General features: G+C 44.6%; 2 protein-coding genes and 1 non-coding gene across 3 annotated transcripts in view; 2 read left to right on the top strand and 1 right to left on the bottom strand.

The window, feature by feature from the left end:
- LOC137630581 (centrosomal protein of 164 kDa-like) overlaps positions 1–56792 on the top strand; it is a 248136-nt gene extending 191344 nt beyond the window's left edge. The window contains 3 exon segments of the mRNA XM_068362144.1: positions 5173–5319; positions 35156–35299; positions 54668–56792. Coding sequence (XP_068218245.1) covers positions 5173–5319; positions 35156–35299; positions 54668–54933 — 557 coding nt within the window. The 3' untranslated portion in view covers positions 54934–56792.
- On the top strand, positions 185–291 carry LOC137630718 (U6 spliceosomal RNA). The gene has a single exon (XR_011041762.1). It is a non-coding gene; the product is annotated as a U6 spliceosomal RNA (small nuclear RNA).
- A 17331-nt stretch (positions 56793–74123) lies between the features above and the next one.
- Positions 74124–143287, bottom strand: LOC137630580 (thiol S-methyltransferase TMT1A-like). The gene is made up of 5 exons (XM_068362143.1): positions 142773–143287; positions 121976–122136; positions 104863–104997; positions 88487–88605; positions 74124–75812 (listed from the first exon to the last, which is right to left on the bottom strand). Exons 1-5 carry the CDS (start codon positions 142886–142888, stop codon positions 75552–75554), a joined length of 792 nt encoding a protein of 263 aa, XP_068218244.1. The 5' UTR covers positions 142889–143287; the 3' UTR covers positions 74124–75551.
- Positions 143288–144179: the final 892 nt, after the last annotated feature.

The following is a 144179-nucleotide window of genomic DNA, read 5'->3' as shown; positions in this document are numbered from 1 at the left end:
CCTTTACTCCTGAATATTCTTGGGACAGATAGTAAAAATATGTGGAAATACACTAATGAAGTGTGCCTTCAGCACAGTCCAAGAACTTTTACTGAGCTTGGGTTAAAAGACAGTTGTCTAACAACAACCAGTTTAGAGCAGATGGTCAAAAGTGCAACTGATATAAGACAGGAAATAGGGCCAGGTATTTGCTTTGACAGTGCACATAAGAAAATTATAACGATACAGATAAACTTAGCATGGCCTCTGAGCAGGAGTGACATGCAAAATAACCAAGTGTTCCACATTTTAATCCTCTTCCTCTAGGGTCAGCAGTCCTCCTATGATGCTACCTGTGGGAGGATGCCTGCAACCCTGATAAGAAGAGAGGATAGTATAACGTGACAGAACTGTGGACTGTGGACATGTTTCAGTCTGGGTTCCGCCACCCGTTCAGCAACTCTGTAACTCTCCTTACCAATGCCAGACCCAAAAGCAGAGTTTGAGGATGCCTTTATCATGCCTAGGACGTCATCAATGTCTAGGCTTTTTTGCTGTTCTGTCTGATAATTGGCTTCTTGAATAGAGTTTGATCCTCTCCCAACTCAGTATGACTTATAGTGCTGGAAGGGCCACAAATAGAATGGCTCCTTGACCTTCTTCCCTTCTAAGGGTATTACCTTCTAATTCTGACATGTTCTGCCAACCACATGCCCAGAGATCGCACAACTTTGTAGAATCACTTCGGCTTAACGCATGGAGGTTATCCAGCACCTCCTCTGGGAGACATACTTTTCACTCGAAGTTACACGATATGTCAAGATATTTCCAAGAATCGTGGACTTTCGTGTGCCAGACCAAGTGGACTATCTTCTGTGGTTGGGGAAAGGGACTTTTTTTTTTCTCTCGGAGCCTCTATGCCATAGTTAGGTGAATTTTTACTGTACCTCTGAAGAGAAAAGCTTTGCTCACTATCGGCGTTGTGAGCCCATGACTCAGCTTTAAAATCAAGTCTTTAGACGGAAAGGAGTTGATATTGTCACTTATGCAGAGCTCTCCATACTCATACAAAGTTTTGAACAGTCCTATCCTCCGAGAGAGGCGAGATCACCATCCTCGGATGTTAATAAGGTCCAGTGATCTCTTGAGAGAACAGCTTTTAAATGTTTGGGCTTACCTCACACAGAAACCTTCCCTCAAAAAATGGGTTTCTGGCTTACCTTACCCTCCAAGTGAGTTAGCGAGCTTCATGGGCTCTACTCTAGTGTTGCTAATATGGAACACTGGGAACAGGTCTCTCCCCACTTCATCCCTGAGCTTCTAGGTTAAACCTAGAATATGCCTGTTCTTGATTTCCAGATTCCTTCATCTCAGATCGTGAGCCTTAGAGATGTAACCGACATTCTTGATCTGTTATTTTTGGTTCTGTAATGGCATTTGACTGCTACCTTGAAAGTACATAGACAACTCTATCTCACCTGCAGCTCTTCTTCCTTAATATGAGAAGAGTGAAGAAGGTGACTAAATGATGTCGTTGACAGTATCCATTGCCATCCACACTTCCTGATCTGGGTGAAGCTCAGGGTAAAACTCACGATGTCATGGGAGTATCGAAAACCCTGTTATTTCGTTAGAATCTCTCTGTTCCACAGTCACTCCAGGCAGGCATGTTGAAACGTCAGACAACGTTTATGGCCCATAACCTGCAGGACTTAACCCACAGGTCCCTGGACACCATTTTGCTAATACCTGTAGTAGCTACATAGCAGTTGGTATAGATGCCTTGGCTCCATTCATAGGACATTTTAGAATTGGATGAAAGTTGTGTTAGATTGGGATGAAAATGAAGATTAACTTGCCCTTTCCTTTCACTTTCATCTTCCCTTCTATTGGGGCACAGCATTGAAAATCCGGTCAATTGGAATGTATTCATTTGCAGGCAAGCCCCACTTTACTTGTAGCTTTTCCATTACATGGTATAAAAGTGTCATTCCACACACACACTCATTATGCTGGGGGGAGGGGGACTGTGTTGTAATGAGGAAAACCCATTTGTATACATGGGTGGAATTGGGCGAATTCATTGGTATACATATGCCTTGTTGCAACAGAGAGATTTTCTGCTTCACATTCTCTTTATGCATGTTCTGTGGACCCACGCGTATTGTTAAACCACAGGTGTATGAGGTGTAAAGGAACCTTAGCTCTGCATCACTTAGAAGGGTCCTGGTTCTTGGTAACCCAAGACAAGTTTCCAGCCTGTTGTAAGTAACCTTCCTCCCACCTAAGGATGAGTCTCCTATGTAAAGGATGAAGGTTTGTACTGTATTTGTACCAAAACAAATGACAAATTTGGAGATAATTTGTATTCTTCCTAACTACTGTACACAAACTCTAGTCGTTTATTTATACTTTCCCACTGTCACCAGCCCCCTAGAAAGTTCCAGCTACTATCAAAGTGACTACTCAATGAGCAAGCAGAAGAGTGGGGTTTCCCCGTTTCCGGCCAAGTAATTACCAGCCCCCTCTTCACACCTCGTTATGAAAGTTTTAACTCCCGTTTTTTCCAGCTTTGCTGTTATCTCTCCTATGTAAAAGACTCAGGTTTGCATTGTTAGAAATAATACAAATTTTCTTCAAATTCATAATTTTTCTACAGATGTCAAGAGGACCTGTACATTTTGTAAAGTTTGTGCAGAATTAAATCCCTAGTACTAACAACCTCAGCAGGCCACACAACTAATGGAGAGACTCAGTATAAACTTCAAGGAACCTCTACCTAAGCTGTGATCCATACATGCTTTATAGCTGTTAATGTGTATACACCGTTTCCATTTGCATTCTTTATGTCCCACGATTTTAAGGCATATCTTTCGCAAAAAGGGTTGGCCACAAGCCGCACAACTTATCACCCAGGAGGGAATGGTCAGGTAAAGAGATTCAATGGCACCATATGGTAGGCAGTCAAGCTAGCTCTTAGGATCCAGAACTTGCTTCATAGGCAATGCAGACTAATATTGTACTTCCAGAAGCCCTCCATTCTTTAAGGTTGCTGCTGTGTACATCTACGAACACCACCCCTTAGGAATGGTTTTTTACGTTCCAGCGTCATTCTAGTAATGGAAGCTAATTACCTTCATGGCTAATGGCTTCTGGACCTCTATTGTTGAGGTTTTGTACATAATAAGAATGAGCCATTGATATATGATGTGCTTATGAATAGTAATCCAACTTATGACAGTATAAGGTATTCTAATGGGAGAGAATTTACTGTGACTGTTCGGCACCTAGCTTCTTGTTCTGAATTTGTCAGCTCTTCCATCATCCAACAACCGAAGGAACGAGTAATGTTCATCTTGACACCTCTAAAGAACCAACATTCAGGCAGGTGTTAAAGGCTGAGGTTCGGAAGTGCCAAACCATTGTCAGGGCCATTTACTTTGGGAGTAGGTATACCCACAAATCGTGTGACATCTTTATGCCTGGTTCTGTGGGGGCTGCCCAAGTAGTTATGTACCTAACCCAGTTCCCACACAGGACAGGAAGCATCTGTCTATGGTAATGTGTAGATGTAAGTCTGGAATGAATGGCAGAATGACTGGCTTTTCATTTGACAAAGCAGTCGAAATGTTATTCACTGGATCTGACTTGATGCTGGAAATTTACACTTCTGACCTTGGTCCTTTAAACCTAAAGAAGTATCTCCCCCATTCTATTTCCCCCATTCTCCCTAACGAGGAGTTTGAATTTATTCCAACTTATTGAATGCCAGGTATATTATTCCGAATTGATTTCCCCTTCAGGGGAAGGGTTTTAGTTGACCATGTACAATTCATCTTGGACGTGCCAGGCCCTATGTCTTCTCATCCTTATGAAAGGGATACTGTAGGAGGTTGCTGGAGTTATCTCCTTTGCTGTTGTACAGGATCAAGCAGACTGATTATTCCAGGGAATAAAAAATGAACTAGAGTGGTTCCAGGGGGACTTAATACAGTACCCACAAATTAGCGAGTCCCCCTATTCAAAAGACTATGGTTTGTATTTTGCATAGGTACAAATTATAAATTTTGTAAGTAATGTGTATTTTTCTTAGCTACAGAAACCTGAGTCCTTAAGGTTAAACCTCCCTCCTCAACCACCCCTCATAGTACTGAGCTTAAAGGTCAAAGTAAGGATCATCCAACAGGTTGTGGGGTGAGCCAACTCTCCCACACTTACCACCTGTTGTTAAACTACCTCGCTAAACAATTTCAACGGCCATCCAGCTTGTGCTGAAAACATCTCCCTATTTAAAGGACTCTAGTATGTTTAGCTACAAAGATTTACAAACTTTGATTATTTATATATATATATATATATATATATATATATATATATATATATATATATATATATATATATATATATATATATATATAATATATATATATATTTATATTTTAAATTAGACTTCTCTTCATAATTGTGATTGCTTCTGGGGAAAGTTATCGACTCTTATCTTGAGACACAGTAAAGGGTTGAAACCCTCTAATTAGAAAGAGATTTCTGAATACTATCAGTAAGGATTCATTAAATTTTAAACCATTGGCACTAACTTTGTTACTTCAATAAGATTCCCCAAGTGAAATTGCAGTATCATCACTACAATGCTGGGTGAGAAAGAACTGTTTTTTTTAATCTAAATGGTATGTCATAATATAGATTAATATGGAAGTGTTAATGGTAATAATGATAAGAAAGGTAAGTTGACGTATGCCATTATATGGTTAAAGGAACGTGAAAATTAATGTTACTTTTGAGGGGGTATAAGATTCAATGTGTGGCCTTATTTTGAATAAAGAAAATTAGAATAAAAAGGAAAGGAGAGTGGCCTATGTGTAGAAGATGAATGAAGAGTGAGGAAAACTTAAAGATTCATAAGATTGAAGAGTTCTATCATTAGTAGTACTTTATTTAGTATATTTGTACTTCTTAGAAGTAAGTGCAAAGATGGAGGTTGAAATATTCAAGGGCGAAGTTCTATAGGCAAAAAAAGTGTGTGAAGCTAAGCAAAGAATTGTAAACAAGTGAGCAATATCAGTTAGATGATAATGGTTATTATAAGTACTGTATATAAGTATCTGAAACTTCTAATCTTGCTGCTAAGATAAGTGGGTTATTTCTAAAGACTGTACATAATTTCTAAATTTGCAGCTAAGATAAGTGCTACCAGTAAGATGACATCCACTGACAACCACCGCAGCAAGTCTGTAGGAGTGAAAAGCCGTCCAATAAGGTCATCAAGTAGCTTGGAGAGGGGTCTGAATAAATTATCAGAGCCTTTTCAAACTCAATCTAAAGGTTTGTGATATTTCTGTAAAAATTATTATTACTTGGATATATTAGCATATCTGGTACGCCTAATATTGTAATGAACTTTGAAGTTTGATGCTTTTCTATATTTATTCCTACATGGATACAAACTTCCGAGTCATTTATATGGGATATGGGTTACTCCTAGTTTAATTTTCTACAACCAGACAATAAGAAGAAAATTTATTTGATTGCATCTTGTTTCGTTGCTAAGCAACTGCTCTTCATGACACATAATGCTTGTTCAATGCTTTTTCTTACAACACTCCTGGTCATGAAGTAGGTTGGACGTGCCCACAGTACTTCCTCTCTCTGTGATCAGACATCTGTATCATCCTCGCCATACCCTTATAGTACTTAGTGCTTGTGTCTTTGATATTCACTGTCACTTGCATTTTATCATTATTTGTGGCATTACAAATATTATGTCGAATTCGATGCGTTCCTCCCCTGGCAGACATGGTCGCCCCTGTGGTACATTTATGAGCCAAGTAGAAGTGAATCCACACCCAGTTTATCCTTCCTGTAGAGGTAAACGATGTACTGAGGAATCACCATGTGAGTACTGTAGAGAGTGGTCGTCATCCCAGTGGGAGAGATATCATTCTCACCGCAAGTTTTGATCTGGAGAGAGATCGTTCCCTTTTTTTTTCTTCTGTCAGCAATGATAAGAAACATAAGATTGGTCCTTTGGAAAACTTCATCCACCTTTCAAGGTCCTTTGGATAGTGTACAATATGAACTTGAACCAGTTCTTATAGTGAATCCCCTGGCTACAACTGCTGTGCGATGTGAGCTTGATCCTTTAGATGTTCAGTCTGTCCCTGATTATTCTGTATGTCTAGACCTACTCCCCCCCCATGAGTGCACTAAGTAGAGACCTATATATATATATATATATATATATATATATATATATATATATATATATATATATATATATATATATATATATATATATATATATATATATATATATATATATATATATATATATATATATATATATATATATATATATATATATATATATATAGATTATACAGATAAGATATTTCTCCTCTTGGAGGTGTCTTCAATTAGAGACCTGAAACTATCTCCACATTCCCATTGGAACCTTATAGTAGACCCAGAGCCTATTTTTCTCCCCAGACTAAGGCAGCCTTATTAAAAGACCCTAACTACCAGTTTCCGGCTCGAAATAATGAGCAAGGCCTGCCTTGTATGCCTAGGTACTAGGTATCCTCAGCAGAGATCTCCTCATAAGAGTTTCCAAATTGTGTCAGTGGACTTATCCCCTCTTTATTATGATTGTAGTTGGACCTCTTTGGCTGTGTCCCCCCGCAAGACTTGGCAATACCAAGCTGCTTTAAAGAAGTTTCTCCTTCCAAGCATAATGTTGTGAAGTTGAGTACAGTACTGTATAACAAAATCATGTATTATCCAGAATTTCAACTACAGTATTATTAATGCAGCTAGGCTGAACGTTCAAAATAACAAGTCTGAACACGCCGCTGCATCTAAGCGTGATGACGTCATTGTATGTGCCGCAATCTCGACATGTGAGGTAACTCCACATCTTGTGCAGGTTAATAGGTCTAAGCAAGTTGTCACCCCTAGACATCGTGACGTCACAAAACACATAGCTATTTTGATGCATGAGAGTACAGTTAGCCCGCGCTTTACGTAACTTTATTCTTTGCAATCTCACTCGATTACAACACAGAGAACTGTAATACCTCTTAGATAAAAAATCTAATATTCGCGATAAAATATCTCGCAGCAGAGAAATTTTCAATATCTCGAGCTCCTTTGCACTTGGCTTACTTTGTGCTACTTCTCTCTCTGCTCCCATCTCACTCTGATTCGTTAGCAGAATTGCCATTTCAGCACCTTTCGCGCTACATCCGGCGCATTTCTAGAGAACTTAGTTTTTACTAACTGGCACAATTGCAATATTTTTCGCCATCACGAAATGTAATGCTTTTCTCACTGATAGTATATAATATACTATGACAAACTGGTTGCCTTCCAGTCTGTCTTCCCAACTTGACTTTTGTTCCGTAACTGAAATACAAACCACGCTATTTGATATGGGGGTAATTACTTTCAGCGTAGCTGAAATGATGAGCCATTAGAATTTTAATGAGGGTTTGGTAGACGGACGTGTCCGCTGTTACCCTCGCCTTCTCTGACAGCCATTTAACTGATCTTTTGTTTGCTTTTTCTATGACAGAGTGTTTGTGAAGTTGGCCTCTGCCATGCGTAAGTGTCCTGGTTTACCTGACCGCCCTTGTGGAACTTATATGTCGGCGGTCGAAACGGACCCACACACCTTGTGTCCATACTGTAGGGGCCAACGGTGTGATAAGAGTAACGTATGTGGTGAGTGTAGGGAGTGGTCTACCTCCCAGTGGGAAAGGTTTTCCCGGCGCCGGAAGAAGAAGTCCAAGCGGGATATTTCTCCTTTGAAGATTTCTTTGAAAGGAGAAAATCCCAAGGGCTCTTCCGTGCCCCAAACCTCCTCCGAAGCTCCCACTCTTTCGGTTTCTTTCGAGAAACTGTCGAGTGGTAGCGTAGGCCGCAGTTCTGTTGACTGATCTCGGAGTTTGGGAGAGGGAGTTGCCTCCCATAGCGAGGCAGCTCCTCCTCCTCCCCCAGGGGAGGATATTAATTCTGATGTCAATGTAACTAATCATGATTTGTTGCAGCTTTGGGCTTCCTTGGGGCTTGAAGGTTTGCCCTCCAAGGAAGCCTTGTTTGACATGATCAAATTGGGAGGAGCTGTCAAACAATCGCTGACTTTAGCCGAGGTCGATCCTCTGTCTATCGACGATGTTGTTGTTGCAGAGGCTTCTGATGAGTTGTATCAAACCTCTGCTCCTGATGTTGCCGATGTAGCTGAAGGCTTAGTTCCCCCCTCTGAACATCCTTCCAGGGAGGAACTAAGTCCACCTTTCTCTCCTGCAGGGGATTCTCTCCCTCGGGGGAGTTCACTGACAGAGACTCCTCTTCTGAGGACTGCTGGTTAGCCTGCTGACCCCACGGCCCCCAGAGGGCGTATAAGGCACAAAGGCCGCCTTCCTCTTCGCCGTAGAGGACTTCCTTCGCCTCACAAGGGTGTTAGGAGGAGCCTCTTCGGCTCGTCATCCCCGCAGTCTGCCGCAGAGGAACCTCGTCGTCGTTCACCGACCCTGCCAGCGATCTCCTTCGGTGGAAGGTCGTCCTTGCAAAGGACACGCCGACCTTCCACCCGCCAGACCTGCTGACCTGCCGTCACCGTTCCTGGCCGCTGATGTGCTGTGGGCGCCTACCAACCCTGTATTCAAACGGGCATCGGTCCCTTCGGGGCACAAGGGACTTTCTCACATTGTGACTAAGTCCCTTACGCGCCAGGTATCCCCTGCGCCCCATCGATCTCCTACGCGCCAGCGCAATTGCGCGCAAGCACTCACCAGTTCTAGATCCTGTTAGAGCGCGCCAGCGCTCACCTGCACGCCAGCGCTCTCCTGCCTGCCAGCGTGCCACTGCGCGCCCTCATCCTGATGCGCGCCATGTGCGCCCACGATCTCCTGCGCGCCAGCGCTCGCCTGCGTGCCTACGATCTCATGCGCGCCCACGATCTTCGGATCTGGGCGCAAAGGGGAAGATAATCTCTTCCCCTGCTCGCCAGCGCTCGCCAGCACGCCATCCTTCATCTACGAACCGTCGCGCACAATCTCCATCGCGCGCCTACGCTCGCCCTGTTGCTGTTTCGAATGTGCACCCCCGCGCGCAAGGGATATTTCCCCTGCGCGCGCGCCCAATGTTATCGCCCTCACGGGCTCAGCGTCATCCTGTGCGGCCGCGTGCGAGCACTTATTCAGCTTGCTGCGTGCCTGCTGTTGTCACCAGAATGCGCCTCTGCGCGCCATCGATCGCCCACGCGCGCCCTCACTTGCGCGCCATCGCTCACCCACGCGCGCCCTCACCTGCACGCCATTGCTTGCCCACGCGCGTCATCGCTCGCCCACGCGCCAACGCGCGCCCTCGCCATCGCCTATGCGCCCGCACGAGCAATTGTCCGAGCGCGATTCAGGTAGAATCCCATCACGTGAACGCCAGCGCGACCCCCAGCGCGATTCCATGCGCGAGGCTGCAGGACGATGCACGGCCAGGTCATCGTCATTGCTCCTCCCTCTGCAAGCGTAGAACAGCGTGCTCGCCGGAGGGAGGGAGAACTCCGGATAGGTCCAGGAACTTGCCTTCTTCTTTTCAGGCTGACCCTGCTTTGGTAACTCCTCCTAGGGATCGAACGATCTCCTTCCCTCCAGAGGGAGTATCTGACAGCCTGCGCTGTCAGTCGGTAGCCCTAGTTTGGGTCCCTTGTCAGAGAGGTCGTACAGGCTTTTAAGCCTGTTCCCTCTAAACTGGGACACAAATCATTGGCAATTTCGACTCCCCTGAAGAGGAAGAGAGGAGTAGCGGACTTGGTAACTTCTCCAAGGGCGAAGTTGACTCCTCGGAAGTCTTTGAGGAAGGCCTCCTCCCCCCCAGACTTTCTCTCCCTCCTCTTCAGATGAAGATTTTCCGTCCTCAGGGGAGTCATGTGAGGTGAAGCGTTCCCCCACCACACCAATGAGGGAAACCCCACCTCGCGCAGAGAAGTCTTCTCGGGTAGGGATGGAGAAGAGCCTCCCACCATCACTGCTGGAGTCCTGTATCCCTCCCAGGAGGGAGTCAAAGGACTCCAAGACGATTCCGAAGTCATCCTCAAGGATTAGCCAGCTAAGCCCTCGGAGAACGTCCACGAGTTCCCCCGAGAAGAGCCTTCGGGGACAGGAGGAGACTTTGCTGCCAGCCCTTCAGGAGGAGAGCTTCAGGAGTCAGAGCACGCGTTCTGTCAGGTTCTGACCCTTATGAGGAATCTCAATGGGTTCTCGGACCCAGAGATTCCTCCTCGTGAGGGCAAGGACACGGTCCTTGACCAAGTCTTTGGTACTCGGAAACCCTCCAGGGCCAGTGCGGCTTTGCCTTGCTCCCAAGGGGTTAAGAGTGCCAGGGATAAGGTCGAGAGCCAGCTCTCCTAGCTTGCCTCCTCCAGCCGGTCCAGCGCCGGTAACAAACTCCTCCCGCCTCCTCGTGTCCATCAGAGGAGGTACTTCGACATCATGGAGGACATTTGTTTAGCTCTTCCTTTGCACCATTCCTTGGAAGAGCTTACCAGGGGAGTCCCTCTTGAGAGACTCTCCACCCGGCAAGTGGAGCCAGGAGAAGGTAGCGAAGTGTGCCATGCAGGCAACTTCGTGGCTGGACATCTGGCTAGGGTCTCTGGGCATCCTGTTACGATCTGAGGACTTGTCCAAGGAGAGTACCAGGAGGGCCATGGAGACCTTTCTACTCTCAGGCACTACTACCATCGAGTTTCTAGCCCACCAAGTCTCGAACTTGTGGGCTAATACCACCTTGAAGCGTCGAGATGCGGTGTCTGAGAGATTCCACCAGAAAGTCCCCAGCACCGAGATCAGCAGGCTCAGACATTCTTCCATCTTGGGGAGAAATCTGTTTGAGCCTAAGGATGTGGAGTAGGCAGCTGAGAGGTGGAGGAAGTCCAACCAGGACTCTCTCCTACATAGGGCTTTAACATCTAAGCCCTATAAACCTCCAGCAACCACTCCCTACCAAGACTACGAAACCGGCAACGGCAGCGAAGACAACGGTGTCAAAGCCCTTTCCTGTCAAGGACAAGAAAGGCAAAAAGTCCTCCAGGGGAGGAAAAAATTCTAGAGGGAGTGGCCGGGGCCGCAAACGCTAGGATTGGCAGTCCCCCTGCATGTCCACCAGTGGGGGGATGCCTACAAAGTTGCGCAAGCAGGTGGCAGCAACTCGGGGACGATTCCTGGATTTCCGTAATCAGTCAAGGATAACGCGTCCCGTTCATAACATCTCTACCTCCCCTGACAGCGAATCCAGTGTTGTTGAGCTCCCTTGCTATGGGATCGGCAAGGGAGCAAGCCCTTCGGGCAGAAGTCCAGACCATGTTGAAGAAGGGCACTCTCCAAGAGGTCGTCGACAGGTCCCCAGGCTTCCTCAGTAGACTTTTACTTGTAAAGAAGGCGTCTGGAGGCTGGAGACCAGTCATCGACCTCTCAGCTCCGAACAGGTTTGTCAAGCAGACCCCGTTCAGCATGGAGACGGCAGACACGGTCAGACTTGCAGTGAGACCGCAAGACTTCATGTGTACACTGGATCTGAAGGACGCGTACTTCCAGATCCTAGTCCTTCCGTCTTCAAGGAAGTAATTAAGATTCTGCCTAGACACAAGATCTATCAGTTCAAGGTGCTGTGTTTCGGTCTCTCCACAGCACCTCAGGTTTTCACCAGAGTGTTCACCCTGATATCATCGTGGGCACACAGGATCGGCATCCTTCTCCTCTGTTATCTGGACGACTGGCTGATCCTAGCAGACTCGGAATCAGCCCTTCTTCGATACCGAGACAAACTTCTGGGACTTTGCCAAGATCTGGGGATCATGGTAAATCTCGAGAAGTCTTCTCTCCCTCCTACTCAAAGACTGGTATACCTAGGCATGATAATAGACACCAATCTCCACAAAGCCTTCCCATCAGATGACAGGATAGCAAGGCTGAGGAGGGTCGCGAGTCCTTTCCTCAGACGAGAACTCCCACCCCAATTGTGGTTACGTCTCCTCGGTCACTTCTCATCCCTGGCCCGTCTAGTTCCCAACGGTCGCTTCAGAATGAGATCTCTGCAATGGCGACTCAAGTCCCGGTGGAATCAAGGACACGATTCCCCGGACGTCATGATCCCGATGGGTCCTGCGGAACGGACAGATCTTCAGTGGTGGGTGACAGACGAGAACCTACGAAAGGGAGTGGATCTTCTCATCCTCCCCCCGGATTTGATGCTGTTTTGGGGGCCCACGTTCTGCACCATAGGACCTCATGCCTGTGGTCAGAATCAGAAAAGTGCCTCCATATAAATCTGCTAGAAATGAAGGCCGTATTCCTGGCCCTTCAAGAGTTCCAACAATACCTGGCGGGTCACTCTGTGGTGGTGATGAGCGACAACACCACAGTAGTGGCTTACATCAACAAGCCGGGAGGTACCTTTTCAGAGCAGCTATCCCATCTCGCAGTAGAGATACTGAGATGGACCGAAGTCCACTCGATTCCACTATTGGCTTGCTTCATTCCAGGCAAGAGGAATGTGCTCACCGACAATCTGAGCAGAGCGTCTCAGATAGTGAGTACTGAGTGGTCTTTGGATCATCTAGTAGCCAACAAAGTCCTGACTTTGTGGGGTTCCCCGACTGTGGATCTGTTCGCTACAGCGCTGAACTTCAAGCTCCCGCTGTACTGTTCCCCAGTCCCGGATCCCAAGGCACTCTGGCAAGATGCCTTCCAACAACGGTGGGACAACATCGACGTATACAGTACGCCTTTCCCCCGTTCTGTCTGATGAGGAGGGTACTCAACAAGACCAGAATATCGGTCAATCTCTCGATGACCCTGATAGCTCCGCTATGGCATCACGCGGAATGGTTTCTGGCCCTTGTGCAACTCCTAACGGAACTTCCGAGAGAACTCCCTCCTCGACACGAGCTACTCAAACAACCACACGCCAACATCTTTCACAAAGCCGTAGCTTCGCTTCGACTTCATGCCTGGAAACTATCCAGCATCTCCTCACAGATAGAGGATTTTTGCAACAAGTTGCGAACAGGATGTCTGGACACCTGCGAAGGTCATCCGCAGGGGTCTACCAGGCAAAGTGGAAAGTTTTCTGTGGTTGGTGTCGTGGAAGGGGTATCTCTCCACTCGATGCCACTATTCCAGCAATAGCGGAGTTCTTCGTGTATTTGCGAGAAGAAATGTGCCTTTCAGTCTCGGCAGTGAAAGGCTATCGCTCAGCCTTAAGTCTAGTCTTCAGGCTCAAAGGAGTGGACATTTCTTCTTCGCTGGAACTTTCTCTACTCATACGAAGTTATGAACTTACCTGCCCTCAGTCGGAAGTGAGACCTCCTCCATGGAACGTGGTTCAAGTTCTCAGGTCTCTTAAGAGACCTCCCTACGAACCATTACGCTAGGCTTCAGATCGCCACCTGACTTGGATGACGGTGTTCCTACTAGCTTTGGCCTCGGCCAAGCGAGTCAGTGAACTTCATGGTCTCTCGTAAGACATCGCCCATTCAAGGGGATGGGGGTAGGTAATGTTCAGATTCGTCCCTGAGTTTGTTGCTAAGACTCAGAATCCGGGAGTGCCGGACCCACGGTTCGACTCTTTCCAGGTTTCGAGTCTTTGTTCTGTAACAGATGACTCAGACCATCTCCTACTGTGCCCAGTAAGAAGTCTGAGGCTATATCTTAAAAGAACGGCTGCAGTTCGTCCCCAAGTGCAGGCATTGTTTGTGAGCACTGGGAGGACAAAGAGGAGGGTTACCAAGAATACCATCTCGGCATGGATTCGGAAGGTAATCCATCTATCCTTGAATCCTGACCCTCCTACGTCACATCGCCCTAGAGCACATGATGTCAGGGGCATAGCTATGTCCCTGGCCTTCAAAAAGAACTTCTCAGTGACGCAGGTTCTACAAACACGGGTGTGGAAGCGTCAGACGACCTTCACAGCCCACTACCTGCAAGACGTGACCCACAGGAGGCTCGATACGTTCTCTATCGGCCCTGTGGTGGCTGCACAACAGCTGGTTCAAACCTCAGGCTCCTTAATGGACAAGTAGCAGAAGGTTGAGGGCATTGTTACCCGGTCTTAGTCTGCATGAATGAAAAGGTATGTCTGGCCCTTATTCTTTTCTTCATCCTCCCCTCTCTTGGGGAAAGCAGCATCCTGGCTTCTCTGCACAGCTGACCTCAAACCACTGCAGGTAAACCATGTTTCCTTGTGTTCCTAGTATTAAGCTAATACTGTCACGTCCCCATACCCTGATGAGGTGGTATTGGGAGAGTCTTAGCCTAAGTTTCCATCTAAAGGACTTCAGGTCAACTTCTTAGGATGAGTCACTCTTTAAACCTTCACACACAGCTTACGTAGGCCGCAGCCCTTGCATAGCAAGGTGCTAGCGAGGTGCAGGGACTCCTTATTGTTGAGTGCTGACACACTCAGATATTGAGTCCCCGGGCAAAGCCAAAAGCCAGGACTTACCACCCTTTCTAAGGGTTGAGTCACCCATATTAAATAGCGTGGTTTGTATTTCAGTTACGGAACAAATGACAAATTCGTAGGTAATTTGTATTTTTCTTAACTATACAAACCTTAGCTATTTAATCAAACTTGCCCACCAGCCCTATCCCCCGTGAAGTCCTACCTCTAAGCAAAGTGAGCTCAGCACAGGTGTGTGTGAGGGGGGGAGAGGAGTAGCAAGCTACCCTCCCTACCCCCCCATTAACTAGCGGTGGGGTAGTAAACCCTCGTTAAAATTCTAATGGCTCGTCATTTCAGCTACGCCGAAAGTAATTACCCCCATATTAAATAGCTACGGTTTGTATAGTTAGGAAAAATACAAATTACCTACGAATTTGTCATATTGAAACACTTTCAGCTTTATCATTGTAATATCTTAAAAAACAATTTCACGCTTTTCTAGCGCATTTTGGAAATTCATGTAGCACGTAATCAACATTAGAAATGGCAACCCTACTCGTCAGTCTTGCATCATCTCTCCTCACGTGTGTATCTCCCGCTTCGGTTCTTTTTAAGCAGAATCACGTTTTCATGTAGAAAAGGGATGTATTTGCATAGAGCAGTATATATTGTACTCCTGGACATTTTTTATATTTACGGGGTAATATACTGTATATGTGTGATTTCCTACAGTACCACTCAAGAGACGACACCCATGCATCAAGATTTACATCATGCTTCAAGATTGTATAGAACATCGTACGAAAATGCTTTGTGGTCATTGTATAAAATATGTACACTCAGTTAATCTTAAATTGTTTGTATATTCTACAGTAATGAATTAGAGTAACGTAGAGTATTGCATATTGTAAATGTACACTACGAGTACGGTGAGTCAAGTCGTCCAAACGAAAACAGCGAACACTTACAGTACAGTTAAGCTTTACTGTATTGGTAGTACTGTACATATAACACCCTACTGTACAGTATCAGCAAGTATTATTAGAGAGGAACAACAGTGTTTTTTGTTACTGTATACTGTAACTGAATGATGACTTCTGGGTAAAATTAGTTACGTTCAGGGCAACAACTACTGTACTATAGTGTTACGTACTGTACTGTAACCTTACCGTGTTCAGTACATAGTGTACACGTTTGCACATGTACAGTACAATTACTGATGTGTATTTATGTAATTACAAACAACTTATACTGTGATAGAAACCAAGTATAAAAAATATTAGGCAGTACTTAGTGTGGTAATTATCCGTGCGTAGGCAATGGGCAGGGAGTTGTTAAGTTAGGTTAGGAGTTATCCCACCCTAGGACACTATATATATGCAAAATTGTGCCTGTATCTGTTACCTAACCCTTGCAAAGAGTGGTGGCTGACTATAGAGTATTCCTCCGCAATTTAATGATGCCAAAGTTCAAGTTCGTGTACAGTACATACATCACACCTTAGAGGGTGGGTGTAGATCGTTTCCTCATAACTTTGTTCCCCCCCCCGGAATTTTATAAACTTTCGTCTAGGAAACAAAATGATAAAGCCTTGATTTACACTGATGATAAAGCTATTAATCGTCATGACAGACCACACACGAGCGCCTGGCCTAATGTTCATGATGCTAAAACTGTTCATTCCAACCATTTTATTTAAGTCTTTGCAGGTACAGAGTGTAGGTAAGGGCAATGGATTGTTTCCCCCCCCCTTCCCAAGAATCACTCCCCTAACTGACACAGATGAAGGAACTTTGGTAGATGATGTGGCACACGTAGGCTTTCTAGGTGACATTGTCTTAAGAACTCTCTCTCCTCTTGTAAATCGAGTTCGGAAAGACTTTAATTCCTCCTCCTTGCATTCAGTTGCTAGAGGCAAATATTCTTATAAAGGGAGTGAGCTTGACTCCTCTCGTTCCTTCTCCGCCTCCTATTCCACTCACAATATGAATGATACAAGGGAAATGAATGACGTCTGAAGAAGAGTTAAGAACTTAGCAGCCGTTAAAACGGAACAACTGAATTATGACATAACTATTAATGACTCTGGAGAACCTCAATGTACGCGCGAGTACTAGCTCTGCTGATGTAACCCCCTTTGATTGGGTCAAGCTGAGAAACCTCACACTTTAATAAGATTATAAGACTCATCCATCATTTGGATGGATTGGATGAGCCTCCTCTTGGGCAGACTGCTAATAGAAGGTACAGTATTGACTATTTTTTTTACAGTCTCAAAGCCACAGATACAGGTTCAATGTGGTGCTTTCTAATCAGACTAAAGATACACTAAACTTTCAGATTACGCAGGTCTCTGTGTCAGAAAACTCGCTTAAAGTCATTAGATTCTCGAAACTCCCATCCTTACCTCTGTCACACTTGATGTTTTTATGTACACAAAAATGCTTTTCGGAGTCCTCTTCCCAATGATGCCTATGTGGCTAATCTGGTACCATCAGTACCAGCAGAAAGACTGCCTAATCTCTCCTCCATTGTGTCGGGGCCCAAACTGGCAAACAGGAAGGTTATAGCTATTTCAGAAATACAAGCCAGCTCTCGGGCAGACCACTGGTTTGGAATAGTCTCTTGCTTTGCGGTATCATAGAACCAAAAGAATGAGCATGTTCGTGAACAATTTGAGGAACTATCCAGATCTGGTGCCTAAGCCTTAGGGTTCCTCCTACATCAGAACATATTTCTCTGGGGAAATTGCATTCTGAAAAGGCACGACACTGTCTTAACTAGATGTTTTAAACAGCTGTACCTTAAAAATGCATTAGGGCTAAAAAATTCAGTTAGTAAGGCACATTTTTCCAGCCCTTGGATGTAGTGACAGTGATTGAAAAAGTAGAGAGGTTAGGACAAAGTCCTATAACAAGTAGAGCAGTGGCACTATGGTTGCCCATTCCACAAAAACAACCTAGGAACTCTCCTTTTAAGTCAGTTCCTCAACAAAGGCGACTTCTACCTTTTTCCTCCGGACAAAGAGGGCGAGGTTGCAGAGGTTCATGCTAGGGAGGGCACGTTCCCCAGCTTACCACCAGTGGGGGATGCCTAAAAAGCTCTCGGCAAAGGTGGCAGGATTTTGGGGCTGACCCTTAGACGGTAGAACTTCTCTGACCATCCAACAATTCTATTCAAGAGGCTTAATAAACCTACACTTGTTAGAGTAACTGTGGAAGGTCTCAAACAACTCTCTAAGCTTCCTTAGCAATCTATTCCTGGTAGAGAAGCTGACAGGTGTTTGGAGACCTGACATAGACCTCTCCCATTTGAACCTCTCTGTGCTGCAGACGAAGTTCAAAATGTGGACCTCAGCTTCCGTTCTCCAGGCTATCAGGAAGAACGACTTCCTTCTGACTATTGACCGGAAAGACGCCTACTTTCAGGTCCCCCATCCATCCTGCCTCAAGGAAACATTTAAGGTTTTTCTTTCGAGACAAAATTTTCCAATTCAGGGTGCTGTGCTTTGGCCTATCAATAGCTCTCCAGGTCTTCACCAAAATCTTTGCCCTTGCCTCAGCCTGGGCTTATGCTATGGGTATTAGGTTCCTGAGACACCAGAATCCCAGAGCTCTCCTATTAAAACACAGAGACCAATACCTAGATCTGTACAAGGGGTTAGGGATCTGACTAAACCTGTATTAGTCTAGCCTTGTCCCCCAGCAGTCCATCAGGTATCTGGGCATGGAGCCTTCCCATCAGCTGACAGAATCTTGAGGTTCAGAATATTGGCAGCAACCTTTCTGAAAGGGGAACACCTTCCTGCCCACTCTTGGCAGAGGCTACTAGGGCATCTGTGCTTGGTGAAGTGGGCTCTGAAGAACCAATGGTTTCAGACTTCAGACCACTCTGCAGCAAATACCTCAGAAGGTGGTAAAAGACCTACTTTGGGGCTGAACGAGAACTTGTTAGCAGGAACACCCCTTCAGGCTCATCTGCCATAATTCCTCCTGTTCACAGATGCATCTCACTAAGGGTGGGGTGCTCTCCTAGGGAAGGAGCAAATCTTAGGCATATGGTCAAAAGAGGACAAGACCTTTCACATAAATTTCCTGGAAATGAAAGCAGCACAACTAGTGTTACTCCACATCTCAAAAACTCTGACAGGTCACTCCATGGTGTTGATGAGTGACAACGCCACGCTGGTGAACTACATCTCCAAACAAGGAGGTGCAGCCTCTCTTCTGCTATGCAATTTAGCAGTAGAAATAATCAGTTGGACAAGTCCCAGGCAATCTCTCTCTAGGCAAGGGTTATCCCTGGGGAGAGGAACGTCATTGTAGAACATCTGAGCTGTTGAGGGATGACAATTGGTTCAGAATGGTCTTTGTTTCTTCTAGTGGTTTAGAGACTCATTATTTTGTAGGGTTCCCCGTCTCTGGACATGTTTGCCACCCACTCAAATTACAAACTCCTGGTGTATTGCTTTTTAGTCCTAGACCAAGCTGCAGTAATGGAAGAGAAGATGCGTTTCAACACTCATGGGACGGACTAGACTTTTACCCGTTTACACCATTCTGTCTGATTTGTCAGATATTGAACAGAGTCCAAACATCCAAGGGAGTCAGGGTAATGCTAGTAGCCCTAAAGTGGTTGGCAGCATAATGGTATTCAGACCTGCTGGAACTTCTCACAGAAGCTCCAAAAGAACTTTCAGAATTGCCAAACCTACTTTGCCAACCTCACTTAAAGAAATTCCACGATACAGAGCATTGCCCGTCTCTTCATAGCTGAAGACTATCCAGCGTCTCCTTCAAAAGAAAGACTTTTTGAAACCAACTGCAAAGCAGCTTTCTGAATTCCTCCTAGTCTTCCACTGCAGTTTACCAGGCAAAGTGAAAAATCTGTGATTGGTGTCGTAAGAGGAATATTGCTTCACTCAAAGCCACTATTCCCCTGATTATAGACTTTTGGTGTTCCTAAGGAACAAGAAGGGCCTTTCAGTCACTGTGGTGAAAGGCTACTGCTCAGCCTTGAGCCAGGTATTTAAACTGAAAGGTCTAGACCTCTGCTTCTTGGGAACTCTCAGCTCTGATTAGGAATTTTGAGCAGTCTTGCCCTCCTTGAGAACTCAAACCCCTTTCCTGGGACGTGACTAAAATTCTAAGGGTCTTAAAACAAGGCCCTAACGGACCTATGCATAAAGCCTTACTTGTTCCGTAACTGAAATACAAACCACGCTATTTACATGAGGTAATTACTTCGGCGTAGCTAATGACGAGTCATAAGAATTTTAACGAGGGTTTACTACCCCGCCGCTAGTTAGCGGGGGGTAGGGAGGGGCAGCTAGCTAAACCCCCCCCCCCCCCCCCACACACACACACACCGGTGAATGCTTCACTTTACTTTTGGCTTGGGCAGAGAACAGACCTGTCTGCTCTCTCCCTCGCTTTGACTGCCATATTTGATCTGTTTTTTGCTTTTTCTTTTCCAGTGTGTTTGAAGTTGGCCTCTACTGACTATGAGTACATGCCCTGGACTTCCCGGCCGCCTTTTTGGGACTTTTATGTCGGCGGTCGACACCAATCCCCACACCTTATGTCCTCACTGTAGGGGCCAACGGTGTGATAGTGGTAATGTATGTATTGAATGTAGGGAGTGGTCTACCTCCCAGTGGGAGAGTTTGCCCGGCTCCGGAAGAAAAAGTCTAAAAAGGATCTTTCTCCTTCAGAGGCTTCTTTGAAGAGAGGAAATTCCAGGACTTCTTCTTCCATAGCCCTTTCCTCCTCCGAAGCTCCCCCTCGGGCGGTCTCTTCCGAGAGGCCGGCGAGTGGTAGCGTAGACCCTACTGCTGTTGACCGATCCCGGGGTGCGGGAGAGGTAGTCGCCTCCCATAGCGAGGGGGCTGCCCCTCTTCCCCCGGAGGAGGATTTGAATATGTCTAATCATGATTTGTTGCAGATTTGGGCTTCCTTGGGGCTGCAGGGTTCGCCCTCCAAGGAAGCTCTGTTTGACATGATCAAACTTGGTGCAGCTGTCAAACAATCGCCAACTACAGCAGGGATAGATCCTCTGTCTGTGGTTGACGTTGTTGTGACGGAGACATCTCGTGGGTCTAGTCAAACCCCCGTACCTGTTGCTGAGGTAGCTGAAGGCTTAGATTCCCCCTCCGAACACCTTTCGAGGGAGGGTCTAAGTCCCACGGTCTCTCCTGCCGGTGATTCTCCCCCACGGGGGAGTTCACTTACAGAGACTCCTCTGCGGAGGCCCTATGATGGTCAGCCTGCTGACCCCACGGCCCCTTGTGGGCGTATAAGGCGAAAGGCTCGTCCTCCCCTTCGCCGTAGAGGCCTTCCTTCCTCTCATAAGGGAGTTAGGAGGCGCCTCTTCGGCTCGTCGTCACCACAGACCTCTGCGGAGGAGACGACTCGCTGTTCGCCGATCCTGCCAGCTACCACCTTAGACCTTTCCGGGGATCGTTCGCGATCCCCTTCGGATGATGGTCGTCTTTCGGGACCCTGTGACCAGTCTCCTTCCAGACCTGCTGACCTGCCGTCACCTTTCGACGATGTGGATGTGCGCCACCTGATCCTGCCACTGCGCAGGCACCAGGCCCTTCGGGGCTTAAGGGCCTTGAGCGCAAATCTGCACCTCTTGCCCTCAAGCACCAGGTTCTTCCTGCACGCCCTCCTGCTGCTGCCACTGTTCCTGTCTTAGCGCCACAGCGCTCACCTTCGCGCGTGCGCGCCCCTGTTCCTGTTGCGCGCCCACATCCTTCGGCGCCCCGGCGCCCGCCAGCAGTTCCTGTTCCAGCGCCCCAGCGTTCCCCGGTTCCTGCCTCGTCGCGCGCAGTCCAAGAGGCTCCTACGTTAGCGCACAGGCGCTCACAGGTACCTCTGGACTCGCAGCGCCCGTCTGGAGTTAGGCGCGAAGCGTGCCCACCGCGCGCAGTTCCAGTTACAGCGCTCACGTGCTCGCCAACGCACTTCTACATCACAGCGCGCAGTCCAGTAGGTGCTTAAGCTAACGCACGGGCGCTCACAGGCACCCCAGGACTCTCCTTCCAGACCGCACGACCCTGCACGCGTTCCAGCCGCACGCGACGCTCCGGTTGCGCGCCCAGTTCCAGTTCTCAAGGCGCCCCATGCAACCCTCTAGCGCACACCTGTGTGCCCTAATCCAACCGCGCGCCCTGCTCGCCCACCGCAGCAGCGCACACCAGCGCGCCTAGCGTCCCCACAAGTTAATATGCCTGTTCTTTCAGATCAGCGCCCACCTACGCTGCAACGGGCCAACCCTCCCTCGCGCTATCCTGAACCTGCGCTCTCGCGCCCTCGCCCGGTTCTTCCGGATACGCGCCCATGCGCCACTGCCCTCTCGCTTCCGCCAGTGCCTCATCAGGATGCTGCGCGCCCTCCTTTCCGGCTCTTGCGCGCCACATGCCCTCGCCATCTCCTACGTGGGGCCGCGCCCGCTCCATGTCCTGCGCGCCCCTGCGCCCGCACCACCTCCTGCGCGCCATCGCGCCTGTGGCCTTGCCTACGCGCCACCGCGCCTGCTCCACCAACCTCTCACGCCCGCACGAGCGCGAGATTCCTGTGTCACGCGATCCTTTCGCTCGCGAGCGTCGCCAGGCGGAGGAGGGGCGGTTCCCGGACAGGCCTAAGGACTCTTTTGTTTCAGCTTCTCAGGCAAACCCGCATTTGTCGACTCCTCCAAGGGATCGAATGATCCCCTTCCCTCCAGAGGGAGTGTCTGACAGCGCGACTGTCAACCAGCAGCCCTGGTTCGGGACCCTGGCTGAGAGGTTCCACCAGAAGGTTTCCAGTTCGGATGTTAGCAGGCTCAGTCACTCTTCCGTGCTCGGTAAGAGTTTGTTTGAGCCTAAGGACGTGGAGCTTACCGCTGAGAGGTGGAGGAAGTCCAACCAGGATTCCCTCATCCATAAGGCCCTACAAACCTCCAGCGGCACAACAGCCCCGTCCGGCTAAGGACACGAAGAAGACCACGTGGCTGCGTCTCCTCGGCCACCTCTCCTCCCTGGCCCGTCTCGTTCCCAACAGTCGCCTCAGAATGAGATCTCTCCAGTGGCGACTCAAGTCCCGGTGGAATCAAGGTCACGATTCCCCGGACACTTTGGTCCCTGTGGGTCCTGCGGAACGGACGGACCTCCAGTGGTGGGTGGCGGATGAGAACCTGCGAAAGGGAGTGGATCTTCTCGTCCTTCCCCCGGATTGATGTTGTTCTCGGACGCATCAAAGAAAGGGTGGGGGGCCCACGTTCTGAACCACAGGACCTCAGGCCTGTGGTCAGAATCAGAAAAGTACCTTCACATAAACCTGCTAGAAATGAAGGCCGTGTTCCTGGCACTTCAGAAGTTCCACCAAGTCCTGGCGGGCCACTCTGTGGTGGTGATGAGCGACAACACCACAGTGGTGGCTTATATCAACAAGCAGGGAGGTACCTTTTCAGAACAGCTATCCCATCTTGCAGTAGAGATTCTGAGATGGTCTGAAGTCCACTCGATCACACTAGCGGCTCGCTTCGTTCCAGGCAAAAGGAATGTGCTCGCCGACAGTCTGAGCAGAGCGACGCAGATAGTGAGTACCGAGTGGTCTTTGGATCCTCAAGTAGCCAACAAAGTCCTGACTTTGTGGGGTTCCCCGACGGTGAATCTGTTCGCTACAGCGCTGAACTTCAAGCTCCCTCTGTACTGCTCCCCGGTCCCGGACCCCAAGGCTCTGGCAGGATGCCTTCCAACAACGGTGGGACAACGTCGATGTGTACGCCTTTCCCCCGTTCTGTCTGATGAGGAGGGTGCTCAACAAGACCAGAATATCGGTCAATCTTTCAATGACCCTGATAGCTCCACTATGGCATCACGCAGAATGGTTCCCGGACCTTCTGCAACTCCTCACGGAGGTTCCGAGAGAACTCCCTCCACGTCACGAGGTACTCAAACAACCACACTCCAACATCTTCCACAAAGCCGTAGCTTCGCTTCGACTTCACGTCTGGAGACTATCCAGCATCTCCTCACGGAGAGAGGATTTTCGCAACAAGTTGCGAACAGGATGTCTGGTCACCTGCGCAAGTCATCTGCAGGGGTCTACCAGGCGAAGTGGCGAGTCTTTTGTGGTTGATGTCGTGGAAGGGGTATCTCTCTCCTCGATGCCACTATTCCAGCAATAGCGGAGTTCCTCGTGTATTTACGGGAGGAAGTGCGCCTTTCAGTCTCGGCAGTGAAAGGCTATCGCTCAGCCTTAAGTCTTGCCTTCAGGCTTAAAGGAATGGACATTTCTTCCTCGCTGGAACTTTCCCTTCACATACGGAGTTATGAACTTACCTGCCCTCAGTCGGAAGTGAGACCTCCTCCATGGAACGTAGTTCGAGTTCTTAGGTCTCTGAAGAGACCTCCCTACGAACCATTACGCCAGGCTTCAGATCGCCTCCTTACCTGGAAGACGGTTTTCCTGCTAGCATTGGCTTCAGCCAAGCGAGTCAGTGAGCTACATGGTCTCTTGTACGACATCGCCCATTCACGGGGATGGGGGGAGGTAACGTTCAGCTTCGTCCCTGAGTTTGTTGCCAAGACTCAGAATCCGGGAGTGCCGGACCCTAGGTTCGACTCTTTCCAGGTTTCGAGTCTCCGTTCTGTAACAGATGACCCAGACCATCTACTACTGTGCCCAGTGAAGAGTCTGAGGTTGTGACTACCAGGAAGATGAAGAGGAGGGTCACCAGGAATACTATCTCGGCCTGGATTCGCAAGGTGATACATCTGGCCTTGAATCCTGACCCTTCTCTGTCACGTCGCCCTAGAGCGCATGATGTCAGGGGCATAGCTACGTCCCTGGCCTTCAAGAAAAATTATTCAGTGACGCAGGTCCTTCAAGCTGGGGTGTGGAAGCGTCAGACCACCTTCACGGCCCACTACCTGCAAGACGCTCGATACGTTTTCTATCGGCCCTGTGGTGGCTGCACAACAGGTGGTCTAACCTCAGGCTCCTTAATGGACAAGTAGCAGAAGGTTGAGGGCATTGTTACCCGGTTTTAGTCTGCGTGAATGAAAAAATCTGTCTGGCCCTTATTCTTTTCTTCATCCTCTCCTCCCTTGGAGAAAGCAGCATCCTGGGTTCTCTGCACAGCTGACCTTGAACCTCTGCAGGTAAGCCATGCTCCCTTGTGTTCCTAGTATTAAGTGTAATACTGTCATGTCCCCATACCCTGACGAGGTGGTATTGGGAGAGTCCTAGCCTAGATTTCCATCTGAAGAACTCCAGGTCAACTTCCTAGGACGAGTCACTTCTCACCTTCACACACAGCTTATGTAGGCCGCAGCAGTTTCACAGCATGCCAGCGAGGAGCAGGGACCCCTTATTTCTTGAGTACTTACTCACTCGAATTTGGAGTCCCTGGGCAAGCCAAAGCCAGTACGGCAGGGACTTACCTCCCTTCCTAAGGGTTGAGTCACCCCATGTAAATAGCGTGGTTTGTATTTCAGTTACGGAACAAATGACAAATTCGTAGATAATTTGTATTTTTCCTAACTATACAAACCTTAGCTATTTACACATATTTGCCCGCCAGCCCTGTCCCCCGGGATAAGTCCTACCTCTAAGTAAAGTGAGCCTTTCACCGGTGTGTGTGTGAGGGGGGGGCGGCCTGCTACCCCTCCCTACCCCCCCGCTAACTAGCGGCGAGGTAAAATTCTTATGGCTCGTCATTCAGCTACGCCGAAGTAATTACCCCATGTAAATAGCTAAGGTTTGTATAGTTAGGAAAAATACAAATTATCTACGAATTTGTCATACTGAGACTTTATCTTACAGACTGTCTTCCTCCTTGCCTTAGCTTCAGCCAAGAGAGTAAGCGAATTACATGGTCTATCTCATCTTACATCTTATTCCACAGGGTGGAGAGAACTATCTTTGTCTTTTGCTCCTGAATTTGTGGTGAAAACCCAGAATCCGGTTGATAACAACCTAAAATTTATCTCTTCCACAATTTTGTCTCTCAAAGAGGTAACTGATGACATGTTACCATGTCCTGTAAGAGCACTGTGTAAATATTGGAAAAGAACGCAATATCTTAGGGCCAGAATCTCCAATTTGTTTGTGAGCACTGGCTACTCCAAAAAGCAAGTACTGTATCCAGAAACCTTTCTGGTTAAGAGAAACAATCATGAGAGCCTATAAATCCGCAGGGTAAAAGTCTCCAAGGGACCCCCTTGAGCATGATATACATAGCCTACCCGTAACTATAGCGTTCCACAAAAACCACTCTATAGCGCAAGTAATAAAAGGTGGTGTTTGGAAGAGACATTTTACAAATCATTATTTTTAAAGATTGCACGCATGGGTCTCTAGACACCTTTTCTATAGGCAATATTGTTGCAGCACAACAAATATGTTTGTTTTACATAGGAGCTATTGAACATTTTCTCAAATTATTTATTCCATACAAGTGAAAGTACAATATTTTATGACCGTTCAAAAAGTATGAATTGTTTTACTTTCTTTTTTACAAAAATACAATTTCTGGATTTTGATCAACTGAAAAGGATAAAAATGAGCAATGTTAGATGAGCAATAAATTGTTCAATTTCTGAAAGTTCTTTCTACTTTTTGGTTTGTCCATTGTAAGATAATGCTTCATTAACGGATTTTGAAGCAAAGCGAAAAATCTATTTTTGGGTGAGATAGCCATGTCGTCCTGATGGAAGCTTCCTATAGACAGCTTTCTAAGGGATATTTGGCTACAGTGATACTCCTAGAGAATTGACCATAGGTCTCCAGAATTCTAACTCCTGGCGCAAGTATCCTTAAAATTTCTCTTAAGGATATCGCATAATATCAGGGGACGTATACCTTGATACGACACATGGCAATCTTCACCCCGAATAGCGTTTTCGCTTTGAGGGGGAAGAGTGGCGAAATTGAAGGGGAGCCGTTATCAAGGTTATCCTTCCTCCCGTACTATTACAGGGCTCCAAGATGGCGCTCATTCCTTGTAGCATTGAGCATAGTGCTACAGATATAGTAGTTTCTGGAGGGATTACAGTATTACCTAAACTTTTTCTTAGAAAAGGAGGGTGGGTCCATCAGGATGACATGGCCATCTCACCCAAAAATAGATTTTTCGCTGTGCTTCAAAATCCGTTTTTTGGGCTCGAGCCATGTCGTCCTGATGGAAGTTTACCAGGGAATTACTTGAAAGTACTGTATCTGTGGATTTGTATAAGTGCTTCAACCTTGGGACAGTTTATATATATGGTCGTCCAGACCATTGAGAAATATGACGTTACCGTTATACGTCATTACCACTAATCATGGAACAATGTTAGGGATTCCTGCCCCCTGCAGGGAAGTGTCTTGCTAGACAGTAAAAACGGCTCAAGGTTTGTATACATGTAGGAACAAATATAAGTATCAACTAGATCTATTTATTTCTATGTATCAGTACAATAAGTATAAGTTTTACTTAGGAAAATAAGTAAAAGAACTCTGGCTATGTTTTATTTTGCTACTTGTGGGGCGAAATAAGATGCAATTACACTCTTTTATTCATTTGTTTAGGCTAAATGAGTAAATGGAATAACATGTGTAATAAACATAAAAGAGAATTATACACTCAACATATACAAACAATGTTTTTCTACCTGAAAGGGAAGAAAAGGGTTAATCCCACTCATAATAATTGAAAAAAATTTTCAACATAAGTTTTTCTGTAAATGTTAGATACTATCAACACTGTGTACAATGTACACATGGCACAAGTGTCATTTGTATAATTCTGCACCTGAAAATTTGAACAGTCCTAGTGTCACCAGGGTGACACTCACATAAAAGGATATTGCATTAGAAGGTGTCAACATCTTTTTACCCGAATTGAGAGTTCCAATCAATTCACTGTTCATTGCAGCACTAGACGACAGGTTTTACTACACTACTTGCTGCCACCACATAACGTTTGATTTCGTGCACTTGCTTTGCAATGTTCGTAAAACACTCTGGATGACTTCCAGCCAGTGTATGAGCGAAGACACTTAAAGTCCATATACTGAAAAAATTTCAGTGAGGAAGAAATGTTTCTTGGATCATGACCTGCGGGTGTACTGTCAGGATCCACTCTGCGAATGAAGTAGGTGAGCTTTGCCCTCAGTTGTTTTAGGAATAAGTTTGATCCTGAGGTTTCTCCTTTGAAGAGCTGTCCTCCCCTGAAGTCTGAAGTTCTACAAAGATAGACCTTTAGACATTCTACTGGACGTAAAGAGACATCTTCCTTCAGAGGGCAGATTCTCCAGGGACCCCATCTTTTGGTGGGTAGTTCGTTCTTGGCGAGAAAGGTAGGATCAGGAAAGAGATCAGTTCTCCCGCTTCTGTGAACTGAATATGGCCCTCATCTCTTGATAGGGCTACTATTTCACTAACTCTAGCTCCTGAGGCTATAGTGAACAGAAAAATCATTTTTTGGGTTAGATCCTTAAGAGAACAATCTTCATTGTTCAAGGCTGAAGAATAGTGTAAGACCTTGTCCAGGGACCATGAAATGGGCTTTGGAGGGGGCTGGAGGTCTAAGTCTAGCGCATGCCTTCGAGATCTTGTTAAAGATTTCGTTCGCCAGGTCCACCTGGAAGGCGTATAGAAGAGGTCTAGTCAAGGCTGACTTGCACGTAGTTATCGTGTTGGCAGCCAAGCCTTTTTCATGAAGGTGGATGAAGAAGGACAGGCAGAAGTCTATTGAGATTTCTTTCGGCCTTTTTGCTTTAACGAAAGCAACCCACTTTTTCCAAGACGATTCGTATTGTCTTTTGGTTGACTTTGACTTGTATTCTTCTAAGAAGTCTATACTGCCTTTTGAGATCCCAAATCTTTTCTTTACCGCTAAGGCGAGAAAATCGTGAGATGAAGGTTTTGGGTTCTCTGTGATGAAGTGAAGACAGTTGACTTCTGAACCAGTTGATATAGAGTTGGGTTCGGTAGAGGGACCAGCCTCAGCTTCAGTTCCATCACCAGAGGGAACCAATTGCTCTTGGGCCACTTGGGGGCCACTAGAGCTGCAGTTCCCTTGAAGGATCTCAGCTTGTTGAGGACCTTCAGCTGGAGATTGGTTGGAAGGAACAGGTAAATCCGGGTCCACTTGTTCCAATCGAGGGACATGGCGTCCGTCGCCTCTGCCAGAGGGTCTTCGTATGGGGCTACATATCGAGGTAGTTTCTTGTTGTCGCTCGTCGCGAAGACTTCGATCTGCAGTTCCGGGACTTGTTCCAAGATGAAGGAGAATGAGTCTACGTCTAGGGGCCATTCTGACTCTATTGGCTTTAGCCTGGATAGAGCGTTCGACGTCACATTGCAGAACCATTGTAGGTGAACTGCTGATAAGTGCCATCTCTTCTTTTTCGCTAAACGAAAGATGGCTACATCACATGGTTGATGTGGGGTGATCTCGAGCCTTGTCGGTTCAGACATCTCACTATCACTTCGCTGTCCAAGACCAGCCTGATATGGGCTGATCTGTGAGGGGATAGTTTCTTCAGCGTCAAGAGGACTGCCATGGCCTCCAGAATATTGATGTGAATGGTCTTGAACAGGGATGACCAAGTCCCTTGGGCTTTCCTTTGATGGGAGTGACCTCCCCATCCTTCCGTCGAGGCATCCGTGTGGATGGTCACCGATGGGGGAGGTGGTTGCAAGGGAACGGTCCTCGTTAGGCTCTTGACCTTCAACCACGGCTTGAGAAGTGATCGTAGTAAGGTTGGTACTGGTCTTTGTAGATCTCTTCGAGCGTTTGATGCGTATCTTCTCCAGACTCCTGACGCATCTTTCAGCTGTGGTCTTAGCACTGGGTCTTTTACTGCTGCAAACTGGAGAGAGCCCAGTACTCTTTCCTGTTGGCGTCTTGAGATCCTGTCGGATTTCAGTAGTCTCTTGACAGACCCCGCGATCTCTCTCCTCTTCTTTTGAGGAATGGAGAGGCAGTGTGACTTCAAGTTCCAATGGATTCCCAGCCATTGAATCTCTTGAGCTGGAGAGAGTCAAGACTTCATGAAGTTGATCTTGAATCCCAGATGTTCCAGGAACTGGATCACTTTCTTGGATGCTTGCAGACAAGCAGTCTTGGATGCTGCCCACATCAGCCAGTCGTCCAGGTACGCTGCTACCTGAACACCTTCTAGGCGTAGTTGTTGTACGACTGCGTCGGGAAGTTTCGTGAAGATCCTTGGGGCTATGTTTAGTCCGAAGGGCATGGCTCTGAAGACATACTTTTTCTTCCGTAACTTGAATCCTAGGTAGGAGGAGAGGGGGTGGCTGACTGGGAGGTGCCAGTAAGCATCTGCCAGGTCTATTGAGACTGTGTACGCCCCTTTTGGTAACAGGGTCCTTATGCGTTGAAGGGTTAACATCCTGAACTTGCTGTTGTCGATGAACTTGTTGAGTGGCGACAAGTCCAGAATGACTCATGAGTTTTTCCGAGTCCTTGGGAACACAAAACAGCCTTCCCTGGAATTTGATGGACTTTTCTTTCCTTATAACCTTTTTGCTCAAGAGTTCTAAGGTATATTCTTCCAGTAAGGGGGTGGAGTGTTGGAAGAATTGAGGGAATGAAGGTGGAGACCTGTTCCATTTCCATCCTAATCCATTCTTGATTAGGCTGTGGGCCCAGGGATCGAAGGTCCAACGATCTCGAAAGTGTTGGAGCCTCCCTCCTACCTGAAGTATCTCATTGCTTAGGTTGTTCAGAGGGTTTGCCACCCTGACCACGTCCTCCCCTGCCTTGGGAGGGGTGTCTCGAGGAGCCCCTTCAAGAACCTCTTCCTTTTGGACGAAAGGTAGTGGTTTGCCTCTTAAACTCTGGGTTGAATGCGGTGACTGGGCAACCAGCTGTTTAGGTACCACTTGGAATGTGGTCTGTGGCTGAGCAACCACTTGGGGCATCGCAGTCATGGTGACTGTGGGATGTTGCTGGGCAGGCCGAGAGGGTAGTCTTGGCTTCTTTGACTTCCGTTTAGGTTGGGGACCCGCATCCGGGAAGACTCCCTCTTTGAAGAGATGCCCCACTTCTGGAGAAGGTTCCTATTTTCTGTGGCGGCTTTCTCAACTACCTCTTTGACCACTTCACTCAGGAAGAGGTCTTTACCCCAGATGCTGGAAGAAATCAGCTTCCTGGGTTTGTGTTTTACTGTCGCAGCAGCAAACACAAACTCCCTGCAGGCTCTCCTAGCCTTCATGAAGGCATACATGTCCTTCACTAAGGTGGCCATATGCATTTTGGCCAGGACTGTGAGCATGTCTGGGGTGCTTTTGTGGCCTGCACACATCCTGATGCAGTTCTGTAGGGACAGGGAGGCGGCAAGCCTCTCTTTCGTCTCTTGCTCCCTACGCAAGAGAAAGTCTGACAGCTTAGGGAGATTCTCGCTGAGCTGCCATCCCACGATATCTGCATCTAGCTTTCCTACTGAGAAGGTTTGGTGGACCTCCCTCCATTCCTTTTCATCCGTGGGCAGGGCTAACGACAGAGGCCTTACACTCCTCTAGTGCGGGGCATGGTTTGCCTGCCTCAACTGCCTTGGCAACAGCGTGGAATGCCTTTGACGTAAAGGGGAAGGCTTTGGAAGCAGGAGCAAGAAAGGTAGGGTGTTTCTTGCTCAATGCAGACACTTTCGAGTTGGTATAACCCGCCTTTTTCTGGCTGCTCGACAAGAGAGCCTGTGCCTTGTCGTGGTCGAAAACCATGACCTCCTTCGGTTCCGTCTCCTCCTTTGACGCTGGCTCATGCTTCAGTCGAATGAAGCAATCAGGGTAGGCGTTAAAGCTCGGCCAGAACTGAATGTCGTCTAGGGGGATGGCACCCATCTTCTCTGAGATGTAGAGTTTGCCGTTGGTAATCGGAATATACTCCGCGTACCTCCAGGGATTAGTTTCGGAGCAGGTTGGCAGGTCCTGAACTCTGGGTCGCTTGTAAGACCGTCGGGAGGCAGTGGTCCGTGTCACTTCACGGAGCTCTCTTGCGAGCTTCGCTTCCCGTGCTTCGCTCTCTTTGCGAAGATTCTCCAGTAGAGTAGTGATATGAGCCAAAACTGCCTGGCCCATGGCATCCAATGGAGGGGTAGGAGCTGAAGATGTAGATGGTGTTGGCTCTAGTGCCGGCACGGGTGGAAGGGACTCCTCCACTTCCGACGACTCGACTTCTTCTTCTCCTCCAGGAGGTAGAGTAGACTCTTTCTCAGGATCGTCCCTAAGGAGATCCTTCTCTGTGTCCGTAGACACTTCAGACATCCTTTCCTCCTGGTGGATGTCCATGCCTTGCATCGCCTCACTGACATCAGCCTCAAGTGGAATCCGGACGCAGGGAGGTCCGGGTCGTGTCTGGGGCACGACAGCTTCATTACCCGCTTTGGGGAACAGCAAGCTACGCATCCTGTCGTTGGGTAGGTACGGTCCCGGAGAGTTCTTCTGGAACCCTAGTACCCATTTGCGAAGCTTTTCTTGTGCTGCATCCCTCGACTCCGGTGACTTGGGGTCGTTGAAACCCTCGACCACCATGGCCGAGCAGATGTTGCAGTTCTGGGGCTCCCAGTACCGCAGGGTTTCAGTGGTAATGACGCAGGCGGCATGAGTCCTGCACATAGTGTGACCATAAAAGTTCCTACGCTTGTGGTTGCAATATATCACCTCGCACTTCATTTTGGGCTCTTCCTGTAAAGAAAGGAAATATAAATTGAGTATGCGGTTATTTATCACACTTGATAAACAGGTTATGTGCAATAAATGTAATGGTAACTTACCAATTATAGCTTAAGATAGTAAGCTAGAAAGGAAATAGGAAAGACACATACTTGTGTATGTCTCCTGTCCAGCCAATTGCGGTGACCTCCCCCAATATTAATGTTAGAATTTCGTTATTAAGGGAAACTCAAGAGGGAAGGGTTCTAACCTATAGGGATAGAATTAGTGTATACTAACACTAACCCTTCCATAAAAGTATTAATATTGTGGGGTAAGTTATAAACTGATGACTGTATCAGTATATTGAAGGAATACTTTACTCTAGACTGTGAAAGGACACACAGGTTATGTTGGAAATATAAACTACTGTATAATATATACTATAGTTTTCTGTCTGCAGTATGTACTATACTGCAAATATACTGGCTACTGTATAAGCATATACTGTAGTTCAGTCGGCAGTGGGTTAGTACCTGACAGCACTAGCTGGCAGAAAGAGAGAAAGCATGGAGTGAAGGGCTGCCTTATTAATGTAGTTTTGTACACTAAATAAGGGTGTAGGTATATTATTCCTACTGCCTTCCTCCAGAATGAGGGTTCAAATGGAAACTGAGAATGGATCATTCAAGCTTCCATCCAGCCACAAAATCTGTTGCCAGTCGCTGCCGGTTCCAGGGATGTGGATGGCAGTCCAAAGGAGGACTGAAGAACACTCAAAGATAAAAGGGTCTCCCACCGGCAGCCGTCACAACCTTTCCCGGAGCCTTGCGTCCGTAGGGGAAAGTCGGAGCGGCTATCAGGCCGCCTAAGTAGGAGCCTGGCTGGCGCCACGATCTACCCGGCAAGCGGGGAGATTGTAGGACGACGGCCACAGATGTGCAATGGTTAGACTATCGCTAAAGGACAGAGAGGGGCAGGGAAAGGGTCTTGTATGTTGTCTTAGGAGAAGGCGGCAGGATTACCGCCATTTCCAAACAAGGGTGAAACTTCGTTTCAGTATCGGCGTCATCCGAGGCAGCAGGAGAATGTCTATTCTTCAGCCTAGGGTCTGCCGAAACAAGACTTGTCTTCTAGACCGCAGGGGAGAAGGTGGCAGCATTATACTACCACTTCAGGTGTGGGCTAGGGAAGCTAGGCTTCCTATGCCGACAACTGTAAGCCAGCAGGGGAGTGACTACTCGCCCAGCAGCTAAGCCATCAGCATAAAAACTGAATACTCTGAGTTACTGTCGTAAACCCAAGCCGGGATACTCACCGGCAAGGGGGGAGACAGAAAATACTAGCCTAGTCAAGCCGTAGTGTACTACTCTATGGCAAGGCCAAGATAGGGTTGTTGCCTATGGCGGCACTCAGAGGGGAGGAGAGATTACCCTTAAATCTCCGAAGGAGACGAGTATTGAGTTACCTGTATATAAATAATTCTAGGAGATATACTATCTCCTGTTGAATTGATAAAACGATACACGAGGGTAAACGGGGATAATGTACAGTATGAAAGTATACTAAAGCGCATAGGCTAGGTTAGCCTATCGCAGGGCGAGATTTCGGCTACCTATATCACCGAGAGACTAACGTATACAATCGACACATTTAGGAAGAGGAAAATTGTATGCATGATCATATCTACACTAGTATAATTTTTGCCTAAATAGCTATAATTCATTAAAGCTAAATACTGGGAATGTCGTTCTGCTGACTAAATAAAGCATGCATGACGAACCACAGCGCCCAAAATGGGGACTCCGGTGACTGGCCACGCTCCATAAAACACATTAAATTATACAAATTTCATTGTGATGCAGGAGCTAAAAAATTATACACTGTAAAGACTAAATACTCAACTTTCCAGAGGCAGAAGCTGCTGGAGAATGCATGATAAATCCTCAAAAGAAACTATCTAGAACACTAGATGAACAGGGAGAACACCGTGCGAAATCGCTACCAAAATAGGAATGAGTGCCATCTTGGAGCCCTGTAATAGTAGGGGAGGAAGGGTAACCTTTATAACGGCTCCCCTTCAATTTCACCACTCTTCCCCCTCGAAGTGAAAACGCTATTCGGGGCGAAGATTGCCATGTGTCGTATCAAGATATACGTCCCCTGATATTATGCGATATCCTTAAGAGAAATTTTAAGGATACTCGCGCCAGGAGTTAGAATTCTGGAGACCTATGGTCAATTCTCTGGGAGTATCACTGTAGACAAATATCCCTTAGAAAGCTGTCTATAGGAAGCTTCCATCAGGACGACATGGCTTGAGCCCAAAAAAGCATTTTAACCAAACATTTCTATTCTTTGTAGGCCAAGTAAGGATGATGAAACCTGAAATAGAATTGGTGTATAATTATTTACCTCATACAAAGAATAGAATCAGTATTTGACCTATATTGCAAACCAGAAATGTTTTTGTCTTGTATAGTATTAAGCTAACTAAGGCAGTATGTTCAAGCAATATTGTTATATGAAGAGGCAGCTTTTGACAGCCGTGGCCTATGGCTTTTATTATTATTGTTATTATACAAGTGAGTGTTCTATAGACTGTGAGTAAACTTCAAGATTTCAAATATTTATGCTTTTTCAATCAGTGTTTTACTAATGGTTACTTTGGTGGCAATTTGTTACTTTGCTGGCAACTTTCAAAGGTATAGGATGAAAGTAAAAGTTGTAAAACAAGGAATTTTAGTTAATTAGATTGTGCTGATAGTCATTGCATTGATTTTATCAAATGTCACTAGCATAGATTTAAATTTTAATAGACCTTTTAATACAGGAAGATGACATTGATATCCTACCCTAGCATTTTTTTTCAGCTAGGCTGTGATACGTACATTAAAAAGATTGCCCTAATTATTATTAGCCAAGCTACAACCGTTGTTGGAAAAGCAAAATTTCATGGGACAATAAATTTGGTTTTATTATGCACCCTCTGGTTTTATTACTTGATTTTTCTTACTTATAATATTTTTAATTAAAAAGCAAACTTCCATTAATTATGTAATCAATCTTTTAAGGGTACAACACATTGTTAGCAAGTGCTCCGTTGAGAATAGAAGATTTAAAAGTTGGATCAGTACCCGATTTAGGGCCAGAGACTGTAGATAGGATAGCAAGTATTAATCAGTACCTCCAACGCAGATGGACCAATTACTTTGGAGGTGAGTTTTACACATTTATAAGATTTCTGTGAAATTTATTTGCTCCTACGCATGTAATAACTTTTTGTCTTTTAAAAGAGGGATATGTCTTCAGTGGCACTGGAACAGCCATTTAATTGTTAACTAGGTACAGTAAATGTTCAATGACTGGTAGCCTGTCATTAACCATGACAGGTGGCTTGATCCCTTGTTTCCCGTTTGCCTTTGGTTAGAGGTTGTAAGGTTATGCGTCTTTCCTTGTATTCCCTCCACTTTTAGTCCGGTCAGCAAGGTTCGTTGGGCTGGCAAATCCTTGAATGGGTGATCACCTGGGATTTCCAAAGGTCTTCCTCGATTTCGATGGCTCCTTTTGTCAATTTTTCCAGCTAAAACTTCAGGGCTTCCTTGTTTCTTTGAGACTTCAGGTTTGTGTCTCCCACTCCTTCAGTTTTAAAAGGTCAGAGATCTCTTCTTGGGCTTTGTCACCTTCTTGATGATCCCGTTTTTTCTGTCCTGGCGGCTTGGAGCACTTTTTTTTTTTTCCCTGAGGTCCAGAGGTCCTTGTCCCAAGTTATTGCCCTCTGGACATCTCTCCCTTTTGTCAAGGGGGTGGAGCAGAAGGTGGGTGCCTAGGCATGTTTTTTGTCTTGTTCTGTTTCCTTTATTTCTCCTTGCCTGGTCCCTCTTCTTGATTCTTGGCACCACATCTCCCTTGTTGTCAAATTCTCCTCATGCGGGGTGATTCTTGGTGCTTCGGCAGGGAGCCTCTAGTGGCGTATTTGTTTTAATTGAACACGTTTTGATTCATGCAGAGAAGGGGACTGGCTTGGGGTTTTTCCTTTTCCTTTTGGCACTTTTAGTCTGCTTGGCAGTGGAGTTTGGTTGGTTGGGTGGGTAGTGTTGGTATTGAGTGACCGGTTTCCACTCCTCCTTTCAATTTTGTCTCTTCCCTTAGGACAGTTTGAGTGAGGGAGCTATTTACTCTTTGGTATCCTCCTGGTTCTCTTTTTCTTGTTTTCTTTTTTTTAAATAGTCTCCAGCGAGGGGAGTTGGTTTTGTCTGATGTCAGGAACTTCTCCCTGCCTCCTTCTCCTGGTGTCCTAAGCAAGGTGATCACATTCAATTTTCTCAGGATGATTTTTCATTACGTTGGCCCCTCGTCAGTCTTGGGTCTTGTGAAGAAGTCTCTCGTTACACCTCCCTGGTGTTAAGATATCCTCTTTCTTGGTTCAAGGACTGTCTTGATGATGGGTGGGCCTGTTTTCAAACGCTCTAGACTTCTCGTTCTGGTCCAATGCCTTGGATGTTGGAGGGGTTTTCTTCTGGGATCTGAGGGCACTTCGGACTGTTGGTAGGACATTGAGTTTGAGTTTTGTCTTCTTGGGTTCCCCAGTTCATGAGTCTCTCTTTTCTTGACTGTCACCCTGTCAGGGTCGACCAGTCTCATTAGGACCTTTGATCAGGAGGTGGTGGCATGTCTCTGTCGTTTTGTTCACCACTACCCTTCCGAGTGTCAGTGTCAGTTATGCATTGCTCCTTTTCAAGATTCCCATTGTGTCGGTTCCGACTTTCCTCCTGTGTCTATTGTGGGGGTCATCCTCTTCAGGTTAAGGCAACCTGTCTCCTTTCTTTGCCTATTTTTGGCCTCGATGGAATGTTGTTTTGTCCTTTTGGAACCTCCAGTTTATTTGTTAGAGAGGAGCGGCCTTCATGGTAAGTCTGTTTTTTCCCATTTATCCAGGGTCTCCTCATGTCCAGTTTTTTCCCTTGGAGACATTTGGGAGCTTCTCCAGTCAGGAAGGTCACTCTTCATGGGTCTCTGATAGTTGTCTCTAGCCAAATGCATGTCCACTCACTTTTAAGCTTGGCAGTGTTCGGACGTTGGTCCCAGGCTCGAAGTCTTACGAGTTCTTGGCGTTCCTTGTCTAAGATTGTTGTTTTCTTAGACCTTCTCCACCTGGACAGGGGCCTGTGTCCATTGTTTAGTATGGCTTTCATGTTTAGGGGAGACTCTCCAAGTATTTTGCTTCTCTTATCCTCAGTGATGGTTTGGATTCATGAGACAGTCGGCTTTTTAAAGCGCTGGTTTCCATGCCAGAGCCTTTGGGATCCTTTGTGACTCCCCATCAATTCTGCTCCATATCTCGAGACCAGTTGACTGTTGTATTGCTCTCCCTTGGGGTCTGAGTGGTTGTTTCTTTGTGCCCTCTCCCCTCTGGTGTCAGTCTCACTTGTGGGAGCAGGTGGCACCATTTTTCTCTTTTTCCTTTTCAGGCTCCATTGGGAGGCATGGTCACCTTCGAATGGTTGCCTGAAGGGAGGAGTCTAGACAGAAAATTTTGGTGCTTGCTAGAGGTTCCCATTTTGAAGGCTCTTTTGGCGAGATCTGTCTTACAGGCTTCCTTTGCATCTGTCATGAGAGTTTATGAGCTTCAGGCTTCTTCTGCCATGTAGCTAGGTGGGGACAGGACCTGGTTTGCCCTATATTTCAGAATTTGACGTGGAGACCAAGGCATTTTCGCTTCTCTTTCCTGGGTTTCCCCCCTGATGTCCGTGGCTGACTTTGTGGCCAGCATTGAGTTTGGTTGGTGCTTTGTCCATTAACGGTTCCCTCTCCCTCATTCTGGGATGTCTTAACTTCTTGTTGGTCTAAAGTTCATTGTCTTAGAGGATTTTTCTCCCTTCTGAGCAACTTGTTTTCTTGTTTGTGAAGGTCAGGCACCAAGAGCCCACAGTGATTGAATGGTCGCTCCACCGGCCGTTTTATGAGGAATGTCCATTGCCAAAAGTGCATGAGGTAACTACTTGGCTTCATTCTGTCTTTTTCCTTTATTTGAGTGTCTTGCAATCTTTTGCTGACCTAGCTCTTTGGGCCCGTCGGTGATGGCAGTCCAGGTGGTCAGACTTAGGACTTGGTGATTACCTTCTCCAGCACTGTATGGAGGCTGCCATTTTGTATGTATATGGTGATTACCTTCTCCAGCACTGTATGGAGGCTGCCATTTTGTATGTATATGTTACGGTCATTTTGGAAAATTGGTCATTTTACAAAATTCCCGGCCATTATGCAAAAAGACCAAATTCGTGGTCACTTTGCAAAATGACTTAAATATCTCGACATTTTGCAAAAGCGCCAAGATTTTGATCCATTTACAAAATCATCAGTATTATCGTTGGTAAGGTTACAAAATGTCCAATCAGCAAGTAGCTAACCTACTTGCTGATTGGACATTTTATAACCTTACTAACGATGATACTGATGATTTTGTAAATGGATAAAAATCTTGGCGCTTTTGCAAAATGTCGAGATATATAAGTCATTTTGCAAAGTGACCATGAATTTGGTCTTTTTGCATAATGACCAGGCAGTTTGTAAAATGGCCATTTCCAAAATGACTGTAATATATATACTGTTAAGCTAGTATTAGTATGCCATACTCTTGTATTTTGGTTGGTTGGATTTCTCAATGCTTAGCCTAGCTATGGGTTGGTTATGATAGTTTAGTTAGTTTTCCTTGATTAAACTTATTTGTCCTTTGATTTTCAGTGTTTGTGCCTCCTTTGGTCGCACGCTGGTTGTTGTCATGCCACTGGCACTTTCCTGGTGAATCGCCAACTACTTTTTGCCCTCACCTCTCAACATCAGTCACACATGCAAGATGGGCAGTAATTGGTAGTGCTGGTCTTGGTGCCGGCGCCATTTTGCCGTATTGTGACCTACCTACCTCCCCCCCCCCCCTGGGTTGAGTATCCTTCTACCCGTGCCCATTTCCTCTTGGCAACACTTTCCTTTGAGTTGGGTGGCACGTGGTAATGCTGATTTGTGTTGGTGCTCTTGGGCTGTCACCTTACTATAACAATTCTAAAGGTGTTACAAGGCATCCTCAAATGCTGCTTCTGGGTCTGGCACTGCTGAGCAGTATATCAGAAGCTTCTGATTTTATAACTCTCTTGAACAGGTGGTCAAGGAATCCCACAAAGTCAGGATCCTGTTTGCTATCTTAGGATGCAAAGAATATTCTGACCCTACAATCTGTGTCTCCCTACTCAGCTTATCCACCACAATGTTCTCCTTTGCCTGGAATAAAGTGGGTTACCAGAGAGACAGAGTTGAGCACTGCAGGAAAACATTACCGTCTTGTTTATTAATGTGTGTCACTCTGGTGTTGTCGCTCATTGATGCCACTGGGTACCTAGTCAAAAGAGGACAAAAGTGTTGGAATGCGAGATGACACTTCTCGCACTCCAACACATAACTTGTTGACACTAGACCAGCCACTCAATCCTTGTAACAGAGTCGAGTCTCCTTCTACTTGTGCCCATTTCCTCTAGACAAAAGTTTCCTGAGAGTTAGGTGGTATGTGGTAATGCTGATTTGTGTTAGTGCCCTTGAGCTGTCACCTGACATTGACAATTCTAACGGTATTGCAAGGCATCCTCACACAGTGCTTCTGGGTCTGGCACTGGCGAGCAGTATATCAAAAGCTTCTGATTTTCAAGCTGTCTTGAACAGGTCGACTGTCATGGAATCCCACAGTCAGGATCCTGTTAGCTATCTTAGGATGCAAAGATTATTCTGATCCTACAATACGTGTCTCCCTACTCAGCTTATCCACCAAAATGTTCTTCTTTGCCTGGAATAAAGCAGGTTACCAGAGAGACAGAGTTGAGCACTGCAGGAAAACATTACCGTCTTGTTTATTAATATCTGTCATTCTGGTGTTGTCGCTCATTGGTGCCACAGAGTACCTATTTAAAAGAGTTCAAAAGTATTGGAATGTGAGACGACACATCTCCCACTCCAACACGTTGAAGGCATCAATAGTCCTGGTTGGTCCGTTGTTTAAACCCTAGGTGTTGTAGGGGCGAGCTCCCCATTCTTCCTTCGCAGCTTCCGTAAACAACAGAAGCGGTGAGACCCTTAAGGGTTTTCTTGTCCTGCCACCATTCCAAGTCAAGTCTAGAATCCTTTCCTATCAGAACTAATGACAGGAGGGTGGCTTGTCAGCTCCCATTGACGAGGCCACAGGTGGGGGCAACCGTTCGGAACAAGACGTTCCAGGGAGGTCAGATTATGTAACATCTACCAAGGCCGTGGTGGCAGATAAGGTTGTTGAAAGCGTGGGATAGCCACCTTTTAAATGTTTACCAGTCTGTTCCGAGATGGAAAGATTTTCCCTGCAATGGTGTCAATATCCTTACCTTGGTAAATTTGTTTGTTTGGGCTCTAGAAGTGACCTATTTCAGTCTAGAAGTGACCTATTTCAGTTCATGACAATCCTTAGCTTGTGACCAAACAAAAGAAACCTGTCTCGGCGGAGAAGAAGGTTGTCCTCCAGTCTTTCAGGATCAAGTAATTATCCAGGTAACAAAGAAAGTAAGTGCCATTGGTGTGTGCTAATGTTGAAAGAGTAAAATTTCCAGTGAAATTTGCAGAGCTCTTGTATGAACAAAACAAAGCTCTTTGAATTGGTACGCTCTGCTGGCTCTGACACACGGCAATACTTTCTGGCGGCAGGCTGGATAGGGATCTGGAAGTATGTACTCTCAAGTCCATCGCCATCAAGAAACTCAATAGCCTAATCGCTTGCCTGACTGTGCCTGGAATCTCCGTCCTGAACAAGATTTGTAGAACACTTTTTCATGGATGAGACGTCTATGACTGCTTGACTGGCCTCCGGCTTCCAGACAAGGCGTCTGGAAGCCGGAGAGTCAACTGAAGAGGATCGGGGAGCTGTCAGTTTAACTTGCGTTCATCAAATCCTTGGACTATGCTGAAGGACACTGATGGTGCCCTTGCACATACCCTTATTCTCTGTCCTATGCTTATCTAGGAGTAACTGGGAGAGTGCAATAAGAGCCTAAGCTTGCAGGTCAAGCAGTGAGGGAGGTAGTGTATAAATAGATAGAAAAGCACCCGTATGTGACTACCAAGTCCAAAATTTTAAAATGAGAGCACTAGTGGAGGTGCTCCCATAGAAGAGCAATCTAGTAGGCAGGTGAAAGGGTGTGCAATCGACTGTGAGTGGGCAAGATGTGTTATCAGTCGCGAGCAGGCGTCAATCGCAAGCTGAGTAGGTAAGGTTGTAACTCGAGATCTCTCATGTTTAATGGTACTCTCTTAAGAGTGCGCTAACTCCTAGTTGCATGAACTGGTGAGATGGAGCTACCGTAAGAGATAAGAGTGCATGATCGCTAACCGATCTGCAATCATGAGCTACTGTTTTTCCAAAAGATGATTGCGACTGCAGGGAAAGTCAAGTAGCGCGACATCTCGCCTCCTCGTTGAAGGATTGGGCACAAATGTCTCCTCCCCACGGAGAGAGAAACGGAAACGGTATGAGTGACTTGTGAAACTCTTATTGATTGGTCATCCAGGACTAATTGTCCAATAGTGAAAAAAGAAGGGCAGTGACTGTGTTCTCTTCTGACCAGCAGTGTGTCTAAAGTCAGTTGTTTGGCCTGCCCGAGGACAAGTTAATTACGAGGATCACTTTAGACGAACAAGGCCTTTTGGTCCCCCTCGGAGGGCTATTCCAATCTTTTGGCAATCTCTCCTGTTTCACTTTTTGTTCCTCCCTGTCTCGGGAAGGCATAAGATCACGACGCCTTTACAGTAGATCTAGAGTTCTATCTGGTGTTGGTTGGTTGGTTTTAGATTGCCTTGCAAAAAAAATGCATTGGCAGCCTGTAATATTCAGTGTTGCAATAAGGAGTCACTAGGGACTAAAAAACTCGGACCTTGGACTGTCATCAAGAAGAGCGGCCACAAGTCTGAGTCCCAGCAGTCCTAAATATGGAGTCATAAAATTAGTCCCATATGGCTACTATGGTGGTCAGGAACCCTGAGTCCTGCCCAATTGGGGGCAGATGCTCAAGGCTGTGACCCTGGAAGACAAAAACAGAGGGCTGTGGCTCCCTCCCCGTACTCTGATGCTGCCCATTCGACTTAAGAGAGGTGGTGTCAAAAACAGCCCTACCTAAGACAAGACTTCCTCGACTTCTTCCTCTTAGAAGAAGGCAATGAGGAAGAGGAAGAAAAAACACATAAGTTTTCTTCCTCTTCCCAACCCTCCCCTCAAACTCTACAAGCAGAGGAGTCAAAGTCTGAGAAACCCAGACAATGATGCCTGAACAGGCAGGATCCATAACACTTTGGAATATAAAGCTGGGAGTCATACTTACAAAGAAGCATAACCCCACCACCACCACAAGGGTCAGAATAAAGCCAAGGAAAAGGGACAGGGGTTACTGGGTCAGGGAGATGTATGGGAAAGCTACCCCCACCCACCAACAAAACATATTCTTTTGGCCCTGGGAGGAGGAACCACTGTTAAGTTCTGAGGAGGCCAAAACCTTCCTTAGGTGACACTCATCTTTGAAGTAGAGTAAACGGAGAAGAGCCTCCAACTTCCAACAGGGTGTGGCAAACACAGAAAGAACCTCACACGCTACCAAGTATAATGACGTAGGTTTCCGGCACAGGAGGCCAAAACCTTCCTTAGGTGACACTCATCATTACAGTAGAGCAAACGGAGAAGAGCCTCCTACTTCCAACAGGGTGCAGCAAACACAGGAAGAACCTCACACACTACCAGCACCAGAAAGTAAAATGACGTAGGTTTCAGGGCGCCGTGATCCTTCTGCACATCACCCAGGGAATGAGCCAGGGAAGTAAGTGCAGAAATGGTCATAGCAGGTGCACCCAATAAGCGGAAGGAAGAAGCATTCGCCAGCCACCTAAAGGAGGCCATGGCCTACACTCGGCACCCCAAGCTAATTACGAACAATCATACCTCTAGCAAGAGCACAGATAGAGTATAGATCGACAGTTGGTTTAACAAAAGAATAATCCCTCCTCTTCACAGTCACAATCAATGGCCAGCATTCACTTCCTGAAAAATAAAATTAAAATTGTGATTAAGGATGTATCAGTACGCCTATACTCGATGCGACTGAAAATATAAGTGAGGAGACTTCGACAGGTATGGGGGCAGAGCTCCTCGCCCTCTCTTCTACCTATCGCTTGGCTGCTCATTAAACGATTCAACGGCTGTCCAGCTTTTTACTGAAAATATACAGTATTTCTTACCTAAAGGAGATGGTTTGTATTCTCATAGAAACAAATACTGTATTGTGCTGTCAATATCATATGACAAATTCGTAGATAATTTGTATCTTTCCTAATGATACAATCCTTTTCCTATTTATTTAGGGGCATTACTTTCGCTGAAGCTGAAATGACGAGCCATTAAAATTTTGCGAGGGTTAACTACCCATTCTGCTAGTTATCGGGGGTAGGGGGCGTAGCTTGCTACCACTCCTGCTCACACACTGATGATTTAGCTCACTTTGCTTGAAGGTAGGACTTCAAGGGGATTAGGGCTGGCGGGTAAGTTTGTACAGTATACTGTAAATAGCTAAAGGTTTGTATCGTTACGAAAAATGCAAATTATCTACAAATTTGTCATTTGTTCCATAACTGGAATACAAACCGACGCTATTTATTTAGGGGTGACTCACCCATTAGGAAGGATGGATGTCCTGCCAATCTGGCTTTCTGGCTTTACCTGGGGGCTCCTTATCTGTGTATATATGTACCCAAAATAAGGAGTCCCTACACCTCGCTAAAACCTTGCTCCGCGGCCTACGCAAGATATTTGTGACATTTGAGATATTCCGAGTTTTGTAGGAAAAAACTGCTGTAACCAAGACACTTTTCCCAATACCACCTCGCCAGGGTATGGGGACGCAACAGTAATAGCTTAATACTAGGCACACAAGGGAGCATGGTTTACCTGCAATTGTTTTAGGTCAGCGCATGCATTGAACCCGGATGCTGCTTTCCCCAAGAGAGGGGAGGATGAAGAAGAGAATAAGAGCCAGTCAAACCTGACGTTTCCACACCCCAGCCTGAAGAACCTGCGTCACTGAGAGTTCTTCTTGAATGCCAGGGATGTAGCTACACCCGACATCATGAGCTCTGGGGCGACATGGAGGAGGAGGGTCTGGATTTATCGCATGATCTATGTCCTTGCGAATCTATGTTGAGATGGTGTCCTTGGTGACCCTCTCTCTGTCCTCCCTGTGCTAACGAAGAGTGCAGGCAAATGGGGACGGGCTGTTCTCTTAAGGTACAGCCTCAAACTCCTCACTGAGCAGAGTAAGAGATGATCAGGGTCATTTGTTACAGAACAAAGACTCAAAATCCGGAAGGATTCAAATCGAGGATCCGCTACTCCTGGTTTCCGAGTCTTGGCAACAAACTCAGGGACAAAGCTGAACTTTACCTCCCCCCATCCCCTTGAATGGGCGATGTTGTATGAGAGCCCATGAAGTTCACTGATTCACTTGGCCGAAGCCAAAGCTAGCAGGAACGCTGTCTTCCCAGATAGGTGGCAATCTGTTGCCTGGTGTAATAGTTCATAGGGAGGTCTCTTTATAGACCTGAGAACTCGAAGCACGTTCCATGGAGAAGGTCTCACTTCAGACTGAGGACAGGTAAGTTCATAACTCCGTATGAGCAAGGAAAGTTCTAGTGATGAAGAAATGTCCTTTCCAATCAGTCTAAGGGTGAGGCTCAAAGCTGAGTGATAGCCTTTTACTGCCGAAAGCGATAGGCGCATTTCTTCCCACAGAGATACGAGGAGCTCTGCTATTGCTGGAATAGTGGCATCGAGAGAAGCGATACCCCTTCCATGACACCAATCACAGAAGACTTTCCACTTTGCCTGGTTGATAGCTGCTGATGACTTTCAGAGGTATCCAGACAATCTGCCTGCAACTTGTTGCAAAAATCCTCTCTGAGAGAGGAGATGCTGGATAGTTTCCAGGCTTGTACAGTATACGGCTTTGTGGAATATATTGGCATGTGGTTGTTTGAGTAAATCGTGTCATGGAGGGAGTTCTCTTGGAGACTCCGTTGGGAGCTGCAGGTCTGGAAACCATTCTGTGTGATGCCACAGTGAAGCTATGAAGGTCATTGGAAGGTTGACCGATGTTCTGGCCTTGAATACCCTCTTCATCAGCAGAAAGGGGGAAAGGTGTAAACGTTGATGTTGTCCCTCCATTGTTGGAATGCATCTTGTCAGAGAGCCTTGGGTTCTGGGACTAGGGAGCAGTAAAACTGGAGCCCAAAGTTCAATGCCGTTGCGAAGAGGTCCACAGTCGGAGAACCCCGCAAAGTCAGGACTTTGTTGGCTGCTAGATAAGCCAAAGACCACTCGGTACTTACTATCCGAGATGCTTTGCTCAGGTTGTCGGCGAGCACATTCCTCTAGCCCGGAATGAAGCGTGCCAATAGTGGTATCAAGTGAATCTTGGCCTATCTCGGTATCTCTACTGCTTGTTGGGTCAGCGGCTGTGAAAAGGTACCTCATTGTTTATTGATGTAAGCCACTACTGTGGTGTTATCGCTCATCACCACCACTGAGTGGCCCTACAGGAACTGTTGGAAGGCCAGAAAGATGGCCTTCATCTCTAGGAGATTTATGTGGAGGTACTCTTCTGACTCTGACCAGAGGCCCGAGGTCGTGTGGTGCAGCACGTGGGCCCCTCACCCTTTTTTTTAAAGCGTCTGAGAACAGCATCAAATCTGGGGGGAGGACAAGAAGGTCCACTCCCTTTCGTAGCCTCTCCTCAGACACCCACCATTCTAGGTCTGTTGGGAACTAGACGGGCCAGCGATGAAAGGTGACCTAGGAGACATAACCACATCTGGGCTGGAAGGTCTTCTCGTCTGAGACTTATCTCAGCCTCAATATTCTGTCGTCTGATTGGATGACTTTGTGGAGATTGGTGTCTATTATCATGCTTAGGTATACCAGTCTCTGCGTAGGAAGCAGGGAGGACTTCTCGAGGTTTACCATGATCCCCATATCTTGGCAAAACCTCAGAAGTTTGTCTCGATGTTGAAGAAGGGTTGACACCGAGTCTGCTGGGATTAGCACCCAAAAGCCCTCAAAGACCAGTGCAGCCTTGCCCTGGTCTCGGGGGCTGAAGGGTGCCAGGGCTAAGATCAGCCTACAGCTCTCTGAGCTCTCTTCCTTTCAACATTCTGGATAATGTTGGAGATGGATGCCAATTCTGTGTGCCCAAGATGACACTAGGGCAAACACTGGTGAAAACTTGAGGTGCCGTGGAAAGACCAAAGCACAGTACCTTGAACTGGTATTTCCTGTTATCTTGGCTGAATCTTAAGTACTTCCTTGAATACGGATGGATTGGGATCTGGAAGTACGCGTCCTTTAGGTCCAGTGTGCACATGAAGTCCTGTGGCCTTACTGCTAGTCTGACCATGTCTGCTGTCTCCATGCTAAATGGAGTTTGTTTGACAACCTTGTTCAGAGCTGAGAGGTCAATGACTGGTCTCCAGCCTCCAGACACCTTTTTCACAAGAAAGAGTCGACTGAAGAAGCCTGGAGACCCATCGAGGACCTCCTGGAGGGCGCCCTTCTTCAACAGGGTCTGGACTTCTCCCATCGCAAAGGAGTCTGACACTGGATTCCGTCAAGGGAGGGAGAAATGATATGAACGGGATGCGATACCTCAAACGAATCACAGAGATTGTCCAGGATTCTGCCCCAAGTTGCTTCCACCTGTCCGAGCAACTTTGTAGGCATCCCCCTACTGGTTGACAAGTAAGGGGAGTGCCTATCCTAGCGTTTTCGGCCTCGGGAGCTCCCTCTAGGATATTTTCCTCCCCTGGAGCACTTTGTGCCTTTCCTGTCCTGTCCTTGGCAGGAAAGGGCTTCTTAGACACTGTTGTCTTCGCTGCTGATTTGTTCGTCGTGATCTTGGCTGGACGGGACTGCTGAGGAGCTGGTGGTTTATAGGGCTTGGATGTCAAAGCCCTAAGGAGGAGGCAGTCCTGGTGTGACTTCCTCCATCTCTCAGCAGCATGTTCCACTTCCTTAGGCTCAAATAGATGAGATCCCTCTAGAGAAGAATTTCTGAGCCTGGTGCTCTTGGCATTTGGGACTTGCTGGTGGAATCTCTCAGACACCGTATCCCGACGTTTCAGAATGGTATTCGCCCATAAGTTTGAAACTTAATGGGCAAGAAACTCGAGCGTGTGGGTTCCTGAGAGCAGGTAAGTCTCCATTGCTTTCCTGATACGTTCCTTGGAGAAATCCTCAGTTTGTACCAGGATTCCCAAGGTCCCTTACCAAACATCAAGCCACGAAGTACCCTGCATGGCGTACTTTGTGACCTTCTCTTGATTAAGGTTCTCAGTTGCAGAGAATGAGATCTGTTGGTTGGAGTCTCTCTCTAGAGAGACTTCCTTGGTGAGCTCTTCCAAAGAGTGATGGAGAGAAAGAGCTGGACGAGGCTCGTCTAAGATCTCGAAATACCTCTTCTGCTGGAGATGAGGAAGTTGGAGAAGCTTAGTGGTAGCGCCAGAATGTTGAAAGGAAGAGAGCTCAGAGAGCTGTAGGCTGATCTTAGCCCTGGCACCCTTCAGCCCCCAAGACCCGGGCAAGGCTGCACTGGTCTTTGAGGGCTTCTGGGTGCTAAAGACACAGTCTAAGACAGTGTCTTTGCCCACTCGTAGGGGTATCTCTGGGACAGTAAACCCATGAGAATCCTCATGAGTCAGAATCTGCCAGAATGCATGTTCCAACCCTTTCTGCTTTCCTTCCGACATTGGACTTGCAGCAAAGTCTCCTCCTTCCATCCCTGAGAGCTCTTCTCGGGGTGGGTCGCGGACATCCCTCGAGTGATTGGCTGCATCTGTTGGCTTAGAAGTCCTTGAAGAGGACTTCGGAAGAGTCTTGGAGTCCTTAGGTTCGTTTCGAGGAAGGAGTTAGGAATCAAGCATCGAAGGCAGGATTGTCATGTCCCTCCTGACTTCTATAGATGGTGGAGAGCTTTCTGTGCGAGGGGAAACTTCCTCCGAAGATGGAAGAGAGGAAGCCCCTTCCTTGCATGACTCCCTCGGCAGATGTGAGGTGGGTAAGTGTCTGGTGGAAGATGCAGGAGGAGCAGGCCTCGATGGTCTAACAGGAGTCAGCTTCACCCTCAGGGGATGTGACCGCGTCTGAGACTCCTCTCTTCCTCTTCATAGGGGTAGAAGAAGCCATGGTTCTTTGCAGTAGGTCTGCTGGAGCTGTAGGATGCTCCGAAGAGCTGGCAGACAGGGCAGGCTTGAAGGTTTGCACCACTGCTCTGACCATCACTGCTATTGACTGGCTAACGCACTGTCAGATAGATCCCCTGAAAGGAAATGGACCAAAGGTTCCCTGCGAGGAGTCTCTGCTGTTTCTGCTGTTAATAGGTCCGCCTCGGAGGAAGGCAGCTTTGGGATCCTGAACCCTTCTGTGGAGGCTCCTTTCTCTTTCCCCGGCAGTTGCGCTATAATGCGTTTGCTCGGAGAGGAATGAGGAGAAGGTGACTTGTCGATTCGATGTTTCCTTGGAGCCTGTAGAACCTGCTCATGGCTATGGCACAAGTGAGCGCTGGCGCACTGGCAAACGCTGATGGGCTGGAGAGTGCTTGTGCTCAGAAGAGTGCTGGTGCACAGGAGAGCGCTGGCGCGCAGTAAGGGACTACACAGATCCCAGAGAATGTGCAGGAGAGTGCTGGCGCGCTGTACGGCGCTGCGCAGGAGGATGCTGGTGCCCAGTTCCCGGTGAATGCGCTGGCGAGCTGGAGGGTGCTGATGAGCTAGAGAGAGCTTTGGCACAGGAGAGTGCTGATGTGTAGTGGAGTGCTGGCTGGCAAGAGAGTGCTGATGCGTAGTGGAGTGCTGGCGGGCAGGAGAGTGTTGGCGCTTGGTTGAGTGGTGACATATAGGAGAACACTCTGTCGGTCGAATCCGTGACATACACTATTTGCCGAGATTCGGTTTGCGGATCTCCGGCGTGTGTTCCGCAGAATGGTAGTCTGCGCCAAGAAGACGGGGAAGCCTAGAAGGACGGTAGACCTTCAGACTCTCAATGCTCATGCCACTCTTGAAACACACCACACCCAATCCCCCTTTCACCAGGCCCGTTGTGTCCCACCGGGGAAACTAAAAACAGTGTTCGAGCCTGGAATGGATACCACAGTGTACCACTGCACAAGGAGGACCGCCACATGACCACCTTTATCACATCCTGGGGCAGATATCGATACTGTGTCGCCCCACAAGGCTATGCCGCGTCAGGCGATGGCTACTCAAGGCGATATGATGAGATAGTATCCGACGTCCGTGACATGACGAAATGCGTTGATGACACATTACTGTGGGCCGACACTATTGAGGAAAGCTTCTACCAGGCAGTCACTTGGCTCGACGTCTGCGGGAGAAACGGCATCACCCTCAATCCCGACAAATTTTTGTTTGGCTGTCGCGAGGTAGAATTCGCCGGCTTCACCATCTCAATGGACAGTGTGCGCCCTTGTGCGAAATACCTGCAGGCAATATCAGACTTCCCATGCCCGAAGAACATTACCGACGCTCGATCGTGGTTTGGCCTAGTAAACCAAGTGTCTTATGCTTTCAGTATGGCTGAGCGCATGCTCCCATTCCGCGAGCTACTGAAACCCAACAAGGCATTTACGTGGACCGACGATCTTGAAAGCTCATTCCAAGCATCTAAAGAGGCCATTGTAGATGAAATTACCAACTGGGTGCGTATCTTCGACAAAACCAAGCCGACTTGCCTTGCGACCGATTGGTCTAAAGAAGGCATTGGGTTCTGGCTATTCCAAAAACATTGCCAATGCCCAACAGACAAGCCATTCTGCTGCCGCGAAGGTTGGAAGGTGACCCTAGTCGGGAGTCGTTTCACGCACCCAGCCGAATCCAGGTATGCCGCGATAAAGGGGGAAGCCCTGGCGGTAGCCGATGCCCTTGACAAATCACGCTACTTTGTCCTCGGCTGCTCAAACCTGGTCATTGCGGTAGATCACAAGCCACTATTAAAGGTGTTGGGGAACCGATCCCTGGATGACATCCCGAATCCCCGACTGCGCAACCTAAAGGAGAAGACAGTGCGCTACCGCTTCCGCATCGTATACGTGCCAGGGATGCGCAACAAAGCAGCTGATGCCATTTCACGTCATCCGAGAGGCGATACCAACCCAGAAAAACTGTATCTCCCTGACGACAATGCATCAGTCTGCGACCACTCCATACTGTCGGTCCACCACGATATCCTTGCCGGCATACGCATGAGGGACTGTGACACATGCACGATTGAAGAGCCCGCATACCTCACAGCCCTAGATTCCCTTCCAGCGGTCACCTGGGACCGTGTACGGGAATCTACAGCAAGCGATCCCGCCCTTCACGCGCTCACAGAGCTCATCGAACATGGGTTCCCGACATCAAAAGATGACATGCCACAACACCTCTGTGCGTACTACCACCTACGGAACGAGCTCATCACCTTCGATGGTGTCGCATTGTTCAAAGATCGTGTTATCATCCCGACGTGCTTGCGCCAGGGTGTCCTATCCGCATTACATTCGGCACATCAGGGTGTTTCCATGATGACTGCTCGTGCAGAGGCATCAGTGTACTGGCCAGGCATTACCGCAGACATACTGGCGACTAGAAATAACTGTGAGGATTGCCACCGCATGGCCCCCTCCCAACCATCCGCCCCCCCTACCCCACCCGTCTTGCCTGTTTACCCATTCCAGTCAATGTGTGCCGACTACTTCACTCACAAGGGCGCCCACTACCTGGTAATTGTGGACCGATACTCGAACTGGCCACTTATATCAAAGTCTACCAGTGGTGCCAAAGGACTAATTGACAACCTGCGCCGTGCATTCGTCACGTACGGAATTCCTGAGGAACTTGCCAGCGATGGTGGGCTAGAATTCACGGCAACCGAAACACGTGGGTTCTTGAGAGACTGGGGTGTCCACCACCGACTGTCATCAGTAGCATTTCCACACAGCAATTGCCGAGCGGAAATCGGAGTGAAAACGATGAAGCGCCTGATTACTGTACTAACAACACGGGGACAAATGGAGACCTAGACACAGATGCCTTTCAGAAAGCAGTCCTCCAGTACAGGAACACTCCAGACCCAGTCACAAGAATCTCCCCAGCCACGTGCGTCTTCGGTCACCCGATCCGCGATCTCATGCCTATCCTTCCTGGGAAGTACAACCCCCACACCACATGGCGCGAAACCCTGACATCCAGGGAAGAAGCCCTACGCAAGCGCCATGTCCGCATGATGGACACTTGGTCACAACACACTCGCCGTCTGCCACCCCTACGGGTTGGTGACCATGTTCGCATCCAGAATCAAACTGGCCCACATCCCACCAAATGGGACAGGACCGGGACAGTCGTCGAGGTAAGGCAGTACGACCAGTACGTGGTAAAGGTTGATGGCTCGGGGCGAGTATCGCTGTGCAATCGGAAATTCCTGAGAAAGTTCACACCGGTTACGACCCCGACAGAGCTGCAAAATATAACCTATGGTGGCATACCCCTTCAACCACCTGCAAGCGCGGCCCCGACCAAACCGAAGGAGACTAACCGACTCGTATCAACACCGCCGGACCCGCTTGCTGACCAACCACAACTGCTGGCTGACCGACATTACCCAACATCAGTCGATCAACCTCCCCCACTCACGCCTGTAAAGCCGTCCAACCACACTCGCCAGCTTATACACACAACGCTGAACGACCAAACTCCACTGCCCCCACCAGCAACTCCAAGTCGTGTCAGACCTTCAACGCCAGCCGCTCCACCCCAACTAGCAAATCCCATCCCACCAATTGGTCTCGCCATGGGCAGGCCATCCAGGACTGTCAAAACGCCCAAATGGCATGAAGACTATGATTTTTCATCTCATGATTAACATGTCTATATCAATGTCGTAGAATGCTCAATCGACCTGATATTATATCAGACATTGCATTACTTTCATCAGTGTAATTATTGCTTTGTGTAACTTGACTAGTTTGAAGAATGTTTGATCAACCTGTTATTAGACTAGATGTCATATTACCATCCTCATTACATTCATTTATCAGTATAATTTACAGAACTATCAGGCTGTTCAGTGAAGATTTTCCATTTTAAATTCAATGACCCAGTTAATTACTATTCAAACTTAATCAGTCTCTTCCTAGCCGATCAAGACTTGGGAGGAGATAGAGAACCATGACTTGTGAACGTTGTAGAGCACACCCCTCGCTTGTAGCTCGTTTGTACATTGTTTACATGCCAAATACAAATGGAAATCGTTCCTATTTAAGAAGAGTGCTTTTGTACAGGAGAGTGTTGGCGAGCCGGAGACCGAGGCTGCGCAAGAGAGTGCTGATGTCTCTGGGAGCGCTGACGAGCTTGAGGTGGAGAGCGCAGTTGCGCCGACAAGTGTAGGTTGGCTGGTGAGCACTGGCAAATGCTGCTATTTGCAATGGTGAGGCTGCGCTGGACAGCGCCGGCGATCAGGAAATCGCTGGGGCATTGGAGGGTGTTGAGGACAAGCAAGAGTAGGCTGGCGATCAGGCGAATGTCGAAGTGCTGGAGAGTGAAGACGCTCTGGAAAGCGTTGGCGAGCAGGCTGGTGCTGACGTGCTGTTGGAGAGCACTGGCGAGCTGGAGAACATTGGCGCACAGCTGAACGCTTACGTAGAACATCCGAAGGATGTACACGAGACAGGAACGGTGACAGCAGGTCACCAGGTCGACTGGAAGGTCGAGGGATGTGCCCTTTGGAAGAGCGAACAACCACTGATAGGGATCGTGAACGATCAACAGAAGAGTCCAGGGCTGAAGTACGAGAACTTGTGGTAGCTTTGTCAAGAGAAGGACCAGGGATGGGCGAAGGTCGAGGGCCAAGAGACGACTGAAGCGGAGGCTCCTCTGCAGGGGACGGCTGCAAAGACGAGGCTGAAGGGCCACCTCTAAGGCAAAGTGGAGGGTAAACTCTGCGATGTAGACACCCTCTTGTGGCCGTTGGATCAGCAAGCTGACCTTGAGCAGCAGTCCTCCGAAGAGGAGTCTCTTTGAAAGAACTTCCCCAAGGAAACCAAACATTCGTAGGAGAGATCGACGATGGACTTAGTTTCCCCCTCGAAGGATGAACAGGAAAGGGGGAAACTTAGTCGGCAGCACCACTTGGAGAGTCTGGAGGGGCAGGTGCATTGGCAGCGGCCACAGAAGACTCCTCTGAAACCACAACGTTGATGAGAGACAGAGGATCCTCCTCCGAAGTCGACAACGACTGCACAAACTCACACCGCGGAGGATAAGTTGCAGCAAGGATTTCTTGGAGAGCGGACCTGGAAGCCCCAAGGTTGACTAAACCTGTAACGCAAAAGACATAGACAAGACCTCTCCCAGGAGGAGAGGTGGGGCCGCTTCGCTAGGGGAAGCGATACTATCTCTCGAGGACCGGGGTTGGCCAAAAATTAAAGGGTCTACTCTACTGCTAGACGGTCTCTTGGAAGAGGCCGAACAAGCAGGAGCTTCGAAGGAAGGTCGGGAGGCGGAAGAAGAGGTCTAGGGTTTTTTCGCTTCGAAGAAAAAATATCCCACTTAGACTTCTTCCGCCATCGCCCAAACCTTTCTCACTGGGAGGCAGACCACTCCCGACACTCATTACACTTGTTACCACTATCACACCGTTGACACCTGTAAGCGGGACAAAGGGTGTGGCGGTCGGTGTCCACGGACGAGATGAAGGTACCGCAGGGCTGGCCTTCAAGTCTATGGCAGGTACGCATGGTCGGCAGAAGTCAACACAAACACACACTATTAAAGAGAAAGCACAAGCAAAAGCAATTAATGGCAGTCCTACACATAACTTTGTGAGGATGAAGAACGGCAATGACCGTTCACCATCTAAGCCAAAAGCAAAGTGAGCTAAATCACCGGTGTGTGAGCGGAAGTGGTAGCAAGCTACCCCTCTTCCCCCACTAACTAGCGGAATGGGTAGTTAACCCTCACTAAATTTTAATGGCTCATCATTTCAGCTTCGCCGAAAGTAATACCCTTAAATAAATTGCGTAGATTTGTATTCCAGTTGTGGAACAACTTAATATCATAGGCTGTCTTGTTCTCAATGTTGTATAGCATTATTTATGACATTTCCATCTCAATATCCAAGGCTATCCTTTCAAAGGGTGTTGTGTCTTTCATAGACCACCAGGCCTTCGTAGCTGCCTCTCATTGGCCAGTAGGCTATCACCACTTCCCTCTCATAGGCTGCCAGGCTCAGCGCTACTCTTCTGTAGTTCACCAGCTCTTGGTACTATCATCTCATTGGCCATTGACCTCTTGTATTCCGCTATGTACTCGAAATAGTTTTATTTCTGAAATAGCTAAAATTTAAGATTATTTTTTTCACAGATATCATGTAATATAAATTTAGCTTTTTTTTTTTTCTTATAGAAAATATGACTTTAATGTCAGCATTTACTTTCCAGAAATGACTGTCCCTCTAGGAGGCCGAGTTGGATGGCCTACCCAAGCTATTGGTCAGCCCTCTTTACTTATTGGGAAAAAGAATTCTTCAGGCTTCATGAATAACAAAATAGCTGCATCAGATGGCAAAGTAAATACAACAGTTCTTATTGGAACAACCTTAAAAGCTGGTCAGCCAGAAGATATTGACTTGAACCAGAAAATTGAGGACCTTCGTTCTTGGTTGAACAATGCTCAATCAATCAATGCTGCTCCGAAAGAAGTTTGAATACTTTAGTGGAATAATCCATACAGTTCAGTGGAGCATTCCATACAATTTTCTATCTACTGTACTGTATTGTCTTCCATACTAATAAAATGATCCAGCCAAGTTTCTAACTTGGGCAATCTTAAGATTTCAAATTAATTCACTGATTTTATTCAATTACTAAATTTGCTTCATGATTTGTTTTTTACTTGATTCATCAAACCTTTATTTAACCCAAAACGTGCTATGCATCAATTTTATGGATGCATTATGAGCTGTCAAAGGACGACGTCGATATTGGTAATGCTTTATTTTTCAAATTTTGCGGAATTCTCTCTCGAACCTTCTGAGATCAGCTCAGTAACGTAGATACATTCTTTAACCAATCAGCTTGCGGCTGGAGGAAAGAGTTGCCAGATATTACATGGTTTTAGATACAATAAAAGGGAAAAGGTAACATCAATTTCAGGGGGTGGGCAGAGCTATCGAATTATGTTTGGAGCTATTGACTTATGTTTATGTGTTAGCGGTAAGAATATTTTTCATTTTCGACACATTTTATCATTATTTTCTGTTTTTATTTATCAGAATGGCCTTTCATGATGATAATAATGGTTCTTTATAATATACTAGTGACTTCGACAATGGCAGCGATTGTGACATATCAAATGATGAAAAGTGAAGATTATCCAAACGAAATCGGTATAATTTATTAATACGAACGAATCTGCCTGAAAAGAGATCTGAAATGGATGTATAAAACAAAATTGAAGTCTGTAAATCTGTAGTATACAAGAATAAATAGTTTTTATAATTTTCTTTTACGTATGGTTATGCCATTTTTCTTATTTCATAAGTGAGGTTATAATAGTAGGTAACACTGTAATAGTGTTGACCAGTGTGTGCGTACAGTATGTAAATTCAATCTTAAAAATACACATGTAAACACATCCATTCAACACAATTATTTCTTGTATATTTGTTATAAATTTTCATATGATCGTTCACTACATTTGGTAACATTCTGACAGGGAAACTATTTTATGATAAAATCGCAAAACTCATGATGTGACTGTCGTCCTTTGGCGGCATTCACCTAGCACTTCTTGGGTTGATTTTATTTTTTATATAATATTCTGAAAAAGGGTACAATTAAATATAAAGGTTCCTTTTAAGTAATTACTTACTTGAAATTTGAGTGGAGTTTTGAACAACAAAGATTTTCATCTCACACTCTTTTGATTCCCCAAATCAGGTACTAGCAAGTCCTTTTTAAGAAGTGGATTATACATGCAATAATGTAAAATGGTATTTTATGTTATTTTTATATAAACTACAGTAACAAGTGGTAACAATGTAAAATGGCATTTTATATTTTTATATAAACAACTGTATTGGCTAATTGTTTTTAACCTAAGATTAATTGAGCATTGTTCATTTAACAGGCATTTTCCCTTTATTTATTTTGTCAAATGTGAATATCTAACGTATATCTCATTATATTTCTAAATATTCAATAATTAATATGTTGCTTCATTTATTAACCAATTAAAATTTAGTATGCACAACAAATATTAATGTTTTCGGTCTCATTCCACATTGAAAAATGTCTGAATAGATGACTGCTACATTTCCAGTTCCATATGACTTAACTTAAAAAAATTATGGTTTAATACAGTGACATGCTAGTTTTTTAAATACAGTGATTATACACGGTAATTAAATTTTATTTTATTTCTTAATACAATGTCTCAAGGGAGCTTTGTCAAAGATAAAGAGCTCATTGACACCTTAATTAAAATATCAATACATATGAACCTATTTGGCAGGTAGGTTCCAGAAATGTTTCCTGTTATATTCACCTTTTGGTTGTGATGTTTTTTTTTTTCATTCAGTTTGACTGAGTTAACCTACCAATCACTTGAGCAAGCTTGATTTTAAAAATGTTAATCTTGTAAATAAATTTATTTTTGTACCTACATAACTGACATTTCTTTTATTAAACATCCTGAATAAAGGGGAAAATAAGGTTATGTTATAAGAACTGTAATCTTAATCCCCAGCATCATTAGCCCAAATATGATTAACATTTAGTAAAAAATATTCTGTACTTACCATAAAACATATCCCAAGCTAAGTAATTAATGATTCCCTCCAATGATAAGAAAAGGGGAGAGCGAGGAATGTAACACTTGGGAAGAAAGATGGCTCACAGGAGTTTGAATATCGTCAGGGGAGTAGCGACTCCCACTCCAGATGTTGAAGGTTGAGTGGAGTTGGGATGACAGATGCTTACAGGAGTTTGAATATTGTAGGGAGAGTAGTGAATCCACTCCAGATGTTGAAGGTTAATTAGCGTTGGGATGACATATCTCACAGGAGTTTGAAAATCTAGGAGAAAGTGGTGGCTTCTACTGCAAATGTTGAAGATCAAGTACAGTTGGGAAAGATGGCTAGTAGTAGTTTGAGTAGTGATAAAATACTGCAGTTGTCTGTGAGGCATGACAGTTTTTCTCCATCTCCACATAGAACAACAGGGTAGTACAAAAGTAATGGTGACACCTCTGCAAGGCTAAGAATTTACCTCTTCACTGAAGACCACTGGGGGCCAAAGGGCACTAAAATGAATCTTCACTAATAATTCCAGTAAGCCATGCAAGGTACACTGGTTCACCTTCTAACTTCACATTCAGCTTCTTGCATCTGCTAAATCACCATCAACTCATTTCTCCAGTAGCTTCCTGGGACTCAAGCAACACGCAAAAATTCTCTTCGTAATCACATCAAACCTGTCATGTGACAACTGCAGTCCTTAAGGATTGTTTTACTAGAAAATACACCTGGTGTTCAGAGAAGAAGGCAGAATTTAATTCCAAGCTTCAACAGTGGATATTTGTAGTTTAATGCCACTCCAGAATGGTGCATATTTGCATAGTACTCGCTCCTATGCATCCCAAGTGATGTTTTAAGCTTAAATCAAGCACAATAACAAGTGAGATATTACACTGAAGTAAATTAACAGCATTAATAACAATACACTAGCATTTCAATCATGACCAAGAAAATTTTATTAATAAAATACTAGTCCTGTGAAGCAGGAATTGAAAAGCTGGTGGGGAATAAAGTTGTGGCCTGGATGAAATGAAATTAACAGGACTCTGATACATAAAAACATCTCATGCTATAAACCAAAATCCAGAAGAAAAAAAAAATCGACAAAAAGTATGAAATTCAATTGTCATTGGCAATAGAAGAATGAGAATATGAATTTGATGGGTGTGGGTATTGGTCACTGACAATAAAAGAAAATGTGAGAAATTTTGCCTAGTATGACAGTTATATGTAAAAGACTATATTACAGGATAGGAAACAGCAGAAAGGTATGATGTCTAGCAGCTGGAAAACAAACATGATTTGAACCGGTGATCAGAAAAATTGGAGAAAAAATCATAAATAATCATAGGTAATGAGCTAATAAAAGAAAGACCAATAGGAAAGCTCTGGAAATGGGAATAAATAAAGACCAATGCATTATGGAAGTTAACTCAGAAATGACACAGGACAATAGGAAGTAGAGAAAACTCATTTCACATCTAACACCATAAAGGGTCAAGCAGACATCAAAATGTTTACAATGATGATGACAAATTAAGTACAGGCTACACACAGCAAAATGTAAGTGTACATCAAACAATTATCTATAGATTTACATTCATAACTTTTAATATATGACACTGGTTTAAATATTTTGCCATGAATGTTTTAATATACAGTTTCCAACCTAAGTATTTACCTTGTTTTTTTACAAATTCACTCAAATGAATGGTAATTTTTAAATGTTTTAAGTAGCATTGTTTACATCTATGAAACTCCTAATCATTATTTGTACTAAACCACTATATTTGTAAACATTTTGCCATGTTTTAATGTACAGTTTCCATCCTAAGTGTTTGCCTTGTTTTTTTTTACAAATTCACACAAATGAAAGGGAATTTTTAAATGTTACTTCATTATATTCACCCAATATTTTACAACATTGTTTACATCTATGAAACTCCTATTCATTATTTGTACAAAAACACTAACATGATCATCCATATTTAATTTTAATAAATTATAGTCAAAACTAATATAAAACTTAAACTAGATGATGCTTTAGGTAACTTTAATAAGCCCAATTCACACTATACATGGACATGCATTAATTCTAAACAATACAAGTTTTTACTCCTTAACTATGGATTTCAGAATTATGCATTACTCTACTGTTAAAGCTGACAAAGGTTTCAGTACTTTCCTTGTTAAAGTTCCAAATATTTTCTTAATACTATAATTCAGTTTACATTAAAATACTGTGCATTAGCAAGTGAAATGAAAGTACCCCATGTGGAGAATTTTTTCTTAAAAGTTCTCTTTTGAGGGCTGGACTATCGAGTGAAACCCACCCATCTTTCAAATGGTGTCGAACAAATCACAATTTTCCCACTTTCTAAACAAAGTAAAACATAAAAACAATGTCTACATTAACTTCTACACTTTCAAACTACTGTAAAGAATAAAAGCATCAAACTCTATTATACTCTAATTAGAGAAAATTTTACCTAGCCTATATCTTATTGCTTTTTATCCCTATTAAAACTGTTACACTGTTGGTACAGTAGTCTTTTTTCACTAAACATTTCGGGGTATAATTTTTTTTTTCTGAAAATTTAGGTATTTCATTAATGTACGATTTCTTTATTCTCAGAAAATTTTAGAACATATACCATTGTAATTATAGTGACAAAACCAACCTGGAGAATTTTGCTATATAATGGATGGATTACAGTTACTTAAGAAACTACATTACCAAGAAATTTTATTTTATTAAAGAATACTTCTCATGCATATAAACCAAGCCTTGTATAGCTTTATGCTTTGGTTTGTATCATCACTTCAAACTAAAACTAAATAGCTATTGAACACTATAATTTGGATCATTACTTCAAACCGAATTATATAATTACCGAATGCTATAGTTTTTTGTGGTATTAGCAATCAAAAAATAGTATTATTACTATTATAAAAATCATGAGAAAGGACCAAAATCAATAACTGGAGTAAAAAGGGATTTTGACGAAGGAAAAATCTATTTCTGGGGAGAGACCTGTGACGCCCGGCGAAAAAGTCCTTCTTTGTACTTTTTCTGATATAAATCTTCCAAATATACCAGAGAAAATTAAAAGCATGGAATGCAGAGGTTACAACCCTCGCGCGAGCACCTTGTTGGTGTCGTATATCTAACAAGGGCGTTTGTAAAACACTATTCACAGGCTGTCTTCCATTTAGATAATCCCTTCATCAAAGGGGGAGGGCCGTGACAGGCCCTAGAGAATACAGTTGGGTTACCCTACCGACACCCACCACTCGCGCTCACTAGGTCATCCTTCTGCAAGAACATATGGCTTGGCAAGGAAAGGGTGGGTCCGTACAAAAATAATCGGGAAGGGTTTCGCCGGGCGTCACAGGTCTCTCCCCAGAAATAGATTTTTCCTTCGTCAAAATCCCTTTTCTGGGTCGACCTGTGACGGCCGGCGAAAAAGTACCAGAGAATGCCTTCCAAGCCCAATAAATTAATAACATAATGAGGAGAATACAATCACCATGTACGACAATACTATGATATAATAAAGTAATCGTCCAATTACCAACCAGCCAAATGACATAGGGAACGTAAGGTTTAATAATAATGACGACAAGGAACCAACTGAGTGTCGAATCGCAAAAGGCATCAAACCTTACATGTCTAAGTATATCTAAACATTAAAGGAACGGTAACTACAATAACAGTTAAACCATAGGAATTAAACATGGCAAATATCATAGGGCTAACGAACTACCAAGGAGAGCGGCGACGTGGTGTGAGTGGCGGGTAGGAGGGAGAAGAGAAGAGATGGAAGAAAGGAAGAAGAGGAGATTAATGGGGAGAGATAAGGCTCCCCTCTGCCATCGTTGGGTATTTAAGGGCCTGTAAGATCTTTAGATATTGGCGTTTGACAACCATAGGGGATTTCCAACCCGTATATTTTTTAAAATCATCAAAGTCCCTGTTCTGGAAGTCATTGTTGGAGGCATCTACTGTCCGTATATCATGAGCCTGGGGAAATGATTCCGGATTAGTATGTTTAATGAAGTAGAGGATTTGTTGCCTGATACCGTGAATGGAAATAGTACCTCCTTGTTCCCTGATAACCAAGGAGCCAGACGAGCCGGTGGCAGTTCTAGCTAAAAAGGGGCTTGAGAGTGTGACTGTACACGGAGAAAAATCCTGGGGATGAAGAATAATCTTCCGAGAGGAGCACCTATTTTGCGGATCCTCATTTTTTAGCTAGGGAAGCTTTGTCTGGAAAGTACTTCGGCTGAAGGGAGGAAATCTATGTTTTCCGGGTTTCGTGAGAGCTGCTAGTTCTGATGTTCCATCACCTGAGGCCATAGCCGTTAGAAATAAAGTCTTCCTAAGAAGAGTGATATAAGAGCAGGATTCATTGTCCGTGTCCATCGCAAGTTTGAGAACACCGTTCAGAGACCAAGAGTCCTTTTGTGGCCGAACCGAAGGTCGAAGCCTAGCACATGTTTTTGGGGTTGATGAGAAATAGGAATCAGCTAGGTTAATGTTGAACCCAACAAGGTAGATCTTCTTCAAAGCTGACTTGATGGTGGTTAAAGTGCTAACTGTTAGGCCTTTGTCAAATAGGAACCTCAAGAAAGAGATGGCTAAATGCGGGGACATACGAGTATGGTCTGCACTCTTAGGGGACCTACTAGTTGTTAACGGCCGAATCATATTGGCGAATTGTCGAGTCCCTTTTTTGTCCCATTCGATGAAGAGATCGTTTCCGGTTCAATGTTCGCATCTCTACGAGCTGCCAACTTCCTGTAGTCCACAAAGTTAGAGTTTTGGCTATCCTTGAGTAATCTGACACAGTGAGTTTGGATACTCGGGTCAGTTTGAGGAACGGGATCCGGATGGGACTGAGTTTCAACTCGAGGAGGAGAGGAAACCAACTGTTCTTGGCCAGTGAGGTGGTACTAAAGCCACTGCGCCCGGGAAGGAGCGTAGTTTGTGTAAAAGTTTTTAGAAGATTCCCTGGGGGAGATAGGGAAATCTTCTTCTAATGGTTCCAATCCCGGGGTAATGCGTCCATGGCATAAGCCCGAGGGTCCAGGGTTGGGGTCACATAACAAGGAAGTTAGTGATTCATCTGAGTTGCGAATAGATCTACCTGGAGGCCTGGAACGAGCCTGAGTATCCACCGGAATGAAATTATGTCTAGAGACCATTCTGACTCCAGTGGATCCGTCCTGGATAGTGAGTCCGCTCTCACATTCTGGCCTCCCGCTAGGTGAGGTGCTGACAGGAACCAGTTCTCTTCTGTTGCCCAGGCGAAGATAGTGACCAGGATCTGATTCAGGTTGGGTGACTTGGATCCTCCCCTGTTGACGTAGTGTACTGCGTCTGTGCTGTCTGACACTACTCTGATGTGGGTCGACCTCGGAGGAGAGTCTCTCTTCAGGGTCAAGAACACTGCCATGGCTTTGAGAACAATGATATGGGACTGTTTCATGGAGAGTGACCAAGAACCTGAAACATCTGATGTTCGGAGTAATCCCCCCCATCCACTTAGAGACGCGGCTGTATGGAATGTCACTTGTGGAGGTGGGAATTGTAGAGGAACCGATTTGGAGAGGTCCTTCGGTTCGGACCATGGGCGTAGTCTCATTTTCAAGACAGAGGGGATCTTCGAGACCATGTCTCTTATAGGTACTGTAGCTCTCTTTCTCCAAACTCGATTGATGTCTTTGAGTTTGGCTTTTATTAGATCTGTTACTGAAGTGAATTGGAAAAGTCCGAGGATACTTTCTAAGGTTCTTTGGACACCTGTTTGTGTTTGAGAAAATTTTTTTTTTTTTTGATCTTGGAAACTATTCCTCTTACCTTTTGGAAGGGAGAGACAACGCGTGCTTCGAAAGGTCCCACTGAATGGCTAACCATTCTAAGCGGACTGATGGTTGCAGGCGAGATTTTTTGGAGATTGACCCGAAATCACAGGTTGTCGAGAAATTGGAATAATTCCTTCGTAGCTCTGTTGCCTTCTATGACCGGCCGGGCCCAAATGAGCCAACCGGCCAGATAAGCAATGATCTGTATCTCTTGGTTCCTGAGTTGTTCTAACACTCTCTCTCCTAGTTTTGTGAATATCCTGGGATCAATGTTGAGGCCAAAGGGCATGTCTTGAACACAAAGGCTTTCCTGCTTAGGCGGAGACCCAGATAAGAAGAGAAGTTTCGAGCTAAAGGCGCAAGATAATAGTCGTCGGTAAGATCGACAGAGGTGGTGACGGTCCTACGGGGAAGTAAGGTCCGTACCTGAGAGATAGTCAACATCCGGAACTTGTCGCAGAGAATGTAAGAGTTTAGCTTGACAAGTCCAGGTCCACTCTCAATGCCGCCAAGCCTTTCTTCGGAATTGTGAACAGGTGGCTTTGGAACTTCAGTGATCGATCCCGTTTGATTGCTTCTTCTTGAGTAACCCCTGTGGTGTACTCTTCCAGGATGGGAGTGGATTTCTGGGAGAAGGTCACTGGTGGAGGAGGAGGACCTTGTGGCCATTTTCACCTCAAACCTTTAGAGATTATGCTATGAGCCCACAGACCGAAGGTCCAATGGTCTCGAAAGTGGTAAAGTCTACCCCCTACCGGGACCACCGCGTTGTTAGGGGGTGAATCTAGGTACTTTCCTTCTCCGAGCCCCCTTTTTTCTAGGTCCGTCTCGATGGCGAGACTGTCTTCTACTCCTGTAGCTTCCTCTCTGGTGTCCACGAGAGGAGCCTGAGGGTTCGGATCTAGGGCTGTATGCAGGTAAAACATCCCAACGGGGTTGGGCTGTGTACCTGGGGAATCAGTGAGGTAGACCACCTGATGAGGGGGATTTGGATGCATAGACGTCGAATCGGAGGGAGGCTGTGATGACGAGTGGGTAACCGACTATCGATTCCTGTCTGATAGAGGCCTCAGACAGAACGTATTTCCCACAACTAACCCGATCAGACCATCAAACGTGTAGGTCGAATTGGAAGGGCAGATCTTGGAATTATCGTACCCCCCAGACTGACAACATCCTGGTCCAGACAGATCGGGCCTGCCCTTTAGGAAATAATACTGTTACCTTCGGTACCTTGTCTAACCTAACCAAGGCAATCTCTTTCAATCGAATGAATCCGTTGAACGGGAATTCTAGTACCTGGGAGTAAATTCTAGGTCCCCCAGAGGGAGGACGTCTATGCCATCCAGATTTATGGTACCATCTATATATGGAACATGTAAGGCAAATCTCTATGCGTTGTTTTTATCGAAGGAGGTTACTTCGATATGCCTGGGGCTGTAGGGGGAAACTTCTGAGTTCCTGAACGGATCTGACTCACTACCATACTTTTGAGCTCCGTCATAGCCCCTTGGTTTTCCCTAGAATGTGTTGCTTTTAGCAGTCACGGTTTATGCAGGGTAACATGAACATCAGGATCCATTAAGGGTCCTAGGTCGGTGACGTAGGTAATTGCAAAGCTGAAGGCTCAAAATTCATCCCCACCTACCTGCCCGTCCATGGGGTCGTCGTCCAACCTTAGAGAGGACACTCTGAGGAGATAGGGACCTCTAGATGGAGCATTTCTTCCCAACCTTGATAACCAAGGGCGGAGAGCCTCTCTTGCAGGCCAGAGAGATTCATCATCATCCTGACGGGAACCATGTAGGCGAACCTTCTGTAAAAGAAAGGGGACATAAGTCTGGATGTTCCTTGAACTTTGGTTAGTGATCCTATTCACAGGCTGGGATCAGCTGTATAACTCATAAAAATCAATTTTAAAGAAAAATCATTTAATGTACTATCTTTTGGGGTATAGTTCGACACTTGTATTCATGAAATGTGACACTGTTGGCGCATCCGCCACAGGTTGGCCACCCCTGACTCAGACGTTCAGAACCGGGTCTAACATTATTTACTGGCTATTAGTATTCTATTGATTCACCTGTTCACTGACCAGAGTTTCAAGGAACAGTAGATAGCCTCTCATGGCATGGTTAGTCTCGACCCGGCCCTTCATTAGAAGGGGCCAACGTTTGGTTCCCAGTACTGAGTGGAAACTTATTTCTATTTGAACACTATGTTGTATGGATATTTATTCATATTTAGGCATAGTTAGAATTGAATATGCATAAATATAGGCATAATCAATTTATTTCTATTTGAACACGATGTTGTATGAATATTTATTCATATTTAGGTATAGTTAGAATTAAATATGCACAAATATAGGCACAATCAATTTATTTCTATTTGAACACTATGTTGTATGGATATTTATTCATATTTAGGCATAGTTAGAATTGAAAATGCATAAATATAGGCATAATCAATTTATTTCTATTTGAACACGATGTTGTATGGATATTTATCCATATTTATACATAGTTAGAATTAAATATATGCATAAATATAGGCATAGTTATGTTCATATATTTTTATTTGGACTTTCAAGAATAACTAATGAATATTACCAACGCAAATTCAAAGTGTCATTAAAGTAAGTACAGTTTACTTTGTATTCATGTTAAATCCTTTCCTTTACAGCAAAACAAGAGATTGGCCACCCGTGGTCTGAGTGAGCTCTGTCTGTACCGGAGCTCCGGTAACAATCCCCGGTACAAAGGTCCGTCATAGTGACAACGTGAACACCAGAGGAAAACTAATATTAACCTCAATGCTGATCGCCTGTACGATATCCGGTTAAGCCGGAGATTCGATGAAAAGGATCGTAATAACGATATTGTGATTATTTATGAAAAAGGGGTTCATACCCTGATTCTGATCGTCTGATTGATCTCTGTTTGTAACGGAGAACTAGTGACAAAGGTCCGTCATCGTGAAAACGTGATCCTCAGCGGTACGATAACATTCTCTAATACTGAATGTTTGTGTTATCTCCAGTGAAGCCGGAGATTCGATGAAAAAGGGACCGTAATAATGAAACTGTGAAGTCTTCATCGGTATCACATTGTTAACTCCGGTTCTGGCCGTCTGCTTGATCTCTGTTTGTACCGGAGATCCGGTAGCAAAGGCCCGTCACCGTGATATCGTGACCGTTCCCGGTACGATAACATTAACCTCAATGAATGATTGTGTTATCTCCCGTGAAGCCGGCCGTAACGGTGTAATTATGATCAAACATGACAAAGGTTCGTGTGTAAAAGGCTTCAGCCGGAGTCCGAGTGCCGGATTTCACTGTTGCACTCCAAAAATCTGCTCCTGAACGTTAACTAGTTCTCACCCAATGAGTATCCATATAGCGGAGCATAACTCAAGGCGGAGCTAAGCATAACTCCGGAGCTAAGGGTGTCGGTATAAAACGACCCCAATTAATGACTCATACACTAACGTACCTATTAATAGTGTTAGCTATATTAACAGTAACCACATCAATAAAAACGTTTATAATATTAAACGTACTATCATCAACTCTGATACTAAGAGGAGGCTTGAATAACTCGTGATCGTATAAAAACGGAGAACGGGAAATTCACCTCTCTTACTCGAGCTAACAAAGAAAACGAGAGAAGGGATAACTCATATCTGTAGAACAGGGAACGAGCAGTCTCTGTTTTCGCTCTCAAGGTTACATAATAAAAAACTAACATCACACAATAAAACAAGAACATTAATAAAATTGATTGCTTTTCTTAGTAATAACCAAGAACGAAGAATAACGTAACAAAAAAACAAGGATATAGTCTAAATCGAAGCCTCTGAGGCGAGAACAAACTAACAGACTAAATCGCTAAACTTTAATTCGCTATTCTTTAAATCGCTATTCTTCGTAGGTCCAAATTGGACTTGCAAGCAAATAAATACCATAGTAAAAATTAATGATAACACTAAAAGGCCATAAAACTTAAGTGATATAACCAAGATGACAGAGTACCAGATGGGCAAAATTAACTAGAATATTTACCGAAGCGAACATAACCCAAAATGGCTGCCGATACCTCGGCAAGACAATCGCTTCCAAAACTAAAAACCACCATATTGGAAACAGAACAAATGCCCGGTACTGTCAAAAGCTGCCAAAACAAACTATGGTACTTAACATTGGTAAGGGTGAAGTATCAACGTCAGTCATGTTGAATTAACGACAATCACTTCGAAAAACACTGGGCAAAACACTTATCAACTTTGCTGGCAAGTCCAAAACAGAAGGATGACCTAGTGAGCGCGAGTGGTGGGTGTCGGTAGGGTAACCCAACTGTATTCTCTAGGGCCTGTCACGGCCCTCCCCCTTTGATGAAGGGATTATCTAAATGGAAGACAGCCTGTGAATAGTGTTTTACAAACGCCCTTGTTAGATATACGACACCAACAAGGTGCTCGCGCGAGGGTTGTAACCTCTGCATTCCATGCTTTTAATTTTCTCTGGTATATTTGGAAGATTTATATCAGAAAAAGTACAAAGAAGGACTTTTTCGCCGGCCGTCACAGGTCGACCCAGAAATATGTTATTATATGGGAGAAAAAATAACTTAATTTTTTGTCAATGTTAGGGAATATTACTGTCAAATGAAAGGATATCCAATCTATATGAAAAAGATAAAAAGTTCAAGATTTACATTATAAGCTCTTAAAAATTAGGCCACTACACACGTACCAGATATAAATTGCCATACAACAAAAACTCAAAATATAATACCCCTCCCTAACAATATTTAGGTAATATGTTATTTTTATTAATAAAATAAATTTTTGAATATACTTACCCGGTGATCATATAAGCTGCAACTCTGTTGCTCGACAGAAAAACCTACGGTCAAAATACGCCAGCGATCGCTATGCAGGTGGGGGTGTACATCAACAGCGCCATCTGTCGAGCAGGTACTTAGTACTCCAAGTAAACAAAGAACCAATTTTCTCCTTGGTCCACTGGGTCTCTATTGGGGAGGAAGGGAGGGTCCTTTAATATATGATCACCGGGTAAGTATATTCAAAAATTTATTTTATTAATAAAAATAACATTTTTCAATATTAAACTTAGCCGGTGATCATATAAGCTGATTCACACCCAGGGGGGTGGGTAGAGACCAGCATTACATGTTTACATTATTATGAGCTAAGTATTTTGTATTTCATTTTAGCAGTTATTCAAAATAACAAACATAAAATAAATAAGTACCTGGTAAGGAAGTCGACTTGAACAATTACTCTGCCTTTTTAAGTACGTCTTCCTTACGGAGCCTCGCGATCCTCTTAGGATGCTGAGCGACCCCTAGGATCTGAAGTATCAAGGGTTGCAACCCATACAACAGGACCTCATCAAAACCTCTAATCTAGGTGCTTCTCAAGAAATGACTTTGACCACCCGCCAAATCAAGTAGGATGCGAAAGGCTTCTTAGCTTTCCGGACAACCCAAAAACAATAATAAAACATTTCAAGAGAAAGATTAAAAAGGTTATGGAATTAGGGAATTGTAGTGGTTGAACCCTCACCCACTACTGCACTCGTTGCTACGAATGGTCCCAGAGTGTAGCAGTTCTCGTAAAGAGACTGGACATTCTTAAGATAAAAAGACGCGAACACTGATTTGCTTTTCTAATAGGTTGCGTTGATTATACTTTGCAGAGATCTATTTTGTTTAAAGGCCACGGAAGTTGCGACAGCTCTAACTTCGTGTGTCCTTACCTTCAGCAAAGCTTGGTCTTCCTCATTCAGATGGGAATGAGCTTCTCGTATTAACAGTCTGATAAAATAGGATAAAGCATTCTTTGACATAGGCAAAGATGGATTCTTAACTGAACACCATAAAGCTTCAGACGGGCCTCGTAAAGGTTTTTAAATAGAACTTAAGAGCTCTTACAGGACATAAGACTCTTTCTAGTTCATTTCCAACCATACGATAAGTTTGGAATATCGAACGATATTGGCCAAGGCCGAGAAGGCAGCTCGTGTTTGGCTAGAAAACCAAGTTGTAGAACATGTAGCCGTTTCGGATGAGAATCCGATGTTCTTGCTGAAGGCATGAATCTCACTGACTCTTTTAGCTGTGGCTAAGCATACCAGGAAAAGTGTCTTTAAGGTGAGATCTCTCAGGGAGGCTGATTGTAGCGGTTCGAACCTGTCTGACATAAGGAATCTTAGTACCACGTCTAAATTCCAACCAGGTGTAACCAAACGACGCTCCTTCGTGGTCTCAAAAGACTTAAGGAGGTCCTGTAGATCTTTATTGTTGGAAAGATCTAAGCCTCTGTGACGGAAGACTGATGCCAACATGCTTCTGTAACCCTTGATAGTGGGAGCTGAAAGAGATCGTTCTTTCCTCAGATATAAGAGGAAGTCAGCTATTTGAGTTACAGAGGTACTGGTCGAGGATACGGATACTGACTTGCACCAGTTTCAGAAGATTTCCCACTTCGATTGGTAGACTCTAAGGGTGGATGTTCTCCTTGCTCTAGCAATCGCTCTGGCTGCCTCCTTCGAAAAGCCTCTAGCTCTCGAGAGTCTTTCGATAGTCTGAAGGCAGTCAGACGAAGAGCGTGGAGGCCTTGGTGTACCTTCTTTACGCGTGGCTGACGTAGAAGGTCCACCCTTAGGGGAAGTGTTCTGGGAACGTCTACTAGCCATCGAAGTACCTCGGTGAACCATTCTCTCGCGGGCCAGAGGGAAGCAACTAGCGTCAACCTTGTCCCTTCGTGAGAGGCGAACTTCTGCAGTACCTTGTTGACAATCTTGAACGGAGGGAATGCATATAGATCTAGATGTGACCAATCTAGTAGAAAGGCATCTATATGAACTGCTGCTGGGTCCGGGATTGGTGAGCAAAATATTGGGAGCCTCTTGGTCATCGAGGTTGCGAAGAGATCTATGGTTGGCTGGCCCCAGGTGGCCCAAAGTCTCTTGCATACATCCTTGTGGAGGGTCCATTCTGTTGGAATTATTTGTCCCTTCCGACTGAGACAATCTGCCATGACATTCAAGTTGCCTTGGATGAATCTCGTTACTAGTGATATGTCTAGACCTTTTGACCAGGTGAGGAGGTCCCTTGCGATCTCGTACAATGTCAGAGAGTAGGTCCCTCCTTGCTTGGAGATGTACGCCAAAGCCGTGGTGTTGTCCGAGTTCACCTCCACCACTTTGCCTTGAAGGAGAGACCTGAAGCTTTTCCAGGTCAGACATACTGCCAGTAGCTCCTTGCAGTTGAAATGCATTGTCCTTTGACTCGAGTTCCATAATCCCGAGCATTCCCTACCGTCTAATGTCGCACCCCAGCCTACGTCCGATGCGTCCGAGAAGAGAACGTGGTTGGGAGTCTGAACAGTCAGGGGAAGACCCTCTCTAAGGTTGATATAGTCCTTTCACCAAGTCAGACAAGACTTTATCTTTCCGGAAACAGGGATCGAGACCGCTTCCAGCGTCTTGTCCTTTTTCCAGTGAAAAGCTAGATAGTATAGAAGAGGACGGAGGTGTAGTCTTCCTAGTGACACAAATTGATCCACGGATGACAGTGTCCCTACCAGACTCATCCACAGCCTGACTGGGCAGCGTTCCTTCTTCAGCATCTTCTGGATGGATAGCAGGGCTGGGGGCTGATCGTCTTGTTCAGCAACGTCCTCATCAGAGGGTTCCTCGTCCGAAACTGATGAGGAAACGGCAACGGAGTGGGCAACGTCTGACTCGCTGAATCCGGTAGCACTGGTGGATGCGTGACGGAGCCGGACGCAATATCATGGAACTGCTGCACAGTCTGTGAACTGTCAACAACCATGGGTGCGCGAGGAAGTACAGCGTCAACCCGAAACTGTCTAGACTGTCTGGGTTGTGCAGTCAACACCCTACCGGGTTGCTGAGGTTGACGCACTGCGTCACAACAAGTCACCTCTGCTGGTTGTTGAACGTCCTGAACGTCAACAACCACCTCCGAGCGTCGCTTAACGTCAACGTGCGACTGGCAACCCACACTGGGTCGCATCGGTGGAGGAACCACCTCAACTGGCAGACGCGAGTAGGTTACCTCAGCGTCAACAGGGCGCACAACCGACCGGTTGGAAGGTTGTTGGCCAGAAGGAGGAACCACCTCAACTGGCAGACGCGAGTAGGTTACCTCAGCGTCAACAGGGCGCACAACCAACCGGTTGGAAGGTTGTTGGCCAGAAGGTTCTTCTCCGCATTTAAGTCCTCTATCAAGGACGCAAGCTTGGACTGCATGTCTTGCAGCAAAGCCCATTTAGGGTCTACGGGAGCAGGTGTGGCAACAGACGGGGTTAGCGACTGAGGCGGAACCATTTACCATCCCTGAAAGCCTTGTTATGTGTGACATAATAGTACAGCAAAACTTCAAAGGCTCGACAAAAGTTGAGAAGTTGACCTGTAAACAACTTGGAGCGTCTCCTGGCTAGGCGCCAGGGCGAGTCTACCAGAATTGAGAAGTCTATCTGGGCAGAGGCATGAACTCCCAAGCCGAGAACTTCTCTCGTGTCCTATCAGACTCTCGCTCTATAAGCCAGTTTAAAAGAAGGGAAATCAAAGGCTGTATCCCTAAAACTCCTCCTGGTGTAAAAACCAGTCGCCTAGCCAACGTAACGCTCTCTAGGAGAGCGAGAGAGCACTAGCTTAAAAACAACGGCTTCGAAGTAGCTAGGCCTAGTGTAAGTTCTGACGTTAAGGCGAACGAAGAGCAGCAGTTACAAGATCCGGACGAAGATCCTTAAAAAATCATCATGATTTAATTAAAGTCCATAGGAGGCTAAGCAGCTTAAGGCTCCTCTCCAAATGACAGAGTCCTCAAGGGAATATCAGTAGGAGGGAGAACAGCACTTTCTCATCTACAGGAACCTTGTCCGATAAAAGCTAGGTTATCTCAGTGAGTCTCTCACTGGTGCATTAGTAGCAGACCAGAAGGCAACGTCATGTAACTGCTTGACAGTCTGTGAACTGTCAACAACTGAACTGTCAACCACAACAGGTGCGTGAGAACATACAGTGTTCACTCGAGACTGCTTTGACTGTCTATACTGAGCAGTCAAAACAACTCTAGAATGCGGAGGTTGACGCACCGCGTCAAAACAAAACAACTTAGACTGTTGTTGTACCTCGCGAACGTCAACGGAAGGTTCCGTGCGTTACTGAACGTCAACATGCGGCTGGCAGGGTACACTGGAACGCATGGGTGGCGGGACTCTCTCAGCTGGAGTGCGGCAGAAGGTCGCCTCAGCGTCCACAGGACGCACAACCGTGTTGGTTGTAGGCTAGAGGTTGGTGCAGTGTCAACCTTCTCCGCACGAAAGTTCCGCATCAATGACGTTAACTGAGACTGCATGGTCTGCAGCAAAGACCACTTAGGGTCTACAGGAGCAGGTGCGGCAACAGACGGTGTGACTGCCTGATGCGGTACCGCTTTGCCTCTCTTAGGAGGTGAGCAGTCGTCGGAAGACTGCAGCGAGTCCGAACTGACCCAGTGGCTACAACTGGGCCGTTGGACTTGCGCGGAAGGGACCGACTTGCGCTTAATAAGCTGCGAGACCTTGGTCCATGGTTTCTTACGAGAAACCTCTTCCGCAGACGAGAAATAAATGGGCTCTCTCGTCTTTGCGTGGGTGGGGCGATCTTGGGTAGATACGCCCGAAACCACGGAGGGAAACGTCTGTTCGTTGATCAAGGCCTGACGAACCCATAAGTCGTTCGACATTACTTCTCCCCTGGGCTTGGGAGCTTGCAAGAGGTCCCGGACTAGGTGAACGACAGGCACGAACAGACGAACCCTCGGACGCAACACTGTAACACTTTGCGCATATCACTTTATCACTTCGATTTTCTGTTTTGAACTTATTTCACTGAAATCGAAACTTTTACTGATTTCTACCTGAAACACGCAATTCTACCCTCATTAAAAGGTAGTAATTGCGAAATCAGTCGTATAATGCAGCTCATTAATACTAGCAAAAAACAGAAAACATATATAAAGATAAAAAATTCAGTGGCTGGGAAAGAGACTTAACACTAGTTCAAGTAAACTACGTTTACAATCTCTCACCGCACATAGCCTGGGGACAAGAATAAAACCCTAGAAACGTTTACCTTCTTCCCCGTACAGCGACTAGGGACGAGAGTAACACGAGAAAAACGTTACCCGCTTGAACGGAACGTTTTCTCTCCTCTCTCTCCCTCCGTCTCTATCTCTCTCTCTCTTTCTCTATTGATTTCGCACCTAAGAGAAGAGCCCAATTATATATCGTCAAAATAACATGTTATTTGACTAAAGGAAAAAACTGAAAGGTTTTCCAAATAAAAAGTTCCTTTAAATTAGAATTTAAAACATTTAAGCTAAGAAAGAATGAACAAAACGTCAGAATCGATTTACTCTTACTGCAAAGTGAAACCGTGATACACTCTCTCTCTATCGTAACGATAGAGCGCATGTTGAACGTCCTGAACGTCAACAACTGCGTAGCATAAAAAACTAAACGTTAGTTCATCTTAGAAAACAGTACGAAGACTATCAAAGAAATTCTTTCATAAAACATTAAATTTAAAAAGTTTTAAATTCTTTAAAGGCTAAATACGATATAACGGGCTCAACGTTGATTAACTTTGGTTCCAAGTTAGGACCGCCTACTATCAGGAAAGGTCGCATATAAACAAAACATAAAAATTATCTTTATATGTTTATAATAAATGGAAAGTTAATCGAAGAGGCCTAATAAAGGCGGAGAGATATAAAATATATAGATCTATAACGTGTTAAGCAAAATTACTAAAAACCTAAACACACTTCCGTCTAAGGGAAGGGTCGGCCATTTAAAAGTGAAAGAGAGTCCATACTCTCTTTGTCACCCTAATTAAATCTATCCAAAACGAGTTCAAGTTTTGAGATGAAGATAAAACACCTGCATAGCGAAAGCTCAAAACTAGAATAGTGTACTTCACCAAATAGTTGTGAAAACAAATCCAGTTAGTAACAGCGTATTAGTAGGTCTTGCCGGTAGCCCGACAGAGAGAAAATTGGTTCTTTGTTTACTTGGAGTACTAAGTACCTGCTCGACAGATGGCGCTGTTGATGTACACCCCCACCTGCATAGCGATCGCTGGCGTATTTTGACCGTAGGTTTTTCTGTCGAGCAACAGAGTTGCAACTTATATGATCACCGGCTAAGTTTAATACTGAAAAATGTACTGACAACAATTAAAGCATGAATACATATACAATTTCGATAGGTCATCTAGACCAAATCCTATCTCGCCATTTCTAAACCTTCATTTTATATCCTCCAAAATGTAGGTCTTAATTTTGGGGACTGACCAAGATTTATATGAATTTCAATGGTTTGTTGAATAGGTAAACAATGTCCAGCTCATGTGTCAATATGAAAAGTCCATAATTGATGTAAAATATGTCCTGCTCACATGTCAATATGAAAAAGTATGCTATTAATTTATGATACTCTGTGTATGAATATATAAATCATATTTCAATAAATACTTCCCAACTACAGTATTAGGTACCTGCAGACCAATAGATTACTTACCGTACAAAGGAGTCTCCCCCAAAATGAATAAGAAACTAAATCTTAAATCATAGCTCTCTCTCGTATCCTTTTATAATTAGATGTCACAGTTTTGGAAATGCTCTTATTGGTTCAAAATTTCCTACTTCACTAACCTATCCATCTTTGCTTATACTATTACTTGTAAACCAATGAACTCTTAGCATGACAAGCATAATAGCGAAAGATAAAATGCTGAATAGATTTTCACTTCCACAATAGTCACTGGATTTTCTTAAGAGCATTAGTCAGTACTGAACCATTATCCTCAAAAGGCCCAATTTTAAACAATAGTATCTTGCCCTAATATATGTTTCAGCATCAAGAGTTTCTACAAGTTTGCAAATAACAGTGCTACAAGTATCAGCTTATTGAGCAAAACTGGAGATGATCAATGGTTGGTGCTACTTTACTTTCATAAAACAATGAGATCTACTTAATACAAAAATATAAATTACAGCTTTTCTACATAGTAAAACTTTCTTAGTTATAATCCTTGAGCTGTTGCACCACAAGAATACATGTCACACTAAGTTTAATAAAATACCTTCAGCAAATATAAAGTATACTGTATAACCAAACAAAATAAAGCTTATTGCTACACTTTATGCACTGCCAGCAAAAACCATGGCATTAAAAAAAAATCATATACAGTAGTAATAAAGCCCCATATATGCTGCCTAAAAAGGATATGATAACCAACAACAACATACAAGAACCAATGCCTTTCATCCTCCTAACACTACAAACAAAACAAACCCATTTCATTCAAATATTTTAAACACACTTATATAACAACTTACAAATTTGTAAACACTTAAGAATGTGGAAAAGGACTTAAAATCTTAAATGCCCTGTAAAACATTTGATGACTACTTTACTAATACTGTATTACTAAACCTATATATAAAACCACAGCATAGAAATTACTTTGTTTAAAGAAACAAGTTTGGTACTGTTCTCAGCTATGCATTAATAGAAAGTAGGCTTTCTGTAACTCAGCACTGTATAATCTAAATGTCTTATTTTTCAGCAATTCCCTTGAGCTGAGGTTTAATAAGATAAAGGAAAATATTAGAAATAGGTGCATAAAAGCGTTCACCATCAACCTTTGAGAAACCTGCTTTTTCAATATATGGCAACATGTCCCTGTTAAGGCAGCAACCATCGAAGAGGAAAGGCCAGAGTCTGATAGAAGTTAGAAAATCTTGTACCTTTTGCCTCCAGAAGTGTTTCATGGGATTAAATTCTCTAATATGCTCCAAGAAGTAAAACTTCCCACCCTGAAAAAGAAATGCAACAAATTACATAATTTTATGAAAAATAAAAATTGGAAGTATTTGAAGCCATGCAAACCCCCTCATAATTAGCTACAAAGATTATTTTTCTAGATCTAGAAATACTTACCATGCATTTTCCCAAATTCTGAAGCCTCTTATGTACCATTCAGAAACTTTTCTATTCACCATAGTGTTCAACTTGGTGTGTCAGTTGAAAGAAAATCAAAGGCATTTAAGGAATGGAAAGTAAGGCATGCACATGGTGCAAAGGAACATTACAGAGGAGAGAAAACATATTCAAGGAGAAAAGTAGGCATAGCTATTGGATAAGCATTAGGAGCAATTAAATGAAGGAATAAGAACAATGGAAGGAGAAAAGGATATGTATAGGGATATCTATAAGGTTTACCGTGCCAGGCGGTATATCTTAGCAATCCATGTTTGCCAACAGTTATATAAGCGGATGAGCAACCTGGTGGAGTTACAAGGACTATGGGTGTGGAGTAAATGTCCCCCTAAATCTTGAAGTCACTGGAAGCAGGGTGACGGATTGGGTTTAAGGCAATAGACAAACTGTCTCTTCGGCTTCTAATCCTGATGTTGGGGGCTATGACTCACTGTGTAAGAGCCCCCATCTGGACATAAGGTCTGGGCAATCTGCACACACAGACGCACTCCTGATACCTGGCGGTTGATCTTACTGGAATTAGTATGGACAGGCAGGGGTCACTTGCCTTAGTTAGACAGGCACTGAGCATCACAAGGAACTGACTATCCTCTGATGAATTTAGCCAATGAATCCTCTATGGATTTTATCAGTCTATAGAAAGTGAAAATGACTGAATGGCCCCAAGTCTCAGGGTTAGCGTGGTGCTAAGAATCTCCCAGTTTGTAAATGCGAAATCAAAATTGAGAATTGGTAATTGGAATGGGGTAGCGTGGTGCTAAGAATCTCCCAGTTTGTAAATGCGAAATCAAAATTGAGAATTGGTAATTGGAATGTCAAAACCATGAATCAGATTGAAAGTTACACAAGTGGGGAGTGAATCTATGAAATACAGTTTGGATATCTTGTCCCTAAGTGAAACATGTTTTTAGGGGACTGGTAAAGAAATCTTAGACCAAGGCAATACATATATCTACTCAGGAAGAACAGATGGAGTTGGAAGAGAAGGGGGTAAAAATAATGATGACACCAAGAGCAGAAAAGGTGTTAATAGTAGATTGTTACTTGCAAAGTTTAAATCAAAGCAGTGCAATATGAGTATCAGAGTTTGCTATGCACCAACAAATGATTCCCAGAAGAAAGGAAAGATGAATACTATAAAGAAGGAAAGATGAATACTATAAAGAACTGCAGAGTATAACAGATGAAAATCTAGAGAGAGATATAAAAATTGTGACACGTGACTAATGGAAAATCTGCAGGCCCAGTCCTGTGGGTGAAAAATCCCCAAAATTTTAATGTATCAATTTATGCCCTTAATTGATTTAGAGAGTTATTGTGGAGGTATTTAATGTGCATGTTTACAAAATTTGGTATAATTATAAGGGCTATAGGAGGAATTTGACTTTTCCCATATTTTCAGTTGGAAATCCTTAGGACCAACCATGTGGAGGAAAAATCCCAAACATTTTAATGTATCAAATTATGCCCTGAATTGAATCAAGGATTCACTTTAGAGGTACTGTATTTACATAATGTGTCTGCACATGTTTACACAATTTGGTATAATTATAAGGGCTATAGGAGGAATTTGACTTTTCACATATTTTCAGTGGAAAATCTGCAAGCCTGTCGGTGAAAAATTACAAAAATTTTAATGTATCAATTTATGCACTGAATTGATTCAGGGAGTTACTTTAGAGGTATTCAATGTTTCTGCGCATGTTTACAAAATTTGGTATAATTATAAGGGCTATTTCGCTTAACTGCTCGTTAAAACGATTCAACAGCCATTTAGCTCATGCTGAAAATGCATTCCTTATTTAAAGAGCAATATTTTGTATTTTGTTTAGAAAACCATTCCTTATCTAAAGAGCAATATTTTGTATTTTGTTTAGAAGATACAAGATAGTAAATATAGGAGCATCTGTACTGACTATCAGACGAACAAAGTAAAGAACAATCAGCGAGGCTGACATAAAACTGACAAACCATAATATTATATACTCTTATGGGGAGATTAATGCTCCATTTCTTCTAATGACAGAATACTGTAATATAAATCTAAACTGAACACTGCTTTTAAGGATGCCTTAAAAATGACAAATTCGGAGATAATTTGTATTTTTCCTAACCATACAAACCTTAGCTATTTACATAGGGTATTACTTTCGGCGTAGCTGTAATGACGAGCCATTATATTTTAACGAGGGTTAAACTACCCCCGCACTAGTTAGCACGGGGGTAGGGGGAGAGGTAGCTAGCTACCCCTCCCCCCTCACACACTGGTGAGCTGCCTCACTTTCCTTAGAGGTAGGACTTGTCTTGGGGGACAGGCCTGGCGGGCAAATATGTGTAAATAGCTAAGATTTGTATGGTTAGGAAAAATACAAATTATCTCCGATTTTGTCATTTGTTCTGTAACCGAAATACAAACCACGCTATTTACATAGGGTGACTTACCCTTAGGTAGGGTGGAAAGTCCCCAGCCTTACTGGCTTTGGCTTACCCTGGGACTCAGAATCCGAGTGAGCAGCAATCGAGAGAGAGAGTCCCTGCACCTCGCAAGTTTCTTGCTACGCAAGAAACGTGCGGCCTACATAAGCTTATGTGTGGAGGGAAGAAGTGTGACTTGTCCTAGGAAGTCGACCTGAAGTCCTTTAGCTGGAATTCTAGGCTAGGACATTCCCAATACCACCTCGTCAGGGTATGGGGGACGCGACAGTATTAACTTATTACTAGGAACACAAGGAAGCACGGTTTACCTGCAGAGGTTTGAGGTCAGCTATGCAGAGAACCCAGGATGCTTCTTTCCCCAAGAGAGGGGAGGATGAAGAAAGAAGTAAGGGCCAGACATACTTCTTTCATTCATGCAGTCTAAAACCGGGTAACAATGCCCTCAACCTTCTGCTACCTGTCCATTAAGGAGTCTGAGGTTAGACCAGCTGTTGTGTAGCCACCACAAGGCCGATAGTGAACGTATCGAGGCTCCTGTGGGTCACGTCCTGCAGGTAGTGGTCTGTGAAGGTCGTTTGACGCTTCCAGACTCCAGCTTGTAGCACCTGCGTCACAGAGTAGTTCCTCTTGAGGGCCAGAGACGTTGCGATGCCTCTGACATCGTGTGCTCTAAGGGGACGTGACGGAGGAGGGTCTGGATTCAGGGCGTGATGGATGACCCTTTGAATCCAGACTGAAAAGGCATTCTTGATGACCCTCATCTCCGTCCTCCCTGTGCTCCCAAACAGGGATTGCACGTGAGGACGAACTGCGGCTGTTCTTCAAGATAACCCCTCCGACTCTTTACTGGGCATAGTAGGAGATGGTCTGGGTCATCTATTACAGAACGGAGACTCGAAATCCTGAAGGAGTCGAACCGAAGGTCCGGGATTCCAAGATTTTGAGTCTAGTAACAAACTCAGGGACGAACCTGAACATTACCTCCACCTATCCTCTTGAATGGGTGACGTCGTACAAGAGACCATGAAGTTTGCTGACACGCTTGGCCGAGGCCAGAGCGAGCAGGAGCACCGTCTTCCAAGACAGGTGACGATCAGAAGCCTGGCGTAATGGTTCGCAAGAAGATCTCGTAAGAGCCCTAAGAGCCCGAACCATGTTCCATGGAGGAGGTCTCACTTCCGACTGGGGGCAGGTAAGTTCGTAGTTTCGTATGAGCGAAGAAAAATCCAGCGAGGAAGAAATGTCTATTCCTTTGAGCCTGAAGGCCAGGCTTAAGGCTGAGCGATAGGCTTCCACCGCCAAGAGCGAAAAGCGCATTTCCTCCCGCCGATATACAATAACTCTGCTATTGCTGGAATAGTGGCATCAAGGGGAGAGGTACCTCTCCCACGACACCAACCACAGAAGACTCTTCACTTCGCCTGATAGACCCCTGCGGATGACTTTCGCAGGTGTTGAGACATCCGCCCCGCAACCTGTTGCGGAACGCCTCTCTCTGTGAGGAGATGCTGGATGATCTACAGGCGTGAAGCCGAAGCGATGCTACGGCTTGTGGTAGATGCTGCAGTGTGGTTGTTTGAGTAGCTCGTGTCGTGGGGGAAACTCTCTCTGGAGTTCCGTCAGGAGATGCAGAAGTTCCGGGAACCACTCTACATGATGCCGCAGCGGAGCTATTAGAGTCATCGACAGGTTGACCGAAAGTCTGGTCTTGTTGAGCCCCCTTCTCAACAGACAGAACGGTGGGAAGACGTAGACGTCGATGTTGTCCCACCGTTGTAGGAAGGCATCTTGCCAGAGTGCCTTGGGGTCTGGGACTGGGGAGTAGTACAGCAGCAGCTTGAAATTCAAGGCTGTCGCAAACAGTTCCACAAGGTCAGGACTCGTTGGCTACCAGGGGGGGGCCGAAGACCACTCGGTACTCTCTATCTGTGAGGCCCTGCTCAGACTGTCGGAGAGCACATTCCTTTGCCCGGAATGAAGCGAGCCGATAGGGTATTGAGTCGAATTCGGTTCATTTCAGTATCTCTATTGCAAGATGAGAAAGCTGTTATGAAAAGGTACCTCCCTGTTTGTTGAAAAAAGCCACTACCGTGGAGATGTCGTTCACGGAGTGACTCGCCAGGGTCTGTTGGAAGTGTTGAAAGGCCAGAATATGGACTTCATTCCTAGCAGATTGATGTGGAGGTACCCTTCTGGTTCTGACCATAGGCCTGATTCAGAACGTGGGGCCCCCCTCTCCCTTGTTTTGACGAGTCCGAGAACAGCATCAAATGCGGGGGAAGGGCGAGAAGATCCATTACCTTGCAAAGATTTCCATAGGTCAACTACCACTGCAGATCCATTCGTTCCGCAGGTCCCAAAGGGACCAGAATGTCCGGGGAATTGTTGTCTTCATTCCACCAGGACTTGGGCCGCCAATGCAGGGATCTCATCCTGAGGTGGCCGTTTGGAATTAGCCTGATCAAGGAGGAAAGGAGACCTAGGAGGCGTAACCAAGATTGGGCTGGAAGCTCTCCTCGTCTGAGGAAAGGTTCTGCGACTCTCCTTAGCCTTGCTATCCTGTCATCTGATGGGAAGGCTTGGAGATAGGAGTCTAATATCATGCCTAGATATCCCAGTTGTTGAGATGGAAGCAGAGAAGACTTCTCGAGAATTACCTTGATCCCTAGATCTTGGCAAAGTCCCAGAAGCTTGTCTCTCGGTGTCGAAGAAGGGTCGATTCCGAGACTGCCTGGGTTAGCCAGTCATCCAGAAAGCGAAGGAGATGGATGCCGCTCCTGTGTGGCCATGAAGATATCAGGGTGAACATTCTAGTGGACACCTGCGGTGCTGTGGAGAGAACGAAACACAGCACCTTGAGCTGGTATATCCTGTTGTCTAGGCTGAATTTCAAGTACTTCCTGGAAGACGGATGGATTGGAATCTGGAAGTACCCGTCCTTCAGATCCAGTGTGCACATGAAGTTTTGTGGTCTCACTACAAGCCTGATCGACTCTGCTGTTCCACGCTGAACGAAGTTTGTTCGACAAACTTGTTCAGGGCTGAGAGGTCGATGACAGGTCTCCAGCCTTCAGACGCTTTCTTACAAGAAAGAGTCGACTGAAGAAGCCGGGGGGGGGGGGGGGGGGGAGCAGTCAATGACCTTTTGGAGAGCATCCTTCTAGAGCATGGTCTCGACTTCTGCCCGAAGGGCTAGCCCCTTTGCCGATCCCATGGCATAGGAGCTCAGCGACACTGGATTCGCTGTCAGTGGAGGTAGAGATGTAAAGAACGGGACGCAATATCCTTGGCTGATCACGGAGATTGTGCAGGAATCGGCCCCGAGTTGCTGCCACCTGAACGTGCAACCTTAGGCATCCTCCCACTGGGGACTATGCAGGGGGGTTGCCAATCCTAGCGTTTGCGGCCTCGGCCGCTCCCTCTAGGATTATTGCCTCCCCAGGAGGACTTCCCGCCCTTCTTGTCTCTGACAGGAGGGGGCTGCTGTTTAGACACCTTGTCTTAGCTGCCGGGACCGGTTCCGATGTCCTAGGCTGACGAGGCAGTGGTTGTTGAGGCGCTGGAGGCTTGTAGGGTCTGGATGTAAGCGCCTTTGGAGGAGCAAATCGTGATTCGACTTTCGCCACCTCTCAGCTGTCCATTGCCTGTCCTTGGGCTCAAAACAAGGTCTTTCCAAGGAACCTCTCGGTCACTGCATCTCAATGCTTCAACATCGAGTTTGCCCAAAAGTTCGAAACTTGGTGAGCCAGAAAACGATGGTGCTCGTGCCCGAGAGGAGGAAAGTTTCCATGACCTTCCTGGAGCTCTCCTTGGACAAATTCTCGGATCGCAACAGGATGCCCAGAGATCCAAGCCAGACGACCAGCCACGAAGTGGCCAGCATGGCACACTTTGCGGTTTTCTCCTGGCTTAAGATCTCCGCCAGAAGATATGCGCGGACAGCGAGGGTGCAGAACCAGAGAGATCGTCGGCGAGGAGGCGAAGGAATAAACTCCTTGCCTGCGTCCAGATCCGAAGATCGTGGGCGCGTGGGCGAACGTTGGCGCGTATTGCGCACACCAGGAAAGGGGGGCGCAGATGTGCGCTGGCGAGCAGGTGAACGTGGAGTTCAGTGAAGAAATAATCTCTCTGCTTGCACCCAGATTCGGAGATCGTGGGCGTGCATTGCGCACATCAGAAAAGGGCGATCAGATGTGCGCCGGCGAGCAGGCGATCGTGGGCGTTCAGGAGACCGTTGGTGCACGAGGCGCGTAGCCGCACAGAAGGTCCCAGAAGCGTTGGCGATCAGGAGATCTACGGCGAGACTCAGCTACATGAGATCGCTGGAGTGTTGATTCAGCAGAAGACTGGTCCACAGCAGGAGAGTATTTGCGAACTACTGCACGCTCAAACGAGGTTGCACAGGTAAAAAACCTGGCACTAAGGGACTTACTCATATTGTGAGATAAGCCCTTAGCCCCGAAGGGACTAGTGCCCGTCGGAAAACGGGGTGGAGTAGCGCCCAGTGCGCACCTGCGTCCAGGAACGGAGATGGAAGACAAGAAGGTCTGGCAGGTGTCGGAGATTGCGAACGATCTGCCGAAAGGTCTAGCGAAGCAGCTGTAACGGTCTGTTCTCATCGAGGAGGATCCTCTGCGGCTGAAGATGAAGACGACCACGAACAGGAGCACCATCATCAGTCCTCCGAAGAGGAGTCTTTGTTAGTGAACTCCCCCGAGGGGGAGAGACACTCGAAGGAGAGACCGTTGGACTCAGCTGCCCCCTCGAAGGATGTTCGGAGGGGGGAACTAAGCCTTCAACAACAACAGCAGGGGAGTCCTCCGAAGAGGAGTCTCTATGAGTGTCCTTCTCGCGAACAAGAGACTCTCTCGCGAACGAGAGAGGAGAACACTTCGTAGAAGAGACCAGAAGAACTGATGAAGGCGCCCCTTAGGGCCGCTGGATCAGCAAGCTGACCATAAAGAGAAACCCTCCAATGAGGAGCTCCTGCAGCTGCCCAGCCCCTTGAGCGTAGCTGCAAGTGCGACCGCTCAGCAACAAGAGCATAATCGCATGAATTCCATGGTCTGGTCTGCAACTGCTCAGCCCCTAGAGCATGGTTACAAAAGCGGTCGCTCAGCACCAAGAGCATAACCGTCCGAGGACCAGGAAAAAACCAACCAGGAATTATTAAGGTAAGAGAAGTTGCCACCCCTGAAGGAAAAGAAACTCATACCTGGGAAGGGAACCTCCCACGGAAGGGAAGTTACCCACCCATGGAGGCGAACCTCCTGAGTGTTCTACACTCACGGGAAGGGGGGGGGGGGGGGAAGGCGGAGAACTGTAACAAAACAGAATTATAACAATTATAATTATGTAATTCATCTAAGAACGTTCACTAATAGTAAGAACGAATGAGCCCCAAAGGGAAGTGTTCTACACAGAAGCTGAAAAGTTAACAAATACAATTAGATTTGATAAAAAATAATTGAGACAAAATAAACGGAGTAGCAACTCAACCCGCAATGGGAAGGAAGCTACCATAATACGTAGTAGTAATAAAAGGGTGAACGACCTCAAGAGAGAGAGAGAGAGAGAGAGAGAGACCGAAGTCAAACTAAACTCCCATGTCCCCTACGCTGATAGACCAAGTTCCCCGTAGGGAAGGAGGAACAGCGGAGAAATAGATTAATAAATAAAGTCCAGCGATGACGATTCCCCACGGCGCCCGCCGAAGGGAAGACCGAAGGACCAAGGGAGAGATCGCGACCCATGAAATGTCACCGTGGGGGCCTGAGACCACAAGGAGATGTTGTCGTACAATTGAGTGGACTTCCTACACACACACACAGCACAAACACTGAAAAGGAAACTTACTGTATTTCTATACTCAAATATACAGTGAACCCTCGTTTATCGCGGTAGATAGGTTCCAAACCCGACTGCGATAGCTGAAAATCCGTGAAGTAGGGACACCATATTTACGTATTAATTTAACATGTATATGCAGACTTTTAAAACCTTCCCTTTACGTAGTACTGTTAACAAACTACCCTTTAATGTACAGAACACTTAATGCATGTACTACAGTACCCTAAACTAAAACAGGCACAAATATTAAAGGCGATTTTATATCATGCGTTTCCTAAACACGCCAAAAAGCACGATAAAAAATGACAACCAATGTTTCGTTTACGTTTATCTCTGATCATAATGAAGAAACAAACGCATTTACACATCTGTGTATACAGTAGGTTAGTTTTTGCATCGATTATATTGATTATATGTTGATTTTGTTATTACCAATTTTTACTTAATTTTTCTTAGGACTTCCAAATAAATGAAATGAATGCCTTTTATATACTAATGTTTTTCTTTATGACGCCGCCTGAAACGTAAACCTTCCATTCGTTTACTGTACGCTCCATCTTCAATCGTAATAAACAAACGAAGGCATTAAACGCGCATGATGAAAGTGATAAATAATGATATTAAAAGCTTTTAGTAAATATGTTATTACAAATATTATTTACCGTATCTATATAAAATCCTACATACGTAGCAAAGCAGGGAAACAATTTTTTTTCTTTTTTTTTTTTGGCGTTTAATCAACAATAACAAACTGCCGCTAATGACCGAATGATAATTTGAGAGAGAGAGAGAGAGAGAGAGAGAGAGAGAGAGAGAGAGAGAGAGAGAGAGAGAGAGAGAGAGAGAGAGAGAGAGAGAGAGAGAGAGAGAGTTGTTTTAAATGTAATAAACAAAAAACACGATAGGTTATAACATGTATATTCAGACTTTTAAAACCTTCCCTTTACGTAGTACTGTTAACTAACTACCCTTTAATGTACAGAACACTTAATGCATGTACTACAGAACCCTAAACTAAAACAGGCACAAATATTAAAATGTTAGAAAATGTTAAAAAAATAAAGATTGTTACTGTACTCACCACGAAAGAAGTTGAAGAAAAACTTGAATGATGATGGCGATGAATTTGCTGCACAGTAGAAATGATGATGATGAAGCTGATGATGTCTTCTACAGTGCAGCCAATGATAGTATTTTACGTCTCTTCAGACGGAGGTGTCTTTTCCTGAGACACCTCTTCAACTTCTTCCTGGGACACTTCTTCAATTTCTTCCGAAGGCATAGTAGCAGGAGGAACTGGCTCTTTTTTGCGAGGCTGGAAGAACATTGTGATCGGAAGTTGCTGCCGCTGCTTCTTTTTTCGCTCGAAGAGCATCCTGTAGGGAGTCATGTCTTCATCGATTTTGTTGCAGAATTGCATAGAACGAACCATATCCTCATCCCACTCTTGCGACAATTCTCTCAACTCCTTTGGAAGCCATTCTAATGTTAAGCCCGTTTCTTCGACATTTTCTTGGGTCTCTTCCTGTGTTTCACTGTCTTCTTCACTGGCCGATTTCGTCAGGTCTTCGAGGTCTGCGTCAGTTAGCGGCTGGGAATGGCAGTCCAACAACTCGTCGACGTCTTCAGTCATCATGTCGCCAAACCCGTCACCTCCAATTATCGCAGTCAACAGGTTTCCGTATTGCAGAGTGTTGAATCGCAGCAGGTGTAAATCCCTTGTCATCGTAAACAATCTGGGCCCACAACTTCTTCCAGCTCGCATTAACAGTAGCAGGTTTCATTTCTTTCAGTGCCTTCTGGATGTTCTGCAGGCACGTGGCTTTTGTGTACGTCCGCCAGTATGCCTTCAAATTGAATTTTTCATCCTCTTCATCTTGGGCAGTATCCACACACGCAACGAGATCCGTCAAGGTATTCTTCGTGTAGAGGGCCTTGAACGCCCTGATAACCCCCTGGTCCATTGGTTGAATTAATGACGTTGTGTTGGGTGGCAGGAACTCAACCTGAATGCCCTCATGCGACAGATCAGTTGAGTGTCCACCAGCGTTATCCATAAGGAGAAGGATCTTAAATGGCAAGCCCTTCTCTAAGAGATATTTACTGACTTGCGGGATAAAACACTGGTGGAACCAGTTGGAGGTCAGCATCTTCGTAATCCATGCTTTTGGATTATGCGTTTCTTATTTTTATTTTTCAAAGCGCGAGGGTTTTTTGATTTGTAAATAAGGCCTGGCTTTAGCAAAAATCCAGCAGCATTGCCACACATCACGAGGGTAACACGATCTTTGAATGCTTTAAAGCCAGAGGCTTTGGCTTCTTTGAACAGGAAAGTTCGCGACGGCATTCACTTCCAAAACAAGCCGGTCTCATCCATATTAAACACTTGTTCCGGCTTGTATCCACCTTCAGTGATAATGTTCTTAAATTTCTCATTCACATAAGTTTCAGCAGCGGTAGTGTCAGCGGAAGCAGCCTCGCCATGCAGGGAAACGCTTTTCAGGCCGAAGCGTTTCTGAAACTTCGCGAACCATCCTTTGCTGGCGGAAAAACGTTGTTTCTGAGGCTGGGAATCAGTGGATGTCCCTGCTTGAGGTTCATCTAGTACATCATCTTCGTCTTCTTCAGCATGGTTGCCATAGTCATCTTGAGGTTCCTTTGCCGCAAAATTCTCATACAAACCCAAAGCCTTAGTTCGGATGGTGTTCGTATCCAAGGCTATGTTCTTCTTCCGGCAGTCGGCAATCCAGACTGCTAAAGCACCTTCCATACGGACGATCGTTTTATTACGAGCGGTAACAACTCGCTTCGCTGACCTGCTAAAGGTGATGGCAGCCGTCTTTCTAATGTTCGCCTCGTCCTTCTTAATGTAGCAAACAGTGGATTCATTCACTCCAAAATGGCAGGCTGCGGTCGCGTAACTTCTGCCTTCTTTCAACATATCGAGAAGTGTCACCTTCTCAACAATCGTCATCATTTTTCAGTGGCGTTTAGGCTCACTACCAGCCGTAGTAGAAGCAGAACGCTTGGGAGCCATTGAACGCTTGGGAGCCATTGTAGGGGTTAAACAGAAAGTTCAACAAAAAGTTCAACTTCAAACAGTCACGCACAGCACAGATTAAAGTTGCACAGTAACGTAGCAGCATCTACCCGGTGAGAAAGCGGCAAACAAAATGGCCGCGAGAAGATGCTGCGGATCGGAGAAGCAGTCAAAACACCAATCACAGGCTAGATTACAAAACTTGGGAACTGATTCATCATCTATCAGCACTGGAATCAATCACAGTCCGTCTTACATGCTACATAGTAGTTACAAATTCAAATACAAGGCACTATATACAGTATGCTTTACGTACGCTATTTTACGCTTGTTTTGTTGTAGGATATGTACGCTTATTCGAGATGTGATTTTTGCAACAAAGAATATTATTGGATGCAGTACTACGTACGAATACATACAAAAGATTCATGGAAAAGATGAACATACATTACATTTGTAGTAGGAGCCATCAGCAGCCTTATAACATTCAAATATGACAAAGTCAGACTGCATCTGATTTGCGTTTCATGTTCGATTTAATTTTACTACGTACTGTATACTGAATTATCGTATGATCACATTCTCTTTTCATGTTTTATTCCTTTCTGTACTGAATTATATGTCATATGTAATGCAATTAACCATCAGTAAGAGCAGATATTGTATTACTAATTATTAATGAAATTAACAAAATATTTGGGGTCTTCATATATCGCGGCTATTTTCGAAATTTCCGGAAAATCTGCGATAAATGTATATATATGCGTTATGAAAAAAATCCGCGAAGTCGTGAATCTGCGATAGTCGAACCGCGAATTAGCGAGGGCTCACTGTATACATAAACATAAGAATGTTTACATATATATTAAGTATAAGAAAAGTAAGTAATTAAGTAAAGACAAAACATTAATCGATGCCATGCGAGGACGGGACAGAGACGTCTGCTCATCGTCCGAGCCAAAAGTGAAGTGAGGCAGCTCACCAGTGTGTGAGGGGGAAGGGGTAGCTAGCTACCCCTCCCCCTACCCCCATGCTAACTAGCGCAGGGGTAGTTTAACCCTCGTTCAAATCTAATGGCTCGTCATTACAGCTACGCCGAAAGTAATACCCTATGTAAATAGCGTGGTTTGTATTTCGGTTACGGAACAAACTTATTATACTTACTGGTACAAGGACTCTAAGTATCTCCCTCAAGATCCCTTCTATCTCTGACACACTGCACATTACTAGTGTCATAACAACTACGTCCACACTTGCATCTGGGACAGCTTCCATTTTTTCTCCTGAAATAAATATTTAGTATGTGATATACACAATAAGCTCAATCACACAGGATTATTATCATCTTTCATGTTTATACATGTACATTATATTTTCCTTTAACCCCAATTTTTCTGGTCTAGGTCTTGATCTAGGCCATTTTGCATGCTTTTCATGGCCTAACTACCAATCTTCATCCCATTACTTCAATATTCATATTTGTTTATCTGTTCTGACAAATCATTTTTCATTCACTCTTGTAAACTGTCAAATGTATCAGATATAACAGTTATTCAAATGTTAAACACATGGTCCCTCTACAACAAGGTTATGATACTGTATGTGGTTAAATAGTTATCTATAGTATACAATATATTACTTTCTGAACTGATTCATACAGCAAAAACATATAAAAAAGGATTGAACCATCATCTGATTAGAAATACAAATACTCGTCAACATACGACTTGTCATCTGGTGACGTGGTTACAACATTCGACAAAACGAGAATTTTAGACTTATAAATTGCCAAATGGAGTGTAATGTTAAAAGGCCACAAGTCAAAATGTGAAACTCAAAATTCCAAATCTGCAAATAATAATGTACAGTAACATCAAAAGTTGCAGAAGAACATGAATCAAGACAAAGTTTAGTTACAATTCGCCAAATACAGCATAATGTAATGCTAAAAAGTGCAAGTCAAGATATGAAATTTAACATTGATAATTAGCAAATAGTATTAAAAATCACCAAAGAGCCCAAGCCAAAATGGGAAATTTAGCATAAGAAATTGGCAAATAACAACAATAACATAATGTGCATGTCATATTGCTTTTCCAGTCTTCAAGTTAAAATACAGTACTGTACTTCCCTATCCTCTTGATACTCTAATCAAGGGGAGGAAGGTAGGCATGTGAATTAATACAAGTATTACGTAAATATACAAATCAATTTTAATATCAAAATTCTGTTTATTTCTATGCACCTCCCTTGACATTCATACTGCTATACTCCCACACTTTAGAGTTGGTAGGTAGTCAGTGATGAAGAGACAGGGCATTTAATTTCTCAATCAATTCAATAACATCCTAGACTTATCTTTATTCTAGACTTTTGACTTATCTTTATTCTAGACTTTTGGGTACTCTAAACTCCATGACTATTTTAAAAATTACTTTATCACCTAACTACTCATTTCTAGAACAAAAAACTAATGAATTAAACTTGAAAGATTACTAAACCTTAACCCTAAAGCAGAATTCTACTAAACTAACTAAATAAATTCATAATTTATCAGATCGCATCCCACCAGCCAATATGTCTTATAGCCCAATAATTGTGACGCATAACCCAGGACTCCTTAAGATATTGTTTAGCGAATATGGATTTGGGAAACCACTGAGAGGTCACTAAAACCTTTTACAAATAAAAAATTTTATCAAAAATCTTTAGATATAGATGTACTTATATCATGAGCCCTAATTTGCAATTTTTTTCACTTTTGTGACACGATAATTATACAGTACTTAAAGATATTGCATTCCTGGACAGGGGTCATATTGTAATTATAATACCAAAAACAAATTAGACTCACAACAGTCAAGGAAAACTATTTCATGAATAAACGATCATCTCTGATGTCGGTAGAGTTTTCCAAATAAAATTGAATGGCTTTTCTTGGTTAAGGAAAAACTATCCCTTGAACAAACAAACACTTCCTTTCATAAGGAAGAAAATAAGAATATTTTAAACCACAATTTTTCAAAATAATTGGATTTTCCTAAAGTATACAAACCTTCGTCCTACATTAGAAAACTTATCCTAACGAGGGAAGAAGTCCATATAACACAACTGGCTGGTTTACTTTCCTGGGAAATATCAAAACCCTTCAGTCCTTTACGGGAGCGAAAGTAATGACTCCTATTAACCTTCTAACAATCTGGGCAAGAAGATGAGGCAAGTGTTAAGCTATGTCACTACCAGAGACTGGTAGATGGTCCATGAAGATCCTACATAAATGTCTATATGAGAAATGGGTTTGCTTACAATTTGCCAGCCTCCACCTCATCTGTGAGGAAGGGGAAAATACTCCTAAAATGAACAATTTAAGAACATTTTCTCAATTGTGTGGTTTACTGCATCCAACTTCCAATCCAGCAAATAACTGAGCAACTGCTGCACCCAAAGGAAGGTAATTATTATTGCTAGCTAAGCTTCAACCCTAATTGGAAAAGTAGGATGCTACAAGCCCAGGAGCTCCAAAAGGGAAAAGTACTTTTCATATGTATACACATATGTAGTTTGGCTAAGAAAAAAAGCTTATTGCATATGCAGATGATGCTACTCTGCCTAAATTCCATCTCCTATATATACTTTAGATCAGAGGTTACTGAATCCTTAATAGAGATTTAGCTAAAATTAGTGTATGGAACAAATTCTAGGGCATGAAGTTGAAGGCTAACAAAACTCCAGCATTAGTGTAAATACAGTAAGTCAAGGACAGTGGCTCCTCAACATCCAGATCTCTGCATTGATAATGTTTCTTTAACTATAAACAACTCCTTTAAAATTTTAGATGTTTCTTAATTGTAATTTTCACTTAAGATAAACACATTTGGTCTGTTTCTTCTTCCATTACACAAAAAATTGGGTTACCAAGAAAGTTTCATTAAGATTTTTGGTGATCAATTTATTCTAGTAAACATTTTTAATTCTTTCGTTCTAACTTTCTTAAAGTATTGTTCTCCTGGCTGGTCTTCAGCTGCTGATTCTCATCTTAATTTGTTGAACAAAAAATTGCAGTCTATTAAATTTAATATTCCTGAACTGGATATCAATCTCGGCCAGCGTCGTTATTTATCCATGCTGCATAAGACTTTTCATAATTCTGACTATCCTTAGCATTCAGATCTTCCCAGACTGTACCATCCTGCACATAGTATCAGGTATGCAGTTAAGTCTATCAGTCTTGCCTTCATCATAAAGGTCAACACTACACAGTATTCTAGAAGTTTTATTCCAGCTGTGACCAAATTGTGAAACAATCCTCCTCATCAGGCACTTGAATCTGTGAAACTATAGAAGTTCAAACGTAGTGAATGTTTTTAAAGTTGAGCAGGTTGAAATAAATCTTTTTCATAGTTCAAATATGACAGATCTATTTTAACATTGTTACTGATCCTAAGATATTTTATAGTTTTTATTAGTTACCGTATTTCCCGTGTCATAAGACGCTACAAGTAGTAAGACACATCCTTAAATTAGAAAGGCAGTTTTTGGAATTGAACCAGGCTGATTTTTGGGGGATTAGTATTCATTGGTTTCTCACTTAGCAGATCTAGACTTTCCGTTTGTCCCTATTATTATTATTATTATTATTATTATTATTATTATTATTATTATTATCATTATTAGCTAAGCTAAAACCTTAGTTGGAAAACCAGGATACTATAAGCCTAAGGGTTCCAATAGGGAAAAATATTCAAGTGAGGTAAGGAAATAAGTTATGAACAATTAAAATAAAATATTTTAAGAACAGTAACAACATTAAAACAGGTCTTTTATATATAAATTGCAAAGAATGTCAGCCTGTTCAATATAAAAACATTTGCTGCAAGTTTAAACTTTCGTAGCTCTACTGATTCAACTACCTGATTAGGATGATCATTCCCCAACTTGGTCACAGGTGGAATAAAACTTCTAGAATACTGTGTAGTATTGAGCCTCATGATAGAGAATGCCTGACTATTTAAATTAACAGCATACCTAGTATTATGAACTGGATGGTATTGTCTGGGAAGATCCAAATGTAAAGAATGGTCAAAATTATGAAAAATCTTATGCAACATGCATAACGAACTAATTGAACGATGGTGCCAGAGATTAATATCTAGATCAGGAATAAGAAATTTAATACACCACAAGTTCCTGACCAACAAATTAAGATGAGAATCAGCAGCTGAAGACCAGACAGGAGAACAATACTCGAAATAAGGTAGAATGGGAGCATTTAAACATATTTTCAGGATAGATTAACCACAGAAATTCTTATGAGATTTTCTCAATAAGCCCATGTTTTTGCAATTGAAGAAAACACAGACCTAATGTGTTACTCAAAAGTATATTTGTTGTCGAGAATCACACCTAAAATTTTAAGAGTCATACAGAGTTAAAGAAACATTATCAATGCTGAGATCCGGATGTTGAGGGGCAACTGTCATTGACCTACTTGCAATCAAACTTTGAGTTTTGTTAGGATTCAACTTCATGCCCCATAATTTGCACCATTCACTAACTTTAGCTAGATCTCTATTAAGGGATTCAGCAACCTCAGCTCTACATTCAGGAGATGGAAGTGATGCAAAGAGAGATCTGCATATTCAACAAGCTTGTTTTCTAGGAAAACCACATCTCGTGTACATAGCGTGAAAAGTAATGGGCCAAGAACACTACCGTGAGGAGCACCAGATATCTCATTCCTAAATTCACTATGGTGCCCATTAACAACAACTCTTTGCAATTCATTACTTACCGTATATACTCGCGTAACATGCGAGTTTTGAAGACTAATTTTGAAATTAAACTCAAGAGGGTTGCATCATACACGAGATATAAAATGAGCATATGCACTCTTGGACTAGGTTACGTCGTCATTCAAACTGTATATCCATTTACTGGCGTAAAAAGAATACAGCTACATTTGAAATATGTTTTTTTCATTAGTAAAATAAATTTTTGAATATACTTACCCGATAATCATGTAGCTGTCAACTCTGTTGCCGACAGAAATCTACGGTAGGGATACGCCAGCGATCGCTATACAGGTGGGGGTGAACACCACAGCGCCATCTGTGGTCAGGTACTCTAGTACTTCTTGTCAACACCACCTCAATTTTTTCCTCGGTCCACTGGTTCTCTATGGGGAGGAAGGGTGGGTCAATTAAATCATGATTATCGGGTAAGTATATTCAAAAATTTATTTTACTAATGAAAATAACATTTTTCAATATTAATCTTACCCGATAATCATGTAGCTGATTCACACCCAGGGTGGTGGGTGGAGACCAGCATACATGTTAACACAGAAGCTAAGTATCCCGTATTTTATTTTATTAGTTATTCAAAAATAACATAAAATATATAAGTACCTGGTAAGGAAGACGACTTGAACCATTACTCTGCCTTTATTAAGTACGTCTTTCTTACTGAGCGTAGCGGTCCTCTTAGGATGCTGAACGACTCTTAGGTGCTGAAGTATAAAGGGCTGCAACCCATACTAAAGGACCTCATCACAACCTTTAACCTCGGCGCTTCTCAAGAAAGAATTGACCACCCGCCAAATCAACAAGGATGTGGAAGGCTTCTTAGCCAACCGTACAACCCATAAAAAGTATTCAAGAGAAAGGTTAAAAAGGTTATGGGATTATGGGAATGTAGTGGCTGAGCCCCCGCCTACTACTGCATTCGTTGCTACGAATGGTCCCAGGGTGTAGCAGTTCTCGTAAAGAGACTGGACATCTTTGAAATAGAATGATGCGAACACTGACTTGCTTCTCCAATAGGTTGCATCCATAACACTCTGCAGAGAACGGTTCTGTTAGAGGGCCACTGAAGTAGCCACAGCTCTCACTTCATGTGTCCTTACCTTCAGCAAAGCAAGGTCTTCTTCCTTCAGATGAGAATGTGCTTCCCTAATCAGGAGCCTGAATAGGTAAGAAACTGAGTTCTTAGACCTTGGAAGAGAAGGCTTCTTGATAGCCCACCATAAGGCTTCTGATTGTCCTCGTAAAGGTTATGACCTTTTTAGATAGTACCTAAGAGCTCTAACTGGGCAAAGTACTCTCTCCAGTTCGTCCCCCACCAAGTTGGACAGGCTTGGGATCTCGAACGACTTAGGCCAAGGACGTGAAGAAAGCTCGTTTTAGCAAAAAACCGAGCTGCAAGGAACATGTAGCCGTTTCAGATGTGAAAACTATGTTCCTGCTGAAGGCGTGGATCTCACTTACTCTTTTAGCTGTTGTCAAGCACACGAGGAAAAGAGTTTTTAATGTGAGGTCTTTAAAAGAGGCTGATTGGAGAGGTTCAAATCTTGATGACATAAGGAACCTTAGGACCACGTCTAGATTCCAGCCTGGAGTGGACAACCGACGTTCCTTTGAGGTCTTAAAAGACCTAAGGAGGTCCTGTAGATCTTTGTTGGTGGAAAGATCCAAGCCTCTGTGGCGGAAAACCGCTGCCAACATACTTCTGTAACCCTTAATCGTAGGAGCTGAAAGGGATCTTACGTTCCTTAGATGTAACAGGAAGTCAGCAATCTGGGTTACAGTGGTACTGGATGAGGAAACTGCATTGGCCTTGTACCAGCTTCGGAAGACTTCCCCTTTAGACTGATAGACTCTGAGAGTGGATGTCCTCCTTGCTCTGGCAATCGCTCTGGCTGCCTCCTTCGAAAAGCCCCTAGCTCTTGAGAGTCTTTCGAAAGTCTGAAGGCAGTCAGACGAAGAGCGTGGAGGTTTGGATGTACCTTCTTTACGTGAGGTGGACGTAGAAGGTCCACTCCTAGAGGAAGAGTCCTGGGAATGTCAACCAGCCATTGCAGTACCTCTATGAACCATTCTCTCGCGGGCTAGAGCGGAGCCAACCAACGTCAGCCGTGTCCCTTTGCGAGAGGCGAACTTCTGAAGTACCTTGTTGACAATCTTGAACGGCGGGAATGCATACAGGTCGAGAAGGACCAATCCAGCAGAAAAGCATCCACGTGAACTGCTGCTGGGTCTGGAATCGGAGAACAATACAACGGGAGCCTCTAGGTTATCGAGGTAGCGAACAGATCTATGGTTGGCTGACCCCACAGGGCCCAAAGTCTGCTGCAAACATTCTTGTGAAGGGTCCACTCTGTGGGGATGACCTGACCCTTCCGGCTAAGGCGATCTGCCATGACATTCATATCGCCCTGAATGAACCTCGTTACCAGCGTGAGCTTTCGATCTTTTAACCAGATGAGGAGGTCCCTTGCGATCTAGAACAACTTCCACGAATGAGTCCCTCCCTGCTTGGAGATGTAAGCCAAGGCTGTGGTGTTGCAGAGTCCACCTCCACCACCTTGTTAAGCTGGAGGGACTTGAAGTTTATCAAGGTCAGATGAACCGCCAACAGCTCCTTGCAATAGATGTGAAGTGTCCTTAGCTCCTGATTCCATGTTCCCGAGCATTCCTGTCCGTTCAAAGTCGCACCCCAGCCCGTGTCTGATGCGTCAGAGAAGAGACGGCGGTCGGGTTTCTGAACAGCCAAAGGTAGACTTCCTTGAGAAGAAAGCTGTTCTTTCACCACGTGAGAGTAGACCTCCTCTCTTCGGAAACAGGAACTGAGATCGTCTCTAGCGTCATGTCCTTTATCCAGTGAGCCGCTAGATGATACTGAAGGGGGGGAGGTGGGGTCTCCCTAACTCGATGAACAGTGCCAGCGATGAAAGTGTCCCTGTTAGACTCATCCACTACCTGACTGAGCATCGGTTCCTTCTCAGCATGCTCTGGATGCAATCTAGGGCTTAGTATATCTTTGGGGCCGACGGAAAAGCCCGAAAAGCTCGACTCTGAAGATCCATACCCAAGTAGACAATGGTCTGGGATGGGACGAGCTGGGACTCCTCAAAATTGACCAGGAGGCCCAGTTCCTTGGTCAGATCCATAGTCCATCTGAGAATCTCCAGACAGCGACGACTTGTGGGAGCTCTTAAAAGCCAGTCTTCTGACGGAGCCGGACACAAGATCATGGTACTGCTGCACAGTCTGTGAACTGTCAACCATGGGGAAGCGAGGAAGTACAGTGACAACCCGAAGCTGTCTAGACTGTCTGGGTCGTACAGACAACTCCTTATCGGGTTGCTGAGGTTGCCGCACTGCGTCACAACAAGTCACTTCTGCTGGTTGTTGAACGTCTTCCCAGTGACACACTGACTCCGTAAACAAAAAAATCCTCTAACAAGGACTAAGCTTGGACTGCATGTCTTGCAACACAGCTCAAGGTCTATGGGAGCAGGTGTGGTAACAGACGGGGTTAGCGACTGAAGTGGAACCATTACCTTCCCTGGAAGCATGTTATGCTTAAATAAAAGTCCATAGGAGGCTACGCAGCTAAAGGCTCCTCTCCAAATGACAGAGTCCTCAAGGGAATATCAGAAGGAGGGAGAATAGCACTTTCTCATCTACAGGAACCATATCCGAGAAAAGCTAAGTTCTCTCAGTAAGGGTTTCACTGGTGCAAAAGCAGCAGACTAGAAGGCAACGTTATGAAACTGCTTGACAGTCTAGTGAGTTGGCAACAACCAAAGATGTGTGACTGAGAAGCATGCGGTAAGGTATGCAGAGCATGCTCTATGAGCATGTTGCATGGCGTGTGGCTTATGCTGCATGGGATGAGGCTCATGCTGCATGGGATGAGGCTCATGCTGCTTAAAAGAAATCTGAACCTGACACTAATCTAGCTGTCCGAGGATTTACCTGGTGAGACATCAGTCTCTTTACCAGAGAGTTTTACCAGATTTCCCCGGGCCACCACGTGACACAATTGGTAGTAATTCATTCAAATTACCTCTAATGAGTCAATATGGATAAATATCAACACAACATCGTGTTCAAATAGAAATAAATTTCTACCTCATACTTGGGATCGAACACTAGCCCCTTCTAATGAAAGGCCAGGTCGAAACCAACCATGCCACAAGAGCCCATGGGATGTCGCATAGCATGAAGCTCCTGCCTCATGGGTTGAGGAGGATGCCGCATAGCATGAGGCTCCTGCCTCATGGTTTGAAGAGGATGCCGCATAGCAAGAGGCTCCTGTGAGGTTCCTGCCTCAAGAGTTGCGTCTGCCTCAAGGGTTGAGGGGGTAGCTGCGCAGAGAGAGGCTCATGCTGCATAGACTGCGGTTCAAGTTGAATGGGAAGAGGCTCAAGCTGAGGAGAAAGTGGCAGATGCATGAGTTGAGGTGGCTGACTCATAGCATGAGGTTCCTGCCTCAAGAGTTGCGCTTGCCTCAAGGGTTGAGGTGGCTGCGCAGAGAGAGGCTCTTGACTCACGAGTTGAGGTTCTTGAGGTGCTTGCCTCGAGAGTTGAGGTTCTCGCCTCGAGGAAAGTGGAGGTGGTTGCTGCGAGAGTTGAGGTGGCTGCCTCAAGGATGGTAGAGGTTGTCGTACCTCAAGAGGTTGCTGCCTCGAGGGTGGTTGTAATGCAAGATACTCCTATCTCAAGGGTAGAGGAGGTTGTAAGGCATAAGGCTCTTGCCCCCATTGTTGAGGAGGTTGCTGCGTGGTAAGAGGCTCCTGCCTCAAGGAAAGTGGAGGTTGCTGCACAGCGCTGGTATCTGGCAACTCCCAACGCGGCAGCTCACGCATGGAGGTAGCTTGAGGAACCTCAACCTCATACGTCTGGCAGATGTACTGCGCAGAGGAGGAGGAGCGTTCGCAGGAGGAGGTGTATTAACCTTCTCTGCCTGAAACTCCTGCATCAACACCGCAAGCTGAGACTGCATTGTCTGCAGCATAGACCACTAGAGTTTAAGAAAGACAACAACAAACGGAGCTACTGTCCGTTGAGACTGAGGGTCTAAAACAGCTGGTGCGGCAACAGACGGAGCTACTGCCTGTTGCGATACCACCTTGCCTCTCTGGGAGGTGTGCAGTTGTCGTACTGCAGCAAGTCCGAACTGACCCAGTGCTAATGGCACCACCTAGGAGTTGGACTTGCGCGGAAGGGACCGACTTGCACTTAAAAGCTGCAAGATTTGGTCCATGGTTTCTGCGAGAAACCTCTTCCGCAGACGAGGAATAAATGGGCTCTCTCGTCTTTGTGTGGGTGGGGTGATCACGTCGGCTACGTGAGTTGGTTACACCCGAAACCACGGAGGGAAACGTCTGTTCGTCGATCAAGGCCTGCTGAACCCATAAGTCCTTCGACATTACTTCTCCCCTGGGCTTGGGAGTTTGTAAGAGGTCCCAGACTAGGCGAACAACTGGCACGAACAGACGAACCCTCGAACGCAACACTGTAACACTTTGCGCTTATCACTGTATCACTTTTGATTTTCTGTTTGCACTTATTTCACTGAACTCGAAACTTTAAGTGGTTGTACCTGAAACACGCAATTCTGTCCTTCATTAAAAGTTAGTAATTGCGAAAACAGTATTACGATGTAACAGAAAAACATAATGAAAGATAACTAATTCAGTGGCTGGAAAAGAGATTTAACACTAGATCAAATAAACTACGTTTAAAATCTCTCACCGCATAAAGTCTGAGAACAAGAATAAAACTCTAGAAACGTTTACCTTCTTCCCCTAAAGAGACTAGGGAGAAGAGCAAAAACGATAACAACGTTACCCGCTTGAACGAAACGTTTATCCTCCTCTCTCTCCCTCCGTCTCTATCTCTCTCTCTCTCTCTCTTGACTTAGCACCTGAGAGAAGAGCCCAATTATATATATCGTTAAAACATATTATTGTTAAAGGAAAAAACTGAAAGGTTTCCCAAATAAAAAGTTCCTTTATTAGAATAGAACCATTTAAGCTAAGAAAGAATGAACAAAACGCTAGAATCGGTTTACTCTTACTGCAACGTGACACCGTGATAGACTCTCTCTCTATCGTAACGATAGAGCGCAAGTTGAACGTTCTGAACGTCAACAACTGCAGAGACAATACAAAACGTTAGTTCAACTTTGAAAACAGTACAAGACTATCAAAGAAATTCTTTCAAAAAACATTAAAATAGCATAATATGTTAACAGGTAAAAACGAAATGACGGGCTCAAAGTTAATTAACTTCGGTTCCAAGAAAAGACCGCCTACTATTAGGAAAGGTCGAATATAAACAAATATAAAAATTAATTTAAATAAGTTTATAATAAAAGGAAGTTAATCAAAGAGGCCTATAAAAGGCGGAGAGATATAAAATAAATCTATAACTTTGTTAAGCAAAATTAAGAGAGTCTATACTCTCTTCGACACCAACACTTCCGTATCTGGCAACTCCCAATGCGGCAGCTCACGTGTGGAGGTAGGTTGAGGAACCTCAACATCATACGTCTGGCAGGGTGGACTGCGCAGAGGTGGAGTTGAGGTAGCTGCCTCGAGGATGGTGGAGGGAAGGGTCGGCCATTTAAAAGTGAAAGAGAGTTCATACTCTCTTCGTACCAAAATTAAATCAAAAATTAAATCAAATTAATTCCAAAAACTTGCTAAGCTAATGATATAGCTTCCTGAATAGCGAAGGCTAAACTCTAGAGCAAATACATCACCAAATCGTGAGCAATAACTCCAGAATCAACAGCGTATCCATGTAGGTCTAGCCGGAGGCACGACAGAGGAAAAATTGAGGTGGTGTTGACAAGAAGTACTCGAGTACCTGACCACAGATGGCGCTGTGGTGTTCACCCCCACCTGTATAGCGATCGCTGGCGTATCCCTACCGTAGATTTCTGTCGGCAACAGAGTTGACAGCTACATGATTATCGGGTAAGATTAATATTGAAAAAACCAGATTTTGATTAAACTGATGTTATACTTAATCGTATCTAATAATAATGCATGTAATATTCATATTTTAGTATCGTATTCATAAATAGAACCGTTTGAAAGTTAATCGACACTCCTGTACGCTTTACGAATCAGCTGATTAAGGCAAACTACCGAAGAATATTTCACATTTCCTAAAAGAAACAATTATTACTTGATCTATCATTTTCCAAAAAGCATACTAATTTCAATAGTTGCATTTGAAACACTGCTCTCATATTTTATTTACTGTTGAGTTAACCGGAGTTTCATTCATGTTGCCGATGTACGACAATTTATAGTATATTTAGCGCTGTGGTGCTCGATAATAAATCTTAACAAACTATGTATATTGTGTTATAACTAAGCTATATTCTCTGTTTTCAGATAATGAAATTCGGCCTTTGCATTTAATTACGCGATTTGCAAATTCACAGGTTGTTACCTCTAGTTTCGGACACAGCTTTATCTGATTGCAAACAGAATAGCGGATATGAATATTGTTTGTTTTCTCACCTTCATTTACAGCAAGTTAGTTTACATTTGGCAGTATATTTTCTTGATCTTTTCTCTATAGTGAATAAGGGTATACAGTAATATAAAACGCCAGTCTTATGCTACTTTGTTTACTATCATACGATATCGATATGCAAACAAAACAGCTGCTATCTGATTTGAGTGTTCATAACAAAATAACTGGGTTTTTTCGGTTTTCATTGTGGCTGTATGGGTTTACGCAATGAACATAAATTTAATAACGATACTTTTAACCCTATCTTTTGATTTTCTAACCCATTGAGGTATTAGATGGATGGAATAAAGAAAGGGAGTAAAAAATGCTAGTCTGTTGTAATTTAGTTTCTCAAGAAGTAACTTGCATGATACACGAGATATATGATAAAATCATATTTTATGGGTGAAAATTTGGGGGTCGCACAATACACGAGATCGGCTGTTACACGGGTATATACGGTAACCTTTTAATAATGATGCTGAGAAAAGACCCTCCCACTCCCAACTGTTTGAGTTTAAAAACAAGGGCCTCATGATTAACATGGTCACAGGCAGCACTAGAATCAAGACCAATCATACCAACTACCTTACCACTATCAAGGTATTTCTGTACAGCATTGGAGATTGTAAGAAGGGCATAACATGCTCCAAGGCCTTTATGAAAACCAAATTGCAAACTAGGGAACAGATGATTACCTTCTGCAAACCTATTTAGCTGTTTTGCTAAAAGACGTTCAAAAACTTTAGGTAATACGGGAGCTATGGAAACTGGGCGGAAATCAGTTGAACTTGAGCTACCAAAAACACAGTTACAAAGTGGAGTAACATTACCAATTCTTGCTAATTAGCACAAAATAACAGATAACACTGGCGCTACAAAATCTGAGGTCTATAAAAAACAAAGGGAAAATACCATTTGGGTCTACTTCTCCATAGCATCAAGGTCCATTAAGAGAGCTATAATTTCACAAGATCGAAAAGCTAAACTAGTTAGTTTAGCCTCAGGAAAACAGGAATGAGGAAGATTAAGTGTCTCATTACTCTTTACTGTCAAATACATCAGCCAAAAGGGTTGCATTTTCCTTTGGATAGTAAGTGACAGAATCCTCTGGTTTATGTAAAGGAAGAACTGTTGAATTTACACCAAAGAGTACAGATTTAAGGGCAGCCCACCTGTTATGTTCCTAGATTGTACCAGAAAGGGTTTCTTTTATGGGTAAACTGTATTCCTTTTCAGCTGAAGCATAAACTCTGAGCAAAAGCTCTAAGATGAGTATATTTATCAGAAGTTAAATCTGATCTATTACCCTTCCAAAGATGATAGGCCTCTGCTTCTCCAAATAAACACGTCTACAATCACTATTGAACAATGGTTTGTCTTTCACTCGATACCTTGGCACACGGGAAAGGATACGCCTATAAATTATGTTGACTAAATTCTCAATGCTTGCCTTAGGCAACGAAGCGTAAGATTATGCCTCTGAATGTCTCTCATGTTCACTCCAGGAAGCCCTATAGGCTACCGAGTCTTTGAATTGTCTGCGGGTCAGAGGTGACGGTCTTGAAGAGAATTTTCATTCGTGTTGTCTCAAAGAGTTAGTACCTTGCAGTGGTCAATCTCTACATTTTCTACGATCTGAGCGATCTTTCTTTATGTACGCAAGCTGTCTGGAGGAGAAAAACAAAATGGGGACCTTGTCCTATAAAGAAAGCTTTCCTTAGGAGAGGTTAGGTCACTAGTAGTAAATCTCTCCCTATGAATAGCTTCTTGTGGTATATCCTCTTTTAAAATCCTATTACAGTAGGGGAATATTCCTGGAAGACAGTTTCTTGTAAACCAAAGCCTGTCTCGATTCATGTTGCGTTGGAGAGAGGTCTTTCATTGGTAAACGCATCTTGTGAGGGGAACAAGAATGCGCTAATGTGTGTTCATTCGAAAGGTTTCTGCGCTCTTGTATATAAGAGTTCTCCCTAAAGTGGGAGAGCCTATGCACACCCTAAATAAACTACTGTATGTTATTTACAGGACAAGTGCGTGTATTAAAATCTACTGGCAACGAAGAGCATAAGCGAGACATAGCGGGAGCATTCCCGAGAGAGCGCAAAGTATGATATTGCCCATGACCACATAATGAGGTAGCAACAGGAATACAGTGAAGGTGAAAGTGCCTGAATTAAGGAAAGTGAGAAGTGTGATGTGTGTGAAATGTCCAACTGGGAGCAAATCTGTGTGTGTGTGTGTGTGTGTGTGTGTGTGTGTGTGTGTGTGTGTGTGTGTGTGTGTAGGTGAACATTCATGGTGAGAAGCTCACGAATCAAAAGGTGAGCACTCAAGTACACCCCAAGATGATCTTGCGCCACCAAGGAAATGTGCTTAAAACTAGTTGCTCTTGATCTGAGGAGGGTAATAGGAAGAAGACTTTACTGAATAGAGCTTGCTTTTGGGCGATCGTAGATTGCTGGGACTAGTCATCATAACAACATGATCGTATGTTTACTCCTATCAGGAATACCTTCCTAGTCCAAATAATGCACATTAAAGGATTGCATGCATGAAGCTCATCATGCTTGAGTGTAAGAAGTGCACATATCTGCTATGACTATTTTATTGTCTGTTGCTTGAGCCCTAAGAGGTGATGTTGAACAGGGGAGAGCATTCTTATAGATTGGAGTATTGTAGGATAAGATCATCAGCAAATAGGGAAGCACTCATTATGATATGAGTGATTGTGAGCAGGAGGTTCTTCCAATTCAGAAGACATAGCACTAAGGTAGTGGCAAGCAAAAACTAAAGTGGGTATTTGCACGCGAATAGAAGAGCACTCTCTCACTGGAGAGCCTGCGTGAACAGGAGATTGATCAACCTCCAGGTAGCACTGATGCACAGAAGCGAATATGCTATGAGGTGAGCTCTAACTAGGAGAGCATAACAAGCTGAATAGTGCTTAAAATCATGAGAACATGCGCAATGAGGAGTAAGTTTCACTGAAGAGCGTGAGCTAGCTGCAATTGTGCGCGTCACAGGGGGCGCACACTCTCAGGCACAAGCGAGAGAGAGAGACAGTCGGAGACCACTCATAAGAATAAGCGGGTGAGCGCATAGGGCATTGTGCACTAAGACATTCTAGTTTCCCGTAGGAAAATTTTTTTCCTCTTTTTTGAATAGAATCTTCCTTTGAGGGAATAATAATAAACCTCCTGACACGAGGGAACAAGTATCCTTTGGTGAGGCAGCGACATCTATGTCCTGCTCGAGAGAAACTTTCCTCTTTGTTCTGTAAAGCTGTTCTAAGTTAGGAGACGGTGTATTCAACGAAAGTGTAGCCTGTAAGGGGCTTGTAGGAGAAAGAGGGGATGAGCACTTCTTTGAAGCCGAAGACACCTCTAAAGGTGAGGACAGCTTTGTAGCTATTCTTGCAAGAGATGATAATCCTGAGTGGAGAGACCCAAGGGCTTCCTCTGCAGGTATGGTAGACAAAGCAGCTTCCATGGCATCGTCTTTGCTTTGGATAAAGATAGAGCTTCAAGAAATCTCTTTCTGCAAGGTATACCTTCCAGCCCTAAGGACAGCTATAACGTATTTAGGTCACCGTCACTAGCAGTATCATCTGAAAAGACAGTTTTATCTGAGTGACCATAAGGAGAAGAGATATCTGCTCTTCTAAGAGAAGCAGACACTGTCATCTCACTCTGGTCTTGCTACAAGGTTAAATTATCGTTGTCTTCTATCTTTATAAATTCCCTGCTGAAGGTTAGAGAAAAGGATCAGAAGCCTGAGTTACAAGAGGAGAAAGAAGATTTCATTATGGTAGAACTCTAAGGAAAAGAATCTAGCTTGGTTTTCTTTTTCCTCTTCCTGCCGAACTCCTATCACTGGGAGGTCGACTACTTCCTACGATCCTCACAAAGGGATGACAGAGTACAATTTCTACACAAACAGGCACACACATAAGCAATCTGAAAAGATAGAACAAAAAAATAGCAAATAATACCGTAACTCAAGTTGGTTGACTAAGAATATATCTGTACCACTCGGCGGCTGAAGTCAAAGTGGCATCTCCGTGAGCTGGCAGAGGGTTGGCTCTTCCCCTACTACTCACCAGTAACTACCAATATCTCGTTTTAAATATTGACAGCAGAGTTTCCAGCTCAAAATCATACTCGCATTAAAGGATGGTTTGTAATCATGTAAGAACAAAAAAGATTTACAGTACATTACCTGACGTTACAATTATCTCTTCTGATGCAATGTTTGGGAATTTCTTCCTATTTTCGTTGTAATATTTAACAAAGTGAGGATTGGGATCTACAACTATGAGCTGAGTACCATCAGGATAGTGCGAAAAATTTACACCTGAAAAGGAAAAATATACCAAGTTACAATAGTACAGTATTTCAGAACTTAAAATGACATTATAAGGTAATGCGTATTTTTCCTAACTACTTATACAAACCCGAGTCCTTTACATACGAGAATGATACGGTGATACCTCTCGATACAAAAGTTTCTGCTCATGAAATTTTCCCGCTACGAAATGAGATGCAAAGCTTTTTCCAACTCATATTGTGAAAAATGTTTCATGAAAAGAGATTTGCCAGCAAGGCTGAAAACTTAAAATGACATTATGAGGTGATGCGTATTTTTCCTAACTACATATACAAATCTGAGTCCTTTACATACGAGAATGATACAGTGATACTTCTCGATACAAAAGCTTCTGCTTACGAAATTTTCACGCTAAGAAATGAGATGCAAAGCTTTTTCCAACTTACATTGTGAAAAATGTTTCATGATAAGAGATTTGCCAGCAAGGCTGAGAATATAATGGTCACTCATTAAAAATCCGATTTCAGTTGAAGAAAACAGGTTGTTTATATATAATAGAAAATGTATCTCTCTATAGTAAGGGTTACTATAATAGTGCAGTGCATATGGTACAGTATTGTAAATTTTGTATATGTACAATATTGTACTGTATGTAGTATTTTCCATTTATTATTGCATTATATTTTAATAATTACTTAATTTACAGGTATTAACAGTTAGGTATTGAATGATTCAAATGTATTTGGCTGTACAGTATTCATTGTGGTTATACCGTATCTTTATTATAAAACTTAATGTGGTGTTTTTATAGGGTTTGGAACAGATTAGGAAGCCACTCCAGAAAGAATTAATTTTTCATCTTGAGGCATTACTATAACAGCAAAGATGGAATACGGCAGCTAAAATTTTATAACGAGGTGTAGGTAGTTGGCTGGTCATAACAACAAAGAGGGAATACAGCAGTTAAAGGGTTATAACGAAGTGTAGGTAGTTGGTTGGTGATAAAAACAAAGATGGAATAAGTCAGTTAAAATTTTATAAAGAGGTGTAGGTACCAGTTGGTTGGTGATAGCAGTGAAGATGGAATACAGCAGTTAAAATTTTATGAGGTGTAGGTAGTTGGTTGGTGATAACAGCGAAGATGGAATACGAGCGTAAGTCAAAAAGTTCCATGAAAATTGTTGAATGATGTATTTACACAGGAATGAAACAACCCAATTACTTGGTAAACACTTAATTGTGATGTAGTGATCCATATACACTAATTACCTCAGTCATCCTCATGCTACCGTGGTATTGACGTCTGCTTCAGAAAAGTAACATTGAGCCCATGGAAAATCAAAATTTTAAGATCAGAGCTAACATCAAGTGCTTGACCAAGCTTGATTAGAAACCAAGAAATATTATTGAAGCTTTGCAACTAGTTTATGGAGATTTTTCTCCATCTAAATCAGATGTTTATGATTGGATGATTGGTTGGGGGGACCTCAAAGACGACCCAAGAAATGGACGACCATCGACTGCAATAAATGAAAGAACCGTGGCTTTGGTGCAGAATCTAGTGAATGAAGATTGTCAGATTACTATTGATATGATAGCTAATGAAACTGGGATCTCCTATGGTTCAGCTTTTACAATTCTAAATGAAAATCTTGGTTTGAGTAAACTCTCAGCACATTGGCTCCCAAAAGCGTTGCGCAAAGACCGGTTGCATCAAAAAGCTGAACGCTCTCTGGCAGTTTTAACAAACATTAAATCAAATGAATCAAGAGTTTTTTTTTACCAGATTGTTACTGGAGATCAAACTTCGATACATCAATATGACCCAGAAAGAAAACTTCAATCAAAGCAATGGTTACCAAGAAGTCCAGCTGCACCAGTGAAGTTCAAAATGGTGAGATCTGCTCAGAAGGTTATGGCAACAGTGTTTTGGGACTCCAAAGGAGTAATTTTGATTGATTTCCTTGAAGGACAAAAAACAATCACCAGGAACTACTCCAAAGGGAGTTTGCAAAAACTGAAGACTGCATTGGTTAAAAAACGTCTAGGGAAGTTGCACCCCAGAATTTTGTTCCTTCATGATTATGCACCTGCACATTAATCAAGGATTGCAAGAGAAGTCCTAGATTTTGATGGGAAATTCTTCCACATCCTCCCTACAGTCCTTCAGATTTTTCCCTGTTCCCAAAAGTAAAGAAACACTTAAGAGGAGTCCACTTTAAATCTCTGGATGCTGATAAACATGCAGTTTCAACATGGTTTACTGGAAAGGCCCCAAATTTCTATAGAGAAGGGTTGCAGAGTTACAAAAAGCACCTTAAAAAAGTGTATACAGTTAGATGGTAGATAAGTAGAAAAATGATGTTGGAATCTCTTTAAATAAAGAGTATATTCTATTTTTCCTGGAACTTTTTGACTTATCCTCGTAGAGCTGTTAAAATTTTATAAAGAGGTGTAGGTAGTTGGACAGCGAAGATGGAATAGGGCAGTAAAAATTTTATAACAAAATGTAGGTCGTTGGCCAGTGGTTACCGGCTGGAAGCAGATCCCCTGCTTGCTCCCAGAGTAGTTACTTTGATTCCACCTGGGACTTTCTACGACGGTTGGTGAAGGCAGGAAGTATGAGTAAAGCACTCAGGTTTGTATAGTTAGGAGAAAATGGATTACCTAAAAATTTTTCATTTGTTCTGGCACAAAAACAAACTATCTTTTACATAGGAAACTCGTCATTAGACGGGAACTAATCCTGGGATTCCTAAACACTAAGGCATTAATATACTAGTGAGTTTGCCTGGTTCCAACCAAGCAGCAGTAGTATCCAATGGGTTTGCTTGGTTCACACCATGTGGCATATGAAAAGTAACGTGTTTGCATCGTTAACACACGCTACCCCCAAAGGAGTGTGTGGAATGACCCTTCTATACCATGTCATAGAAAAGCTACCAGTAAGGTGGGACTTACCAGCAGACAAATCGATTCTAGCTGGCAGGGCTTCCAATGCTGTGCCCCAACATATGAGAAGACAGAAATGAAAAGGAAAGGGCCAGTCAATCTTCACTTTCGTCCCAGACTAACACGTAACTTCCATCCTCAATCCGCTTACTAAGGTCCTCTGCAAAGGAGCCGAAGAAGCAATACCACCTACTGTGTTACTAGTACAGGCCCTCGCAAAAAGTATCTAGGGACCTGTGGGTCAATTTCCGCATGTAATGGGCATTAAACGTCGAATCCTTCCTCTCATCCTCCATAAGCTTAGGGCTAGTGGCTGCTGGCGGAGTGTCATCCTTGAGATCGCTCTGCGCTTCCACGTTCGAGCTCTCATCCATAGGAGCCCGGAATGGGTTGAAGTCGTCAACTACATAGACTGGGAATAGGGAGACTGCCGAGGAGGTGCTCGCTTCCGGCTGCCTGAGAGGCAGTGAGGAAGGAAGCCTGGCCGAGGATTTGGGGATGGTGAACAAATCCTTCAGTTCCCTCCCACGAGGCCTAGAGGGCTCCGTTGGCTTACAGGTGGAATGTAAGTCCGCTGCCATATGGGGCGAGTCCCGTCCAGTCGCAGGTCGTGCCTCCTTAGACACTATCTCGACTGGTGAGGGACGGAAGGAGTCTCCATAGGAAGTAACCGTATCCTCCTTGGGGGGCGAAGGATGAATCCTTTTCCTCTTCCCCTTTGGTCTGGCCTGTGGCGTCTTGAACTGCAGGGGGCTACCCTGAAGTTCTTGCCTAATCTCCTCAAGAGGTCTTTTACAGGGGATGACTGTTTCCCCATGCCAGAAGGACACCCATGCGCGAAATTTTCCATACTCCTCCTAGGGTCAGAGGAAAGAACCTGGGACGATAGGAGGCAATAAAGGGATCCTAGGTGTGTCACCTAAGGACTGGGAGCAGGAACAACTCCTCTCATGGCTTGGTGCATTATAGTGAATAAGGCGCTAAGCCACGGGGGTCACGGGCTCCTGAGGAGCTAAGGGGGAGGTCCTTAGGAAGACACTTCTTCCTGGGTTTGGAAACCTGGGGTGAAAGAACTCACTGCTATGCTCACCCGAAGGTTCATGACGCATAATAAATCTACGGAAACTTCACTTTTTCAGTTTGACATACGTCAAAATAGACTTATGATGTGTCTTTCGGTCCCATTCTCTGTGTAAGTCGACAACTATCTGTACTGTACTTGCATTCCTCTTAACTATACAACCCTGAGTACTCTACTCATGTTTGTATTTCTTGTAGGAGTCATTTGCATTCTTTTCACTATCTAACTTGTGTTCTTCTCTTGGGTTGTATTCATATGGAACAAATGAGAGGGTTAGAAGTGGTACTCCCATGAAAGAGAGACCTAACAGGCAGGTGAAAGAAGAGCAACCAGGTAAGAGGGTGTGTGACTGATCACGAACAGTTGAAAGTGTGCACAATCAATTGCAAGACATCCCTTGAGCAGCTGCATTGTGGCTTGCAATCGTGCATCTGTGCTATGGCGCTCTCTTAATAATGCGTAAACCCCAAATAGCATATCTAGCGTAGCTACAATAGGAGCAGAAACTAGAGAGATGGAACTACTGTAAGGGCAAGCAATCGCTATACAATTACTTGGTACATTGCTCTGACTGTCCCTCCATCAGGTAAGAAAACAAAGTATGAAAATATCACCAGACAAACGATTCAGAACAAGGTATGAAAGAGCAAATGGACAAAACAATTTCCTAACATTCTTCCCCACAAGATACAAAATTGCTTCCATCACTTCATAAGTAATTAATCCCATTTGTATTGGTTCGGAGACCTTGACATCCGGGTTGATCTCCATACTGGAGGCGATGCAGCCTCTCTTCCAATCTCAGCTTCTGGGTGAAATTCCATACCCTAAGGAAACTCTTGAAGGGTTGTGGGTGACACTGGTGATACAGATTGTGCTGCCTCTAGTGACAATGGAACAGAAGGTAATTCTTGATTTTCAGCAACAGAATAGTCCCTGGGGCATGGGGCCAAGTCACTTAAGGAAACTGTTGACTCTAGTCCGCTGGAATGTCTAATGTCAGCATATGTTGGGCTAGCATCTAATAGTTCAACTTTATCCACCAGGGGTTCATTTTTGCTTGTTCTCATAAACCTCCTCAATAATACCGGTCCTGACGACAAAAGCCACGAAAGCAGAGAACTCCCAGAGGATGAGCGGCGCGGATATCAAAAAAAGCATTCATGGGTGTGACATTAGTTTTTGTCGACAAAAGAGAATGTATCACATAAGTGAGTACTAAAAACCTGTACTTATCGGGAAGATTTCAGGACCTGAGTACCAGCTGGATTGCCTTCCATACAGTAATATTGGGCAGCTCCACATGTCCATTACCAATTGGGTGAAAAGGGGTAGTTTGACTTGTTGTAACTCGCTTCTGTGCGAGATACATTTTGAGCTCCCTGGACATGAATGAGGTTCCTTGATAAGAATGTATATAGCGAGGTATCCCACACAGGCTAAATATTTGTCCTAAACACTTGATCACAGTAGTTGTGTTCATGTTGGATTAAACTGAATTGAATATAAAATTTAGGCCTTAAGCCTAGCACTGGGGCATCAAAGGCCATTCAAGACTGTATAATGCAAATTAATCAACCATACCTGTACTGTCACAACATTTGGTATCATTTTAACTTATAAAAGCAATCACACAACTTTCATACAATAATATCAAAATGCAAAATAAGGAGGGATTAAAAGGATTAAATAAGTTAATCAATAAAATTAATTAAAGCTCATGATATAAACCAAACCTCTGTATAAACTTTTTCAAGTTCAGGGTATTACAATTCCCCCGATATATCTCTTAAAGGTTTGTCCTGGAGCAAATGTGTAGTCCTCTGAAGATTAAAAACAGGACAATTGACTAAAATATGTTTGATATTCATTTTCACTTGGAAAGTATTACAAAGAAGGGCCTGTCTTCCTTCACCAGTCTTCATTAAATAATTGTGGGTTTCATGTATATGGCCAATACACAGTCTAGTTAAAATATCATCCCTCCTCCTTGTAGAATTACAAGATAACCATTTATCCACTGAAGGGTGGATTTGTTTCAGTTTTGTATTGGTGTCAGTTCAGACCATTGAGCCAGCCACTTATTCTTACAGAGAAAACATATCTTGCTTTTAAGGTCTTTGTAAGGAATACTTAAGGGGAATAGATTAAGTAGCCCTGAAGCTTCCTTAGCTGCCTTATCTACTCGTTCAGTTCCATCCACCCCAACATGGGCAGGGACCCAACAGAATTGAACATTGACATTCTTCCTAAACTGCAGAAGTACTAACCAGTCCTGCACCTCTTGCACTAAATGATGGCCTTGCATTATTTGTTTAATTGCAAGTTAAATACTATTGGAATCTGTAAAAATTGTATAAAAACTCTTTTGATTACTATTTCTAAAAATATGTCGACTGTGAGAATTATTGCATACTGTACACGGAAAATACAAAGGAAAACGAGAATATTCATCAACCACAGTACTGTAACTACAGTAGATAGGATTTGCATGAGACCGTTAGAACTGGTCCCTTAAAGTCAAGGTTTAATCTCTCTTCATGAGCGTTCTTTCTTGGAATTTGTAGAACTTTGGTTTCAACTCTGCATACAGTATATCCAGTGGGAACCATAGACCTTAATGTCCTCAGTAAAACAGGGAAGATTCTTTGATCTAATAAAGTGTAATAAGTAAGTCACTCCTGGATGGCACAGATTCCCATGAAGTTCAATGAAGGTAGATGACGTGGATACCACGGAACCGCAAAAAGCTCGGATGAAGGCATAAGGAACCACATTCTCATTAACGGGGCGATAATGTACTGCATAACTGAAGGCTGCGAGTTCCATCCGCCATTCCTGGATCTCCTTTTTCTCAACTTTAGTGCGTTTCATGTCATTGAACATGAAGGCTACCAAACAATGGTCTGTAACGAGATCAAAGTGCTATCGAGTAAGGAAATTACTCCACTTACGTACAGCTTCCACGATACCCATGACCTCCTTTTCTATGATCTGATAGTGCACTTCACTTTCTTGTAAAGTCCTAGACATGAAAGAGTAGAGTACAGTATTGCCGAGACTGCTACTTTCGAGGCATCAGAATCGACCTCAAAAATCACAAATTTTTAAGTAATTTGTATTTTTCTTAACATACTTACCTAGAACTACTTTCTTTGGAGTTACTGGTAACTCTTTCCCAACCGACCAGAATTTTGTGTAGTTTACCCTATTCCCATTTTCTATGGGTAACCTAAGGCGGAGTGATACGCGCCGAGGCGACCCGGGGTCGGAGAGCGTGCTACCTCTGGTCGTGCTCCTCAGTAAGTTTCGTCGAAAAAAGGGTTCTCCTCAATCCTGCAGGACCCTCGGGGAAGGATGGGCGGGCCATAACCCGAAAGTAGTTCTAGGTAAGTATGTTAGGAAAAATACAAATTACTTAAAAATTTGTGATTTGTTTCAACACAAGAGTACTTACCTAGAACTACTTTCTTAGGAGACTTAAACTTTAGGAGGTGGGAGTGTCCTGCAGGGACTAGGGTCCGAAGGTTGGGAGCACGAGTGGGCAAAAAGGAACCTAGATAGGAGACTAAGTTCCGATGACCCCTACTAGAAAACTGAATGAAAATAGGGGAAACTACCCAAAAAACTAACTTAGTGTCTAAGTGGCCTACCTCTGTACCAATAATTCTGAGATGTATTTCTTGCTGAAGACGTATATCCTGGCCGCCAGGGCCTCTTGAGTCACGCCCACGCAGGGGATTAAGGGCCAGGGGAAGGATGATAAGGGGAAATGTAAGGGATGAACGTGTGTCTCTTGGCTTACCGCCCCCGGTTTCCCTGGGGCCATGACCTTAAATCTTTTGCAGGGCCGAAATGACTGGGCCAAGGGCGAACCCATCCAAGGATTTCCTAGAACAGTCCTTCAGGTAATGCTCCGTGAAAGTGGACTGTCTGGACCAGGTACCCGCTTTCAGGATTTGGCCCACGGCCATGTTCTTCTGAAACGCTAGGGAGGTGCTTAGACCCCTAATATCATGGGGCCTTGGCCTGCCTGGGAGAGGGGTTCTAGAAGCATCGTAAGCTCTCTTGATCACCTGTCGCAACCAGAAGGAGATTGAGTTCTTGGAGACTGGTTTCTTCACCCGACCGGTCGAGACGAATAAACTCTTGATCTCAGGTCGGAGTCTGGATGTCCTTTCAAGGTATTTTCTTACTGCTCTGACGGGCATAAGAGTAAGTCTTTAGGATTGTCTGACCGAGGGATCACTGGGACCGAAAAGCCCTCGAACCGAGGGTCCCAACAGGCCGGGTTCTGTGTTTTGGCCACAAAGTTAGGGACGAACTTAAAGGAAGCCTCACGCCACCCTTTTGAGTGTGGGACCTCGTACGATAATCCGTGTAACTCACTAACCCTCTTTGCCAAAGCCAGGGCTAAGAGGAAGACTGTTTTGAGGGTGAGCTCCTTATCCAGGATGTCATTGAGGGGCTCGAAGGGCGGTTCTGACAGGGCTTTGAGTACTACAGCTAGGTCCCACTGTGGTACCCTCACTTCTTGTGGGGGGCATGACTGCTCAAAGCTCCTGATGAGCATCGAGATGTGACGGGAGGCTCCCAAGTCAATGCCCTTAAGGAGGAAGACTTGACCTAATGCTGCCCGTACTCCTTTTATTGCTGGAATGGAAGAGCCCATATCGTCTCTGAGATACACCAGGAAGTCCGCCACGTCGTGGATCGAGGCCCCCAAGGGTTTGATATTCCGGGAAGCGCACCATTTCAAGAAGACTGCCCATTTCGCTTGGTAGACTGCGATAGAGGAACGCCTTAAGTAACCCGACATCTTCGCCGCGGTCCTCGATGAGTATCCATCTTTCTTCAGAAGCCGCTCGATAACCTCCACGCGTGAAGGCGGAGGGACCGAGGGTTTTCGTGAAACCTTTGGAAGTGGGGCTGACGTAGAAGGTCTGGCCTGTCCGGGAGCGGCCAAGGAGGAAGAAGGGCCAGTTCTTTTAGGTCTGCGAACCACTCCCTCTCCGGCCACCAAGGCGCGACCAAAGTCATCTGAAGGTTGGTTGTTGTTCTTACTCTGTTGAGGACTTGTCGTATCAACCCAAAGGGGGGGAAGGCGTACACATCAAGGCCGTCCTAAGGGTGTTGGAAGGCGTCCTCGAACGCCGATGACGGATCTGGGACTGGAGAACAGAACACGGGGAGCTGGGCGTTCAGACATGTGGAAAAAGGTCTACTACTGGGGAACCCCACTTCAGTATGACTGACTGAGCTATCCTTGGGTGTTGAGTCCACTCTGACCCTATTACCTGGCCTACTCTGCTGAGGCCGTCTGCCAGGATGTTCTTGTTTCCCGGGATGAACCTTGCTGTGAACTCGATCCCTTCTTCTGCAGCCCATTCTAGAAGTTCTGTCGCTAGCGCGCATAGTTCTTTCGACTTTAGACCCCCTTTCTTCTTTACATAGGCTACTACTGTGGCGTTGTCGCACATCAACGTCACTGTGTTCCCCCGGAGGAGATGAACGAATTCTTGACTCGCCCTCAGCACAGCCATCATCTCTAGAACGTTTATGTGGTGCTTTGCTTCTTCGCTCGACCATTTTCCCTTTGTCTATTTGTCGAGTAGGTGAGCCCCCAAACCTTCCTTCAACGCATCAGTAAACAATAGGACTTCCGGAAGGTCGGGTGCGAAGGGCATCCCCTTCTCGGTGTTCACCCTCTCGTGCAACCACTGCAAGACTACCTTCGCTTCTGGGGAGACTGGAACCACCTTGTGGGGATTTCTCCCTTGGGTCCAGTGTTCCTTCAGGTTCGACTGTACAGCTCGGAGTTTGAGTCTCCCTTGTGGCACTAACTTTTCTAAGGACACTAGGTGGCCCAGCAGCCTCTGCCAATCCTTGGCCCTCCTGGGTTGGTCCAACAGGAAGGGTTGCAGAACTTGCTCCAGGGGGAAGGCTCTCGCTAGTCGGGTGTCCAGGACCATCCCCAAGTAGGTCATCCTGGTGGAGGGACTCAGTTGGGACTTCTCTAAGTTGACTGTGATGCCCAACTCCTCGCAGAAACGAAGCAACTTCGCGCCCTGCTCCTTCAATTCTTCCTTTGAGGCCGAAAGAAGCAACCAGTCGTCTAGGTATCGGATCAGACGGATGCCCTGCTCGTGTGCCCATACGGAGACCGTCGTGAAGACTCTTGTAAACACCTGAGGAGCCGTCGACAGTCCAAAGCAAAGGGTCTTGAATTGTAGCACTCTGGTATCCCACTTTTTCCAGAGAAACTTCCTGCTGGAGGGGTGAACGGGGATTTGGAAGTAGGCGTTCTTGAGATCCAGGGATATCATGAAGTCCCCTTTCCTCAAGGCGGCCAACACTGTCTTTGCAGTGTCCATCTTGAAGTCGGTTTTCGCCACAAACTTGTTGAGGGCCTACAGGTCTATTACTGGCCTCCACCCACCTGTCGCCTTCCCCGCCAGGAAGAGCCTGCTGTAGAACCCCGGGCCGGGATCTTCGACTAGTTCCAACGCTCCCTTGGAGATCATGGACGACACTTGTTCCTGCAGTGCCGCCCATTTCAAGGGGTCCTTGGGTATCAACCACTCTGCCTGAAGAGCTGGAATATTAGGGGGGTTGGTTCTGCTGAGAAGGGTAGTCTGTAACCTTCCCTCAGGATTGTCATCGTCCAGGGATCCGCACCGTAATCCCGCCATGCTTGCCAAGAGTGTTTGAGGCATCCCCCTACTTGAGGCTCCTGTAGGAGTAGGGGCCTCGCCTCCTATCACCTTCTGGAGGGGCGACCAGTCCGACCTCTTCTTGAGTTTCCGAAGGACGGTCTAAAGTTTGACTGAGGTGCTGTGGTACCTCTACGGGGTCAGAGTTGCTTGCAGCCAGGGATCCGAAGAGGCCTCTCTTCTAGGTTGGGCCGGGGATGAACAGGAAGGGTGAGGGGCGTCCACAGAGGGTCTCCTGTGTGGTGGGCGTCTCATTGGGGGAGGCCTATGGTCTCCCACGTCCTTCATCTTCCTCACCCTTTCCATCGTCTCTTCCACTATCTTAAGGGGAAAGATTGCCTCGTCCCAGACCGAGGAATTTCTCAACCTTCTCGCTTCCCGGTCAGGGAGTTTCCTCACCAATTTGCTGAGAACTGTATCTCTCTTCCTCAGGACCAAGTTGGTAGCCTGAGAGAGAGATTGGTAAGATAAAAATTTAAGGGCTTTGCCCCCTGAGCTAATCAGCTCTCTCAATAAGGCTTGGTTCTCTGGTAGGGACAGATCATGGGAAGACTGAAAGCCTACCAACGTGCAGGCCCACCAGTCTAACCAGGAGGACACGTAAACCAAGTCCTGGGCCATGTCCTCCATCATGGAGGTCTCTGAAGGGGAAAAACACCGGGGCCATGGATGCTCTGTCTTCAGCGGCACCCTGGTTCAACGTGGTGATGGCTGTCTCCGTTGCGCGGGGTCCTCCCCGATGACCTTCAGGCACGTAAAATCTCTTCTGCGCCCTTGGTCCCGGGAGCAGCTTCGAGGCACTTTGACTCCTAGGGGCGTCTGCCGGGCCGTCCAAGAATTTGTCTATATGCTCCATACCCAGCTTTACGTCAGGAGCTAAGGGTAGAGCTAAGGAGGGCTTTTGTTGTATTGGATTCTCCACCAGCCTGCTAAGTCCGGAGAGCCAGGTCTGTTCTGTGGTGGGCATGGCCCTCATAAGGCTTATGAGGGCCAACACCTTTTGATAGGAGATGTCATCGGATGAGCACTCTCCTCCCTCAACCAGGGCCTCCATCATCAGTCCCTCCGCACGAGTATCATCGGTGACAGTGGTGGTGGTGGGGGGGGGGTAACGTTGGACGGGCCTGCCCGTGTCATGGGCAGACTCGCAGAGGCGAAGGTATCTGTCGTGGGATTACCTTGCCCTGCAGGTTTTCTCGCATCTGTGGGGATATCCCCGGCCGTAGGGCGCCCTTGGAGCTTAATGAAGTCAGCCAAGGAGCCCGTGGCTGGTGCTACACCTTCCACCTGATGGAGCTCCTCCCTCTGCAGAGTAGATGCAGCGGAGGCCTTCGTCGACTTAGGCGCATCACGGGGAGCTTGGAAAAATCTCCCTTGGTGGGGATCTGGTCCGTAGGAGGAGAAGGCGGGACGAGACGGTGAGAACGAGGCTCTAGGGAGCCACCCGGAAGCGGCAGCGGCTGTGGTGACCTTAAACAGCTCACTCCGGGGCACTGTGATGTTCACCCATTCCCTCTACTTACTCCTCTTAGCCTTCTCCTTAGATGGTCTGGACTCCTTATTCTGTCTTGAACGGGAGCGGGACTACTTCTTTTTCCGGGACCTCTCGCGTTTCCTCCTTGAGGACCTGGTTTCGTCCTCCGATGACAATGAATCCGCGGAAGAGGAAGACGACAAGGAGGAAAGGGAATCAGCCGAACCACCTGAGACGTCCAATTCCGCAGGGGGGACTCCATGACGAATTTCTGGTGCCGCAGGCTGCAGGAAGACGGGCGGGAGCATCGCCGAGGGCGCCGGGGGGGGGGACCGAGGGACCTTCTTCCAGGCGAGCCAATGGTCAAACTCTTCTTCTAGCCTGAAGGGTTTCCTGCAGGGTGTTCTAGGGATATCCCAAACGGCGGGGTCCAAATTCGACAAATTACTTTTCTCAGCATCCCCCCCTGGCGGCCGAAGTACCTGAAACACATACCCAAGATGCAGGGGAAGAGGTAGTACCCGACTTCCCCCACATAGGGTCTTCAGTAGAGACGGGACCTGCGGGCACCAGGACCTCGTATCCCACACACACTCCCGCACCTCCCTCAGGCCCCACACATGCCTGTATCACATCAGCAGCTTCCCCCACAGGTAATTCAGACTCTTGGGGACGGACAATGGGCCGCTTCCCCGCAACGGATTTACCTCGTCCCCTACTCTGGGTAGGGGAAGATGGAAGGGAGCCACGTTCCGACGAGGCATCTGGAGACACCAAAGCAGAAGACGCGTTAGCTTTCTTAGGCAATTTCTTGGCCGACTTCTTCTTCCTTGTTCAATAAAGGACCCACTGAATTTCGCCCCAGGACTCGCACTCCGAACACGTGGCGGTAGGGGAGCATACCTTGCCCCTACATGACGAACAACACGAGTGTGGGTCAACCTCGGGCTTCGAAAGGAAAGCCCCACAAGACTTACCGGCCACAGGCCCAGGGCAACGGTGGGGATGCTCCATAATGAAACACTAACACACCAAGAGACACAGGAACACAGAGGAAAGGGGTAAGGATACGGACACAGGTACCACGTGGTGTACACAAAGGGTCAGGGACACAAAGGGTCGCACTGGGTAAGAGAAAGCGCGGCGAGATGTGAATCACGTTGCGACCAGAAACTTACTGAGGAGCACGACCTGAGCTAGCACGCTCTCCGACCCCGGGTCGCCTCAGGGCGCGTATCACTCCGCCTGAGGTCACCCATAGAAAATGGGAATAGAGTAAACTACACAAAATTCTGGTCGGTTGGGAAAGAGTTACCAGTAACTCCTAAGAAAGTAGTTCTAGGTAAGTACTCTGTGTTGGAACAAAGTAAATTTTCATCCAGTGTAGTGTTGCTCCTTCAAGTTCCTATTTGAGTAATTCAAAAGCCTAAAAAGCTTCTTCCTCTAAATGAAATTTCTTTACTCTTAGCAGAAAAATTCTGTATCCATTTAGCCTAATAAGCAAACATACCCATTGACTTCTTTAAAGATCCCTGACTAGTGGGAGGTGGTACTTCTTGTAGGGGGCCGAGTTTTTCCATGTCAGATTTAATAACACCATTCCTCATACAGTGGCCAAGAATATTAGTAGTATGCACAGAATTGATAGTTTTAGTTGCATTGAGAGTTGGGTTTTCCAAGTAATCGACAAATCCTTTTCTTATGGCGATTTAAGGGATCCTTAACCACCACAACCTGGGCTCTCCATGGAGATATGCTATCCTCAATAACATCCTCGGCCAAAAGACAACTAGTATCTTGGTTCGTTGACAATAGACTTACAATTAGGTGATAAATGCTGGAAGATAGAAGGCTCATCCACAGCAGCAGCTGCCAACAAACAGGAGTTAGCACCATAGCTCTGGTTTCGGTCCACCATATTCAATAGTCACTTTCTGATGCTGTTTTTGGAAGTCCTGACCAAGTATTACTGCAAAGATAAATATCTTCATTACTGCTAAATGGGTGGATGAATAAGTTTCTCCATTAAGATGAAGTCTATAATTGACATAACCTGGAGAGTTTGTATGCAAAGATTTCTGTGCTAAAGTGGCATCTTCATTGGTGGGATATATTAGTAGCTTCAATTCCCATGCTACAAGTTTATCTAAACAACTATCATCACTGTATGAGTCTGAGGAGCCACTGTCAACTTTGTAACCTGCAAAGGGACCACAGGAAGAACTACTAGGTCCAAGGGTGGAACAGATGGTTTGCCACTCACGAACTCAACCAACGACAGTCGGTAGTTGTCCGTATTTGAGACCTCTCTAGAAGACCTCAAACCCTTGCTCGTCCTAGGGTGAAAGGTATACCCCAGAGGAAGTGTCTCCTGCCTTGGTCTCCTTCGTTTTTTTGTCACTTGAACTGGAATAATGCGTGGTTTTTCCCATTGCGGATCAGGCTTGGCATGACCAGCCTTAGCATCAAGATACTGCTAGTATCAAGACAAGTGACGAATCGGCAAAGGATACTACGAGGATGGAGGAGGCGTTCCTTAGGAGCAGTACTCCTACGCCAAGTATACGAAGGTGGGCTGGAACTCGCAAGAGATCCTGACAAAGAGAGGAGGATTTGAGTGGGTTAAATGTTATCCCCTAATGATCGGGCTGGAGCAGGGCCAGTAACAGCCTCTTTAAGAGCACTAACAAGCTCCTCAAACCATGGCAAGCCCTTTCCAAATGAAGTAATAGCTCAGCTCTTGGTGAGCAGTGCTCATGAGGGTGTTGTTCACTAGAACCAACTTCACTTGGTGCATGCAAAGTTGGATGCATGCATACCTGGGTGCTGCTAGAGAAGCGAGCAGACCTCCATCAAGTACAGGAACTTGCTTGCTAGCCCAGTGTGGGCAAGGATGGCGAGCACGCACCAGGGTGCTAGTCTTAGCTCTAATGGAAGGCAGTACTTGTTCGCGAGCTGAAATATAGATAACAGGCTCACAAACACTTCCAAGAATACTTGCAAAAGGTTGGCAAGTTACCTTTTGTGTGCTAAATGTAGGGCACACACGCTCAGAAGGCAGTGAGTAATATAAGGTTGGCCTGTCTATGAATGTGTGCCAATGCCCACGAACATCAGCTCAAGCCTGCGCTTTCCCTGAAGAGGAACATATGCAAGTCAAGACCCCGGATGATCTGGCATTCGTGAGACTCACAGACTCGCTGTTCCAGGGTGGTATGGCAAAAGGGGGCTGTGACTGCTGGGAGTCTGCTGCCATGATCACCAGGGTGCTCCAAAAGCTAGAACGAGGCAGTGACGAGTCATATACTCGTTGCAAAAGAACTCGAGGGGGGTGACCACTCAAGAGAGGAAGCCCTCTCATGCTGATGAGAAAGATGACCAAAACTATAGGGTGGAGGAACACAAGGTTTCCCTGCTGGGTGCGCTCAACGTGCCGAGCAAACTCGGTGGGCTAGACCAGTTAACCTTGCACACCCACCTTGGGGAGATCGCGAGCATGCTGGAGCTCAGGAGGAGAACCTGCCTGCAGCTCCTCCGATGGGAGAGGAGCTATGGAGGAAGCATCAGCTTGGGGCACTAGACCTGCTGAAAGTAACTCCATTCCAAAGGCCATGAGGGAGGTCGTGACCAACACCTGTGGAGGAAGCTGTGCGGTTCTGAAGTGCTCCAAGTTTCAGCACTTCCAAAAGCCATTCCTTTAAGGGGGAACCTGACAGCCCCAAGGATGACCATACATGACACAAGGCATCCAGAGAGGTAGACTCAGCAAGGGTGGCAGGGGTGGCACTAGGGGAAGTGACAGGGACCTCCAAACCCCAAGGTTGCATGGGGGTGGGTGGGTAAATGGACATGGCTCTTGCTTGATCCCCCACCAGAGGACGCCAAACGAGCAGAGTCAGTGAAGAGGATAAAAAGTGCAGTAGAAAATATTTGAGACTTCTTTGACCATTTGAACTTCTTTCATCACTTACCGTACTAGTCCCACTCGTCACAAGAAGCATGCATGCAGGAAAGTTGTCTGCATGCAGGGCAGTGCAAAGCCAGTGAAGATCCATCTCGTCCATGGACATAAAGTGCCTCAAGGGCAGCCAGCAATGCCAGGACAAACACACTTCGTTGCAATCCTCAGCAAACCAGATACACCAGTTAAGAGAGAAAGAATAAACAGTTTATGGCCAGGTAAGATTTATTATTATTAAGGTTAACAGAAGAGTGAGACAACACATCACTCAACTAAGCCAAAAGCAAAACGTGACTTAATACACTCACTGATTGTGAGCGGGGTGGCTGGTCTACCCACTGCTAACTAGCGGAGGATTATTGACACCTCACGTAAAAGTTTATGGTTTGATTCCAGGTGTGCAGAAAACATATCCACAGTAAAGAGCAAAGGATTGTATTTGTGTAGGAAATATTAAAACTTTAACAATACAGCAAAACCACTATAGTTAATAATCACTAACAATTCAATAGCTATATAGCAACCACTATTATTTTTTCAATCACTTCCTCTTACACCCTGGACATAAATGATTTTCTACACATAATTATACAGTAAAGGTCAATTTACATCTAATCTAATCATATAATCCATGTAATGCATTTTTCCACAAAATCAAGCATAATGTCATTGATACTGCCATAAGTATACTAAATTGTAGCCAATTGGTCGTGTGAAACTAGTATCAAACATAAGAGGAATGAGCTGTACAGTAATTATTCTCTCAATTCCAATACAAAGTTGAAAAATTCAATTCAAAGCTACTGTAGTAAAAAAAAAATTACCTGTTCCAACACCTATCTCTAGGATTTTAATTTTGTTTTCTTTCCTGAGCTGGGGATCATGAGATACAATGGATGAAAGACTCCTAAACAGATCCTTTTTCACCTCCTCTGATTTTGAATTTTTCTCCTTTGTCAATATATGCATTAAATAGGCAAACCATCTGAAACATGAAGATTTTGAATAGAATAGCAATTAAAACCCTTTCATTACAATTTTTCAATAAACCTTTATGTAGCAATAAATTACTACAGTTTCACTTTAAAAAATTATCTATATGTTAATATGATAGCGTGTGTGTTATTTATTTTGTGTGTCATGCTTTAAAGAAAACGGAAATAATTTCATGGTATACTCTTACAAATTCACATTAGACTTTGATTACTTAATCAAAGCACACCTTATATAGTTTTCCCAATTAATGTATAGCTCATTTTTTAAAATAAATATACAAGTCAAATCTTATCACATTTTATTCAAACATGTATAGGTTAGGAAAAAGATAGTTAGTATTGAAAATATAATTTTGTGTAATTTACACGGGTTCTGCTGGTATATATAAATACAATACTTAATACTGTACTGTACAGTACAGAAAAAAATAATAAAACTTGGAAGCAAATGGAACAAAACCATAAACTAACTAAATCTCAAAGGACCATTGACTCAAAAAACAATTGATGTAGGAATTAGTTGCAGTTGTCCCTCAATATTCACAGGTTTAACACAGGTGAGAATCTAATCACCGTATATACAGGGAGACCCTAGAATTCCATAAAGTAATAATTTTGGATATTTTTAAGATTCACAGTAACCTACCAGCAAATGCAAGATATAATTTTCAACTATATGCAGTATTATAAGGATCACAGTAAAATCTACACAGACAAAACATATAGTACAGGTATTTGCAGTTACGGTATATATCAGCAAATACTGGAGATCATTCACAGTACAGCATTACATAAGTGAAGAATGGGTTGAGGAGACTAATAGATTTATACTATAATGTCATTTTTCAAGCCTTTGTGTAATTATGACCACAGGAGGTCTTTGGGTTATCATGGTCTCGAGTTACAATGATTCGCCATTACGAACAGGCCACATAAGATACCTTACAAAAATTCTTGTAACTCGGTTTTGAGCAACAACTTTTGGTTCATTAATACGATGAACTACCTGCTGATAGTAGTAGGTTGGCCTGGGCACCAGCCGTCCGTTGAGATACTACCGCTAGAGAGTTATAGGGTCCTTTGACTGGCCAGACAGTACTACATAGGACCCTTCTCTCTGGTTACGGTTCTTTCCCTTTGCCTACACAGACACCAGATAGTCTGGCCTATCCTTTACAGATTCTCCTCTGTCCTCATACATCTGACAACACTGTGATTACTAGACAATTCTTCTTCACCCAAGGGGTTAACTACTGCACTGTAATTGCTCAGTGGCTACTTTCCTCTTGGTAAGGGTAGAAGAGACTCTTTAGCTATGGTAAGCAGCTCTTCTAGGAGAAGGACACTCCAAAATCAAACCATTGTTCTCTAGTCTTGGGTAGTGCCATAGCCTCTGTACCATGGTCTTACACTGCCTTGGGTTAGAGTTCTCTTGCTTGAGGGTACACTCGGGCACACTTTTCTATCTAGTTCCTCTTCCTCTTGTTCTCTTAAAGTTTTTATTGTTTAAATAGGAAATATTTATTTGAATATTGTTATATATTCCTAAAAGATTTTATTTTTCCTTATTTCCTTATTTCCTTTCCTCACTGGGCTATTTTCCCTGTTGGGGCCCCTGGGCTTATAGCATACTGCTTTTCCGACTAGGGTTGTAGCTTAGCATTTAATAATAATAATAATAATACAGCATCCAGTAGCGTGTTACGCGTACCTTTAGCATTAGTTTATCCTCTTTGTTTACGTTACAAATTCTGAATTTTGGGGTTGCTCTTTTTTGGATAGATTTTAGCATTTTTTTTTTTTTTTTGCTGTGTACAGTATGTCTGAAAACCAAAAGGGAGACTACTGATAACAGTGTGCAGGCAAACCACAGGAATAAAGATAAGGAATTCCTATATGTGTTACTTAATATCTACTAGTACTCTGAGTGTAGGTACACTACCATAAAGGGTAGAGGTATTTGTATGTACAGAATAGGGTACATTAATTTATGAATGGTTGGGGACAGTTTTCTTTTTCTTAAAATGACAAATTTGTAATAATTTGTATTTGTTCCGTAACTGAAATACAAACCACGCTATTTATTAGGGGTTATACTTTCGGCGGAGCTGAAATGACGAGCCATTAAAATTTAGCGAGGGTTAACTACCCACACCGCTAGTTAGCGGGGGTAGAGGGGGGTAGCTTGCTACCACTCTCGTTCACACACTAGTGATTTAGTCACTTTACTTTTGACTCGGATCGAGAGCGGTTGTTTCCTCTCTCACTCCTCGCCTATTTTGGACTGCCATTAATTTCTGTCGTTTAACTTACTTTTTCTTATACGTGTATATACAGTACAGTGGTACCTCTACATACGAATTTAATCAGTTCCACAACCGACTTCGGATGTAGAAAATGTTCGGATGTCGAAACAAATTTTCCCATAAGAATACATTGAAATAGGATTAATCCGTGGTTGAGCCCAAAAACCTATGATAACTTCTTAATAAACTACTACACATAATTTCCCATGAGAATAATACACACTAAATTAGATAATAGACATGTAAAAAAGAAGAATTATCAAAAAATGATAAATAAGAAATGGGTTTTTAGCGTCACTTTACCTTAGAAACTCCAGCGCAGGTGTTGTTGGTCTTGCTACGCAGAAAGGAGACGGACGGGCGGCGAGGAGGTAGAGAGGTTAACTACGATAAACGTACACTACCGTAACTTATTCTAACTTACACTAAGTGAACTTTAACATAACTTAGCTTATTTTTTTTTTTTTATTTCTATATTTTATATTTTTTATACATTTTCTTTTTTTCTTTTTGATGATTAATTTTAATCACTTTCACTCTCTACACTTGAAATTGATTGAATTTTTTTATCTTCACTCTTTGCTGTTTTCTTTGAACCACTTCCTTCCTCTTCATCACAAGTTCGCTTCGTAGTTTATTTAAAGAAGCTATCGATAGAAAGTTGCTTGGTACAGCTTTTCAGAATGTTTCGAAAATAAGTTAGGGAAACATCATCAAACTGCGCAACTACACGACAAACCTGCAATTTCTTTGGATGGTATTTGTCGATGAAGTCGACCAAGTCTTGATATTTTCCTAACACCTCTTTTATTTGCGCCGAACCTATTGCAAGTTCACTCATACGGACGCCACGCTCATGCTTTTCAATAATTCCTTGCTTTACTTCTAAAGAAAGCATTCCCTTATTCCTTTTCTCACCACTACCACTACCACTTGCAAAACTAAGCCTTTTAGGACCCATGATTTACGTAAAATACCGTAAAAAGATGAACGTAAAAAATTACGATTAAAACACAGTTAATAGCAGAATGCACAGGGCACAACCACACGAAGCCGAGAGAACAAAGGAATGTCCCAAGCCACGCTAATTGAGGGTCCCTCCAAGGTCGAAGTGCTGCCTTCTATCGGCGGAAATAAAAAACACATCAGGCGCTATGAGCACCGACTACGCGTACGAGTATTGTTTACTTCGGGTGTTGAAAAAAAAATTCGGGTGTAGAGTAGGAACGTGTTCAAATTGTACTTCGCGTGTCGAAAAATTCGGATACAACCGGTACGACAAAAATTGCTTACTTCGTGTGTCGAAATAAAATTCGGGTGTAAAGTCAAAAATTTGCTCGAATTGTACTTCGGATGTTGGAAAATTCGGATGTAGATACGTTCGGATGTAGAGGTTCCACTGTATACTGTATGGACATTCTTAATGTTTATGTATACATGTGTATAAAAATGTGGTAAGTTTCCTTTTCAGTGTTTGTGCTGTGTGATACATATACGACAACGACACTTGCGTAGTAGCAAGGCCAGCACAGTTCCACTTTGTGGGGAACGACCTCTCCCTCTCTGGTCCATCGGTCTTCCTGTCGGCATATATCCGTTAACCTGGCTGCCGCAGGGGAATCGTCATCGCCTGGACCCTCTTCATTCAACTACAGTATTGTCTTCGCCTTTTCCTCTTTTCCTACGGGAAACTTGGATTCTGAGCGAAGGTAATGTGGCCTTTCAAAGATTGACTACGGTCTCTCTCTTCTCGAGGTCGTTCACCTTTACTACAACAACGTACTATTGGGGAAGCTCCTTTCCTGTGAGCGGGTTAGGTTGCTCTTCAATGGTTTGTCTCAATTATTTTTAGTGAAAATCTAATTGTATTTTAACTTTTCAGCTTTCTCTGTGGGTTGAGTTGAATTGAATATAGGATTGCTTTTTCCGTGGGGAACACTTCCCTTTGGAGGGTCAGTAGTTCTCACTATTAGTGAATATTCTTATCTGATTTGAATAATTATAATTCTGTTCTTATTACAGTTACTCCGCTCCCCCGTGGATGTCGACTGGGGAAGGAAGGGCGCAATACTTAATTCTTATTTTATGTTCTTCCCTCGGGGGTCCTCTTCGGGGTTCCTCCCTAGGGAATTTTTGTTAAATAATTATCTAATTTTATTTTCCCAGTTAACTATGCAGTTTTTCTTCGTTCGACTAAGAGTGCCAACGAAGCAGAGCTGTTCTGTTCATGCGTGGGGAATCTGCTGTCCCTGCCGTCCCTCAGAGGACGTCGTCATGGGCGCCATCCCTTCTCTTAGAAGTACTCCCGTGACAACATGGCCAGCACTTCAGATCATCTTAGAATGCTAAAGGAGGTTCGCCTCCAGGGGTTGGACAACTTCCCTTCCAAGGGAAGTTTCCTCCCCAGGTGTGAGGTTGTTTCTCTCTTCAGAGGGAGAACTTCCCATATCTTCGGCCAGACTTCTTTCCCCCCTTGCTGAGTTTCTCTTCCTTCAGGGGCAGAGTACGGTCTTGGCAAGTCTCTTCTACGAAGTGTTCACCTCTCTCGTTCGCGAAAGAGGCCACTTATAGAGACTCCTTTTCGGAGGATCGCTACTGCTAAGGTCAACTTGCTGATCCACTGGCCCTTAGGGGCAACATCATGGGCGTCTTCTAGTCTCTTCTACGAAGTGTTCACCTCTCTCGTTCGCGAGAGAGGCCACTCATAGAGACTCCTCTTCGGAGGATCACTATTGCTAAGGTCAGCTTGTTGATCCACCGGCCCTTAGGCCGATGGTCTCCCGCGCGCGCGCCAACATTCTTACGCGTGCGAGCGCCGACGATCTTCCGTGCGCGGACCGATGATTTTCCGTGCCTGCTAGCGCCAATGCTCTTGCGCGGGCGCCGCTGGTCTCCCACGCGCGCCGATGATTTTCCAAGCACGCAAGCGCCAATAGTCTTGAACGCGCGCATGGTAACAGTTCTGCACGCATGTGCCGACTTTCTTCCGCGCGCATGGGACGACTCTCTTCCGCGCGCGGGCGCCTAGGGTCTCCCGCGCACGCACCGCACTGGCCTTTTTCTGCGCGCAAGCGCCAATGGTATCCTGCACGAATCGTCTACCGTGCACGCGCACCGACGGCCTTCGCGCGTGCGCGTTACAATAATTTTGAGTGCGCGCCCGCAGCCTTCCACGCACACCGACGGTCTTCTAAGTGCGGACGTCAATGGTCTTCCACATGCGCGCGCCAACAGTCTCCACGTAGTACTCTCACGCACGCGCCAATGCTCCCACTCTTGCGCAACCAGTCACACGCTTCGGTGCATTCTAGGGAGAATGCACAAAACTACATGGTGCCTTACTGCGCGCCAGCGATCTTCCTCACTTTCCTGAGCCCTCCTGCACAGTTACGGTCCCGGATCCATGCGCCAACTCTTGCTAAAGAGTAAAGGCTCGCAGATCCAATGCACCAGCGCTTGCCTGCTCTCCCGGCAGATATTAAGCACCAGCATCATCCTGTGTGCCATCGCTCTAGACTCACCTACACACTCGCGCAATTGTCAGTAAAAAAAAAAAAAATAAAATAAAAAAAGGAATAAAACTTTTTGGACAGGTCACCATTGCCCCATTCCTCCCCGCAAACACATGAACATGGCCACCGGGAAAAGAGGAATACCCGTAAAGCTCCACAGAAGGATTCAAGATCCCGAAGATTCCATCCTACAAGGAAATCGAAACGGGGAATCCTTGGTCCCTGTCTCTTCTGAAGTTTCTTTTTTCCTTGACAGACCACTGTCAGCAAAGAGGAAAGCATCAACAGACTGATCTCTAGATCACTGTTTGCTGATGGCTAGTTCACAGTTTACTGATCACTAGGTCGCCGATCACCAGATCGCCAATTGCTAGCTCAATGCTGATCTTTGACCTCTAGTCCCTCCAATGACTAACGATCTCCAATGCTAGCATTTCCAATCACCGATTGCTAGTCAATAACCAGTCATCAGCTTTCTGATCACTAGATCACCGATGGGCAACTCATCTTTCTTCGATCATTGAACTCAGCTCGCTGATCTCTGACCAGCCTATCTTCAGCTTGCTCATCTCTGACCAAACGGGGGGGACCATAATAATTAGCTGGCTGATCTCGAATTCACCATCGGCTCACAGACCACCAATTCATCGGTCATCAGTTATTTGCCAGCAGTTTGTGACTCGAATTTACTAGTCAACTACTTCCTGTAGTTCCTAGATCAGAAGTTATACAACATACTTCTCGATACTGGCCGTTTGCCATCACACTAAAGTGATCGGCAAACCTTCAACAGCCTCACCAACGGCTTGCCAACAGGGAACTACTTGCGAGCACTATCCAACTGCACAGTAACCACGATACCCAATGGTTAACCATTGATTAACATTCGCCAGATTGATTCTATTCTAAGGAATAGCATCAATCCCATCAGGGCGTGTGGTAAGGCTAAGTGTGGCCTTCCTTTTAAAGAAATTCTCTCTCAGAGAAGAATTCTTACACTGGGTATCGTGCCTGATCCTTTACGACACGAGTCAAGACTCCAGCGTCGACAATTTTCCATGCAAAAGGATCGCCAAGGAGCTGTCCCTTTGGGTCGATGTCCACACCATGTTGGAGTTCGATCAAGGGCTAAGACCTCAGGTCTTCATTTGCACACTGGACCTAAAGGACACTTACTCCCAGGTCCATCCATCTAGGAAGGTTGGAAGATTCAGTCTAGACAAACAAGAAACACCAGTTCAAGGCACTGTGCTTTGGTCTTTTTACTACACTCATCCTGGTCTCACAGGATCGGCTTCTGTCTCCGCTCTCTCGGACGACTAACTGACCTTAGCAGACTCAGTGGTAACCTTGCATTAACACTGGAACTTCTGAAGTTTTTTTTTTTTTTTTTTACCAAGATTCAGTGATCAGGGTAAACCTACGGAAATCTTCCCTACTTCTCTCCCAGGAGACTGGTGTATCTGGGAATGATTCTAAACACCGATCTCCACAAAAAAACCTTCTCGAAACGAGAACGACTTCCATTCCAGGAGACTTAAGTCGGAAAAAAAAGAAAGGAGGGACCAGAGTGCTGCACCACACGACCTCACCCCTCTGGACAGAGCCCGAAGGTACCTTCACTTAAATCTCTTAAGAGATGAAGGCCAACTTTCCGGTCCTTCAGCAGCCTCATCGGTTCCTAACGGACCACTCAGTGATGTGATGGACGACACACCACACACCACATAAAGACTCACATCGACAAGCAAGTAGGAACTGGCTTGTAGCCTCTTCCCATCTAATAGTATAAACACTAAGATGGGCCAAAGTCCGTTCGGTACCACTATCAGCCCGCTTCATTCCCGACTGAAAGAACGTGCTCGCCGACAATCTGTGCACAGCATCTCAGATAAGGTATACCGAATGGACTTTGGATCGCCATGTAGTCAACAAAGTCCCGACTGTACGAGGTCCTCAAACTAGGGGGTCTGTTCGCAACGCTCCTGAATCTCAGGCTACCATTGTTCACCAGCCCTAGACCCCAAGGCGCTCTGGCAACAACGGTGAGTACAACAATGACGTTTACGTCTTGTCCCTGTTTTATCTGGAGAAGGGCACTCAACAAGGCTAGAACATCGGTCAACTTCTCAAGAACTCTCCTAGCTCCGCTATGGCATTATGCAGAACGGCCTCCAAACCTTTTTCAGCTCCTGATAGAGCCTCCAAGAGAACCCTCTCCACATAACAGACAACCCACTTCGACACCTACCACAAGCTATAGCTTTGCTATGATTGTACGCCTGAAGACTACCCAATACCTCTTTGCGAAAAGGTTATCTAGATATCTGAGGAATTCCTCAGTATCAGTCTACCAGGCAGTATCACGTCTTGTGTGGTTGGCGTCATGTGAAAGTGTCTCTCCACTCGATACCTCGATTCCAGCAATAGCGGAATCCTCGAGTGTATGCAAGAGGAAAAGACCCCCTATTCAGTTTAGACAGGTAAAGATGATCACTCAACCTTGATCCTTCACCTTCAAACTGAAAGAAAGTGACACCCTCTCATCGATAGACTTTTCCTATCTCATACGGAATTACAACTTGCCTTTCCCCAGTCGGAATTGAGACCTTCCTCTCAAAACATGGTTCAAATCTCCGATCCCTAGAGGGACCTCCTTGTGTTCCACTTCACCAGGCAACAAATTTTCTCCCGATTTAAGAACACAATGTTCCTACACACTCGGACAGCAACCATACGAGTCAAGGAACTTCATGATCTCTCTTTCAACATCGCCCATTATTGAGAAGGGCGAAAGACAATGTTCAGTTTCGTCCCTGAGTATGTTACCAGACACAATCTCCAGAGGTGACGGATCCTACACAAGTCTCAACTAGGTAACGGACAATCCAGATCATCCGTTACTGTACCCAGGGTAAGGTATGAGACTTTACCTAAAGAAAACGGCAACAGCCTGCCCGGGTCCCTCCTCTTGTCAGCACTGGGAGAGACTAGAGGAGGATCACCGAAACATCATCTCAACATGATGACTCACAGTATCACTGGTCCTTCTTAGCAAATTACTCTGTGACGCAGGTTTTACAAGAAAGGATGTGAATGCTCCAGATGACTTTCACAACCTTTCTCCTGCAGGTTTTAGTCTGCGTGAATGAAAAGATTTGACTGGCTCTTATTCGTTTCTTCATCCTACCCTCTCGTGGGGAAAGCAGCATCCTGGGTTCTCTGCATAAGCTGACCTCAAACCACTGCAGGTAAACCATGCTCCCTTGTGTACCTCATATTAAGCTAATACTGTTGCGTCCCCATACACGTCTCAACACAGCTTGCACAGGCCGCGGACCTTGCGTAGCAAGGTTTAGCGAGGGCAGGGACTCCTTATTTTTTAGTACTAACATACCCAGATAAGGAGTCCCCGGGTAAAACCAAAAGCCAGATTGGCAGGGACGTCCACCCTTCCTAATGGGTGAGTCACCCCTAATAAATAGCGTGGTTTGTATTCCAGTTACGGAACAAATGACAAATTCGTAGATAATTTGTATTTTTCCTAACTAAACAAACCTTAGCTATTTATACAAAATTGCCCGCCATCCCTATCCCCCTTGAAGTCCTACCTTCAAGCAAAGTGACTAAATCACAGGTGTGTGAACGGGAGTGGTAGCAAGCTACCCCCACCCCCAACCCCCGCTAACTAGCGGTGAGGGTAGTTAACCCTCGCTAAATTTTAATGGCTCGTCATTTCAGCTCCGCCGAAAGTATAACCCCTAATAAATAGCTAAGGTTTGTATACTGTAGTTAGGAAAAATACAAATTATCTACGAATTTGTTATTTTTCCTAGCGATAAAAACCTGAAGCTCTTTACAAAGGAGTATTATTTTGGCGCTAGCTGAAATGACAAATTTGGAATTAATTTGTAACCTGTAGCTCTTTACTAAGGAATATACTTTCGGCGAAAGTGAAACTAGCTATAAGACTTTTACCGAGGTGTAACTAACCCGCCACTAGATAACGGGGGGTAGCAAGCTACCATACTCGCACACACACCTGTGTTCTATCATCACTTTTGCTTGCAGGAAGTACTTACAAGGGGATAGGTGATAGCGGGCCAATTTGTATAAAGAGCTACAGGTTTGTATGATTAGGAAAAACACAAATTACTTCAAAATTTGCCAATGGTTTCGAAAACAGTGGTTTTTGACCTGGGGTTTTCCCCTACGTGCTCCACATGTAAACAGTGAGAAAACCTGACTCCTTGCTAAATTCCGTGCAAAGCACGGTTAGTGGCCTGAGCAATCTGTGTGATTGTGTGATACTAGCAGTGTGATTAGGTAAGAATTCTCAGAAACATGAATCTTCAAATCGCCCATAGATGTTACACAATCCCACCAGGCCAGGGGGTATGGAAACGTAATAAGTATTGTACAGGGGGTCCTCGGGTTACGACGCTGATCCGTTCTTAAGACGCGGTGTAACCCGAATTTCCGTGTAAGTCGGAACACCATAAATATACGTACTGTACTGTACTGTAAAGTATTACTGTATACTGTACTATAATAAAATGTATCAAATGACATAAAAACAATATTAGAAAAAGAGAAAACAATTCCTTACCACATGAATTAAAGTAAATATCAATAAAAAAAGAAAACAATTCCTTACCACATGAATTAAAGTAAATATCAATAAAAAAAGAAAACAATTCCTTACCACATGAATTAAAGTAAATATCAATAAAAAAAAAGAAAACAATTCCTTACCACATGAATTAAAGTAAATATCAATAAAAAAAGAAAACAATTCCTTACCACATGAATTAAAGTAAATATCAATAAAAAAAAAAGAAAACAATTCCTTACCACATGAATTAAAGTAAATATCAATAAAAAAAGAAAACAATTCCTTACCACATGAATTAAAGTAAATATCAATAAAAAAAAGAAAACAATTCCTTACCACATGAATTAAAGTAAATATCAATAAAAAAAAAAAAGAGAACAATTCCTTACCTTATTCCTATGGTTGGCTTGCACACTGGAAGGGATGTTGCAAGGGACGGAGAGACTGGTTTATTGTGGAGAGGAAGGTGCAGAAGATGCTGGAGAAACTGGGGCAGGTGAATCAGGATTCTCTGGAAGTGAGACAGAAGATGCTGGAGAAGCTAGGGCAGGCGAGTCTGGAGGTGAAGAGCCTACAAGAGGTGGTGGAGAAGCTGGAGAAGCAGAGGCAGCTGAGGTTGATGGCAGAGGCTCTGTAGCAATAGAGGCAGCTGAGGTTGATGGTAGAGGCTCTGTTGCAGGCAAATCTGGAGTAGTAGAGGCAGCTGATGTAGAGGGTGCAGTTCTCTCTACTTTCTTAAAATACCGCTCCAGGTTAGACTGGACAGAGAGGATCCTCTTCTCATCCAAAATCTACTTATAACACTGCAGTAAGTCCATGACACCTCTGGAAACCCTGGTGAACCTGTCCATGTTGGGATCTTGAGCCTCGAAAGTTGCCAATGCTTGTTGTATCTCGGCAAAACCTTTTGACAAGCCCTGCCTTGTGAAAGCCTTAGGGTCTGGGGTGGGGGCTTCTTCCTCTTCCTCTATGATCTGCTTCTCCAGTTGTATCAAGTCCCCAGCAGATAACTCCTCTCCATGAGATTCTAGCAGCTCCGTAACATCATCAACCTCCATCTCCAAATCGGTTTCCTTACTCAGGGCAACAATGTTCTTGATAACATGGTCAACTGTGTCCTCAAACCCATGAAAATCATTAACAAATTGAGGACATAGCTTCCTCCAAACACCATTCATGTTTGTAACCTTCACCTCCTCCCAGGAATCAGCAATGTTCTTAATAGCATCAAGGATGTTGTAGGACTTCCAAAAGTCCTTCAGAGTCAAGTCCTTCTTCGTTTCAGTTGCCTGTAATGCCATAGCAATTGTTCTTCGGAGGTAGTAGGCCTTGAATGAAGCAATCACTCCCTGGTCCATAGGCTGTAAAAGGGCCGTGGTATTAGGTGGAAGGTAAACCACCTTCACATTAGGGTGAAAGTCTCCCAGCTGGGCAGGGTGTCTAGGGGCATTGTCCAGCAATAGCAACACCTTAAAGGGGATACCCTTTTGGGCGCAATACCGCTCCACACAAGGTACAAAATGGTTGATAAACCAGTCTTCAAACACTGCAAGTGTCACCCATGCCTTCTTATTTGCCTTCCAAATGACTGGGAGTTGACTCTTCCAAATTCCCTTGAGTGCCCTTGGATTTTCAGCCTGATAGACCAGCATGGGCTTCAGTTTGAAGTCGCCAGCAGCATTTCCCCCAAGAAGCAAAGTTAGCCTCTCCTTGCCTGCTTTATGACCGGGTGCTGACTTCTCCTCCTTTGCTATGTACGTGCGGTTAGGCATGCGCTTCCAGAATAAACCTGTCTCATCCGCATTGAACACCTGATAAGCAGAATAACCCCCATCCCTAATTATCTCAGCCAACACTTTAGGAAATTCACTTGCTGCTTTCTCATCCCCACTAGCAGCTTCACCTTGCACTTTAAGATTATGGTAATTGGCCCGAGCCTTAAATCGCATAAACCAACCCCTACTAGCCGAAAACTCTTCACTTTCACTTTCTCCCCCCCTTTCTTTTTTCAACGCTTCAAACAACCTTTTAGCCTTCTCTTGAATAACCATTAAGCTCACTGGAATACGCCGTTGATTTTGATCTTCCAACCAAAGCACTAATAACCTTTCCATTTCGATAATTAAACCACTACGCTGTTTCGTTATCACTGTTGCTTTCATTGGAGCAGATCCTTTTACGTGTTCAACAATGCGCTCCTTATCTTTAAGGATAGTAGCCACGGTCGAACGGCTAAGGCCAAGCGATCGGCCAATGTTCGTTGGCGTTTCACCGTTTTTAGACCGCTTAATAATGTCTAATTTCACTTCCATGGTGATGGCCTTCCTTTTCTTCGATGCACTACCATCAGAAGAATCTGCCTTGCGCTTTGGAGCCATAATGAAGGGCAAAAAGTTCAAAAAAACGATCAAACACGTGAGAGAAAGAACAGGCAATCACAACCAAAAATGGCGTATGAGTGGAACTGAGCGACGCCGTCTTCCTCGCCCACAACCACCGCAAAGCGTATTCATCCACCGCGCGCTAGAAACTAGTTCGCAATTGTTTACGTCGCTTACGACGCTAACGGTGTAAGACGGAACGACGCTTAATATTATTTTTATATTTTTATGGGCCGCGTTCGTAACGGCGAAACCGCGTAAGTCGGGGCCGTCGTAACCCGAGGACCTACTGTATATATCTGTATACCAGGTTACACAAGAGAAATGGTTTTACCTGCAGATAGAGGAGGCCAACATGCAGAGTACTGTAGTTGCTATTCCCCTTGAGAGGGGAAGATGAAAGAAAGAGCCAGTCATTCTTGTCATTCATCCCAGACTTAATCCTGGGTAACTCTGCCCTCCACCATCTGCTACTTGTCCATCAAGGACCCTGAGTTGAGGTGTTTAAAAAATTTGTTGTGTAGCCACCAAGAGGCCAATGAAGAACATTTCCATGCTCCCATGGGTTACATCTTGCTGGAAGTGGGCAGTGAATTTAGTCCGACGCTTCTACATGCCAGCTTGCAGGACCTACATCACAGTAGTTTTCTTGAATGCAAGGGACATGCTAATGCCCTTAACATTGTGAGCTCTGTGTTGTCTTGTTTGTGAAGGATCGAAGTTTAACGCTCGGTCTATGACCTTGTAAATCCAAACAGAGATCGTGTTCTTGGTAATCCTCCGCTTGACCTTCCCCGTGCTGACATTCAGGGGCAAGCTCCTGAGGTTGTCTGGGGTAGAACCTCCAACTCTTCGAAGGACAAAGCAGCAGTTGATCTGGATCATCAGTAACATTACGAAAACTCCCAATCCAGAAGCACCCGAATCTAAGATCTGCTGCTCCCAGATTGAGTCTTGGTAATAAGCACAGAGATGAAGCCGAGCATTACTTCTCCTCATCGCCTAGAAAGGGAGACATTGTAGGAAAGACCATGGAGCTCACCGATTCTCTTGGCCGAAGACAAGGCGAGCAGGAAAACCGTCTTCAAGCTGATAGGGACACCGAGTTGTCTTCTGCCCATCTTAACATACCCTTGCTAGATGGCAAAGAGACTGCAAAAGGCAGACCCTTGATAATCTACACAAGTCACTACCAGAGGGTTGTCACTCATCAGCACCACCAAGTGACCTGTCAGAAATTGATGGAATTGCTGTAGGGCTAGCTAGGCTGAACATTGTCTCTAAGAGATTTATGTGCCGGTACCTCTCGGATTCTGACTATACTCTGGAGGCCATGTGGTGCAGCATATGGGCATCAGGCCCCCTTTCTTTTAATGTATCTGAAAGGAGCATCAATTCCGGGGGAGGGACAAGGAGGTCGACCCCTCGGCGGAGAATCTCGTCTGTCACCCACCATTTCAGGTCGGTCTTCTGCTCGGGTCCCATAGGGACCAGAGTATCCGGAGAGTCCTCATGATGGATATCCTGGAATTTGGCCGCCACAGAAGCGATTGGATTCGTAAAAGTCCATAGCGGACTAGACGAATCAAGAGTCAATCCATGACCAATGAGACGTAACCACTGCTGGCTGGAAACGCCTCCCGTTGAAGGAGGAGACTTGCCACTTTCTTTGCCTCTAGATCCTGTCTGAGGGAAGACTTTCTGCAGGTTGGTGTTGATGATCATGCCTAGGTATACCTGTCTCCAATAAGGAAACTGGGATTACTTCTCAAAATTTACCAAAATCCTCAGATTGCAGCAAAATTCAAGGAGTTTGTCTCCCTGTTGAGGAAGGGAAGCCACCAAATCTGCTAGGATCAGCCAGTTGTCCCAGAGTCTTAGGAGACCGATGCCGATCCTGTGGTCTTACCACTTGTTTAACCGTGTCTGCCCTCTCTATGCTGAACATAGTTTGTTGAACAAACTTGTTCCAGGAGAAGATGAAAACTGGAGACTTCTACAGGAAATTGACGGTAGAAGCTTGGAGATTCTTTCTCAACACAGGTGGATGGTTTGCTATGATGTGCATGCTCTTTGTAGCCGCACTGCGGATTCTCGGCCCCTGTAATTGGCCATGTCACTCGATGGGGTTCGCAAACAACTCGCGTTCGCGTAATCCCATGTAAGAGAAAGCTCTTCGTTCAACTTGGATCACCTGTTCACAAGCCAGAGTTCCATGCCCGTCAATCCCCAATAGTCCTGCGGGAGTTTGACGAGGGGTTCTGTGTGATAAACCAACAATAGGATTCTCTACAGGGACTGAAGGAGTTCTGTTGTTTGAACAAGTAATGATGACTGAATAAGAGAAGAGTACTACGAACTCATAGGAGGGGATCACAACCACAACATAGTAAACCTAACTCGAGGACTTCGTATTCCTACCGCTGGCTGAGAAAACTCCGGTTGAGGGAGAGCGTCGTCGTCAGAGCGCTGATGAACAAGACCAAGGTAAAGGTCGGGGTTGGGTGTATATAGCCTTCCCAGAGAAGAATCCTGAGGATGGAGGGTTAAAGTTGCTTGCACAAGTCCCAAGGGAGCCTGGTGACAGGGTGTGAGAGGAGAAGGGTCCTCGAATCTATTTTTGCTGTAGTCTGTAAACATTAGCATGAGCTGATTCAATCCCTGGAATAACTGGGGATGAAAAAGGAATAATCCTATGCTGGAGTAAAGGAGCGAGGAGGACATCACAAGGAATCAGAACCTGAAACCATGTAAGTGATCCGACAAATTCTCTAACTCATGGAGAGAAGTTGAGGAAAAAATTTAATCCATAGGATTATATTTCTCAAGTCCCATTCTGAATCCCAGAGAAAGGCGGCAGGAGCGAGTGATCAGCAGACTTCTATAGCGGCAACCATCATGTAGACCTTTGTTCTAACTGCCTGGTGAGTGTATGGGTGAGGGTGCATGCTCGATTTATTTAGATTTTGTCATCCAATGAAGATGTTGACTAGTAAGGTAACCATATACAGTACCAAAACAAGTGAACAAAAGGTTAGAGACCAGAAAAAGAGAATGCAAACTAGTTACTAACGCACACGGCACGTCACCCCACTAGTAGTATTAGTAGTGGTCCGATAAATGTTCGTGAACTCTGGCGAGAATCAGCGAACCAATGAAGTAGTTATGCATACACATGCACGGGCCCTTAAAACATCTGCATGACATCCTGTAGAAACCATAGGTTGAAGTTCTATGTGCTGTCGCCGACAAGAAGGCACCAAAGAAACGCACCCCTGTGAAGCGCTAGCTCTTGCTCTGGATAAAGAGTTTAGCATGTGTCGTCTAGATGAGAAGACTTGCTAGAAGACTCAAAAAGCGATCGTTGAAGCAATAATGCATGAGCTCTATGTGTATGGCGAGTAAAGAAGCCTCTCACTGGGATGAGCAGTGCGCTTGCTTGTAGTAAGGATCATAGCTGGTAGTGCTCTGTGATCCTAGACAGTGAAGTTTTCCATTGAAAGAATTCAGTTATTACAGTACCATCCCAAGAGTCAAGGCATCTGAGACTCGTCGCTAGTTGTCGGCGATTCTACCTGCAAGCGGGAAGATTGCTGGTTATGAAAGGAGGAGGGCAACTTTACCTTAGAAGGGAAAATTGACAGCTGGACAGCGCTGGGACACTGAATAGCGGAATCGTCAGGTGCTGGAAGTGGTTGGTGAAAACTCCAGAAACCTGGAAAGGAGTTGACAGGCAATCGCGGCGATCACAAGCTGGGGGGCCATCACAAGCTAGCGGGCAATCATGAGAAGAGAGTTGATCACGAGCAGACGGATGATCGCAGGCTGACAGGCGATTGCGAGTTGACAGACAATCAATGAGCTGACAGGCGATCAAGCGCTAACAAGAGACCGCGAGCTGACGGGTGATGGCAAGCTGACAGGCGATGGTGGGCTAACGGGCGATGGCGGGCTGACGGGCGATGGCGGGCTGACGGGCGATGGCAGGCTGATAGGCGATGGCAAGATGCTGATGGGAAATTGAGGGCTGCAGCAGGACTGGGCAAGGCGAGGAGACAGGGTGAGGTGAGTTGGCTGGGCATGACGAGAAAGCTAAGAGAACAGGTTGACAGACGCTGGAAGCGTCAAGCTTGCAGGAGGGCGAGTAACATTTTCATGCCCCGACGGGTCACACTAGGGAGGGTTAGAGAAAAGCATGCAAGAGTCCATAAGATTCTCTTAATCCCGTGTGGCAAAGATTACTACAGAAAGGACCAAACCCGCGTAAGGGAAAGGTATCCACCATAATTAGCAGGATCAAGCTTCGGACTTTGCCGTTCCCCGCCGGCTGAGCAAGCTCAAAATGAGAGAGAGAGCCGTTGTCAGCATGATGATCAGGAACTGCCGCAGGTGCAGGCGATGAAGGCGAAGGTGGGGCAGGAGCAGCAGCTTCCACAGGAACATGCTTTGCACTTTGCACTCCCTCCACCGGCTGCCATCGCAGAACGAGGGAGTGTTCAAAGTCAACTCTGAAGAAAACCACTTGGGAAAAAACCTAACCCCCGAACAGGAAATGTGACCCTGAGAGGCGCAGGAACATGTATCAGACTTTGCACTCCCTGCGCTTGCTGCCATCAAAGAACGAGGGAGTGTGTAATCGTCAGCGCTGAAGAAGAAATCGCTCGAGTAAAAGCCTAACCCGCGAACGGAAGAGGTTTTCCCCAAGAGGCGCAGGAATGAGCTTCCCACTGTCGAACTCCCAGGAAGTGAGCAACATCATCTTCAAGAACAGTGATGGTGCATCAACGCAGAGAACGATTCTAGTTGCGGGGAAGGCCACCAGTCTATGGTGAAGAGATCGTAAGAAAGGTTCCTCCGCCATCAAGAAAATGCCGCAATATCCGTCTCCTAAACAGCTACTCCCACCTGTAACAAATGAATATTTACATAAAAACATTAAGATATATACAAGAAAAACACAAGAAAATTAGTCAAAGGGCAGTTTAAAAAGTTGGGTGGAGAGAGAGAGAGAGAGAGAGAGAGAGAGAGAGAGAGAGAGAGAGAGAGAGAGAGACGTCTACTCGTACTGAGACAAAAGAAAGAAGTGACAATAGAACACGTGTGTCCTTGTGAGTGGGGTAACCAACTGGCCCCCTAAATCCCCCTCCCCCCTAACTATTGGTGGGGATAGTTGCATCTCACTAAAAGCTTCATGGCTAGTTTCAGCTTTGCCAAAAGTATATTCCCTAATAAAGAGTGTAAGGTTTGTATTCTAGTGTCGAAACAAACCAGCTGTTAAAGCTTTTGCAAGTTGTAACTATCCTCCGCTAGTTAGTGGAAGGGGTAGACCAACCACCCCGCTCACACCAGCATTAGTAAACAACTGTCACTTTGCAATTGTAGCAGGACTTCTGAGGGAAGGTGATGGCAGGACCAGGTACTGTATGTGTAAAGAGTTTCAGGTTTGTATAGTTAGGAAAAATACAAATTACTGTACAGTATTCCAAATATTTCATTTGCTTCGGCACTAATGTATATACAAACCTTACACTATTTACAAAGAAGACTCACAACATGGTGGGTGGAAGTTCTAAAACCAACTGGCTGGAGAATGTCCTGGGGTGACACTCTATGCTATGCACAAGCTGTTTATAGGGCACCCCGACACCCGGTGATCCTTATAGAATGACGGCCTGGGCAATTGGTGCTAGAGTAGAATTTAGCAATGCGACTTGACCACATAAGTGTAAAATTGGATCTAAGCTCCTCACTTAGCCTAGACATTACCCAATTTCACCTCGCTTAGAGGAAAGGGACATAAAATTACAACATACTGTATACACATATATTGGGTTACACAAAGGGCATGGTACTCACCAGAAGTTAGAGGAGGTAAGCTTGCAGAGTTCCTCTGATACTGAGCGCCAAAAGAGGGGAGAATGAAACCGGAAGTTGCCAGTAACTCACACATTCATTCTAGTCTTACTTACGGGTAGCATATGCCCTTTACCAACTGCTACTTGTCCTACAAGGGGGCAAAGGTGTTAATTGACCCATTTTGTGCAGCCAACACAGGAACTAAGGTAAAAGTGTCTAGGTTCCGTTGGGTTGTGTCTTCCAGGTATTTGATGGTCAACATTGTTTGCCATTTCCACACTCCCACTTTTAACACCTGCATCACAAAAAAATTCTTTTTAAATGCCAGAGATGTGCCGACACCCCTGACACCATGAGCATGGTGACGGTGACCAGAATGAGAGTGGTCTGATACAATGAATCTCAATTACTTGCCTGATCCATGACGTTGTAAAATCACAATGTACATACGAACTGCAAGTAAAGATACACACATCCATTGTAACTTGATACATTTTTGGAAACTCTGGCTGATCTTCTCGTAGATCGTAGTTTGCGTTCGCCTACCCTCTACCAATGCCTGCTACCTCTGCCAGACATACGAGATTTCAAAACGTAAGAGAAAAAATCGCTATATATGTGTAAAATTAAACACACAAAGATGATTCTGTCAAACTCAGTCATGCAGACAACGCAGTAAGCGTGACGTCATCATTCAAAGACTGCTTTAACGTCATTATTTGTAAAAAAAAAAAAAAATTGGCTGAAACTTCTGGAGAGCATGTACGACATGTTTCTGTATACATAGAAACAATAAAACGATTTTCAATTTTTTAAAGTCGTAATGTCAAACACCGTAGCAGACGGTCCCCTCAAGGAAGCAGTAATAGACATGAGAACAGGGTTTTATAAGATAGAATTAAAATAAAATTATAGAAACATGAATGATAAAAATAGGCTTTGTGTGCTGTGTAGTGAGGCAGATGATACAATTGAGCATATGTTTGGCTGCAACGAATTAAGAAAATTCAAAAGAAATGGCATAGAATTAGCGAATATAGAAACACAAACTATAGACGTTGCCCGAAAGGCCTATATTAGACAGCCCCTAGAAGTTAGAAGAAAAATTAAATTTCTGCAGATTAGAGTGCTTTGGACCTACTACGCTTCTTTCTTGTAGTGTGCCCACAATTAACGTGTTATGGAGAGAGAAACGAGGAAACTGGAACCTAGAACCTATGGGGGGAGGTAAGAAAAGTCATTAACGGGCACTTTGTGCCAATATTCATGGTCATAAATAGATAAAACACAAGTTAGTGAGTAGAAAAAATACATGGTTCAAGTATTTGGCTAAAAATTGAAGCTTTATATATTCATTCACTAAAATTGATGGTAAAATTGTGAAAGGCTTGTAGATTGGCAGACACATCAGCTAAGTCATAGAGAAAGGGAAACTCAATCCAACCTAACCAAATCAATAAGAACGATACTAACTTATGGGACACCCACCTAACCTCACCTACAACAGCATGTCATTACCAAGGTGGCTAATGATCCACTGAGACCCAGACCACTCCGTTAACTCCAACTTGGCTTGTTTGCTAGTGCGCTAATAATTCTACTAACTACCCAAAATCATAATTATCAAAATAGCTTTTAACAAGTACAGTAATGTGAAAAATGAAGACATTAAGCTGGAAACGACAAATTAATCGATAATCAATAAATGGTTAGGTATTAATGTACTGTATTACAGTGTAATGTACAGTTAAATCACGTTATTTACTATAGGAAAACATATATTTTCTGTTCGAAATGATACCCAGTAGTAATGTAAAATTTTACCAATGATTAATCAGATAAAACCACAATTACTTGTAATGGAGAGTGACATGTCTCCCAGTCCTTAACTATAATAAAACCAGACAGTGTAGACTAGGCCTACTTTCAACCTATGTAAACTACGACTACTCTCACCTGTGTCTGAGATCTTTTCCTCTTCGATGAATTATCCAGTAGACAATAGCAGCAAAAACAAAATATATTGAGTTCCGAGTGATCCATGAAGCGATAAGATAGTCAATCTCAGCCATAGGGATGCCCTTTGAAGAAATAAAACGTTTTAAAGTAAACCAACACTACGGTCCTAGAAAGACTTCTGATTTCTTCTTTTTTTCAAGTACAAAAGGTTGGTTTCAACTACAGTATTTAATACACCTTCCTAAGAGTAATATATATCATTCACTTCTCCGGGGGACTCGTTTATTAAAGTTTAATGTCCAGAAGAAAATGCGGGATAGGCAAGTCACCGAGTGTTAAAGGTTCCATACACAGTACTGTCTTCCAATCAGCTGTTCCACAAAATGTAAACAAAGGAACAAATCCTTGACAATGTTGACATAGGGTAACGTTGCGCCTTGCAGGTGAGGCTGGCAACAATTTGCCAACGAATATGACAAATCCCAATGACAGATCAATGTGTATTTTTTTCCAGGTGATTGCTATTATTTAGCTATTTCATTAATCAGTTAATGTAATCGTCTTATTCAGTTCCACAAGAAAGTTGCTTTACTGTTCCCAGCTGTCCCGGCATTCACTATCGTACTATGCATTGATAGTATCACTATTAAACCAGTATTTTAAAAATAATTTATGATTTATTTGTAATGTTCTATTCACAATTATACAATTCAAATGATATATGATATCAAGGGCGTCTGTCAGATGTTTTGTAAAGAGCGGAGGCCAAAGTTTATAGGTCAAAATCTTATTTCCATCTTTCATTATGCCGGACGAGTTAGGTCCACTTTTCCCAGTGCTGACAGTTGTTATTATTATTATTATTATTATTATTATTATTATTATTATTATTATTATTATTATTACTTGCTAAGCCACAACCCTAGTACACAGGGGCATCAACAGGGAAAATAGCCATTAATGAAAGGAAATAAGGAAAACCAAAATATTCCAATAACAACAACAACATTAAAATAAATATTATCCTATATAAACTATAAAAACAAGAGGAAGAGAAATTAGATATAATAGTGTACCCGAGTGTACCCTCAAGCAAGAGAACTCTAACCCAAGACAGTGGAAGACCATAGTACTGAGGCTATGGCACAACCCAAGACTAGAGAACAATTGTTTGATTTTGGAGTGTCCTTCTCCTAGAAAAGCTGCTTACCAGAGCTAAAGAGTCTCTTCTACCCTTACCAAGAAGAAATTGACCACTGAACAATTACAGTGCACTAGTTAACCCCTTGGGCGAAGAATTGTTTGCTATTCTCACTATTGTCAGGTGCATGAGGACAAAGGAGAATCTGTAAAGAATGTGCCAGACTATTCGGTGTATGTGTAGGCAAAGGGAAAGTGAACTAT

This window comes from Palaemon carinicauda, chromosome 38 (genome assembly GCF_036898095.1).
Source record: "Palaemon carinicauda isolate YSFRI2023 chromosome 38, ASM3689809v2, whole genome shotgun sequence".
Lineage (NCBI taxonomy): Eukaryota > Metazoa > Arthropoda > Malacostraca > Decapoda > Palaemonidae > Palaemon > Palaemon carinicauda.
This window is presented reverse-complemented; position numbering and strand designations above follow the sequence as displayed.

Excerpts from the sequence above, each read along its gene's own strand:
- LOC137630580 (XM_068362143.1), bottom strand. The coding sequence starts at position 142,888 with ATGGCTGAGATTGACTATCTTATCGCTTCATGGATCACTCGGAACTCA. Across the intron at positions 104,998-121,975 it reads AGAGATAGGTGTTGGAACAG|GTGTAAATTTTTCGCACTAT; the intron begins GTAATTTTTTTT and ends TTTCCTTTTCAG. Across the intron at positions 88,606-104,862 it reads AGAGATAATTGTAACGTCAG|GAGAAAAAATGGAAGCTGTC; the intron begins GTAATGTACTGT and ends TATTTATTTCAG.